The sequence below is a fragment of the Nyctibius grandis genome, chromosome W (genome assembly GCF_013368605.1).
Source record: "Nyctibius grandis isolate bNycGra1 chromosome W, bNycGra1.pri, whole genome shotgun sequence".
Taxonomy (NCBI): Eukaryota; Metazoa; Chordata; class Aves; order Nyctibiiformes; family Nyctibiidae; genus Nyctibius; species Nyctibius grandis.
This window is the reverse complement of record NC_090694.1, coordinates 25,141,533-25,285,711: the sequence shown is the minus strand read 5'-3', so window position 1 is coordinate 25,285,711 and position 144,179 is coordinate 25,141,533. Positions and strand designations below refer to the sequence as shown.

Genomic DNA, 144,179 nt, shown 5'->3' with positions numbered 1-144,179 from the left:
TTTCAAAGCAGTCTATGTAATTTACACCAGTTCATCTGGTCATAGGTTCTAAAATATACAACATATACTTTTAAAGACTAAACCAATGCCAAAATTTACAGTCTAAAGACAGTACACTGTAAAGCAATCAAGGAATTCAAAGACATTCCAAATAATTAAATGTGACATCAGCTTTATTTTTTTGCCATTCTATAAAGCATAAGGGTTATTTAATCAGAGGATAAGTACCTGAAAAATCAGTGCAAGTTTCCTCCTACTTGCTTGCCAATTAAATCTCAGTTTTGTGGAGATTTTAACTGTTTTGTCTAACCTCTATTCCTTATCAGACAACAAATTACTCTCTACACACACATTCACATACATTACGAATTCCATGGTGGTTTTTTTTTTTAAGTCAGTGGTTTAAATTATATCAATAACAACCCAGTAGAAAGGTGGCAGGAGCCATCAATAAAATGTTACAAAACAAGAGAGAGATTTTACTCAGCTTCCAAAAAAGCCTACTAGGGTTTAATTCAAGTTCCAGGTTGGACACAGTTTAATCTAAATCAGTTCATCCAACCTTAGTAAGTTTTATGTTCTGCACATAAAAATAAAGTTCTATACATTAAAAACATTGGAGTTCTTCATATAATAAAAAAAAAAAAAAGTTATGAAATATATCTTACCTTCAACATATGTTGGGAATGAAGCCACGCCTTTTCTGGACTGTAATCAAGACAAATAGGATTTCAAACAGAATAAAGTATGCTTAAATACACATTAAAAAAATCCTCCATAAAAATGAAATCACAGTAATAGTTATTAGCAAAAGATGGTGAGAGTTTATTAGGAAAATATTTACTTTTAAATTAAAAGTCTGACCAATTATTAGAGGGATATTATCCCTAAATATGGTATATTCTATCAACATGTTCATCAAGCAGCCAACACACTACATTATTTTCTTCAGCCTGGAGAAGAGAAGGCTCCGGGGAGACCTCATAGCAGCCTTCCAGTATCTGAAAGGGGCCTACAGGAAAGCGGGAGAGGGGCTTTTTACAAGGGCAAGTAGTGACAGGATGAGGGGGAATGGTTTTAAACTGAAAGAGGGTAGATTTAGATTAGATATTAGGAAGAAATTCTTTACTGTGAGGGTGGTGAGACACTGGAACAGGTTGCCCCAAGAAGTTGTGGCTGCCCCCTCCCTGGCAGTGTTCAAGGCCAGGTTGGATGAGGCTTTGAGCAACCTGGTCTAGTGGAAGGTATCTCTGCCTGTGACAAGGGGGTTGGAACTAGATGATCTTTAAGGTCCCTTCCAACCCAAACCATTCTATGATTCTATGATTCTATGAATTAGCTCTTGGTGTTCGGCAGCATGCTTCCTGACTACTAATTAGTGCTGTGCTCTCTTTAACAAACAGAAATACAGGAAAATACATAATGCCTCAAAGACATTTTTCCAAATAAATACATATGGAGATATTTAAAATGGACCAATACTGTTATTATTCATGACAAAAAGCATTGACCTGCTCTGTTAATTATGAAGCAAATTTAATTACTTATTAGGATTGTTCTTGACAGGCTATATAGCCACCTATATCCACTGGAGTAAATGCATTTAATAACAGTCCTACACTGATTATGTTTATTCTGTAACAAGCACAAAAGTACATATAAACATGCATGATTTAGACAATGAAAACTGCAAGGCATTTATTCCTTGTTTGTTTAATTGAGTAAAGAATCAAGTAAAGTCTCACTTTCATGAAAGGTGGACTAATAGAAAAAAAACCAAAATGTCTGTCCTACATTTGTAGACACACAGACTAAAATAATACCTCATTTCCAATTGTAATTTTCTATGAAAGACTCTGTGGTAACAATATAAACATCTAAAATGATAACTTCAGGGAGACTCGCCATTTTGTTATATTCAATAATATATAGATATGGGAGAATTTACTAAAGACAACTTTGTATAAAAAAACATGGTAATAGGTATATTGAAGCATATGCTGCTATTAAACCTTTTTGAAATAGAAGTTAAGCATTACAAGATGTTGACAAACCCGAATCTCATTCTACAATGCATTAAATTTGAGCAACTCCTATATATCTCGCTCTCTCTCAAAACAAGATCCATGTATGATCAGGATAAAGTCCAGTGTCTCAGAAGAGATTCAGTTGCATTTACATATTCACATATATACCAAGTTCTTTTCCTTTATGATAGGCAGTTTAACAGGTTCTGTACGCTTGTGACAAATCAATCACTTCAGAAGTGCACACTTATGTGACAGGTAAATGACTAATCCAGTGAGTCTTTTCAATTTATTGTTACAAGGACATGAGGAATAAGTAATATTTTTCATCCTACTACATTGTCCTCACTGTAAAATAATTGGTGGCAGAAAAACAAAAGGCGCATGAAACAGAAAACAGCTTAGAGAACCTTAAAATACTTGGCCTTTCCTCATGAAAGAGAGTTGTCCAGCAAAACTATGAAAGCTCTTGTGGTGGATTTGGCAGTGTTAGGTTTACAGTTGGACTCGATGATCTTAAAGGTCTTTTCCAACCTAAATGATTCTATGATTCTTCTCAGAGGCAATATCAGCAGAGAGAAATTTGTAAGTAATGACCACCTGCTGTCAAAATGCTTAAGGGAAATCAAGTGCTGAGAGGATACAAGCATTTATTTTCAAATCAGGAGTGGCTGTTCTTTGGCTATTCAATCTGTTGTGATGACTTTATTTTTACCGTACCACCTATATCCACTTCAATAATTGCATGCAATTGCTGCTACCGTGATGCTAGCAGAGATTCAGTCAGCTGGATTCTGACAGGCCTAGAGAACAAAACAACTGTATACTTCCAAAAAATCAGAGGCAGCTTATCCACATAAGTATCCTTTTCAAAGCATACGTATAATTTTTTTAAAAGACTCAAGGTCTAACCAATTTTTATGTATATAATTACAGGTCTGACAGATATTCAGTAATCTGACTAGCCAATAAAACTTCATTTCAGGATAAAGCTGTGTAAACTAATATCAAATTAATGTTTTTATTACAAAGGCTCTACACAGACATTTTTTTCATTCGTTATCCATGTCAAGAAATACTGACAAAAATAAAGTAATAACAAGGTATCAGATAACGTTATTGAAAAAGGGGAATCAATTTTTAATTATATATCCATGAGTAATAAAAAAACAGGTCATTAATGTTGAATTACTGGGTTTGTCCATCAACTGAACACTGTAAAATTTACATTTTAAATAAAGGTTTTGTTAAGACCTAAAAGTGTTTCCCAAAAATGATGAGGCTTTGTCATTATTATTTTTGTAAGGGAGGTATTAAACCATGCAGTGTTGCTTATTTGCGTGGAAAAAAAAACAGCACCCCACAATGCATCTGACTGAAATTACTCTGAAAGTTTATTACTTTTAACACTGTATGTGATCACATATTGAAAACTAAAATCTTGTTCATTTCTTCCTTTGAGTAAGATTAATGATATCTAACAACTGTCAGCCTTTAGAGTTCTCACAAAGCAACTACATCTGTAAACTGAATAAAGCCAGAGGCTTTAGCAAGCTAAAGAATATTGTAGATGAATTCATAATGACACAATCCAATACTGTTGAAGACTTTGGCGCAAGATAAATTAAGGACAAAATTCCTAAGTCTTCTGAAAGCTTCTATCCCCTTCTAAATGCTAGCATAGATTTAAATTAATATATATATATAATATATACAAGGTTTTTTCCCCCCTAGATGATAAAGAAGAAGAAAAAAAACGAATGGACTAAGTCTTGTTTAAATTTCAACCAATATTTCTGGTTACAGTAGATTGGTTTATTAATTTGTAGAAGATATCATGCTATTAGTTGATAGCTAAGCACAAGTTATCTATCAATCAGCAACTGTGTCTACTTGCTTACAAATATCTGTTAACAAATGTAATATTGAAGTTTGAAAAAAAATTCTCATATCAGTGAGATGAGAAGCATTTCTCATCTCATCTCAGTAGAACTACTGCAGTGTGGAAACCTGCCAGGTACAGGCCTTGACAAAAAAAATGAAGTGTATAGCTTGCTTTCAAGGAGCCCAGAGTCAGGACTCCTAGATTCTAGTTCCAGTTCTGCCTGCGAATCATTGACAGGCTATTGAGAAATCACTTACTTGTTCCTATGGGTCAGTTTTCCCATCAGTAAGATAGTAGGCAGATAAATTACTAGATAAATTACTACATTGGAAGGGCCTAGTCACCTGGCTGAGAAATGTTATTTTCTTTACGGCAAGATATTCTGCAGGGATAAGGAACAGGGCTAGCTCCTCTTGCCTTGAATACAGAGGTGATGTTGGCAGCTGTTCCTCAATATATCAGTACCCTCTAGCCTGTTAAACAAGTGTTGCAGCCAAACACAGAGTAAGGAATGCCATCGCAAATGATCTTAGATACAGTATGTTATGCATTCAGTCAGACAGAGAGGCAAGCACAAAGGAAAACCGTCAAATAAGTTTTTTCTTTTTCTTGCTGTTTTGGTACAAGAGAGGAGATTACACGTGTACAAGGAGGTAAACAAAATAGAAAGGCATAAGCAATACAGACAAGAAGGTGGCTTTTAAAAAGATTGCACTACCTCTTTATTAGTGGAGGTCTCTGCTGTACTGCAGACATCCTGATGATGTTGCCTACTTGGTTCAGCACCCCAGGGTGAAGAGGAATCAGGAGACAGAGACTAGACATGGTAAGAAAATAAAATTACATAATTCGAGTGACCGATGTAGAAATACCTCTGGTTTGGCAGTGGGAATAAGAAATGAGGGAAACACCAAAACATGACAAATGCTTTCTGAAATGTTATAGCCCTTCCTTTTCATTGCAATGATCACACACAGTCTATTGAAATGTTGAGACTTATCTAAACAGCTAAATTGTCACAGAAACCTTTTTTTTCTTTATCAATAATCTATTAATTTAAGTATGTTGAAAAATTAATAGCTGCCCTCAGTGGCAGACAACTGTGGTGGGTTGACCTCGGACAGCTGCCACACACCTACCCAGCTGCTCTCTCACTCCCCCTCCGAAATAGAACAGGGGGAGAAAATAAGATGGAAAAGCTCATGGGTCAAGATAAAGACAGGAAGATCACTTACCAATTACTGTCACAGGCAAAATAGACTTGAGGAAAATTCCTTTAATTTTTGCCAATTAAAATAGATTTGGATAGTGAGAAACAAAGACAAATTAAAACACCATCTTCTCCCCACCCCTTTTTCCCAGGCTCAACTTCACTCCTTCATTCCTGACTCCTTTATTTTCCCACACCCCGAGCAATGCAGGGGGGATGGGAAACGGGGGATTTAGGTCAGTCTATAACAGTTCCTCTCCACAGCTCCTTCCTCCTCACACTTTTCCCCTGCTCCAGCATAGGTCCTCTCCATAAGCTGCAGTTCCTGTCAGGAAAAATCTGCTCTAGTGTTGGTTTTCCACAGACCTCTGTTCCTTCAGGAAATATCCACCTGCTCCAGCGTAGGGTCCTCCACAGGCCCCAGTGTGGATATCTGCTCCGGCATGGTCTCTTCCACAGGCTGCAGGGAAATATCTGCTCTGGTGCCTGGAGAACCTCCTCCTGCTCCTTCTTCTCTGACCTTGGTATTCATACTACTGTTTCTCACTTTTTTTCCCCCTCACTCCTCTGATCATCATCTGGCATTTTTGTCCTTCCTTAAATGTTTTCACAGAGGCACCACCAACTTCACTGACTGGCTCAGCTTCAGCCTGCTGTGGGTCCATCAACAAGCTGGCTGGAACCAGCTGTGTCCAGCACAGGGCAACCCCATACCTCTTCCCGCAGAGATCACCCCTGCAGCCCCCCCGCTACCAAAACCTTAACTAAATCTTAATAGAGAAACCATCTTTCAGAATATTTCCCCCACTCATTCACTATGGTAAAGAATGTTCTTCTCTGTTCTAACTATAAAACCTCCATCAGATATCATATACTTGGGAAAGTCATATTAGAAAAATAAAGCAAACAGCACAGAAAACCAATATCATTAATTTTCTATCTTCATGTGATCCACCAGCAAATATCTTGGTAATCTGCTATGAGAAATGCTATCATACTAATAGGAGACTCCTATGGAATGCTGCTAATATTAAAGAGCTATAGCTAGGTATCTAAAGTCAAGAGCAATAAGTACTTTAGTGCAAATATGATACAAAAATACAGCATGTAAAAGTGTAAAGCTTTGACCTAGCAAGTATTTCAAAACCAGATCTTTAGGAGATGTGGCAGTGCAGATGTCACAAGGTGAACCCTCAGAGGAAGCTTTAGTATTCAGTTATGCACAGGTTTTTTTTTTAGCCCAGCAGCCCTGAAATTCTACAAAGAGGGATGCCCCTCTAGGTGAAAGCAAACTCTTGCCTACACTCCACTGCCAAAGGAATGGAGAAAAACGCATTAGCGATATCAATCATGGCTGCCTTTGACTCCAGTTCGTAATGGAGTTCTAACATGTCCGGTACAGCAGCACTCAGCAGCGGTGTTACTTCGTTTAGGCCACAATAGTCCACAATTAGTCTCCATTACCCACTAGACTTTCACACTGGCCATATGGGACTGTTGAAGGGGGAGCGCGTTTTGGTGATCACTCCTTGGCTCTCCAGTTGACGAATCAGCTCATGGATGGGGATCAGTGAGTCTCTGTTAGTCCGATATTGCCATCAGTGGACCATTGTAGTAGCAATAGGCACCTTTTGCTCCTCGACCCTCAGCAGCCCCACAATAGAAGGGTCCTCTGACAGACCAGGCAGGGTAGACAGCTGTCTAATTTCTTCCATCTCCACAGCCATTACACAAAATGCCCACCGGTATCCCCTCGGGTCCTTGAAATACCCTCTTCTCAGGTAATCTATACCAAGAATGCATGGGGCATCTGGGCCAGTCACAATAGGGTGCATCTGCCACTCAGTCCCAGTCAGACTCACTTCAGCTTCCAATACAGTCAGCTCTTGGGAGCCCCCTGTCATGGCAGAGATAGATACAAATTGATTCTGTCCCTTTATAGTTTGATGGTATTATGGTGCATTGTGCACCAGTGTCCACTAGAGCCTTATACTGCTGTATCTCTGATGTGCCAGGCCATCAAATCCACGCAGTCCAAAACACACGGTTGTCTCTATCCTCCATCTGGCTGGAGGCAGGGCCCCTCTATTCCTCAACATAGTGTTCATTATCGACATCTTGGTTCAAGCGGCTCACATAGATTTGATCCCCATTATTAATGTTTGGTAGATAGGGATCCGAGGCCCATCTACGCTGTCTGGAGAGCTTCCCATTGGAAACTGGAGCAACAAATTTCCTGGAAGAAGGCCCATTCCTAGTCGGTGCACCTTGTAAGTCATTTACACATGTCTGTAAAGCCAAGGTAGGTTTTCCATCCCATTTCCTCATATCTTCTCCATGGTCACGCAGGATAAACCACAGGGCCATTCCCTCAAAATCTTCATACCCGTGCCCATGTGCTAATAGAAGAAAATCAATAGCAGCCCTATTTTGCAGTGTAGCTTGTCTGAGTCTACATCTAACAGCAAATTACTTAAGGCCGCAGAAGTAGCACTGGTGTGTTTTGAAAGCCAGCATCCCAACTTATTCAAGGTACTTAATGCTCTAGCAGCAGCTGCTCCAGGCACAAGTAAAGAAGCTGCAAAAATTTTACCCTTATTCCATAGGGTGACTTGGTCATCGCATTCCTCAGTAAAGGCATGAATGTTTCTCTTGGTTCGTTTATAGCGATGTTGATAAATCATAGAAGTGTTAGGAGCCAAAAGAGTTAAGCGTCCTAAGCTACATGGTCCTCCTTTTATGTGAGAAGGTATGGCCCCCCACGCTCGATCTCCACATAGAAAAAATACTCCTGAGGGCAGAGCCAGGGGGGCATTAGAAGATCTAGATATGTTAGGAGAAGTGAAATTACACAACGCACTATCGTTCCTGTAGACAGCTAGACTCGAATTAACTACCCATGCCAAGGATTGATTTTTCCCTGTATAGTTGAAGTACAAGCAATAGTCCATTTTAACTGCCCCTAAAAGTTCAAGCTCCTGAGGTTCTAAGGGTGCTCGAGGCAAATAAGGCACCCATACATCCCAGGTATTCACCAATGATTCATTCTGAAAGGTCCCTTTAGCCTCTGATGGCACAGGCCACCTATCCAACGGAAACACAAGCATAACCCCGTCCCCAGGTTAACAAATCACGTGGTCCCGTCCATTGCCCTGTTTGCAAATCTTGAATAAAAACTTTTACACCAGGTTCCATCTGTGATCGTCCTTTCATTGATCCAAAATGCATTACAACAGGAGGATCAGTTTTATCAGTTCGAATTTGGAGAAAGTTCAATACATATACTGCCTTGTCCAGTCTAGCTTCAGGTGTCTCACCACTCATTCCCCCTTTTTGTTTTAAAAGCATGCGTTTCAGAGTCTGATGTGCTCGCTCGATGATCGCTTGTCCCGTAGGAGAATGAGGGATTCCAGTGATATGAGTAACACCCCATGCCAGTAAAAAAGCATGAACTTTAGTGGATCGATAAGCAGGTCCATTATCAGTCTTTATCTGTTTAGGGATGCCTGCAGTTGCAAAAGCTTTCCGCCAGTTGTTGGGGTCCGCGCGAGGAAGGAACTACAGCACACCAATATGATGCTCTAGTAGTCCACTTTATTTTGGTTAACACACTCTTTTATAACCTACATACTCTCTTATGTAACGGTTACACACTAAGCTATTGGCTACAAGTATTGTACACAATCTGGCTGCGTGCCACTTCTACTGTTCTAATTGGATACTTACTATAAACTTAAGCAAGCCACATCCTTATGCTTTCTTGCTATCTCATGCTGTTACATAACAGTGCACTGGTATGTTCTCTCTATAACTTTCCCACGGTCCAGGCCCCTACAGCCAGTGTCGAATGACGTGGCCAGCATGCTCACCTGTTTGCGCTGTAGCAATAATCAAGGAAGAAAAAGTGTCAATCGTTACATGAACATATTTTAACCTGCCAAATTCAGCAATGTGAGTTACATCTGTTTGCCAAATGTCCAAGGCCTGCAGTCCACGAGGATTAGTTCCTTGTATCTGCATAGGTTGTGGTAGTTGTTGACAATCAGGACACATAGCCACGATATTCCGAGCATCACTGTGTGACAAATGAAATTGTTGTCGTAATGCCCGATATCCTTGATGAAAAAACTCACGTGACATACGTGCCTGCTGTTTAATGTCCAGCACCTGTACAGTCATTGCAGTAGAATTTGTAGGGTCAGAAACCAAAGAGTCCACTCGGGCGTTGCCTTCTGCAATAAACCCAGGCAAATTAGTATGACTTCTTACATATAGAACATAAAACAATGCAGTTCGGACTTGAATTTCTTGCCACAGAGCTCACAGCAATTCAAAAACACACTGATTACGTGTATGCTCTATGACAGGTCTGTCCAATTGTTTTACAATGCCAGCTACATACACTGAATCAGTAACCAAATTAAAGGGAGCGAGGAAATTTTGAAATACTACTAATACAGCTCGTAATTCTACCCCCTGAGGTGAACCCTCTTGTTGTACTACTATAGATTCCCACTTGCCCTCAAAATACCAGACAAGGCCCTCCTTGCCTGTTTTCCCAGATCCATCTGTAAAAATGGTAATTCCCTCCACAGGAGTGCCTGTGCACAACACTCTCGTGGCAATTGGAAGTTCCGCACTCAATTTTATAACAGGATGGGAGGGCAAGTGGTAAACAACCTGTCCCGAGAAATTCTCCATGGCTGTTTGCAAAGCAAAGCTATTAGCCATATACCACTCAAAGTATTGAGCTGCAATAGGAACGGTTAGTGATGCAGGATCTCTGGCCACAAGCTCCCGACATCGCATCCGTCCTTTGATGATAATCTGTGCCAGTAGCTCTGCAATCATGGGGACAGTTTTCTTTGTTTTCGAAGGTAGAAACAACCATTCCAATGTGTAACGGATCTGACCATTCTGAATTCCATTGACCAATTATTGTATACGGAATTTGCCTATCAAAGTGACAATTTGTATTTCCTGATTCAAATCAATACAATGTATAAATTTGGAATGTAGCCTCTCAACAAAGGATAAAAAGGGCTCCTTGGGTCCTTGTCTTACAGTAGTATATCTGCGTATTGGGGATGCCAATTGTGCAGTTTTTACAATTGCATTCATACACAGCGCTTTTATTTGTTCCAGGATAAGAGGGTCCCATTGAGCCTGATGGCTAGGATTAGCAAATTGACCCTCTCCCATTAAAACATCCACCCCATTACCATACCTAGGGTCATTCTGATTGAGCTGAAAATTTATTACAGCTTGCGCTTCACATGCACTTCTCCAATTTGACATAAACACCGAAAATTGCACAGGTTGAAAAACTATCCTCCCTAGTTGCTTAAAATCCCAAGGAGTCAAAGTTTCCATTGTCAACAGCCTTAACATTTGCATACATGGGGGAGAATTCACCCCATATCGAGCTACATTTCTTTGTAGATCTTGTACCACCTTCCATGAAAAAGGAACATGTGAATGAGGCTGTCTTGCTGCAGGGTCATTGAAAATCACAGGATAAGCAGAAGGACCAGTACTAAAGGACCCAGATTCACCCGCTGCACCTCCCATGCCTCCCAGTTTCTCTACCACCTCCCACTCCCCCTCCTGAGCTGCCGATGATTTTACAGCCTCCCAAAATTTCCCAGGATCCCAAGGGAACACAGTAATCCCAGGTAAACTAAGTAATTTATCTGGGGTGGGCTGAGGGGTTTTAATACTTAGCCGACTAAGCGCCTGAGACAGTTCTTCATCGTCAGCAGGTGGCGCAGAAGGAGAAGGATGTGCAGCTCCTTCAGTTATCTTCGGGGTTGCTCCACTGAAGGGTGGCAATCTCGGGTTGGCAGAGGGTGGTCGCTTTATGTGCCGGGGCTTCTGTACCACCCCTTCATCATCCGATTCTGGGGTGCCCGTGATCAATAAGTCTTTATAATACTCGGCCACCGCATGAGGAGTGGTAGGTATCGGCAACTTCACCTTAACTGACAGTGCACGTGTAGATTCTTCTGTCATTACCTTCTTTGATTTTTCTTCTCCTGGAAGATTTGTCCCTTCATTCTTTGGCACAGGAGGAGGCACAGAAGTGCTGGGTACTAATACAGGAGGCTCCAAATCCTCCTTCTTTTCCTCTTTGTCTTGCTGTTGCTTTACTTTTTGTACAGTCTCTTTCATTACACGCCATGTCGTTAACAGTTCCATGGCAGCTTTATCTCCCTTTGTCACTGCCTCAAAAAGGGCAGATCCTAATCCTTCCCATACTGTTAAACTGAAGGCAGTAGTAGCGGATGCATCACATCCACGCTTTTTCCCCCCACAACAGCATTTTTCGCAACGATGGGTCTGGGAGACTTATCCCCCATTGTTTCAAGATAAGCTGCCACATAGACAAGACCGTACTTTCTTCTTTAGTTATAGTATCCCCCATCGTGCCCCTGGTGGCTCACTGAATCCACAGTGTCCTCTAAGTCCCGGGTAAAGCAGCTCTGCCCGCCGCTGTTCCACCAGTAAAACCTTCTTCCGAATGTGTCTCGCCAGGCGGACGATCACGTCGGGGTCGCCAGTTGCGGAGAAAAGGACTCAGCACACGATCCAATATGAATCAAGCATAAGCCGTTTATTATAAAAAAAAAGCCCCTTTTTATAACATATTTGCTTCCGTACATGCAGCCAGGCACTGTCCATGCAAAACCCGATTGGTCGCCCCGCTTCTGCCACACGCTGTCCATGCGCCCCTCTGCAACCTCCCATTGGTCAGTCCTTTCACCATCCCCCTATGCTGTAACATGATCCTGCAGGTGCCAAGTCCAGCACTGTTCACAGTGATGTTTGCGGTCAAGTATGCAGAGGCTCTGTGGGAAGCACACAGGAGATTGGCCTGTGACCTTGCAGGTGCTAAGTCTGGCAAAGGCTCCGTGGGAAGCATACAGGAGATTGGCCTGTGACTCAAACTTGGAGAGCTTGTTGACTTCAGTTCTTGATTCTTTCCGTTAGCTGTAACAGTATCCCCCAACAACCTTCTGCTGAACTCACTCCAGTTTGTCAATGCCTTTCTTGTATTGGGGGTGGGGCAAAACTGGATGTGGTATTCTAGAGGTGGTCTAATGAGTGTTGAATAGAGAAGAAGAATCATTTCCTGCAATTTATTGCTAATGCTCCTTTTAATCCAACTCAGGATGCTGTTGTCTGCCTTTGCTTGCCAGGGCATGCTGCTGGCTCATGTTCAGCATTGCTGTCTGCCAAGACTCCCCCAGGGCCTTTTCAGCAGAGCTGCTCTCCAGCTAGTCAGTCCCCAGCCTGTTTTGTTGCCAGTGTTTCTTCCTTTGAAGAAGCATTGACACAGTTGTAAACAACAGTGGAAGAAAACCCATTGCATGCCAAAACTTCATCCAGTTGGAGAAGCACATTGAGCCCCTGTTCAAACATATTTAAGAAAGAAATCAGCAGCTATAGACAGTTGTATACCCTCCTGGGGGGGGAGTGGGGGATGACATGACTGTGCCAAAAGGGGGGGGGGGGTATGCACCACTGAAGAGATTGTGACCTGTGGGTGACCCACACCAAAGCAGATATGCTAATAGAGTGGCAGGAAGAAACCCTTATGTATATGACCTCAACTAGTGTCAACTTTCTGTATTTTTTCCATGGGTTACACCTGGACTGTCTCCAAATGCATTATCCAAGGAAATTAGCCAGAAGGGATAAGACACACAAAACAGTAGGAGAGATGCTGATTTGCTGTGGAGGTGTGCCAGTACATATTGTATGTTTCAAGTAGAGCTCAAAAAGGACTGGACTGCTTAACAAAGGTCACAAATGGAAGTGATGTTTTCTAACAGATTAATGGTTTGCCAAAGGAAGCATTAACAAGCACTCAGCACAGAAGAGAGGTGCTTGATCAGAAGTTAGCAGCTAGTAGCACTGAACTGGCAAAATTAAAAGCTATATGCCAAGCTGCCTGTGTTGCTAGAACAGTCAGTGAGCTTAAAGGTGGCTGCCATGGACTGGGATCCCAAAACCTGGAATCCTGGGATGGTGAACTTAAGGACTCTGATAATGAATTAAAAGCACAGTCCTATCAAGCAGCCCCAGTTACAGTAATTAGGCAGACCTATGAGAATTGAAGTGCCATTTCCCAGAATGGGACCACACAGAAAGTGTTATTTACTCAGAGCAAGATTAAGGATATATAGAAAACTTACAGCCACTGCTATTAGGAAACACCCTTGCAGTGTCTATGGCTGTGCTGGGAAACTGGAGCCAGCAGGATACAGCTGATGGCTTGAGAGCAAGCTTCAGGGGAGTTTTGTGCCTATGCCACTGGTAAACATTCCCCTGCATAACAGAGGCAGGCTTTGGGCTTGGCCAATGGAAAGATATGTTAAGCAATAGCCCAATCCTGTTGATCCCATGAGTGTGATATCCCTGTGGAGGGACTAAGAAGGGAGTAATCAACTACAGTTGCTTGGGCTGCTGGAGTGTGTTTACAGGCAAGAAGGGAGGGACCCCAGAAAGATGGTGATCACTGATGCTATGGCCTGAACACTCCAATGGGTAGGCAGGTTTAATAACACCCTTCTGTTATCACCTGTTAACTTGGTGGGATGCCTTATTGATCAAGGAGTGACCTATATGTATCATATGGGGGGGGCAGACAGGACAGAACATGCCAGAAGATTAGTGTGAGATCAGCAGCATAGCTAAGGATAATGCTTAGAGGACAATAGTAGGCTGCATCCCCGATATTCCAGATAAATTCATCATGTTAGCAGATCTGAATCGCATTTTAGTTGGGGCTTTAACAAAGAGATTTCATTTGCAAATATATTAGACTATAAATAGATTGTGAAGCTTCAATTTTATATTTTCATCCTTTCTCTATGAGTAGTAAAAAAACCTGCAAGTCTTGTATGCTCTTGCTTACCTATTTAATTTCTGTGCATGGAAGCATGTATGAGCCTTTGAGGTTCATTGGCTCTGAGAAAGAGAAGGCAAACTATCAAATATTTAAAACCTGCTTTTCAATAATGTAATCCAATAATATTTCAGATCCTTGAGAAGGAACTTTAGGATATGGCAGCAATAAAGTTTTAATTAATTTGTTTTTGAAGGGGGAGAAGGGAGTGGGAATGAGCTGATGTGCTCACATTAAATACTTTGAAATTCTATACTTGCACATCTCCCCTGTTCTTTTCATCTCCTCCCTGATGTACATATAATCCCCACATCTTTCTCATTGTCCTTTTCAAACCTTTCTAGAAGTCACTAACAAACGCACACACACACCCCCCCACACAAATTAGGGCGCTAACCCTAATTGAAATGAGGGCTCTTGGTTTTGGACCTTCTATCTCTCTAGGATTTAAAGATTTTTTTTTTTTAATTTTCTTTTTTAAACCCCTCATTCTGCATGATTAAGTATTATGGTTCTCAGGCAGTGGTACATTTTAACTGCACATTACAATATAAAAGATAAAGAAATTCTGTAGTATTCATTGGCTGTTCCACTCAAAGTCAAAAGTGACACTGACATTTGTGGAATAAAATTGTAAGGACCTGAAGCGCATCCCCCTTCTAGAAGTTTAGATGGCTAAGTCAAAGAGTTTAGCTGGCTGAGTCCAAGGTCAGCTCCTTCACTGATAAGAGCTGTTGTGAAGAGAGCTAGAAGTGAGAGCCTGACCCTCCTTTTCCCTCAATAGCTGCTTTAAGCTGAGGCTTTACCACTGGCCCCTGCCTGTGCTACATTGCAGCTGTGTCTATGCCTGGTCTCAGACCTCTGTGATTCTGACCATGACCTTGTTGTGAATTAGTGGAATGCGCCTCACTCAGAAGAGAGAAGCGGCAATATGTTTTATTATCTTTACCTCAATTTGACAGAGTTCAATAAATTTGATGGAATTTAACAAAATTTAACAGTGGTTTACCAAGGTTCAATAAGCTTGATGGCAAGGTTCACCTTATCAATTACTGCATGGAAGAAACATACAAAGGAAAATTGAGTCAGACTCAAGTTAGAATGATTCACGCAGACTGGAGACACAAAAGGATAAGGAAGGCCCTCCCGTTGACTCACGAGGTTCAGAGTGGACCCCCTTGCTTTCTAAACTCCTGATGGAGCTTAGGTGTGGCTAGGTCCAATCTTAGTCTCAGACTTGGACAACAGTTTATGTCTAATGGAATTATCTATACAAAGTCTATAATAATTAGTATGTATTAGCTCCATAGATTAGTAATGTTTCATTAGTATTAATTCAGCATGCTATCAGTCACTTACCAAAGATCTGCTGTTGGTAAAGGGTCTCTCTGCCTCAAGGAGCAACCTTGAGAGGTATCCCAGCTCAAGGGGAGATCACCACCATGCAGCCACACTGCCTAGCAGGGACAGCTCAAAGAAGGCTCACTTAGGCTGTCATATTTATGGGATAAAGCGGTTGGCTCATAGTCAAGTTACATGCAATAGGAAAGGTATGCATAAGACTCCTTGTATCCACAACTTTGTTCCTTGATAAATGAGTCTTGGAAAAGCCACCTGCTATTCATGCATCAATCACATGATTGGTGTTCCAAGTTCATATGCATCAATGACTTCTCCTTTGTGGGTTTTCAGAAGAGTTCTTAGCCTGGCTACAGCTCAGGCCTTTACCTCCTTTGAAGCGTGTATCAAACTACTGTTAGTTTAGTTAAGGGGTTGAGTGCATCCATCACAGACTTGGACCTGCTGACTTGGCTTCCTGGCTTGGCCTTGGACCTGCCTCATCACTAAAGACTTACTGGGTGATCACTGGACTGTGTCTGACCCCAACTACTGTCTCTGGCCTTAATCCTGACCCAGAGTTGCTGCTCCACATTATGGCTCCTTGTTGGTGAGGTCACTGCTCCTGCTTGCCTTGTGCTCCACTCCTGGCTCACCTTTGCTTGCAGAGCAGCCAGCCCTTGCTGCTCCCTGACAAAAACAAGTTAAAGGAGAATCAGGTCCCTCTTCCTTCTATATTGTCTGAATCCTGATGGCTTCCCATGAGGGAATATCCACTTAGCTTAAAGTTTTCAAGTATAACCAATTCCTCAAAAGGAATTTATTTACTGAATGTGTGACAGAAGCTAACTGGAAATTTACTGAAGTTTCAACACTTTTTCCTCTAGTTTTAGATTGGATTGATTTTTGGGCTCTTGACTTTAGGTTTGGTCAGGGTAAGAAGCAGTAGATCTTTAGATCAAGAGCTACTGCTTATTTGTCTTGGTAACTACTAAAATTATATCTTTGTCACTGTCTTCATTTAGCCTGCACCCAGGGCTAAACAATAAACACTTCTATCACCCAATGTCCCTTCCCCAAATGAAGAAGGGAATTGGGAAAAGGAGAGAGACACATAGGTTGAAGTTGAACAGATTTAATGAAATTAAGAAATTAGTATAAATGACAACACAAGAGAGACAAAACTATACTTATCTACAGAGCACCAGCAAGTTGCTCCAGGAACCACAATCATTGGAAAAGAGAGAGAAGAGGCAAAGAGAGCAGGAAGAGCCCCACCTCTTCCCAGCAAGCCCTCTCCTTTATAGTGAGCTTAATGTTAATGATATAGAATACACCTGTGGGCCAGTCTGGGTCAGCTGCCCTGGATTTAACTGCTAAGGGCCTTGATCACCATGGCTGGCCACAAACTGAAACCAAATCCCAATAAAACCAGGACAGGATTCCACCCCTTATTCTATATCATTTACAGCAAGTCACTATTTTCCCCATCCCTCAACATAAATATACATCCACACATATATACAGATATCCTCTCCAGGCCATGGGCCATTTTTCCAAAACGTCCATTGAATCAATGCAGTCTGAATCCATGGGTTCCATTTCTCAGAATATTTCTCAGGGCAGGAAAAAACACTGGTGTGGGATCCACTCAATTAGGAGCTCAGGACCAGGCCTCAATACAGTGTTATGGACTAGTGAAGTTGGGCACAGCAGGATGGCATATTGCATCTTGATCTTGCAGTGCATGTATCTGCTGCAGGCCATGTTCAAGGTCTGGGGTGACTGCAGCAAGTGCTTCCTGGAGTCAATCAATCGCAGTACCCAGTGCAGAGATCTGAATAGCCTCTGGGGTAGCCAGGGTGCCTGCTATAGGGACTGGCAGGGTCTGAGTATCTGCGATTCCAGTTGTGGGTGCCAGGGAAGCTACTGTGTCTATTAAAGTGGTAGCAGCAGCTGTATTGTATCCACCCTTATACCAATGCTTAAGCAAGAGCAAAAACTAAAAAACATTCAAAAGGCCTAACAATATGAGCACGATGGTCAAAACATCCCAAGGATATTCAAAATTTTCAAAAGCCATTGAGATCAGCCTCAAGGGGAAAAAGAACATACAGGTCACTCATTCCCCTTCCATAGAAGGCAGAAACAGGCACAGTTCCAAAAGAATTTATAATACCATAAACCAATGCTAAACCACATAGCAGAGTGATACCTTTAAGTCTATGCCCAGAAGTAACAAACCACACAAAACCAGTAACAAAGAGCAGCAAAACCACACATTTGATTAGCCATCCCAAAAATGACTGTAAAACCAGACACCAGAGAATTCTACCCAGGGGCCCTGCTACCAACACAATGAATGCTTGTACCAAAAACAGTCAAACCTGTGAAAACTTCAGTCCTCTGAGACTCTTAGATCAGAAGCCTATGGTTCTCCCAAGTGATCTATTTACATTAGGCACCAAGTAAACTATCCTTATTTAGCCTGCACCCAGGGCTAAACAACAAACAGTTTTTTTCTCACCCAATGTCCCTTCCCCAAATGAGGAAGGGAATTGGGAAAAGGAGAGAGACTTGTAGGTTGAAGTTAACAAGATTTAATGAAATAAAGAAATCAATATAAGTGATAACATAAAAGAGACAAAACTATACTTATCTACAGAGTACCAGCAAGTTGCTCTAAAAATCACAATCATCAGAAACTGTAGGGAACAGACAGAAAAAAGCCCCACCTCCTTCTAGCAAGCCCTCTCTTTTATAGTGAACTTGATGTCAATGATATAGAATACACCTGTGGGCCAGCTAGGGTCAGCTGCCCTGGGTTTAACTGCTAAGGGCCTTGATCACCATGGCTGGCCACAAACTGAAACCAAATCCCAATGAAACCAGGACACTAAATATTAAAAAAAAAAAATTAATGAACAATGCACTGGACAGAGTTCTACTGCCATAAGCAGTTCAAGAAGGAGTCTGCAAAGATGTGTCATGAGCTGATTCCATATATACACTTGCACCAGCACCAATCCCATGAGCGGTTGCATGGGACCCCTCAGCATAGCCTTGGGTCCATCCCCCGGCCCAGCTCTGCTGCCCAAAGGTGGCCCCTGAATGCTCCTTTTGTATTAGCATTTATATTGGTTTCTTTATTTTATTAAATCTATTTAATTTTAACCCATGAGTCTTCTTCCTTTTCCTAATTTCCTTTCTTGGTTGGGGAAGGGACATTGGGTAAGAGAAAAACTGCTATTGCTTAGCCCTGGGTGTGGGCTAAATGAAGACAACCTAGGGCTAGGCTGAAGTGTCCCATGCACTGGCTCACAGAATTGGTGCTGGTGCAAATGTGTATATGGAATCTGCTCATGACACGTCTTTGTAGGCTCCTTGTAGAACTGCTTATGGTAGTAGGACTCTGTCCAGTGCATTTTTCATTAATGCTGTTCCCACCTCAATGGCTGGAAGCCAAGTTCCCCACTTACTCTAGTATCTGGCACTGACACTCCCGCTCGCTACAGTAGCTGAGAACACAGGCCCTGGGGTACCTACACCCCCAGTCATAGAATCACAGAATGGTTAAGGGTTGGAAGGAATCACAGAATGTTAGGGATTGGAAGGGACCTCGAAAGATCATCTAGTCCAATCCCCCTGCCGGAGCAGGATTGCCTAGACCATATCACACAGGAATGCGGCCAGGCGGGTTTTGAATGTCTCCAGAGAAGGAGACTCCACAACCTCTCTGGGCAGCCTGTTCCAGTGTTCGGTCCCCCTCCCTGTAAAGAAGTTTTTCCTCATATTTAAGTGGAACCTCCTGTGTTCCAGCTTGCACCCATTGCCCCTTGTCCTGTCAAGGGATGTCACTGAGAAGAGCCTGGCTCCATCCTCTTGACACTTGCCCTTTACATATTTATAAACATTAATGAGGTCACCCCTCAGTCTCCTCTTCTCTAAGCTAAAGAGACCCAGCTCCCTCAGCCAAAACTCTGGAGATCATCTAGTCCAACCCCCTGCCAAAGCAGGTTCCCCTAGAGCATGTTGTACAGGGTCATGTCCAGGTGGGTTTTGAATATCTCCAGAGAAGGAGACTCCACAACCTCCCTGGGCAGCCTGTTCCAGTGCTCTGTCACCCTCCAAGTAAAGAAGTTTTTCCTCATGTTTAGATGGAACTTTCAGTGTTTCAGTTTGTGCCCATTGCCCCTTGTTCTGTCACTGGGCGCCACTGAGAAGAGTCTGGCCCCATCCTCTTGATGCCCGCCACTAAGGTGTTTATAAGCATTGATAACATCCCCCCTCAGTCTTCTCTTCTCCAGGCTAAACAGACCCAGCTCTCTCAGCCTTTCCTCATAAGAGAGATGCTCCAGTCCTCTGATCATCCTCGTAGCCCTCCGCTGGACTTTCTCCAGTAGTTCCTTATCTTTCTCAAACTGGGAGGCCCAGAATTGCACACAGTACTCCAGGTGCGGCCTCACTAGGGCAGTGTAGAGGGGGAGGATAACCTGCCTCGACATTATTCCTAATGCACCCCAGGATACCATTGGCCTTCTTGGCCACAAGGGCACATTGTTGGCTCATGGGGAACTTCTTGTCCACCAGGACTTGCAGGTCTTTCTCTGCAGAGCTGCTTTCCAGCAGGTCAACCCCCAGCCTATACTGGTACATGGGGTTATTCCTCCCTAGGTGCAGGACTCTACACTTGCCTTTGTTGACCTTCATTAGATTCCTTTCTGCTCAACTCTCTAGCCTGTCCGGGTCTTGCTGAATGGCAGCACAGCCTTCTGGTGTATTGGCCACTCCTCCCAGTCTTGTGTCATCAGCAAACTTGCTGAGGGTACACTCTGTCCCTTCATCCAGGTCATTGATGAATAAGTTAAACAAGACTGGACCCAGTACTGACCCCTGGGGAACACCGCTAGCTACAGGCCTCCAACTAGACTCAGCACTGCTGATCACAACCCTCTGAGCTCTGCCATTCAGCCAGTTCTCAATCCACCTCACTGTCCACTCATCTAAGCCACACTTCCTGAGCTTTCCTATGAGGACGTTATGGGAGACAGTGTCAAAAGCCTTGCTGAAGTCAAGGTAGACAACATCCACTGCTTTCCCCTCATCTACCCATCTGGTCATGTCCTCATAGAAGGCCATCAGATTGATCAAGCATGATTTCCCCTTGGTGAATCCATGTTGACTACTCCTGATAACCTTCTTTTCCTCCACATGCTTAGAGATGACGTCCAGAATGATGAGCTGTTCCATCACCTTTCCAGGGATGTAGTTACCCGGGTCCTCCTTCTTGCCCTTTTTGAAGACTGGAGTGACCTTGGCCTTCCTCCAGTCCTCAGGCACCTCTCCTGTTCTCCATGACCTTTCAAAGATGATGGAGAGTGGCTTGGCAATAACATCTGCCAGCTCCCTCAGCACTCATGGATGCATCCCATTGGGGCCCATGGATTTGTGGGTGTCCAGTTTGCCTAAATGATCTCTAACCCGATCCTCCTTGACCAAGGGAAGGTCTTCCTTTCTCCAGACTTTCTCTTGTGCTTCCAGGGCCCGGGATTCCTGAGGGCTGGCCTTAGCAGTAAAGACTGAGGCAAAGAAGGCATTCAGTAACTCCGCCTTCTCTGTATCCTCCGTCACCAGGGCACCCTCCTCATTCAGCAGTGGGCCGACATTTTCCCTAGTCTTCCTTTTGCTGCTGATGTACTTGAAGACGCCCTTCTTCTTGTCTTTGATGCCCCTTGCCAGATTTAATTCCACGTGGGCCTTAGTGTTCCTCGTCGCATCCCTGAATACTCTGACAACCTTCCCATATTCCTCCCAAGTGGCCTGTCCCTTTTTCCACATTCCGTAGACTTCCTTCTTCCATTTGAGTTTTTCCAGAAGCTCCTTGCACATCCATGCAGGTCTCCTGCCCCCTTTGCTTGATTTCTTACTCATAGGGATGAACTGATTTTGAGCTTGGAGGAAGTGATGCTTAAATATTGACCAGCTCTCATGGACCCCCCTGCCCTCTAGAGCCCTAACCCATGGGATACCCCCAAGGAGGTCCTTGAAGAGGCCAAATTCAGCTCTCCTCAAGTCCAAGGTTGTGGTCCTACTTATTGCCCTGCTTCCTCCACGCAGAATCCTGAACTCCACCATCTCGTGGTCGCTACAACCCAGGCTACCCCCAACTTTCACATCTCCAACCAGACCTTCGTTATTTGTTGACACAAGGTCTAGCGGCGCACCTCTCCATGTTGGCTCCTCTACCACCTGTGTCAAAAAGTTATCGTCAACGCTCTGTAGGAACCTCCTGGACTATGGGTGCCTAGCTATGTTGTCTTTCCAGCAGGTATCAGGGTTGTTGCAGTCCCCCATGAGAACCAGGGCCTGCGATCCTGAGGCTACTTTCAGCTGTCTGTAGAAGGCCTCATCTACTTCCTCTTCCTGATCAGGTGGCCTGTAATAAACACCCACAACAGTGTCACCCGTGTTATCCTGCCCCTTAATTCTTACCCATAGGCTCTCTACTCGTTCTTCATCCTTCCCTAGGCAGAGCTTGATGCATTCCAGTTGCTCTCTCACATAAAGGTCAACTCCACCTCCTTGCCTTACTGGCCTGTCCTTCCTAAAAAGTACATAGCCATCCATGACAGCATTCCAGTCATGCGAGCTATCCCACCCTGTCTCTGTGATTGCAATGAGATCATGGCCCTGCGACTGCACGTAGATCTCTAATTCTTCCTGTTTATTCCCCATGCTGCGTGCATTGGTGTACAGGCATTTCAGAGAGGTAGTCGAGCATGCAGGTTTCCCAGGAGAGGTGCAAGAGGATCCACCATATCTATATATGCCCTTGAGGTGGTTAGCCTTCTGGTTCCCATCTTGGGAGGCAGCTAAGGAACATTTCTCGCTGTTCTGATTGGCCTGGCTTATTCCCCTGTTGGAAGCAATGGCATGAGCATTACCGCTCTGGACCCCACCCCCCCAAGTCCTTCAGTTTAAAGCCCACCTCACCAAGCTGGCCAGCTTGCTGCCAAAGATTCCCTTGCCTCTTCTAGACAGGTGGATCCCATCCCTCCCTAACACATTTTAGTCATCAAAGAGTGTCCCATTGTCATGAAAGCCAAAACCCTCACGATAGCACCATCCATGAAGCCAAGAGTTGATTTCCATTATATGCCTATTTCTGGCTGCCCCCTTTCCTCTAACTGATAAAATGGAGGAAAAGATAACTTGGGCACCAATATTTTTCACTTGCACCCCCAGGGCTTTGTAGTCTTCCTTGATTCTGCCCAGGTTCCAGCTTGCGGTGTCATTCATTTCATGCGGTGCCCGCGTGAAAGAGCAGCAGTGGATAGTAGTCTGTTCTCTTGACAAGTTGTGGCACCCTCTCAGCAATATCTAGGGCCTTAGCACCTGGAAGGCAGCATACCTCTTGTGACTCTCTGTCAGGTTGGTAGATGGACGCCTCAGTGCCCCTCAACAGAGAGTCACCCACTACGAGCATTCGTCATTTCTTTTTACAGTATCCACTGTGTGCTGCTGGTACGGTTTCACCTCGTGGATCTTGCTCGTGGGTATCTATAGCTGTTAAAGCTTCTGATTCCCCCAGTAGCTGACACCTAGTCCACTCACGCCAGTTCCCCCCAGTAACTGGCACTACAGGCACAAAGTCTGTAGGACCCTCCCTAGATCCAGAGAGCTGTGGCCCCTCCAACTACTGACACTGAGACCCTCACTCACTCCAGTAGCTGACACCATAGACGCAGGGTGCCTACACCCCCAGTCTGACTCCAGTAGCTGGCGCCAAATCCACTCACAGAGGTCTCACCAGTAGCTGGCACTTTGTCCTTGCAGCACACATTCACACGGGATAGAGAGTGAGATGAAGCAGAGAGATAGTTAAGAAAGGGTTTAAAAAGAAGATCAGGAGCAGGGCTCAGCCAGACAAGGGTACTGACTGGCCCGGACCCTTTTATACCTCTGTCTCCCTGCCCCCCCTCTTCTCCCTGCACATCCCGTCATGGGTTTGTAGAGCTCTGTAGATTCCCTCACCCCTCCCAGTGTGGGATCCCCCTTGGTTTACAATCTTATCAGTTGCAAAATCCAGGTTGATCTTCCTGGAAGTGGCACCTGTACTTTCTTGACAGCCTGTCACTGAAATCAGGAATAAAACTCCTTAACGCTGGGTTTTAGCATTAACGAGCAGGCATTACTTTATCCGGCCGAGGGACATGGGGGATCGCTCCACCTAACACGTCCACTGAGGCACAAAAGCACACTCATTATATACATTATAGAAAAATTAATATTCATATAATTCCCAAGAAAAGCCTGCCTATTCCAAGAAACCTTATGCATATGCTAATACATTATGTAATGTCTTTGCACATGCGTACTAAATGGGGGAAGGGGTCTTTGGTGGTCTCTGGTGGTCGTAATCCCCCCATAGTTATTCTGTCTGCTGTATAACCCCACTTCAGTGCGAGTGTGGTTGAGGCCTTTTTGTTGACACATGCAGGTGGCTCCGAGGAGAAGATACTGTTCTCGTTCTTACAGGACTTATCTCTACTCCTGGTGCCAGAGCTATGAATCAAGTCATTTTAGACAGTACAAAGATGTTGTTCACAGTCTTGTTTATCTTTGGCCTTTCTTTGTAATAAGTGAGGAATTTAACATAGACCTTGGATTCTCTAAGAATAAGCACAAGCAAGAGTCAGTGATAGCTATAACTTTGAGCGTTACCAGTCCTAGAAGCAGACACTGCCTGCAAAACATGCAGTTAGTTTCAGAAAGTGCAGTTATTTTAGCTGAAAAGAAAATTACTGAAAGGAAAGTTGATCCTGTCTAAAGGTTACACAGAGTAGGCCTTTTAGGGCCTGCTCTGAGACCTACTTTTACTAAACCATCTGGTATCAAGCCCACCTGTAGTTTCTTGACAGTCCATCAATTAGTGTGACTCGCAAGGTTTGTTTCTTGTCATTGTCTTCATGTTTGTTTTGTCAGGTCTCTGTCTCTGTCTATTTTGTTTCTGGTTTCCCCCTTTTTCCCTTAGTTTTCCAATTGACAAGATCTCTGATCAGATAACCTTCCTGGAATAAACCTTCTCACACTCTCACATGCCTTGATCAATTAGTGTGACTGACAAGGTTTGGTTCTCCTCACTGCCTCCCTTATCATTTGTCAGCCAGGTTTGTGTCCCTGTATGCTCTTGTTTATGGCTGCCTCCTGTTCTTATTTTCCCTTGTTGCATTGAAAAAGGTCATTGACCAGATACCCTTAAAGGAGCAGACACTCTCCTTCCACATATCCTTACATAATGGTATTTGAAATAGGAATATTTTTTTTCATTCAGTTTAGTAATTAGGTTACCTAAATTATTATTTTCTGAAGTTATGTGAATTTAAGGCTGCTAAAATGCTTTTTATCTGTTATAAATACATATTAAATGGGGTAGAGTTTAACTGCAGGGGCATTTGAATAATTTGTTTTCAGTAAGTTGTTAAATTTGTAAATACAGCAATTTCTTATCTTCTTTTCATAGAATCATAGAATGTTAGGGGTTGTAAGGGACCTCTGGAGATCATCGAGTCCAACTCCCCTGCCAGAGCAGGACCAATCTAGGGCAGGTTACACAGGAACGCATCCAGATGGGTCTTGAAAGTCTCCAGAGAAGGAGACTCCACAACCTCTCTGGGGAGCCTGTTCCAGTGCTCTGTAACCCTTACGGTAAAGAAGTTCTTCCTCATGTTGAGGTTGAACTTCCTGTGCTCTAGCTTGCATCCATTGCCCCTTGTCCTATCGCAGGGCACAAGTGAAAAGAGGTTGCCCCTTTCCTCTTGACACCCAGCCCTCATATATTTATACACATTAATCAGATCCCCTCTCAGTCTTCTCTTCTCCAGACTAAAAAGCCCCAGGTCTTTCAACCTTTCCTCATAAGGCAGGTGTTCCAGTCCCTTAATCATCCTCATAGCCCTCTGTTGGACTCTCTCCAGTAGATCTCTGTCCCTCTTGAACTGGGGAGCCCAGAACTGAATGCAATACTCCAGGTGAGGTCTCACCAGGGTAGAGTAGAGGGGGAGGAGGACCTCCCTCGATCTGCTGGACACCCTCTTCTTAATGCACCCCAGGATACCATTGGCCTTCTTGGCCACAAGGGCACATTGCTGTCCCATGGATAACTTGTTGTCCACCAGGACTCCAAGGTCCTTCTCCATGGAGCTGCTCTCTAGCAGATCGCCTCCTAACCTGTACTGGTGCATTTTATTACTCCTTCCCAGGTGCAGGACTCTGCACTTATTCTTGTTGAACCTCATTAGGTTCCTCTTTGCCCAGCTCTCCAGTCTGTCCAAATCATGCTGAATGGCCGCACAGCCTTCAGGTGTATCAGCCAAACCTCCCAGCTTCGTGTCATCAGCAAACTTGCTGAGAAGACACTCTGTCCCTTCATCAAGGTCGTTGATGAAGATGTTGAACAGGACTGAACCCAGCACCGATCCTTGGGGGACTCCACTAGTTACAGGTCTCCAGCTGGACTTGGCACCATTGATTACCACTCTTTGGACTCTATTGTGTAGCCAGTTCTTAATCCATCTCACTGTCTGTTCTTCTACCTCACACTTCCCGAGCTTGCTCACGAGGATGTCATGGGAAACTGTGTCAAACGCCTTGCTAAGGTCAAGGTAGACTACATCCACTGGTCTCCCTGCATCTACCCATTCAGTCACGACATCATAGAATGCTATCAGGTTAGTCAAGCATGATTTCCCCTTGGTAAATCCATGCTGACTACTCCTGATAACCTTCTTCTCTTCCATGTGCTTAGAGATGACCTCCAGAATGAGCCGCTCCATCATTTTTCCAGGGATGGAGGTGAGGCTGACTGGTCTGTAGTTTGCTGGATCTTCCTTCTTGCCTTTTTTGAAGACTGGAGTGACATTGGCTTTCCTCCAGTCCTCAGGCACCTCTCCTGTTTGCCACGATCTTGCAAAAATGATGGAGAGTGGTAGAGCAACAACATCAGCCAGTCCTCTTGTTACCAAAAAAGAGTAACCAAGAAAACTCTCCAAACCAAATTATAGTTTAGAAAGCCGACATTGGTTTATTACAGCTGGGTGCATGGGGGATATCTCCTCCTATCATGCACACCTAAGAACAAAAGCTTGCTCCTTATATACACAATTCCAAGAAAAAAAAACACCCATTTAAAAAAAACTTATACATAACACGTTATATAATGCATTACGTAATGTCTTTACGTATGCGTACTAAATTGGGGAAGGGGTCTTGGGTGGTCTCTGGGGGTCGCTGGTGGTCCCAATCCCCCTTTAATCGTGCTTGTGCGCAAGCGTGGTTGAGGCCTTCTTGTTTACAAGTACATGTGTTCTCAAGAAGAAGATATCGTTTTGGACTTATCTCTCCTCTGACACAAGAGTTTATGAATCAAGTTAATTTAGACATCACGAAGTTGCTCTTTGCAGTTTTGTTTTGTCTTTTGGCCTTATATAATTAGCAGAGACCTTTGTTTTTCTAAGACTAAGCGTAAACAGCATGAATCTTTGTTTACTAGAACCTTGTTATCAATCCCATAAACAAACTCTATCTACAAAACATGTAGTTTACTTCAGAAACTATTATTATTCTAGCTAAAAGGAAAATTATTGACAGGAAAGTTTGTTCTGTATAAAGGTAACACAGAGCAGGCCTTTAGAGCCTACTCTGAGGCCTACTCTTGCTAAACCATTGCTAACTCTGAGGCCTACTCTTGCTAAACTGTTGCTAAATTGAACCGTCTGGTATCACTCTCAACACTCTTGGGTGCATCTCATCAGGGCCCATGGACTTGTGTGTATTAAATTTCCGTAACTGATCACTAACCCAGTCTTCACTGACTAGTGGAGAGTCTTCCCTCCTCCAGGCTTCCTCTCCTACATCCAGGGTCTGGAGATCACAAGGGCTGGTCTTAGGATTAAAGACCGAAGCAAAGAAGGTATTCAGCAACTCTGCCTTCTCTGCATCCTTGGTTATCAGGGCTGCCGCCTCATTCAGCAGAGGGCCCACACTTTCCCTGTTCTTCCTTTTGCTACTGATATATTTGAAGAAGCCCTTTTTGTTCTCTTTTACTTCCTTTGCCAGTTTTAGTTCTAAGAGGGCTTTGGCCTTTCTTGTTGCCTTCCTACACGTCCTGATAACTTCCCTATAGTTCTTCCAAGTGACAAGACCCTTCTTCTACGAACTGTAAATTTCTTTCTTCTGCGAGATTTCCTTCAGAAGCTCCTTGCTCATCCATGCAGGTCTCTTAGCATGTCTACCCGATTTTTTACTCAAGGGAACGCACCTATCTTGGGCTTGGAGGAAGTGGTATTTAAAAATTGACCAACCCTCTTGGGCTCCTTTGCCCTCCAGAGTCTTAGCCCATGGGATTCCTGCAAGTAATACAAAGTTGGCCCTGCAGAAGTCCAGGGTTGTAATCCTACTTATTGCCCTACTTCTACCTTGTAAAATACTAAACTCCACCATGTCGTGATCACTGTCGCCAAGGCTGTTCCCAACCTTAATGTCCCCAACTAGTCCTTCTTTATTCATTAATACAAGGTCCAGCAGTGCGGCAGGCGGAAAAGAAGGCACGGACTCTGCGATCGAGGATGCAAGGGCCTGAAGCCGAAAGGCCTAAGGCTTTTTTATTGTTATTCTACTACCCTATTTAACTGCTACAATGCAGGAGCCGGACTAGGCAGTTCAAGATAACATCAACATTCACACGCTAAGCACTCATCACCCATTCTGGGAAGAGCCACAGTGTTCTGGGCTCAAAACATCAACAACCATTCCCTGTTTTCAGCTCTGTGTTCAGAACTGACCTTCAACACGTTTACTTCTTTCATGCCTTAAAAGGCCCCTGTGAACTGGTCTCGGCTCCTTTATCTTAGAAGCAAGCAAAAACTATTCTCAATGCAGCGTTCCCAAGTGAACCCTCTGCTCCCCAAGTAAAGCACAACTGTTTGCAGGCTGATGGTCTTCCATACAGCAGTACACCTCTTCTCGTTGGTTCCTCCACTACAAGAGCCTTTTTGATTGAACATTAGCTGTGTGGGCTTCCCAACAAATATCAGGGTGATTGAAGTCACCCATGAGTACCAAGGAGTGTGTTCTAGAGGCTACCTCCAGTTGTCTGTAGAAGGCCCTCATCAACATCTTCTTGGTTTGGTGGTCTATAGTAGACCCCCACAACAGTTTCACTCCCCTTTGCATGTCCCTTAATTCTTACCCACAAGCTTTCAACCTGTTCTACCTCCCCCCTGGATAGAACTCAATACATTTCAGTTGCTCTCGCATATAAAGAGCAACACCACCGCCTTGCCTTGTTGGTCTGTCTTTCCTAAATAGTACATAGCCATCCATGACAACATTCCAGTCATGGGAGCTGTCCCACCATGTTTCAGTGATTGCAACTATATCATAGTCATGCCATCTAAGGCAGATCTCCAACTCCTCCTGCTTATTTCCCATACTCCGTGCATTGGTATATAAGCATTTCAGAGAGGGAGTTAAGCCACCAGTTTTCACTCTTGCTATCTGACCATTCCTGGCCACTTCCGTGGTTACTAACTTATTAGTGAGCCCTGTGTTATTATTGCCCCATGTACCACCATTATCCACCTCGAGTAAGACAGTAGTCTGAAGGCTGTCCTTAGGCTCATCTCTAGTGAGCCTGGGTTTATCCCCTTCCCCCTTCGAGCCTAGTTTAAAGCCCTTTCAACGAGCCCCACCAACTCCTGTGCGAGGATCCTTTTTCCCCTTTGAGAGAGATGTACTCCATCTGTCACCAGCAGACCAGGTGCCATATAAACTTCCCCATGATCAAAGAACCCCAAATTCCGACAGTGGCACCAGTCTCTGAGACATGTGTTAATCAGGTGTGTTTTCCACCCTCTTTCAGTGTTTTTCCCTACCACTTGAGGTATTGATGAAAACACCACCTGCGCACCTGAACCTTCAACTAGTTGCCCCAGTGCCTTGAAGTCCTTTTTGATTGCCTTTAGACTTCTCTCTACAACCTCATCATTACCAACCTGGATAACTAACAAAGGGCAATAATCAGAGGGCTGCACCAGAGCAGTGAGCTTCCTTTTAACATCTCTAACCCAAGCCCCAGGGAGGCAGCAGACTTCCCTGTGGGATGGGTCTGGTCGACAAATGGGCCCCTCTGTTCCCCTCAGAAGAGAGTCACCTACTACAATTACCCTCCTTTTCTTCTTAATTGAAGAAGTCATAAGATGTGGGGATGAGTGACAAGCCATGGGGGACTCACTGTATGGATCCTTATCTCCATCTTCATTCACCTGGCCATCAAGTCCCAAAGCCCAATACCTATTGTACAATGGCAATAGGTATTTTCCTTCCTAAAGATATTTTTTCAAGCACTATACGAAAATGTAGAGATGTTTCTCAGATTAATTGCCTTTTTCTAAACTTATCCTCTACAGTTTCAGCAGTTTATTTCATTTACTGCTGCACATAATGTATGTGCTTTTGAACATTTACAGCAAGAGTCAGTCTGTTACCGATTCATGTTACTGGAATTAGTAACCTTTCTCACTACAGAATTTTATATCCTGGTTACAGCAAAAATAGGTTTAGAAACAGTGGGGAAAATGAAGTCTGGCATGTGATTTGCTTCTGGAGTGTGTGCATAAATGACTCAAATCCAGTTTGATTTCAATTCAGTGCCGTTTGTATGTTCAGTTCCTTATAGTTTCATATACATCTATGAAGTTAATAATATAATGTTTTCTGTATTATATGTGGGATCATCAATAATTAACTAGACTCAGATTTCAGTTTGCCTTCCTGAAAATTTCCAGGTTTTGTTCAGTTTTTCTGTCTGGCTTAAACTTATGTGTGAACGATCAATGAACCGTTACAATGGAAGAAGGCTCAGAGGAGACAAGGGTGATGTGCTCATGAAGCTCAGAAAAGAATGTAGAAAGTGTAAAGGAAGCTGAGCTGAACTTAGCTGAACACAAAGGGAACGGGGGGGGGGGGGTGTCCTTTGTTTTAGATAAACAGCTATATCATTTGAGTGGGTCAATGGGTTGTGTAAATGGCCTTCCCTGAGTTAATCAATAGAGAGTATTATCTTCCTGAGTCAGACAGACCAGCAGGTGAGGGTGGGGGTGTGTGGGGGGCTGGTGTAGATATGGGGATGTATACATCGAGTATAAAAACTGAGCAAACAACAAAATTAACTTTGCAGAGAGCAACGAGTTTGAGCTGGCTTCAATCCACCTATTCCTTCCCAGCGACTGGGGAGACCCAGCGTCACAATGGTGTGCATATAGAGACCGGTAATGGGAATCACATTTGTATTGTGATCCAACTGTATATTGCTATATATACTATATTGTGCTTGTGTTGTGATTTCAGGATATTGCTGCATCACTGCTAAATCGAAATCCCATGTAATGCCAAATATCTTCAAATAAGTAAATTTGGGTTTTGTCACCATTTAAGGCTGGGCGGGCTGTTAAGCTGATGAGAGACACTCTCTGTTAACCCTTTTCTTCCCCAGAGGGGAAAAGGAAAAGAGAAGAGGGAGAGAGACTTATGGGTTGGAAAGTTAAAACAGTTTTAATAAACAATAACAATGAAAAAGAGTATAATAATAAGCAATGAACTACATACAAAACCACTATTGAGCTCCCCCTGATGACGACGATCATGTCACTGCTGACGCCACAGAGCAGGCGCTGGGCAGTCCCGAACCAGACACAGCAGCAGGCAGGAACTGGATTCAGGAACGAAGGCAGGAGCGTGGGCAGAGTCTTCCCAGGATGTCAGCCATGGGGAAGAGAGCGTGACCCTCATGGTCCCTCAGCTTTAAACTGAGTATCACGTGAGTAGGATGGAATACCTCGTTAGTCAGGTTTGAGTCACCTGTCCTGTCTGCTCCTCCCTGCAGGTGCAACATTTTTATGGTCCTTTCCTTTGTGGAACAAAGAGACCAAACAGGGACCCTAGTTTCCACAGCAACAAGCGTGTGTAGTCAACTTCAGAAAGTACAGTCACTTAGAAGAAACTTAACTGAAAAGTCTGTCGTAATCCAAACCAGGACAGTGTTAAACATTAAAACCTCCTTGTGTGGAATATCTAAAAGAACCTGGTCAGAGAGTATTGGACTATGACACTATTAGGGTCTTATTCAAATAATTTAGCGTTTTATTGGTCATAAATCCATATCTTTTTGCAAATTTTTTCTTTTATTAACAAATTTGAGGGTTTTTTTCCCTTCTCGATTGTGAGGCACCATGAGTTGTAAGCCATTGAGCACTGTGCTGATACAAAAATCGGAGATCTCCAAACCCCCTTGCTTTCTAACTTTCCTCACCGAAGTGGGAAGCTAGGTGCGGATGGGTAAGGAGTCCGAAAGAAAACTCAGTAACACCAGAGTGTGTTATTAAGCAGGCATTCTTTATTGCAGCTCTGGGCAGCACTGGGGATTATTTGCCATGAGTGCTCCACCGGTTTGGCAAATTTTCAGAGAATATATACCATAAAGTTATACATAGTCATAGGATTTCCGAGAACTCATTTACATAGCCATGAGATATGCAAATGTCCATTCGCATGCGCAGTCGTTTTCTCTGGTGGTCGTCAGGGGTCTTCAGATGAAGGCTGGTAGTCTTCCTCACTGTGTTCGCTGACTGACCCCTGCTTCTGGGCAAACTCAGTCCAGGGTTCACGTAGGCCATGTCCTTCGAGGTAGCTGTTGCAATTCCCTTATCTCATGCATCGCCCATCCCATGGCCCAGCCATCTGAAGTGAGACCATCCTGGAGCCTCCTTATCTTACAGCCATTACCACTCTTCAAATTGTAAAAGCTTCCCTTTGTTTTGTATATCTATGTTAACTGAGTGTCTAAGGTATTTTCAACATCCCTTGTTCTTGAGGCCCCCAACCATTTCAGTGCACAAAGTTTGATCTTTGGCTAGCTGTGAATCTGTTGTAAAAACAGTGTTGCTATCAGTTGCCATGGACATGGGTGTGATGTCAGAAGCATGGACCAATATCAAGTTCCCTCTTAGTGACAATATTACTGTGAGTTTCAATAGAATTTCTATAATGTTTTAGACTAGTTGTGGTCAGAAACATAACTGCTGCAGTTAGTAGGAGAAACAAGCCCCCATTGAAACATACAATACATTATTATGATTGGTAAATATCTTAAGAAAATCCAGTGTGGTGGGTTTACCTTGGCTGGTCACCAGGTGCCCACCCAGCCACTCTCTCACTCCCCCTCCTCAGGAGGATAGAGGGAGAAAATAAGATGAAAAACTCGAGATAAGATTGAGATAAAGGCAGTTTAACAAAGAAAGGCAAAGGCCACACAGGGAATCAAAGGAAAACAAAAAGATTTTATTCTCTACTTCCCATCGGCAGGCGATGTCCAGCCACTTCCTGGGAAGTAGGACCTCGGGACTTGTAGCAGTTGCTTCAGAAGACAAACATCTGAATAACAAATGCCCCCTCCCCTCCTTCTCCTTTCTTTCAGCTTTTATTGCTGAGAATGACATCATATGGTATGGAATATCTCTTTGGTCAGTTTGGGGCAGCTGTCCTGGCTGTGTCCCCTCCCAAGCTCTTGCCCACCCCCAGCCTACTGGCCTTTGGGGGCAGGGAGGGTTGGAGAGACAGCCTTGATGCTGTGGGAGCACTGCTCAGCAGTAGCCAAAGCATTGGTGTGTTATCACCACCTTTCTGGCTACAAATGCAAAGCACAGCACTGGGAGGGCTGCTATGGGGAAAGTTAACTCCATCCCAGCCAGACCCAATACATCCAGTATTCATAGATATCACGGTTTAAAGCTGGGCCGGCTATTAAACCTGTGGCAGACGCTCTCTGTTAACCCTCCCTCCCACCCGAAGGGAAAGGGAAAGGGAAAAGGGAGAGAGACTTACGGGTTGGAAAGTTAAAACAGTTTTAATAAACTATAATAATGAAAAAAAAGTATAATAATAATATTAGAATAATCAAATATATACAAATATATACAAAACCAATATCGAGCTCCCCTGATGTCGGCCACGTCACCACCGGCACTGCAGGGCAGGCTCCGGGAAGGCCCAGGCTGGGCCCAGCGACAGTCGAGAACTGGATTCAGGGATGCACGGATCGGGATCGGGGACAGCAGGAAAACGCACAGAGTCCTCTTTGGACACTGGCCAAAGGCTCAAGCCGCAGAAGCAGCCCGAAGCAGCAGCAGCACCCAAACACAGCAGAGGAAGCAAGGGAAGGCGGAAGGGCAAGAGAAGGGGCGAGACCCTCGTGATCCCCCCGCTTTATACTGAGAATGACGTGTATGGGATGGAATACCTTCGTTGGTCAATTTTGGGTCACCTGCCCTGTCCGCTCCTCCCTGTAGGTGCGACCCCCCTTCGGCTCTTCACTCGTAAACAGTGAGGAATTTAGCAGTGACCTTGGTTTTCTCTAAGACTAAGTACAGCAAGAGCCTTTCTGCATAACATCCCTACCAGTACCTCAGTGATAACTACAAACTTTGAGCGTTATCAGTCCTAGAAGCAGACACTGTCTGCAAAACATGCAGTTATTTTCAGAAAGTGCAGTTACTTAGAAGAGACTTAGCTGAAAGTAAAAATCACTTAAAGGAAAAATTGGCCTGGTTTAGGCCAAACCAGGACAATAGATTTGAAGTATTTACATTTTCAAGTTCTCTACATTGAAAAAAAATGTGCATGCGGCCTGTTAATTTGTTGAACTAGAATTATGTCAAGTGGATATTAAGTCGATATTTTTTACATCCACATGCTATGTACCCACGCATAGAGATAACAGCGTGAGCAAGTACTGTAGTGTAAAGTTGCAAATACTGTTCCTTCTGGTTTTCATTAGTTCAATTCAGTAAACTTTTCACTGTTTGGACAGATTTTATTTTTTCAGTGTCTGTTCTTTACCTAGAGATAACTTTTCTTAAACACTCTAATACTTTTGAAAAGAATAAATTTGAAAATAATGAACCTATTCTACACTCCTGTCAACAATTTTGTAACTAATTTGAAACACCTGGAGAGAAAAAAATTAATATTATGAATCAACAAAAGTATTCAAAATTTTTGAATACTTTGAAAATAGTTTTGATTATAAAACTGAGAGTAGTTCAAAAATTAGTTTTTACATGTTTATTTCTCCAAAAAATTTCATTGGTTGACTAGAGTGAAAAGTGCATATACTACCAAACACTGCAGTTTTTAAGACCTAAACCAAATCTGTACTACTTAAAAATAACAATATCCACGTCGTTATTTAAAATAGCAACATCTGGCTGGCGATGCAGTCACTAGCAATGTTCCTCGGGGCTCAATTCTAGAGCCAGTTTTGTTCAATATTTTTATCAATGATCTGGATGCAGGAGTTGAATGCACCCTTAGCAAGTTTGCTGATGATACTAAACTGGGAGGTGCTGTTGACTATCTCGAGGGACAAGAGGCCTTGCAGAGGGATCTGGATAGACTGGAGCATTGGGCAATCATCAACGGCATGAAATTTAACAAGAACAAATGCTAGATTCTGCACCTGGGGTGGAGTAACGCTGGACACAAGTATAGATTGGGAGAGGAGTGGCTGGACAGTAGCCCTGCAGAAAGGGATCTGGGGATGCTGGTTGACAGCAGGCTCAATAGGAGTCAGCAGTGTGCCCTGGCTGCCAAGAGGGCAAACCGCATCCTGGGGTGCATCAAACACAGTATAACAAGCTGGTCAAGAGAGGTGATTATCCCGCTGTGTTTAGCGTTGGTGCGGCCTCACCTTGAGTACTGTGTGCAGTTCTGGGCCCCACAATTTAAGAAGGATGTGAAGGTCCTTGAATGCATCCAGAGGAGGGCAACAAAGCTGGTGAAAGGGCTGGAAGGTATGTCCTACGAGGAGTGGCTGAGGACACTGGATTTGTCTAGTTTGGGGAAAAAGAGGCTGAGGGGGGACCTCATTGCTCTCTACAGCTTCCTGAGGAGGGGAAGTGGAGAGGGAGGTGCTGATCTCTTCTCCCTCGTATCCTGTGACAGGATGCGTGGGAATGGTTCAAAGCTGTGCCACGAGAGGAGGTTCAGACTTGACATTAGGGTGGTCAAACACTGGAACAGGCTTCCTAGAGAGGTGGTCGATGCCCCAAGCTTATCAGTGTTTAAGAGGCATTTGGACATTGCCCTTAATAACATGCTTTAGCTTTTGGTCAGCCCTGAATTGGTCAGGCAGTTGGACTAGATGATCAATGTAGGTCCCTTCCAACTGAAATATTCTATTCTATTCTATTCTATTCTATTCTATTCTATTCTATTCTATTCATTACTTCATGTTATTTTGAAATGCTATGAACTTACATATTTTCAAAAAAATTTAAAATATTAGCTTACTAAATCTCATATGTTTTTTTTCCCCCTCATAATTTACCTTCTTGGTGTTTTCTAACACATTCTTTTTTTTTTTTTTTTTCCTGCTGTACCTCTCTTGCTTTGTATTTCATTGTGCCAAAGTCCACAGGAACTTTAATTTTTTTTTCTAAATAAAATTAGGTTTTCTAGCTATTGATGTCTAGGACACAGAAGGTTATTTTGTTGAACACTGTGGAGTGCATATTTTCAACTTTGCTCTTACTAAATTCTTGAGAGGAGCTTGGCCTCAGAAATGGCAGTATTTAGGAAGAAGGAAATTTCTGTAAAACGCTGTAGCAAATGTTAAAGGCAGATTGTCCTGCCGAAATTCTTATGGCTCTGAGTTTAAAATTTTCTAGTCACACAAGGATTCTACAAGCTCTTGTTGAAACTGTGCACAGTAATTATCTGTATACAACTGCTTTACTTTACCATTTCCTGATGATTATTATTAGGGTTCATATGTGTGAAATAAGGTTTTTCTTTTTTAATGTCACTTTCAAGGCATATGTGTCTTGCCCATCAGTGAATATAATATTTTTACAAGTATTTTTTTTAAGCTGTTTTGGGAGAAGTGATCCCCTTTATCAATTTACTTGGTTCACATAAATATAAACAAAGAGGTTGCCAATTCAGAAGGGAGGGAATTGTGGACTTTGGAAACAAATAACAAACAAAAAACAATTTGAACCTGAATGCTCTAATTTTCAGCTGTTCTAATTGCAGGTCATGATTAGCACCAGTGATCTGTGAGCCTCAAAATTCAAATTACTGAGGTGGGTTTTTTTTTTTTTTTTCTTTTTTTTTTTCTGTTGCTTAAAAATATGTGGAGATGTTTAATATTTTTTTCTTAATAGCCAGGAAGGTAGTTTAACCTTCAGTGAAAGGCTTATTTTATTAGTACTTGATGCCTGATTTATCTGTTTTGGAGTCAGATTCATAGATCAAGGCTTGAGTGCAGAGCTAGTAGTCCTTAGAGAGTGCTTTCTTTTAAGTGTCTGATTATTGGAACAAAGCTGCTATTCTGGGTAATTAATGTGAGAGTATGACATCTTTCAGAGGGGTGTCATTTCTTTATTTACAGAGTTAAATGACCTGTCTTGCTTATCTTTTCTCCCATTTATGGCATCTTATGTAGCATGGTGTGTGGGGTTTTTTTTGATTTTTGAGATGAAGCTTTTTTCCTGTCCTTTTTATGAAAGCCTGGAAAAAAATAAAGAACTTGTATCAGCTTGATGGTAATGTTACTGAGAGAAGAAAATTTCATTTTTCACTTGACTTCCAGCTATAAAGGCAGTGGTCTTATTAAAGACCAAATGTTTGTTAAGTAGTTAAATGAATGTATGTGATTTAAAAGCTTATTTTCCACTGAAGGTCACTTAAACCCCAGTAACTTAAGTGTTACTCAGTTCCACAGTTTCATAAGTAAACCTCCATACACCATTAGGATTGAATATTTTAAAAAAACGTGAAACATTTTTTTCTTTGCAAAATTAAAAAGTTAAATTAAATTGGAATGATTAAGGAAGGGACAACCAGAAACAGATGTTTTTTTGAAAAAATGTAACTTTTCTGAGTGTAGAATGTGTGGGGTTTTGGTTTTTTTTTGGTTTGGTTTGGTTTTTTGTGTGTGTGTGAGGTTTTTTTTAATATGTTTAAGATTTAACAACCGAAACTGTTTTCCTTTGGAAACTTCCATTTTGGAAAAGGAAAATGTTGAGGCCTTCAAATGATCTATAACAATATTTTAAATCGTTTGTATCTTTTTAATTTTTCAGAGCTGTACTGGTCAGTAATGGTGTCCGTCTCTTGTCTGCTAGTATTTTGAAATTGATCTTGCATTATATGACTTCAAAATGTGGTCATGTGTTTTTTGCATGTTGTCTTAGCTTTGACTGTAGTAAATATTGTGGCATTTGATAGTGACGTGGGGAAAACAGACTCCACAACCAGCAGGGTTGTAAAGTAGGTATGTTTATTTAGCGCTGGGCAGCACGGGGGGTAGTCCCACCAAAATCGTGCGCACCTTCGCGGTAATTCAGCTTGTATTTATGTACCAAAGTATTACATATTCATCATTTCAAGGACGCCTATACATATTCATGACTTTCCCCGAGAAGGCAGTCTTTATTACAGTAAGTTCCTCCTGGTGGTCGTGGGCCGGGGTCTCAGGGATGAAGGCCGTATGTCTTCCTCACTGTGCACTTCTCACCTTTTCTTCTTGCACGGGCGTGGTAATATCTTGGCTCAAACCGCAAGACCAGTTCTCGATGGGTTTCGTATGACCTTAATGTTCTGCTACTTATTCTATTGAGATATGCTTAGGCAGTTAATTTACACATCAGGCTGATAAAGAATTAAAGAATTTCTCAACCCCCAGGACAGCTCACACCCAGATCAAATAGCAAGTAAAAAAGGAAAAGGAGTTATGTCCCTTATCAATCCCCCCTTTTCTATAAAGTTAGTAAATTCTTTTACTATATCATTGAGACCTGTTCAAAGTACTTATTTGATTCTAATTGTTGTCTCAGCTGGTGTTTTCTCCAGGTTGGTATTGATGCGCTCACAGTGGTGTACCTGTGGGGAGAGAATAAAATCTTTCCTAGAGAGATAACATATTCTTTTAGATATTGTTTCCCATGATCTCAGGATCAACTCCTGTTTCTTTCATTTGATAGGGTTTATCATAAATGATTTTAAAGGATTAACCTTTTCCTTAGTCCTAGGTTAAATGTGTATTTGTAGCAAAGCTAAGGGTAAAGCACCTGGTTATTTAATCTGATTTTATTCATTTGTCTTTTTAGGTTTTGATTCATTTCTATTTTTCCATTTGATTGAGGTCTCCATGGGGTATGGAGATTCCATTTTATCTCTAATACTTTAGCCAAATTTTGAACAGCTTCCGCTACAAAGTGTGGGTTCCTATTTGAAGATAGTTCCATAGGTACCCCAAATCTCAGTATTATTTTCTTAAGCAATATTTTGTTACTTCTCTTGTCTTGTTGGTGCAACAGGGGAAAGCTTCTGGCCAGCCTGAAAAAGTATTTATCATTATTAAAAGATACTGATACCCATTTGCCGTGGTTCCAAATGGTTCCATGAGCATGGATTACTCCAAAGGTAAATTTTGAATCTGTCCATATATTAACATTTTGTCTTTCGGTAATTCTAATGCTCCCAGAAGGGTTATGAGTTTTGCCTTCTGAGCTGATGTGTTAGATGGTAGAGCCTTAGCTTCAATTATTTCCTCAGTGGTTACCACTGTGTATCCTGCTTTCCCGTGTTCCATCCCGCATAAAGCTACTACCATCCATAAATAAGTCCCAGTCTGCGTTGTCCATTGGCATGTCTTTCAAGTCAGCTTTGTTGGAGTATGTCTGTTCCACCGTCTGTAAGCAATTATGTGTTAATTCTGTCCTACCAGGATCCGTAGTCAGAAAGGTCGCTGGATTCAGGATGCTGGTTACTTTCAGCTCCACATCATCTTGTTCCAGAAGGATGGTTTGATATTTCAGCATCTAGCTCAGTGACAGCTAGTGTCCTCCTTTTTGTTCTAGGACAGTTGTAACTGCATGGGGTACAAACACAGTTAGCTTTTGCCTGAGCGACAATTTTCGGGCCTCTTGGATCAGCAGTATTGTAGCTGCCAGTGCTCAGAGGTATGTTGGCCATCTCTTATTGACATTGTCTAGTTGTTTTAAAAGGTATCCCACAGGTCTTCTCTATGATCCTAGTTTCTGAGTCAACACTCCTAGGGCAATATGCAGTCTTTCATGTATAAATAGTTCAAATGGTTTTTCTAAGTTCGGGAGGCCCAGAGCTGGAGCACTCATTAAAGTCTGTTTTAGTTTTGCAAATGCACCTCTGAGTGCAAACAAGGAGGTTTCCTTTCCCTTGTACAGCTTCATATAAGGGTTTGGCAATGAGTCCAAAATTCATTATCCACAGGCAACACTATCCGGCCATCCCGAGAAATGCTCTAAGACTCTTGTTTCAATTGCTTTCATCTTACCGGTCCGGCGTCTGGTTTTGACTGGATGGTTACCGGTCCTGCCATTCGGGATCTTCCCGGTGTTCCTGAAGTTCATACGAGAGGTGTCACAGCATCTTCTGGTATTTCCTATAACTCGGCTTCCTTCTGCAATATAAAAACTTGTGTATCCAGAGCTTTATTTTCAGGAATATGGGTTTGGATTTTTCCTTTTGTAAAAGTAATTTGTGCATTCAATTTACTTAGCATAGCTCATCCTAACAGCGGCATGGGGCAATCTGGTATGTAGAGAAATTGATGGGTTAACACCCTTTTCCCAATTCCAAATTTTAAAAGCTGGAAAAAACGGTTGAGTTTCTTCCTGCCCTGTGGCGCCAACAACTGACGCACTACGATCATTGAAATTACTCCTACATGTATTTAACACTGAATAGGTAGCTCCTGTATTTACTAAAATTTTATGTTCTCATTCCTCAACCTTACTATAATCAGGGGTTCTGTCGGGAAAGGTTTTGAATCTTCCCTAGCTTTATCGTGACCAGGGGATCCGCTAGGGTAGATTCCCCAGAACAGCGATACCAATTGTTGCATTCCTACCTCTGAATCAGGATCCAGCGGTGTATTGTGGTGCATTACGTCCCTTAATCGATCCAGGAATTCGGATGGTGACTCGGAGGGACCTTGTTTGATTGCTGACCAATTTATGGTTTTAGGAATGGCTCTCTCCATTCCCTTCGAGATCCACTCCTGATATGTCTTTAACCTTTCTACGTGTGTGCAGATCTATTGGGTTGCCAGTTTGGATCTTGAAGGGGGAGGTATTCCTTTATATCTCCTCCCGTAGTTTTATAGTGATCCTCAGCTAAATCTCCTGCAGTTTTTAAGATTAACTGCTTCTCCATTTCAGTCATGTAATCTAATAATAATTGTATGTCATTCCAATCAGGGTTATGCTGTTTACACTTATCGGATCGTTCCTGTAATCTTTGGCAACCCTTTTCCATGCCTCTAAATCAGTAGTAGAAAAAGGTACCTTTATTAGCATTGTCCCACCGTCAGATCCTACTGCCTCTCAAAGGGGTGCTTGTAAAGCTGTTGGAGCAGGTTTCCTCTTGGTGTGGGAGGATACGGGGCTGTCTGGGGGAGTGGGGTATCTGTCCGAGTCCTCATCCTGTTCCTGTGGTCGAGGGGGAGGCTTAAACAAATCAGTTAGATCTTGTTCCGGTGCTTGGCAAGTATTTATTCTAGTGTACCTTTGTCCAATACTACATGCCAAACAACACCGCCTCAGTTTACCTTTAGACTATTATTTTCTCGCTCAAGGACGAGTACCATAGGGTCCAGTGGTGGGATCATTCCACAGTCCCTCTGCCACTCCAGATGGTTTCGGAGGGTGAAAAAAAAAACATGATTTACTCAGCCCTTCATCTCCCAAACACACAGTACCACATTTTTACAAGTCTTATAACTTAAAAGGATCCACACCGAATGTCATCCACCTTGTCTATTAAGTACCACAGTCCCACACACAAAACAAGGTATTGCCCCTGGGTCTCTAGATTCGGGCAGGCGTTCTTGCGGATGTTGTTCCCAGCCCAAAGCTATTAACCATCCTGTGGGAGTTAATTAGGCTCCTTCAAGAGATTAGTCAGAACTCTGATATTAAAGAAATTGACTAAGCACCACAGCAACTTAACTCACATATACAAATTTCTGCAAACATTTCCGGTGCTACGAATCAGGACTCTCACTCAGTTTACAGCGGCGCTGTGTCTCAGAAACACACACACAGAGTCAAATGCTCTTAACATAAAATACTCTCAGAAACACACACACAATTAAATACTCTTAACATAAAACACTTAACATAAAAGATTCTTTGCATAAAAGACACTTGATGTAAAATACCCGGGCACTTGTAAATAAGGTATACAGCAATCGCTCCAGTTATTATCCCTCCAGCAGCTGCAAATATTCATATCACAATTGTGAGAGGCCCGCTTACCCTTCTCCTGCTTCTTATACAGTCATTAGCAGGTCCGTCCTGGTTCTCGGTTGGAGATGCATCGGTAACCTCGGATTCACTCGATCTACCCTCAAGATCGCTAGCGGCCGCTCTATCGGTCAGCGAATCCCCACATCGGGTACCCTCCTCCCGTACGGGGAACTACGCTGTACGCCAGACGTCTCTGCGCAGTTTACCAGCAGCCCCGGCCACGCGTGGGCGTCCCCAAAGACTTACTGGCTTCCCGCCCGGTCCCCTGTTAAACATACCATTTATCCGCGGCTTCAGGAGATTGTTGTCTGCTCCTGCGGTGAGCGGCTGGAATCGGAGGCCCCTTCCGAGAAAAGTGCTCGGGGCGCGCCTAGGGGCGTCCGCTTCCCCGGTCGATCCCGCAGCCGAGCAGAGTTCTCCTGCCTGGCTCGCCAAAATGATGTGCGGAAAACAGACTCCACAACCGGCAAGGTTGTAAAGTAGGTATGTTTATTTAGCGCTGGGCAGCACGGGGGGTAGTCCCACCAAAATCGTGCGCACCTTCGCGGTAATTCAGCTTGTATTTATGTACCAAAGTATTACATATTCATCATTTCAAGGACGCCTATACATATTCATGACTTTCCCCGAGAAGGCAGTCTTTATTACAATAAGTTCCTCCTGGTGGTCGTGGGCCGGGGTCTCAGGGATGAAGGCCGTATGTCTTCCTCACTGTGCACTTCTCACCTTTTCTTCTTGCACGGGTGTGGTAATATCTTGGCTCAAACCGCAAGACCAGTTCTCGATGGGTTTCGTATGACCTTAATGTTCTGCTACTTGTTCTATTGAGATATGCTTAGGCAGTTAATTTACACATCAGGCTGATAAAGAATTAAAGAATTTCTCAACCCCCAGGACAGCTCACAGGCAAAGAATTTCTCAACCCCCAGGACAGCTCACACCCAGATCAAATAGCAAGTAAAAAAGGAAAAGGAGTTATGTCCCTTATCAATAGTTTATTTGTGTTGAGGTATAGTCTTCATGCAGTTGAATTTTTACTTCTTTCCTGTATTGGGTTTATGTGGCAAGGGTCGGGGGGGAGGGCTCTGAAGGGGAAATTCAAATTGTAACTGCTCAGCAGTGGTAATTCCTGACCAAGGAATGATCTGGCATGGAGGGCAAAAAGGCTCAACTGCAAGAAGGGGTTAAACTGGCTGGAAGCAGGAATGCCAGAGACAAAATGACTCCCTGTAAGGCAGTGAAGTTTCCCTTGGTGATGAGATAAGAAACAGCCACAGCATTGTCTTGTAGACATCCTGGAATGGGAGGGATCACTCAAGGGCCACCTTTAGGCAGCAGAGCTGGGCTGGTGATGGACCCAAGGCTATGATGAGGTGCCCCATGCAACCGCTCATGGGATTGGTGCTGGTACAAGTGTATATATGGAATCAGCTCATGATGCATCTTTGCAGACTCCTTGTAGAACTGCTTATGACAGTAGGACTCTGCCCAATGCATTGTTCATTAATATTTTTTAATATATATTTAAGCACAAACGTGTTTAATTCACTTTAAGGGGTACCATAAAAATTCCCTAACATCTCTGTGAGAAGAGGCCAGAGGCTGCCCCGTGATGGTCACAGCCGGTTTCATCTGGCTTGGCAACAGATCCACTGTAGGCCAAAGCTGAGCCAGTCAATGAAGCTGATGGTGCCTTTGTGAAAACATTTAAGAAAGGGCAAAACGTTTCACAGCAGAGTGAGGAATGAGGAAAACAGTGTGAGAAACAGCAAGGTCAGAGAAGAAGGAGGGGGAGGAGGTGCTCCAGGTGCTGATTCCCCTGAATCCTGTGGAGGTTTTAGAAGAGATCACAGTGAAGCAGATATTTCCCTGCAGCCCGTAAAGGAGACCACTCCAGAGCAGATATCCACAGTGCAGCCCATAGAAGACCCCATGCTAGAGCAGGTGGATATTTCCTGAAGGAACTACAGCCCATGGAGAGCCCATGCTGGAGCAGGGGAAAAGTGTGAGGAGGAAGGAGCTGTGGAGAGGAACTGTTATGGACTGACCTAAATCCCCCGTTTCCCATCCCTGAGGAGAAGGAACATGCCTCCACAAAATCCAATGTGAATCAAAGTGAAGACGTTTATTAAGCATAAGCTGTCCCTTTTATACATTTTGTACTTTCCCTGGCTGTAAGCATGTGCATTGCATGCTGTAAGCATGTGCAATGCTTATGTGCATTGCTTATCATTGTTAATATTACTAAACATACTCTTCTTTGATGTGTTGATTGGTCACTGCTCTGCCACTGGTCCTTCCTTAATTGGCTCCATCAGTTCTTGTTTCTTCTCCTCTGTGTTCGGCTCCCACCGGCTACTCCCTCAATTCTTGTTTGCTCAGCTGCTGTTTTTCCTCATCTCTCGAAGGTCGGCTTGTTGACACTAGCTACATGACTCTTGTCACGCAGCTAGGCCCTCACTCCATACTCTCATACTTCTGGCTCATTACATGACCATTCTCCTCCAGAAACCCCTCTACAATTCCCCCTTTCTTTTCTTGAGCCAGAAAGGCCGTGTTTATTGTCCGCTGCAGGGCCCTTTGCAAGCAGGAGAATAAACACGGTAATACAAGGATGATAATACAAATCACGAACAATCCCATCAATAGCATTTTAATCAATCCGACCAGCCACCCTCCAATTCCCAAATTACCCAACCAGTCATCCAGGAACCCATGCTGTTCCCGTATTTTCTGTGGGGCATCCATGAGCTCTTTGATCTGCTTATGAATTGACTTGGAGTGATCGTTCAGATCCATGCAACACATCCCATCAAACTCCTGACATCCGTGACCGTGCACTAATAATAAAAAATCTATAGCAGCTCTATTTTGTAAGGTAGCATGTCGGATACTATCTACATCATTGGCTAATGTTTCTAAAATTCTAGAAGTTTGATCAGCTCTTTTTGCAACCCAGCAAGCTAAATTTCGCAATTGTGTTAGTCCTTGTGCAGCAGCAACACCCGGTGCAAAAATAGAAGAAAGAACTACTTTGGTCCTAGACCATAGTTCTACCTCATCTTTACATTCTTTCCCCAAGGTAGTGACAATTCTTTTAATCTTGTGTAGGTTAGTGTGGTTTAATATGACCTTTCGTGTAGGCATTAGTAAGCTTAATTTACCTATGGTACACGGACCTCCCAGTTTTTTACTGGGCAGCCCTGGCCAAGCCCTATCTCCACAAATTAGGAATAAACCTTCTGGTAATTTTCTAGGCATGGCCAAATCCGGTGCTGGCTGTGTTTGACTACGCCCTACGTTTGCACACCAGATAGATTCATTTTGCCACAATGGATTACTGGGTGTGACATTTTGTAATCTCTTTATGTCGTTCTGATAAATGTTTGATCCCTCTGTGTAATTGAAAAACACACAGGATTCTGCCTCTAAAGTTCCTAGGATGTCAAGTTCTTGGGGCTCTAAGGGACTGACAGGCAAGCTATCGTCCCATAAATCCCAATGTTCGCCACATTTCATTGCATTCTCACAGAGGTTCTGTTTCAGCACATTCAACCCTGCCACTATCTCCTTACTTTCAGATCTGTTTAAGGGGACCCCCACTAGAAATGTATGAAAGGGTTGTTCAGGCTGAGCTAAGGAGGCACAAAACTGCGTCTGGTTCAGGCTCCGCATCAGAGTCACCCAAATGTTGTGACTCCCCTTCCATGGTGTAGGTGGAAGGACTATCGGTTGATGACCTTTTGTCAGGTCCAGGATCCAAAGCAGGCTTAACACAGAAAAAACAACCCCTTGCTTCATCATGACTGCGCCTTTTGCTCCCTTTTCTATACCTCCCACGCAAACCTTTTTTCACACTTCCCGCAGTCAGGGCACTGGATCTCTCGAGAGGTCAGTGTTCCGAGGCAGATCCTGAGTTGGCTCCTGTACTTCAGGTTGTTTTTGTAGCCACGGCTTCACCCACTTAGCTGGTACCCATTTGGCTCCTGTATCTGTAACGACACATGCATACCCTCGAGCCAACGTTATTAATTTCATTGGACCTTCCCACACACCAGTCACCCCATTTTTTACCATCACTTTGCCTTGTTCTTGTTCTTTTTGAAAATTCTCCATACCTCCCTTTAACCCTGCACCATGTTTTACCGCTGGAGGTACAGAGTAGTCCTGTGGCAAGCGTAAAAAGTTTAGTACATAAAGCGCTTTACACAACCTGTCAGGAGGAGATAGCCCTGGCTCTCCCCCTTTTTGTTTTTGTAAAAGGTGTTTCAGAGTTTGATTCATGCGCTCCACAATAGCTTGTCCCGTTGGTGAATGTGGGACACCTGTTACATGTGTTATACCCCACAGTTGGAAAAAGTCCTGTGTGGCACGTGCCACATAGCCTGGGCCATTGTCCGTTTTAATCGTCTGTGGAATGCCCAGGGCCACAATAGCAGAACGCATGTGTCGTTGAACGTGTTTGCTGGATTCGCCTGTTTGTGCTGTAGCCCAGGTAGCAAGGGAGAAACAGTCAACACTCATGTGGACATATTTCAGCCGTCCAAATTCGGGGATGTGTGTTACATCCATTTGCCATATCTCCAACGGTCCAGTACCGCGGGGGATGACACCAGGTGCTAAACCACCCCCAAGATGTTGACAGTCTGGACAGGACTGGACTATCCCACGTGCATCTGCACTGCGTAGCCCAAACTGACGCCACAGTACCTTAGCAGATTGATGGAAAAAGGCATGGGATCGTTGTGCTTGAGCGAAGCGATCAATTGAAGGCGCAGCCCAGGCAGGTGCGACAAGTTTGTCTGCCCGAGCATTGCCTTCAGCTAAGCCTTCCAGGAGTCCTGTGTGACTACGGATATGTGTGATGAAATATGGATGCAGTCGCTCTGCCAGCAAAAGCCATAATTCATGAAAAAGTTGGTATAGTTGTTCATTAGCTATCTCTTTGAGCAGAGCACGCTCCATCCTCTGGACAATCCCTACGACATATAAAGAGTCACATACCACATTAACAGGCGCTGTTTTCCATCGCCGGAAGACCTCCACCACAGCTCGCAATTCTAATTGTTGTGTAGACCCTTGAATGTCAGATAAAATTACATCATGCCACTTCCCATTGTCTAACCATGTTAGTGCTGCTTTTTGAGCTTTGCCTCCAGCATCTGTAAAAACGGTGACACCACTGACCGGACGTTCTGACCTTTTTGGTAATTCTTCCCATTGACCCAATTGCAGCACAGAGAAGTATTTATGAGGGGGTAGATGTACCTTCAACTCGCCCCTATAATCCAATAACGCAACTTGTAATGGTATGGAATTTTGTAATGCCCATTGTAGATACTCTGCAACCAGTGGAATAACCAAAAAAGCAGGTTCGACGCCTGCTATCTCTACAACCCTCTGCCTTCCTTTCATTACAAGTTGTGCTATGGCCTCTACTTTCGTAGTGATGGTACGTTTTGGTTGCATAGGCAAAAAGATCCATTCCAGCACATGTAGAGGATCCTTGTCAGTCACCCACTGCATAATTAACTCCAGGGGGTGGCGATCATGATTGATAACCAATACTCCAATACTGTAATCTGTGTCCCAACGGTGAGTGTATGCCATAGCTATTTTGGTACTCAGGTGTTTCAATGCCTGCTCAGCTTCCTGTGTCAATGTGCGGGGGGCATCTGCACTGCCTCCTCCCTTTAGCAATTGTATCAAAGGTGCCAATTCAGCATTGGTGAGACCACACAGGGTTCGCACCCAGTTGAGGTCTCCCAACAGTTTTTGTACATCATTTAAAGTACTGATATTCACACGAATTTCTAGTTTTTGGGGTCTAACAGTTGTTTTGGTAATTTCCCACCCAAGGTACTTCCAGTTTTCCTCCTGTTGTACCTTTTCTGGGGCTATTTGCAATCCACCTTTTGCTAGTTCAGTCTGCAGTGTATTAATCAATTGTTTTTTATCCAATTTTTTCCCTGCTATTAGAATGTCATCCATATAATGGTATATAATCAAATTTGGAAAATTCCTTCGCACAGGAGCAAGTGCCCAGGCCACATACATTTGACACATTGTCGGTGAATTTTTCATTCCCTGTGGTAACACAACCCAATGATAGCATTTCATAGGTGCAGCTTTGTTCACTGATGGCACCGAAAAAGCAAATTTCTGATAGTCATCAGGGTGCAAAGGGATGGTGAAGAAACAATCTTTTAAGTCAATGATTAAAATGTCCCAGTCTTTAGGGATCATATTGGGGGATGGGAGCCCTGGTTGTAGGGTTCCCATATCATTCATGACCTCACTGATTTTTCAAAGGTCATGTAACAAACGCCATTTGCCACTTTTTTTCGGAATAGTAAATATTGGGGTGTTCCATGGGCTTGTTGTGGGCTCAATATGACCTTTTTCCAGTTGCTCCTGTACCAAGCTTTCAAGGTGGGCGATTTTTTCTGCAGACAGAGGCCACTGATCAACCCAAACTGGGGTTTCTGTTTTCCAGGTTAGTTTTAGGATTGGTCGCCCTTCATCAATGGCCGCCTCTAAAAACCCTCGCTGTTAGTTACCAAACGTGCCCCTAATTGACTTAATGCATCTCTCCCCAGTAAACAAATGGGGACAGGCATCACATATGGTCTTACTGCACAGGTACTCCCATCCTGCAATTTGCAACAAATCACATTTGTACTGATTTTAGTGGTCTGTATTCCCCCGACCCCCAAAATGGGCGTAGGGGGGATCTCCAATGGCCATGAATGAGGCCACGCTGCTTGACTGATTATTGTAACGTCTGCTCCAGTATCAATCAGCATAATGACCACGCAAGTTTTCCCACCAGGTTCTTTTAGTGTTACCTGTTCTGTTGGTTTTGCCTTGCTGATATCCATTGCCAGATAAATGTCAGCCTGGCCTGTTGATCCAAAACCCCCAGCCCCTCTTATCTGATTCCCAGCTGTGGGCACAGCTGATTTAAAGGGGACCAGTTGTCCAATTTTTTCTCCTTTGGGTATATGAATTGGTGGCAGGGGGGTCCATACCATAATAGATATGACCCCTGTAAAATCGGCATCGATTATACCGGGTAAAATGAAAAGACCTTTTCGGGTCGTAGAGGATCACCCGATAAGTAAGGCACTCAACCCGTGACCCAGTGGGCCTTTCATATCGGTGGGTATACATTGTACTTGCGGGTCTATCAGAGTCACCTCTACTGCTGTGGCAACGTCCACCCCAGCACTCCCTCTTGTGGCGGCGGCGACGCCATCCAGGCAGCCCGGATTGAAGACCTGTTTTGTGTCATCGCGCTGGGTCTCCTCGCACTCGCCCCCCCGTTTCCCAGCCGAATTCCCTGCTTAGTGAATCTAGATCGGCATTCATCTGCACGGTGACCATATTTCCGGCAGCGATTGCAGGTCCCTGCAAACTCGTGACTTTTTACTCGGCATTGAGCCTTAAGGTGTCCCGGTTTGCCACAGTTGTAACATTTTGGTCCCTGATCGCCTCTCCCTGATTGTATTAGAGGTTTCACCGCAGCCGCAAAGGCTGACGCTATATATCCTGCTGTTTCTTCCGTTGTTCCTACGCGCTCACACGCATCCATCATTTCTGCCAGGCTAGAATTTTTGGGTAATGTCTGTAAGATGCGCTTACAAGTAGGATTAGCATTGTCGACTGCCAACGACATTAGCAACGCCTCTCGAGCTACATCAGTCAGCGATGCCCTTTCCAGTGCTTCACGCAATCTTTCTAAAAATGTCATATAAGGCTCAGATGGACCTTGCCTTATTTTTGTATAGGCAGGAATTACTTTCCCATCTTCTGGGAGGGTTTTAAAAGCCTCTCGGGCTAAGGTGGCAGTAAGTGCCAAGGCTTCTGGTCTAAGTCGTGCCTGTCGTTGTGGATCGCTAAACTGCCCTTCTCCCACCAGTTGGTCAAATGTTATCCCTAAAAGTGGATCATTATCTCCCCTCCCCAGGTTTTCCACCGCTGCAGCCTGTGCTGCGTCATGCCACCTCGTCCGCCACAAGAGTTCCTGCATCGGGGTTAAAATCATCGCCATCAATTGCTTAAAATCAAAGGGTGTTAGAAGCATCGACATAAAGATACTATTTATAAATGCTTGGGTATAAGGTGCATGCAACCCATTTTGTTGTACCGCTTTCCGTGCCTCCTTAACAATCTCCCACTGTAATCCTACCCAGCGCGGTGGTTCTCTCTGATTTCCCAAAATAACTGGGAAAGCTGTGGGCAGAATCTCCCCCTCCACTAGCGCATTCTGTATAACTCCTCGCCACCGTAATCGCGGATCGTCTCCTCCCCCGTCCCCCATGACAGAGTGCATACCAACATTCCCATCCATGTTTCTCATGCGGCTAGTCCCAGCCTCCTCAGCACCCCCCCCGGCCCCCCTGGCCCCCCCGCATAGGCGTTCCCTTTCTTCTTCTCTCCTCTGCTCCTCCTTATGTTGTCGCTCAGTTAAGGTCGTCTGTCTTTCCAGGTCTTGTAATTTTGCTAACAATTTTTCCGCCCAAGCCACCGGATCCTTAAATTTCCCTGGACCGCCGGCAGGCGATGGGGGAGACGACGGGGGCAGAGGGGGATATTCGTATTCGGCGCGATTTGCGAGATTGGCGGCTCACGGAGGCTTGAAGGGTGGGGGGGTGGGCTCGGGCTGATGCTCATCAACCTCCATTTCCTCCGGTTTAGGGGGCTCCCCTGTTGGTTTAGGGGGTATTTCAATTTTCTCCTGCTCTTCTGGTGGTGCGGAGGGGGTTGAAAAAACCGGTATTGGCAGCTGACCAAAAACACGAAGACCTCTCGCCCCAGGGTTAACCTCTGTTGGACGCAGAGCCGTAAAAGCCCCTGCTTGCAACAGCCCTCTCTGCTTTCATTTCTTGAAGAGCAGTAAGAACAGCCCTCCATGCAGTTGCCAGTTCTATTGCCTCCTTTTCCCCACTGCTTATCGCGTCCCATAAACCCTTTCCAATATCTTCCCAAGTGTCCACCTTAAAAGCGCTCTGGGGGTCCGAAGGGAACCCATGCTCTCGACACCAAACTAACAGTCTCCGGAGCAAATGCTCATCATGTTTCACTCCTCTCTTCGAGAGGATATGTAGGAGAAGCCTTACTATCGCACTTTCTTCTTTAGAAATATTTTGGCCCATCTCCTTTTTCCCCCGGCTGCTCACCTCCCTAAGTGTCCCGTTGCAACGTACTTTTCTTTTCTTGCGAGTCGTCCTCCGTCTCGCCCCGGTCTTCAGACCTGCTGAGCCGTACTCCAGCCGGTGTACCTCCTTCTGGGCTATTCCCCGAACTTGCCGTCGATCAGCGTCTCATCAGGGTCACCATCTGAGGAGAAGGAACACGCCTCCACAAAATCCAATGTGAATCAAAGTGAAGACGTTTATTAAGCATAAGCTGTCCCTTTTATACATTTTGTACTTTCCCTGGCTGTAAGCATGTGCATTGCTACTGGTTAATATTACTAAACATACTCTTCTTTGATGTGTTGATTGGTCACTGCTCTGCCACTGGTCCTTCCTTAATTGGCTCCATCAGTTCTTGTTTCTTCTCCTCTGTGTTCGGCTCCCACCGGCTACTCCCTCAATTCTTGTTTGCTCAGCTGCTGTTTTTCCTCATCTCTCGAAGGTCGGCTTGTTGACACTAGCTACATGAATCTTCTCACGCAGCTAGGCCTTCACTCCATACTCTCATACTTCTGGCTCATTACATGACCATTCTGCTCCAAAAACCCCTCTACACATCCCCACTGCATTGCTCGGGGTGTGGGAAAATAAAGGAGTCAGGAATGAAGGAGTGAAGTTGAGCCTGGGAAAAAGGGGTGGGGAGAAGATGGTGTTTTAATTTGTCTTTGTTTCTCACTATCCAAATCTATTTTAATTGGCAAAAATTAAAGGAATTTTCCTCAAGTCTATTTTGCCTGTGACAGTAATTGGTAAGTGATCTTCCTGTCTTTATCTTGACCCATGAGCTTTTCCATCTTATTTTCTCCCCCTGTCCTGTTGAGGAAGGGGAGTGAGAGAGTGGCTGGGTGGGTGTCTGGCAGCCATCCAAGGTAAAACCACCACAGTCCATAACTTGATGTTGTTCGGTTAAAGATATGTGGCAGGATATGAATGATAAAGATTTCAGAAAATTTGTCATTCTCTGTGGCTGTGTGTAACTTCATTTCTCTCTACTACTACCCTTTCTCTGTGAGTGAGCCACTGGCTCTTACCTAGATGTCATTAGTGCTTTGAGTGCAACTGATTGAAGGCAGGATTTTTAAATAACATTCTGTTTGGGCCTAATTCTTTGTCTCTGTAAATCAATGGGAATTTTACTACAAACTTCAATGCAAGCAATGAATTCTTCTTGGAATGGATTTTTCTAAACCCTAATATGCGTTATCATATTCACTTTTCCTTTTTTTTAATCCATGCTTAAGATTTAAAATTCTTCAATGCTGTTGTTCTTTATAGTGTTTCCTTAAATAATATAGCTCTAGTCATCTGTTTTGTGGGGGTTTCTCATTATTTATAATGCATGTTGTAAGAAATCTTAAATTTCTCCTCAGTTCTTCGAAATCTTGGATGAAAAAGACATTACCCTGTCACTGGAGGGTTCTTATTCACATACTTTCACTTTTTCAGTTAAAAGAAAACACCCCTCCCAATTTTCTAATACTTCTTTTGTCGCAAGTCTAAATCCATGAGCTACTTCTGTTTGCTTTTTGTTTATATGAAGTCCTAGAAAGCTCAGTCAGTTTTGTGTATGGTATCTTTACCCGTTCAATAATGTTTTTATGTGATTTCTTAATTAGTATTTTGTATCTATGTATTATGACAAGTCCTAGGTTTGGTTTTGAGGAAGGTGGGAAAGGCATGTATTAGAGGCTAAGCATAGCATGTTAGATTTGTGCAAGTTCGTGTTGTTTCTGGAAGTGAAAAAAGTCTGTCTGGAGCCTGGGCAAAGATTTCCTTTTCCTCTCTTTTGAGGACTTCATTTTAAAGACTAAAACAATGGGTATGACACAGACAAGGTGGAACACTTGCTGAAATGGAAGCTACACCCACTGGGGGTTCCTATAGAGCTGTAGCGCAAATAACTCCTAGCTGCCTTCCCCTGCCTGTCAAGAACTCTGATGGACAGCAGCTGAAATCACTATTGCTTTTTCTCTGCAGGAGTAAAAAAAGCCCACCAAAAAAAACCCGCAAACAAACAAACAAAAAATTAAAAACCCAACAACCGTTTCTGTGGCTTTGCACAGAGCTTGTTTAGTGCAGCAGTGTAATTTAAGACTCTCTGCCTGAGTTCAATAAATTTGGTTCAAGTTCTATTTTATGTGTTGAATTATTTTTTAATTATTTTTGGTATCTGACATATTTTATAGCATCTTTTTATAGCATCATTTTATATATCAAAATATAAGTCTTCTGACAGGCATTTCCCCCCTCTTATATTTGGCAGTAAACCACGGGCTAAAATTATTTTTTTCTCATGGGTATGTGATTAGACTTGAAATACATGAGATGGTCTTATGACACTACATTTTAAAACATTGGACAAGGTTCAGAATAGCTGCAATTGGCAGGTAAAAACTATGCCCTCTGAGCTAGGTAAACTTGGTTGCTCTGAGAAACATCTAGAGGATAATCTGTATTCTTATAGGTTTTTCTTATTTCCATGCTGTATATAATTATCATTGTTGGCAGACCTCTGTTGTAATTATGTCATCATTTGAGATTTTTTTAACTCTGAGCAGAACGCATTTGGTAAAACTAAAATGTCTCACTAGTCTCAATGTGGCAAGGATCACAGTTATGAATATTTGTAATGTCTGTTCCCTGTTTTAGGAAAGACATTTGGAGCAGAAGTAATTTTGCATAATTTTAGATGTATTTCATGAAGATGTCTATACTGGAGCTAGCTATCTTATGCTTCTCTAGGGAAGAGAAGCAGGCACTTTTCATTGAACCCTAAAAGTGTCGTCTTCTTTCCATTGACTGAAAGGAGCCCTAGGATGAGGATCTGAGTTGAAGATATCATGTTGGAAATGTCTAGTCTGCAAAGGTATCATATATCTGACCAATTGCAGACTACTGCAATGGGATAAAATCTCTTTGTCATTTTACAGTGCCACATCCTACCACAATATCTCTACCACAGTTGAGCCCCTGGTGAAAATTAGTTGCTTTGATGTGGATCTTGTCTGCATTGTCTAGATGTCTGGCCAGTCCATAGAAGCACCCTTTGGACTGGTCTGGGATAGTGGATTCTTTCCCAGAGAATTTGTCCATAAAACTGTAATTCTCAAAGGAATTGTGGTCCCATCTCTGAATGAATGGTGCTGGTAGAAATCAATTTGCATTGGAAGGTCATGCTGTTGTGCTGGTTGTCCTCTGACTTCAGAGCTGATGAAGCCAAAACTTTGTCTGTTGGAGAAGCAAGGGTGCCTTTTGCTACTCTGGGATTGTTTGTTGACTCCACATTATGGGGCTTTTTTGTTTGACTGTTTGTTTTGTTTGTGATTGTGTTTGTTTTTTTTTTTTTAATAACATCACTCTCTTAATTTCTTTACAGTCCTGGTAGACAAAATGTCTATAGAATAAGTGGCCTACACACCAGAACTTACCATGAACCATTTGGTCATACCATCTGAGGTGTAGGTGAATGAAGAGCCAGCAAATGAAGATATGAATGAATCAGTGGAAGCTGACTTGGAGTACTCACAGGTAGAAGAGGAACGACAGTCTGTGATCTGCTATTCAAGGCACAGAAACAGAAACCAAGGGGTACCATCTGGGCAGGAAGAGGAAGGGATGCTAGCTCGATCAGCCAGCACTGAGAGCGATTTCCACAATCACATGGATATAGTGGAAGGGGATATTATCGCCACAGCAGAGGATGGCTATGATGTAGATATAGTTCAAGAGAATGAGGATGAGAGTACATATGCAGTGCAGTACAGGCCTGAGTCTGAGGAGTACACAGAAAATGCTGAAGCAGAGCATACTGAGTCTGTTAATAATCGAACACCGCCTGATCATGTACGTTTCCACTCCATCAAACATGAAGAAGCCATGAATGCAGCATACTCAGGTTATGTCTACATTCACCAGCCCCTCCACCAAGGAGAGGATGAGCGGTATGCTGAGCCCTATGCTGACTATAAGCAGCAGGAGCATGTGTATGAGGAGATAGGGGATGTGCTGCAGCTTGATGTTAGGGAGGGGCTTCAGCTCTATGAGTGGGAAAAGGAGGAAGCTGACAAATATCGCAAGGAAGCTCTTGGTGCCCGCCTTCACCATTATGATGAACGATCTGATGGAGAGTCGGACAGCCCTGAGAAAGAGGCAGAGTTTGCTCCATATCCAAGAATGGACAGCTATGAACAAGAGGAAGATATTGATCAGATTGTGGCAGAGGTGAAACAGAGTATGAGCTCTCAGAGCTTGGGAAAGGCTGCTGAAGACATGCTAGAGGCAGAGCAGAGCTTGGAGCATGCTCATGCTCTCCCTGGCAGGGGGCACGAAAGCAATGGTCAACTGTCAGCTGGCTCTAGGGCCACAGCCAACTCAAGAGAGTCAGTACAGAGGTGCAGAAAGGAAAAAAGGGATGCAATATCACTGGCCATCAAAGATATTAAAGAAGCTATTGAGGAAGTGAAGACAAGGACTGTTCGTTCTCCTTATACCCCTGATGAACCAAAAGAACCTATTTGGGTAATGAGGCAGGACATTAGCCCAACCAGGGACTGTGATGATCAGAGGCCACTAGATGGAGATGTAAGTATACAGAGCTATAGGCTCACATGTTACAATTAAAGGAACAGGGAGTGTGTAATATAAATTACAGTGAAACTGAGAGGGTTATACTCTTCTGTGATTCATTTTATTCCTCAGTAAAGTACATAATGCTGTATCTATTTTAAATTTTTACTCAAAAGGATGCATAAGGAGTATACACATATGTTGTCAGTGCACTAAATTTTCCTTTATGAAACACTGCTGACTTCATTAGAGTTGTACTAGAGATTAATTTGACACAGAAAGCTCTATTGACTTTTTTTTCCGAAACAAGTGCTACTACAGTTTTTCTTCTTAACATCCACTGGATAATTAGAATAACTACCAAATAATTTACCTTATGGTACAGAACCTTGTGTGTTCCTGTTAATTCTGGACTTGTCAGTTTTGTTTTCTGTCAGATAATAATGCTAACAGTTTCTATGAAAAACTTGTTAATATTATTTACTGTTTCTATAAAGGTAATATCACAGATGCAGATCTGAAAATATTCAGGGTCCTTATCTGCTTGCAGTCTCTAGAGATTTGCTATGAATCACACAGAATCACACAGAATCACAGAATCACAGAATGTTAGGGATTGGAAGGGACCTCGAAAGATCATCTAGTCCAATCCCCCTGCTGGGGCAGGATTACCTAGACCATATCACACAGGAACGCGTCCAGGCGGGTTTTGAATGTCTCCAGAGAAGGAGACTCCACAACCTCTCTGGGCAGCCTGTTCCAGTGTTCAGTCACCCTCACCGTAAAGAAGTTTTTCCTCATACTTAAGTGGAACCTCCTGTGTTCCAGCTTGCACCCATTGCCCCTTGTCCTGTCAAGGGATGTCACTGAGAAGAGCCTGGCTCCATCCTCATGACACTTGCCCTTTACATATTTATAAACATTAATGAGGTCACCCCTCAGTCTCCTCTTCTCCAAGCTAAAGAGACCCAGCTCCCTCAGCCTCTCCTCATAAGGGAGATGTTCCACCCCCTTAATCATCTTCGTGGCTCTGCGCTGGACTCTCTCTAGCAGTTCCCTGTCCTTCTTGAACTGAGGGGCCCAGAACTGGACACAATACTCCAGATGCGGCCTCACCAGGGCAGAGTAGAGGGGGAGGAGAACCTCTCTTGACCTGTTAACCATACCCCTTCTAATACACCCCAGGATGCCATTGGCCTTCTTGGCTACAAGGGCACACTGCTGGCTCATGGTCATCCTGTTGTCCACTAGGACCCCCAGGTCCCTTTCCCCTACGCTGGTCTCCAACAGGTCTGTCCCCAACTTGTACTGGTACATGGGGTTGTTCTTGCCCAGATGCAGGACTCTACACTTGCCCTTGTTATATTTCATTAAATTTCTCCCCGCCCAACTCTCCAGCCTGTCCAGGTCCCTCTGAATGGCTGCACAGCCTTCCGGCATCTCAGCCACTCCTCCCAGTTTTGTGTCATCAGCGAACTTGCTGACAGCGCACTCTATTCCCTCATCCAAGTCATTAATGAATATATTGAATAGAACTGGTCCCAGAACCGACCCTTGCGGGACTCCGCTAGACACAGACCTCCAACTGGACTCTGTCCCATTGACCACCACTCTCTGGCTTCTTTCCTTCAGCCAGTTCACAATCCACCTCACTACCCGATCATCCAGACCACACTTCCCCAGTTTAGCTGCGAGGATGCGGTGGGAGACCGTGTCAAACGCTTTATTGAAATCGAGATAGACCACATCCACAGCTTTACCATCATCTATCCACCGGGTAACATCCTCATAAAAGGCTATCAAGTTGGTTGAGCATGACTTCCCCTTGGTGAAGCCATGCTGAGTGCCCCTAATGATCCCCCTATCCTTGATGTGCCTAGAGACAGCTCCAAGGACAAGTTATTCCATCACCTTTCCGGGGATGGAGGTGAGGCTGACCGGTCTATAGTTACCCGGGTCCTCCTTCTTGCCCTTTTTGAAGACTGGAGTGACATTCGCTTTCCTCCAGTCCTCAGGCACCTCTCCCGTTGCCCACGACTTAGCAAAGATGATGGAGAGTGGCCTAGCAATGACTTCTGCCAGCTCCCTCAGCACCCGCGGGTGCATCCCATCAGGGCCCATGGATTTATGGATGTCCATGTTGCTTAATTGGTCCCTGACCCAGCCCTCATCAACCAAGACAGATTCCTCCTCTATCCTGACTTCTTCTAAGGCCTCAGGGGTCCAGGGCTCCTCAGGACAGCCTCCAACAGTATAGACAGAGGCAAAGAAGGCATTCAGTAACTCTGCCTTCTTTTTATCCTCTGTCTCCAGGACCCCCACCTCATTCATCAGTGGGCCTACATTGCCTCTAGTGTTGGCTTTACCTGCAATGTATTTGAAGAAGCCCTTTCTGTTGTCCTTGACCTCTCTTGCAAGGTTTAATTCCAAGGAGGCCTTAGCTTTCCTAGTTGCCTCCCTACATCCTCTGACAACAGACTTATATTCCTCCCAAGTGGCCAGCCCCTCCTTCCACGATCTGTACACCCTCTTCTTCCACTTGAGTTTGCCCAGCAGTTCCCTGTTTAACCATGCAGGTCTCCTGGTACCCTTCCTTGACTTCCTACCTGTTGGGATGCTCTGATCTTGAGCTCGGAAGAAGCAGTCCTTGAATGCTAACCAACTATCTTGGGCCCCCTTACCTTCTAGTACCCTGTCCCTAATCCTCATGCATTATAGAATAGAATAGAATAGTTCAGTTGGAAAGGACTTACAATGATCATAGAATCATAGAATCGTTTTGGTTGGAAAGGACCTTTAAGATCATCAAGTCCAACCGTTAACCCAGCACTGCCCAGTCCACCACTAAACCATGTCCCTAAGCACCACATCTACACGTCTTTTAAATACCTCCAAGGATGTGACTCCACCACTTCCCTGGGCAGCCTGTTCCAATGTTTGATAACACTTTCGGTGAAGAAATTTTTCCTGATATCCAATCATCTAGTCCAACTGCCTGACCAATTCAGGGCTGACCAAAAGCTAAAGCATGTTATTAAGGGCAATGTCCAAATGCCTCTTAAACACTGATAAGCTTGGGGCATCGACCACCTCTCTAGGAAGCCTGTTCCAGTGTTTGACCACCCTAATGTCAAGTCTGAACCTCCTCTCGTGGCACAGCTTTGAACCATTCCCACGCATCCTGTCACAGGATACGAGGGAGAAGAGATCAGCACCTCCCTCTCCACTTCCCCTCCTCAGGAAGCTGTAGAGAGCAATGAGGTCCCCCCTCAGCCTCTTTTTCCCCAAACTAGACAAATCCAGTGTCCTCAGCCACTCCTCGTAGGACATACCTTCCAGCCCTTTCACCAGCTTTGTTGCCCTCCTCTGGATGCATTCAAGGACCTTCACATCCTTCTTAAATTGTGGGGCCCAGAACTGCACACAGTACTCAAGGTGAGGCCGCACCAACGCTAAACACAGCGGGATAATCACCTCTCTTGACCAGCTTGTTATACTGTGTTTGATGCACCCCAGGATGCGGTTTGCCCTCTTGGCAGCCAGGGCACACTGCTGACTCCTATTGAGCCTGCTGTCAACCAGCATCCCCAGATCCCTTTCTGCAGGGCTACTGTCCAGCCACTCCTCTCCCAATCTATACTTGTGTCCAGCGTTACTCCACCCCAGGTGCAGAATCTAGCATTTGTTCTTGTTAAATTTCATGCCGTTGATGATTGCCCAATGCTCCAGTCTATCCAGATCCCTCTGCAAGGCCTCTTGTCCCTCGAGATAGTCAACAGCACCTCCCAGTTTAGTATCATCAGCAAACTTGCTAAGGGTGCATTCAACTCCTGCATCCAGATCATTGATAAAAATGTTGAACAAAACTGGCTCTAGAATTGAGCCCCGAGGAACATTGCTAGTGACTGCATCGCCAGCCAGATGTAGCCCCATTCACTACAACCCTTTGAGCTTTGCCCTTCAACCAGTTCTTCACCCAGCACACCGTAAACCTGCTCATCTCACTGTTGGACAACTTGTCCAGAAGGTTGCTGTGAGGGACAGTATCAGAGGTTGGAAGGGACCACTGGAGATTGTCTCATTCAACCCCCGTACTCAAAGTAGGGGCAGCTAGATTGGGTTGCCCAGGATATTGTCCAGTCACGTTTTTAATATCTCTAAGTATGCAGACTCCACCATCTGTTCCAGTGTTCAATGACTCTCATGGTGTATTTAACAAAAAAAAAGTGTGGAATTTCCTGTGTTTCAGTTTGTGCCCATTGCCTTTTGTCCTGTCACCGGGCACCGCTGAGAAGGGTCTGGCTCTGTCGTCTTTACACCCTCCCATCAGCTATTTATATAGATTGATAAGATCCCCCTTGATCCTTCTCTTCTCCAGGATGAACAGTCCCAGCTCTCTCATCCCCTTCTTGCATGAGAGATGCTCCAATCCCTTCACAGAATCACAGAATGGTAAGGGTTGGAAGGGACCTCTAGAGATCATCTAGTTCAACCCCCTGCCAAAGCAGGTTCCCCTAGAGCATGTTGCACAGGGTCGTGTCCAGGCAGGTTTTGAATATCTCCAGAGAAGGAGACTCCCCACCCTCCCTGGGCAGCCTGTTCCAGTTCTCTGTCACCCTCAAAGTAAAGAAGTTTTTCCTCATATTCAGATGGAACTTCCCATGTTTCAGTTTGTGCCTGTTGCCCCTTGTCCTGTCACTGGGCGGCACTGAGAATAGTCTGGCCCCATCCTCTTGACGCCCGCCACTAAGGTATTTGTAAGTGCTGATAAGATCCCCCCTCAGTCTTCTCCAGACTAAACAGACCCAGCTCTCTCAGCCTCTACTCATAAGAGAGATGCTCCAGTCCTCTAATCATCCTCATAGCCCTCCGCTGGACTCTCTCCAGTAGTTTCTTGTCTTTCTTGAACTGTGGGGCCCAGAACTGGACACAGTACTCCAGGTGTGGCCTCACTAGGGCTGTGTAGAGGGGGAGGATAACCTCCCTCGACCTCCTGGCCACACTCTTCCTAATGCACCCCAGGATGCCATTGGCCTTCTTGGCCACAAGGGCACATTGTTGGCTCATGGGGAACTTATCCACCAGAACTCCCAGGTCTTTCTCCACAGAGCTGCTTTCCAGCAGGTCAACCCCCAACCCCTACTGCTGCATGGAGTTATTCCTCCCCAGGTGCAGGACCCTACACTTGCCTTTGTTGAACTTCATGACGTTCCTCTTCGCCCAGCCCTCTAGGCTGTCCAGGTCATGCTGAACGGCAGCACAGCCTTCCAGTGTATCAGCCACTCCTCCCAGTTTTGTGTCATCAGCAAACTTGCTGAGGGTACACTCAGTCCCTTCGTCCAGGTCATTGATGAATAAGTTAAACAGGACTGGACCCAGTACTGACCCCTGGGGAACACCGCTAGCTACAGGCCTCCAACTAGACTCAGCACCGCTGACCACAACCCTCTGAGCTCTGCCATTCAGCCTGTTCTGAATCCACCTCACTGTCCACTCATCTAAGCCACACTTCCTGAGCTTTTCCATGAGGATGCTATGGGAGACAGTGTCAAAAGCCTTTCTGAAGTCAAGGTAGGCAACATCCACTGCTCTCCCCTCATCTACCCAGCCAGTCGTGCCATCATAGAAGGCCATCAGATTAGTCAAGCATGATTTCCCCTTGTTGAATCCATGTTGACTACTCCTGATGACCTTCTTTTCCTCCACATGCTTAGAGAAGATACCCAGAATGAGCTGTTCCATCACCTTTCCAAGGATGGAGATGAGGCTGACTGGCCTGTAGTTGCCTGGGTCCTCCTTCTTGCCCTTTTTGAAGACTGGAGTGACATTGACCTTCCTCCAGTCCTCAGGCACCTCTCCTGTTCTCCATGACCTTTCAAGGATGATGGAGAATGGCTTGGCAATAACATCTGCCAGCTCCCTCGGCACTCGTGGATGCATCCAATTGGGGCCCATGGATTTGTGGGTGTCCAGTTTGCCTAAATGATCTCTAACTTGATCCTCCTCAACCAAGGGAAAGTCTTCCTTTCTCCAGACTTTCTCTTGTGCCTCCAGGGCCCGGGATTCCTGAGGGCTGGCCTTAGCAGTAAAGACTGAGGCAAAGAAGGCATTCAGTAATCGATTTCATGTTCATATTGCACAGTGGCAAGAATAATGACATCAAGAAACTGACACTGTATGGAAAAGGCTATGCAGCTGTGGTTAGATTAGATATTCTGTGCATAGAACTGGAGAAGTACAGTTCATGCCCTCCTGAATAATACATGATGGACCAGCATGGATTTTTTGGCACATATACATCAGAGAGAATGGCATACAGGGATTCCCTTTAGAAAAGGCCATGGTTTTCCTAGGTATATACTCTCATCCCTCTGGAAGGGCAGGGCCCTGTATCTTCAAAGTAGTCTCCTAGGGAAGAATGATGGGCAAGAGCTATCTCCACCCAGAAATTGTATGTTGTGAATGCTCTTAGTTGAGTATGGGAAGGAGGCATTTAAAGGTACAAATAGAAGATGTATGCAGTGTGCAAATCATAGGTCTTGAGAGATACTGCTGCAAAAAATTGGTAAACAGCATCACTCTTCTAAAGCAAGCAGATTTTAGCATTAGAAGACATTCTAACCAACTGGGTTGAGCAAGATAGGTTTGATGCAACACTGCTATTGTCTTTCCTATTATGAGTTTTGTTATTAAATACCATTGTAAAGGGCAGTGAAGGACTCTCAGGTGAAGTGGATCACATTGTTAGACTGACGCAACGAAATTAAGATGAAGAATTTTTGGATATACTGGGCTAAAAGAGAAATATAGGTAGGTCTTCAAGGAGGAGAAAAAAAAACGTTGCAGGTGCTTATTATTATTAAGATTCCTGGAAAAAAGCACTTTACAAGTCAGTAGCAAAGTTTTCTATGGTAATAATAGAAAGACTGACATTCATTTATTGTTTGTATCTTGGCAAAGTTTTAGTTAGGCTTCTAAAGCAGTTCTGTTAACTCTTAAAGAAGCAGTATTAGACATTTGCTTTAGACATTAGTTTACAGAGTTTTCAAGTAGCTGCATAAATTGTCTGTCCTCCAAGATTTATCAAATATTTCTTGCTATTGGTATAAAAGCTACTTGCGGGCTGTAGTGTATGTTATATATTGTACCTCTGTTTTCATTTTGCTGAGGAAGACAAACAGGCAATTATTCTTCAAAGACAAAACTTGAACATACAAGCATTTTTGGGAATAACTCTAATTGCATGTCTTGTAGCACACTGTAGATTGTATGACGTTTGGATTTGGGGAGTGGGGGGGTTGGTCAGTCTGCAGTAGTTCTTTCAGAAACTTTTGTAGCAAACATGGAAAGACAGTTCCTAGAAGGCAGCTGTACAATCTTTCTGATAGGTCAATAAGAATAATATTCTGTAGACAAGACTAGGATTTTTGTGATGTTACTGGAACAACCATTAACACATTTTAAGCATTGCTGAATTTCTATATGTCAGCAATTAGATTAGTTTATGTAAAAGCTTTTTTTATTATTATTATTTTGGAATATGAATATGAGAGCTTTCAGGCTTTTCAGAGAATTCTTTGTGGATACATTTGATGTTGAAAGATTGTATGCTTTATTTTTTTTGTCTTTGCTTACTGCTTAAAGCTCAGTCTTCCAATATCTGTATATGATATCATTGTTAGGTTGACAGTATTTCACACCTTTTATGTTTAACTGTAATATAAACAGTATTATGTATCTAATGTATGTATCTAACTGTAACATTTTATGTCACATGGTAAGTTAGGAAGTATTATAACTCTCTCAAAGTACTTGTGAGAGTGCCAGGGATCTTATGGTTGATAGATGATTCATCATTTTCATAGTGCAAGTATATTCCCATATTCTAGGTGCCATTTCACAAAATAATCTTTTCTGTATGTCTTTTTTTTGCCCCACAGTTGTGAATAAAAAAAATAAATAGAAGCAAGGGCTACTGTTTACCTAGGATGCATCTGTATAAAGAATTGCTTTCTAACTCTTTGGTAGCCTCTATTAGTTGAATGTGATTCTGGAATTTCTTTTTAGTAAACATACAATATAGGCCTTTTCAAGAAATGAAGAAAAGGAGCAAGGGGGTGGATTTTTTTGTTGTTGTGTGTTTGTGAAGAAAAAGCAGCAGAACTTAGATGTCATAGCATAATATTTGATAGAGTTCAAGATTTAAGCTGGGGAATGCAGCCAAGAATTTGCTTCTGGGTTATTGCTGCTGCCATCTCAAAGCAGAAATATAGTCATATTATAGTGTTATAACACTAGCTGGCTTAGAGAAGGGATGTAATAATTGCTTATGAAGCTAGAAGGATAGTATTTGACTGTTTTACTATTAGTGACAAACTGTACTGATCTGGCAAAGCAAGGATCAAGATTCCTATGTTGAAGGAGACTTTGTAGAATTTCAGGGCTGCTGGGCTAAAAAAAAAACCTGTGCATAACTGAATACTAAAGCTTCCTCTGAGGGTTCACCTTGTGACATCTGCACTGCCACATCTCCTAAAGATCTGGTTTTGAAATACTTGCTGGGTCAAAGCTTTACACTTTTACATGCTGTATTTTTGTATCATATTTGCACTAAAGTACTTATTGCTCTTGACTTTAGATACCTAGCTATAGCTCTTTAATATTAGCAGCATTCCATAGGAGTCTCCTATTAGTATGATAGCATTTCTCATAGCAGATTACCAAGATATTTGCTGGTGGATCACATGAAGATAGAAAATTAATGATACTGGTTTTCTGTGCTGTTTGCTTTATTTTTCTAATATGACTTTCCCAAGTATATGATATCTGATGGAGGTTTTATAGTTAGAACAGAGAAGAACATTCTTTACCATAGTGAATGAGTGGGGGAAATATTCTGAAAGATGGTTTCTCTATTAAGATTTAGTTAAGGTTTTGGTAGCGGGGGGGCTGCAGGGGTGATCTCTGCGGGAAGAGGTATGGGGTTGCCCTGTGCTGGACACAGCTGGTTCCAGCCAGCTTGTTGATGGACCCACAGCAGGCTGAAGCTGAGCCAGTCAGTGAAGTTGGTGGTGCCTCTGTGAAAACATTTAAGGAAGGACAAAAATGCCAGATGATGATCAGAGGAGTGAGGGGGAAAAAAAGTGAGAAACAGTAGTATGAATACCAAGGTCAGAGAAGAAGGAGCAGGAGGAGGTTCTCCAGGCACCAGAGCAGATATTTCCCTGCAGCCTGTGGAAGAGACCATGCCGGAGCAGATATCCACACTGGGGCCTGTGGAGGACCCTACGCTGGAGCAGGTGGATATTTCCTGAAGGAACAGAGGTCTGTGGAAAACCAACACTAGAGCAGATTTTTCCTGACAGGAACTGCAGCTTATGGAGAGGACCTATGCTGGAGCAGGGGAAAAGTGTGAGGAGGAAGGAGCTGTGGAGAGGAACTGTTATAGACTGACCTAAATCCCCCGTTTCCCATCCCCCCTGCATTGCTCGGGGTGTGGGAAAATAAAGGAGTCAGGAATGAAGGAGTGAAGTTGAGCCTGGGAAAAAGGGGTGGGGAGAAGATGGTGTTTTAATTTGTCTTTGTTTCTCACTATCCAAATCTATTTTAATTGGCAAAAATTAAAGGAATTTTCCTCAAGTCTATTTTGCCTGTGACAGTAATTGGTAAGTGATCTTCCTGTCTTTATCTTGACCCATGAGCTTTTCCATCTTATTTTCTCCCCCTGTTCTATTTCGGAGGGGGAGTGAGAGAGCAGCTGGGTAGGTGTGTGGCAGCTGTCCGAGGTCAACCCACCACAGTTGTCTGCCACTGAGGGCAGCTATTAATTTTTCAACATACTTAAATTAATAGATTATTGATAAAGAAAAAAAAGGTTTCTGTGACAATTTAGCTGTTTAGATAAGTCTCAACATTTCAATAGACTGTGTGTGATCATTGCAATGAAAAGGAAGGGCTATAACATTTCAGAAAGCATTTGTCATGTTTTGGTGTTTCCCTCATTTCTTATTCCCACTGCCAAACCAGAGGTATTTCTACATCGGTCACTCGAATTATGTAATTTTATTTTCTTACCATGTCTAGTCTCTGTCTCCTGATTCCTCTTCACCCTGGGGTGCTGAACCAAGTAGGCAACATCATCAGGATGTCTGCAGTACAGCAGAGACCTCCACTAATAAAGAGGTAGTGCAATCTTTTTAAAAGCCACCTTCTTGTCTGTATTGCTTATGCCTTTCTATTTTGTTTACCTCCTTGTACACGTGTAATCTCCTCTCTTGTACCAAAACAGCAAGAAAAAGAAAAAACTTATTTGACGGTTTTCCTTTGTGCTTGCCTCTCTGTCTGACTGAATGCATAACATACTGTATCTAAGATCATTTGCGATGGCATTCCTTACTCTGTGTTTGGCTGCAACACTTGTTTAACAGGCTAGAGGGTACTGATATATTGAGGAACAGCTGCCAACATCACCTCTGTATTCAAGGCAAGAGGAGCTAGCCCTGTTCCTTATCCCTGCAGAATATCTTGCCGTAAAGAAAATAACATTTCTCAGCCAGGTGACTAGGCCCTTCCAATGTAGTAATTTATCTAGTAATTTATCTGCCTACTATCTTACTGATGGGAAAACTGACCCATAGGAACAAGTAAGTGATTTCTCAATAGCCTGTCAATGATTCGCAGGCAGAACTGGAACTAGAATCTAGGAGTCCTGACTCTGGGCTCCTTGAAAGCAAGCTATACACTTCATTTTTTTTGTCAAGGCCTGTACCTGGCAGGTTTCCACACTGCAGTAGTTCTACTGAGATGAGATGAGAAATGCTTCTCATCTCACTGATATGAGAATTTTTTTTCAAACTTCAATATTACATTTGTTAACAGATATTTGTAAGCAAGTAGACACAGTTGCTGATTGATAGATAACTTGTGCTTAGCTATCAACTAATAGCATGATATCTTCTACAAATTAATAAACCAATCTACTGTAACCAGAAATATTGGTTGAAATTTAAACAAGACTTAGTCCATTCGTTTTTTTTTTTCTTCTTTATCATCTAGGGGGGAAAAAACCTTGTATATATTATATATATATTAATTTAAATCTATGCTAGCATTTAGAAGGGGATAGAAGCTTTCAGAAGACTTAGGAATTTTGTCCTTAATTTATCTTGCGCCAAAGTCTTCAACAGTATTGGATTGTGTCATTATGAATTCATCTACAATATTCTTTAGCTTGCTAAAGCCTCTGGCTTTATTCAGTTTACAGATGTAGTTGCTTTGTGAGAACTCTAAAGGCTGACAGTTGTTAGATATCATTAATCTTACTCAAAGGAAGAAATGAACAAGATTTTAGTTTTCAATATGTGATCACATACAGTGTTAAAAGTAATAAACTTTCAGAGTAATTTCAGTCAGATGCATTGTGGGGTGCTGTTTTTTTTTCCACGCAAATAAGCAACACTGCATGGTTTAATACCTCCCTTACAAAAATAATAATGACAAAGCCTCATCATTTTTGGGAAACACTTTTAGGTCTTAACAAAACCTTTATTTAAAATGTAAATTTTACAGTGTTCAGTTGATGGACAAACCCAGTAATTCAACATTAATGACCTGTTTTTTTATTACTCATGGATATATAATTAAAAATTGATTCCCCTTTTTCAATAACGTTATCTGATACCTTGTTATTACTTTATTTTTGTCAGTATTTCTTGACATGGATAACGAATGAAAAAAATGTCTGTGTAGAGCCTTTGTAATAAAAACATTAATTTGATATTAGTTTACACAGCTTTATCCTGAAATGAAGTTTTATTGGCTAGTCAGATTACTGAATATCTGTCAGACCTGTAATTATATACATAAAAATTGGTTAGACCTTGAGTCTTTTAAAAAAATTATACGTATGCTTTGAAAAGGATACTTATGTGGATAAGCTGCCTCTGATTTTTTGGAAGTATACAGTTGTTTTGTTCTCTAGGCCTGTCAGAATCCAGCTGACTGAATCTCTGCTAGCATCACGGTAGCAGCAATTGCATGCAATTATTGAAGTGGATATAGGTGGTACGGTAAAAATAAAGTCATCACAACAGATTGAATAGCCAAAGAACAGCCACTCCTGATTTGAAAATAAATGCTTGTATCCTCTCAGCACTTGATTTCCCTTAAGCATTTTGACAGCAGGTGGTCATTACTTACAAATTTCTCTCTGCTGATATTGCCTCTGAGAAGAATCATAGAATCATTTAGGTTGGAAAAGACCTTTAAGATCATCGAGTCCAACTGTAAACCTAACACTGCCAAATCCACCACAAGAGCTTTCATAGTTTTGCTGGACAACTCTCTTTCATGAGGAAAGGCCAAGTATTTTAAGGTTCTCTAAGCTCTGTTTTCTGTTTCATGCGCCTTTTGTTTTTCTGCCACCAATTATTTTACAGTGAGGACAATGTAGTAGGATGAAAAATATTACTTATTCCTCATGTCCTTGTAACAATAAATTGAAAAGACTCACTGGATTAGTCATTTACCTGTCACATAAGTGTGCACTTCTGAAGTGATTGATTTGTCACAAGCGTACAGAACCTGTTAAACTGCCTATCATAAAGGAAAAGAACTTGGTATATATGTGAATATGTAAATGCAACTGAATCTCTTCTGAGACACTGGACTTTATCCTGATCATACATGGATCTTGTTTTGAGAGAGAGCGAGATATATAGGAGTTGCTCAAATTTAATGCATTGTAGAATGAGATTCGGGTTTGTCAACATCTTGTAATGCTTAACTTCTATTTCAAAAAGGTTTAATAGCAGCATATGCTTCAATATACCTATTACCATGTTTTTTTATACAAAGTTGTCTTTAGTAAATTCTCCCATATCTATATATTATTGAATATAACAAAATGGCGAGTCTCCCTGAAGTTATCATTTTAGATGTTTATATTGTTACCACAGAGTCTTTCATAGAAAATTACAATTGGAAATGAGGTATTATTTTAGTCTGTGTGTCTACAAATGTAGGACAGACATTTTGGTTTTTTTTCTATTAGTCCACCTTTCATGAAAGTGAGACTTTACTTGATTCTTTACTCAATTAAACAAACAAGGAATAAATGCCTTGCAGTTTTCATTGTCTAAATCATGCATGTTTATATGTACTTTTGTGCTTGTTACAGAATAAACATAATCAGTGTAGGACTGTTATTAAATGCATTTACTCCAGTGGATATAGGTGGCTATATAGCCTGTCAAGAACAATCCTAATAAGTAATTAAATTTGCTTCATAATTAACAGAGCAGGTCAATGCTTTTTGTCATGAATAATAACAGTATTGGTCCATTTTAAATATCTCCATATGTATTTATTTGGAAAAATGTCTTTGAGGCATTATGTATTTTCCTGTATTTCTGTTTGTTAAAGAGAGCACAGCACTAATTAGTAGTCAGGAAGCATGCTGCCGAACACCAAGAGCTAATTCATAGAATCATAGAATCATAGAATGGTTTGGGTTGGAAGGGACCTTAAAGATCATCTAGTTCCAACCCCCTTGTCACAGGCAGAGATACCTTCCACTAGACCAGGTTGCTCAAAGCCTCATCCAACCTGGCCTTGAACACTGCCAGGGAGGGGGCAGCCACAACTTCTTGGGGCAACCTGTTCCAGTGTCTCACCACCCTCACAGTAAAGAATTTCTTCCTAATATCTAATCTAAATCTACCCTCTTTCAGTTTAAAACCATTCCCCCTCATCCTGTCACTACTTGCCCTTGTAAAAAGCCCCTCTCCCGCTTTCCTGTAGGCCCCTTTCAGATACTGGAAGGCTGCTATGAGGTCTCCCCGGAGCCTTCTCTTCTCCAGGCTGAAGAAAATAATGTAGTGTGTTGGCTGCTTGATGAACATGTTGATAGAATATACCATATTTAGGGATAATATCCCTCTAATAATTGGTCAGACTTTTAATTTAAAAGTAAATATTTTCCTAATAAACTCTCACCATCTTTTGCTAATAACTATTACTGTGATTTCATTTTTATGGAGGATTTTTTTAATGTGTATTTAAGCATACTTTATTCTGTTTGAAATCCTATTTGTCTTGATTACAGTCCAGAAAAGGCGTGGCTTCATTCCCAACATATGTTGAAGGTAAGATATATTTCATAACTTTTTTTTTTTTTATTATATGAAGAACTCCAATGTTTTTAATGTATAGAACTTTATTTTTATGTGCAGAACATAAAACTTACTAAGGTTGGATGAACTGATTTAGATTAAACTGTGTCCAACCTGGAACTTGAATTAAACCCTAGTAGGCTTTTTTGGAAGCTGAGTAAAATCTCTCTCTTGTTTTGTAACATTTTATTGATGGCTCCTGCCACCTTTCTACTGGGTTGTTATTGATATAATTTAAACCACTGACTTAAAAAAAAAAACCACCATGGAATTCGTAATGTATGTGAATGTGTGTGTAGAGAGTAATTTGTTGTCTGATAAGGAATAGAGGTTAGACAAAACAGTTAAAATCTCCACAAAACTGAGATTTAATTGGCAAGCAAGTAGGAGGAAACTTGCACTGATTTTTCAGGTACTTATCCTCTGATTAAATAACCCTTATGCTTTATAGAATGGCAAAAAAATAAAGCTGATGTCACATTTAATTATTTGGAATGTCTTTGAATTCCTTGATTGCTTTACAGTGTACTGTCTTTAGACTGTAAATTTTGGCATTGGTTTAGTCTTTAAAAGTATATGTTGTATATTTTAGAACCTATGACCAGATGAACTGGTGTAAATTACATAGACTGCTTTGAAACTAGCTGAGGTTTGGAAATTCAAACCAATGAAGGATCTGTCTCTGGTAGACAGCCCTCTCTCTGTCACGGACCATCTTAAAGTGTGTCCCTGCCTCCCAAAAAATAAAAAAAATCTGTTAGCATTCTTTGAGATATTGGTCCAGTGGGCAGTTGCTTAAAACATTGAACACACTATTTTCATGCAGGTAATTGATAGTCTGAGAAAAACTTTCACCTGCACTACACTTTTATTCAACAGATAATTTCATACTCTAACATCATGTACAGAGAGGGGCTTGTGAAGAACAATACTGTTGTTCTGCAAGTGTGTTCACATCTCATAAAAATAAAACATGTTCCTCTTTCCTTTTGAATATGCTTCCTGTCTTATCTGTACCTCTTTCACCCTATGTTTAAGATTTTGTGTTTTGATCAAGAACTATGCTATAAAGTGATTGGTAATGGAAGTGGTGATAAGGCCTTTATGCATAGAGTAACAAATATCGGCAATTAAAATACTGTATAGTTTCAGGGCTTGAGCAATAATATGCCAATATGTAGCACTTCTAGATGCTATATGGTTGGTTGGAAGTCGTTGGTAAGATGCTGATGCTGTCAGGCCTGGAACAGGCACCAACATAGTGATATCAGGATGCTTGCTCTATCCCATCTGGGTGTTCCCCTGATAGCCAGGGAAAGCACCCCAACCCCCCAGTTGTCCTGATCATGGAAGCAGGCTTGACATGTGTCATATGGTCAAAACAACAGGTTTTCTTCATTGTCCTGATTTAGACTGCAGTGACTGATCAAGCACAGGGTTGCCCAATGGGAGCCCACAAACACCACAGATCATGTTTTACATACTTTATTATCCTTTTTTCCCACTGCTTGGCCCTCCTTTTTGTCACCCTTATATCTCCCTTTCTAATATCCATGCCTGGACTTGAGGCCCCTCACCCACACCTTGAGTCTTTCCAGATGCAGGTCTCCTACTTGCCAGCTAGTCCAGGATGATGTTTGCTAGCAAATTACACACACACAGAGAGAGTATTAAAATTCATTAGGGAAATATAAACACACCCTGACTCCTCCAGTTGCTGGCACCTAGACCTACAGGTCATGTGACTTGTGGCCCCTTCTTCAGTTGCTGGCACTTAGACCTTGAAGTGCTCACATAGGATAGAGGGTAAGAGCACAAAGAAAAATGAATTAAGAAAAAGGATTTAATAAGAAGACAGGACGGACTGCAGTGATCAGGCACAAGGCTCAATAAAACAAGTATACTGACTGGCAGCCTGCTTACATGTGACTGAACTCTTCTATCCCCCCTTTTCTCCATTTTCCCATGCTTGTACTTCCCCATCATCTACCTTGATCCCTCCCATTCTCCACCCTGGTCTCCTCCCAAATAAACAACCCACCTCTAATTACTTTTTCCCCACTGGTCTGTTTTGCTACATCCATACCTGAATTTGGTATTTCTGATACCAGTCCCTAGACACTCCCAGCTTTATATGCTACAGTTACCCAGGCACTGCTGGCCTTGCAAGGTTCCACTTCCCCAAAGGCCCCCAATGCTCCCTCAGGTGTCTGTGAAGTCTCATGTAGTTCCTCCTTAACCACCAGTGCAATCCAGCCATCCCTCATGGCGCTGCCTGTAACTTTTGGCAGCTTCTAACTCTGTTACCTGTCACGTCTGGCAATTTCTCATGTCACGGCCAGTAGTATTCCACATCCTGTTCAATTAGCTGAACCTTGGGCCACAGCCTAATCAGTGGCCTAATCATTTGCCTGCAGCCCTAACACTATAAATTCCATTCCTTTGGGTTTCATTCTTGAAAGTGACTAGTGATCATAATTACTTTCATTTTTGGGGTGTCTATTTATGTAGTATCTGAACAGATTGAGCACACTCAAGGTGCCTCAATGTCCTGGTTTCATTTTGTTTCAGTTTGTGGCCAGCCATAGTGATCAGGGCCATTACAGTTAAATGCAGGGCAGCTGACCCAGGCTGGCCCACAGGTGTACCTAAGTATACTTTTGTGTGTTTTGTGTTAGCATTTATATTGGTTTCTTTATTTTATTAAATCTGTTTAATTTTAACCCACGAGTCTCCCTCTTTTTCCCAATTTCCTTCCTCAGGTGGGAAAGGGACATTGGGTGAGAGAAAAACTGTTATCGTTTAGCCCCCCGGGTGTGGGCTAAAAAAAGACAGTTTATTTGGCGCCCAATGTAAATAGATCACCTGGGAGAACAATAGACTTTTGATCTAAGAGTCTTGGAGGGTTGAAGTTTTCACAGATTTGACTGTTTTTGTTACGAGCATTCATTATGCTGGTGTCAGTAGCAGGGTCACTGGGTGGAATTCTGTGGGGTTTGGTTTTACAGTTGCTTTTGTGGTGGCTAATCAAATGTGTGGATTTGCTGCTGTTTGTTACTGGTTTTGTGCGGTTTATCACTTCTGGGCATGGACTTAAAGGTATCACACTGCTATGTTGTTTGGCATTGGTTTATGGTATTATGAATTCTTTTGGAACTGTGTCCACTTCTGATTTCTATAGAATGGGAGTGGGTGACATGTACTTTCCTGTTCCCTCGAGGCTGATCTCAATGGCTTTTGAGAATTTTGAATACCCGTGGGATGTCTCGACCACCATGCTCATATTGTTAGGCCTTTTGAATGTCTTTCAGTTCTTGCTCTTGCTTCAACATCAGTATAAGGGCAGATATGGAATAGCTGCTGCAACCACTGCAACAGACACTGCAGCTGCCCCAGCACCCACAGATACTCAGACCCTGCCAGTCCCTACAGCAGACATCCTGGCTACCCCAGAGGCTATTCAGATCTGTGCACTGGGTACTGTGATTACCCAACTCCAGAAAGCACTTGCTGTGATGACCCAGACTTTGGCAACAAGGGCTGCAGCTAATCAGCCCCCAGTGATGGGTGATGCAGCTAACCTAGGGGCTCAACCAGTGCCGGTATCGGTCGCCCCTGTAACAGAAGACTAAAACCACAAAAAGGGCAAGTCGTGATGGCCTACCAGGGACATCAAAGGAGGACGAGCCAGAGGTAACCACTCGATCCCTATCCCTGAGTGAGCTGCGAGATATACATAAAGATTACAGCCATCATGAAGGCGAGCAACTTGTTACTTGGCTGCTCCGCTGCTGGGATAACGGAGCTGATGGTTTCGAGTTAGATGGTAGAGAAGCCAAGCAGCTGGGGACCAATGTCTAGAGAAGTGGGTATTGATAGGGGTCTTGCAAGTGGTGCAGAGCCCCTCACTCTCTGGAGGTGACTCCCGCAAAGCGTAAGGAACAGATATCCCTTTAGGGATGATGTCATATACCACCCAGGCAAGTGCACAACCATTGAGAGAGGGGTTAAGAATCTGAGGGAAATGGCTGTGCGGGAGCTGATTTTTGCTGACCTGGATGACCCACAGACACCAGTAGATCCAGATGCACTCAAAGTTACCGGACTCATGTGGGGCAAGTGGGTAGTGAGCACACCACCATCGTATAGCAACACGTTAGCATTATTTATCTGTGGAGATGCCGACGTACCAATGGTGGATGACATAGATAATCAGATGCGGCAGTATGCAGACAATCTCTTCTCCTCTCCGTGGGCCAACGTCTCCGCTGTTGTAAAACCATCTGACAAATCCACAGAACTGCTCGATGAGGTGTTGGAAAAATTGTCCCAGATGGAGGACAGACCCCGCTCCCCACCTGCACCAAAGAATGTCTCAGCCATCAGGAGACAGCGTTCCACTTCAAGACCTGCTCAGGAGAGATGGTATACATCATGAGGCACCCTGTGGTTTTTCCTGTGTGACCATGGAGAAGACATGAGAAAATGGGATGGAAAACCTACCTCGGCTTTAGAGACACATGAATGTGAGTTACAAGGTAAACCGATTAGGAATGGGGCTTCTTCCAGGAGATTTGTTGCTCCAGTTTCCAATGGGAAGCTCTCCAGACAGCGTAGATGGGCTTCGGACCCCTATATACCAGGCGTGAATAATGGGGATCAAATCTATGTGAGCCGCTCGAACCGAGATGTCAATAACGAACACTTTGTTCAGGATTAGAGGAGCCCTGCCTCCAGCCAGATGGAGGATAGGGACAACAGTGTTTTTTGGACTGTGTGAGTTTGATGGCCTGGCACATCAGAGATACATCAGTATAAGGCTCTAGTGGACACTGGTGCGCAATGCACCATAATACCATCAAACTATAAAGGGACAGAATCAATTTGTATCTATCTCTGCCATGACAGGGGGCTCCCAAGAGCTGACTGTATTGGAAGCTGAAGTGAGTCTGACTGGGACTGAGTGGCAGATGCACCCTATTGTGACTGGCCCAGATGCCCCATGCATTCTTGGTATAGATTACCTGAGAAGAGGGTATTTCAAGGACCCGAGGGGGTACCCGTAGGCATTTGGTGTAGTGGCCGTGGAGATGGAAGAAATTAGACAGCTGTCTACCCTGCCTGGTCTGTCAGAGGACCCTTCTATTGTGGGGCTGCTGAGGGTCAAGGAGCAAAAGGTGCCTATTGCCACTACAACGGTCCACTGATGGCAATATCGGACTAATAGAGACTCACTGATCCCCATCCATGAGCTGATCCGTCAACTGGAGAGCCAAGGTGTGATCAGCAAAATGCGCTCCCCCTTCAACAGTGCCATGTGGCCAGTGTGAAAGTCCAATGGAGAATGGAGACTAACTGTGGGCTATTGTGGCCTGAATGAACTTACACCACCACTGAGTGCTGTGGTACCGGACATGTTAGAACTCCATTATGAATTGGAGTAAAAGGCAGCCAAGTGGTATGCCACGATTGACAATGCAAATGCATTTTTCTCCATTCCTTTGGCTGTGGAGTGTAGGCAACAGTTTGCTTTCACCTGGAGGGGCATCCAATACACCTGGAATCGACGGCCCCAGGGGTGGAAACATAGCCCCACCATTTGCCATGGACTGGTCCAGACTTCACTGGAGAAGGGTGGAGCTCTGGAACACCTGCAATATGTTACTGACCTCATTGTATGGGGTGATACAGCAGGAGAAGTTTTTGAGAAAGGGGGATAAAGTAATTCAAATCCTTCTAGAAGCTGGTTTTGCCATCAAATGTGGAAAGGTCAAGGGACCTGCAAAAGAGATCCAGTTTTTAGGGATCAAGTGTCAAGATGGCCACCGTCAGATCCCAAGGGATGTGATCAACAAAATAACAGCCATGTCTGTGCCAACTAACAAAAAGGAGACACAAGCTTTCCTAGGCATAGTAGGCTTCTGTAGGATGCACATTCCCCATTACAGTCAGATTTTGAGCCCTCTCTATGAAGTAACTCGAAAGAAGAATGACTTTAAATGGGGCCCTGAGCAACGACAGGCTTTTGAGCAAATTAAACAAGAGATAGTCCATGCAGTGGCCCTTGGACCAGTCCAGACGGGACCAGAAGTAAAGAACGTCCTCTATACTGCAGTTGGGGAGAATGGTCCTACCCGGAGCCTCTGGCAAAAGGCACCGGGGGAGACTTGAAGTTGACCCCTGGGGTTTTGGAGCTGGGGATACAAAGGATCAGAGGACTGTTATACTCCAACAGAAAAAGAGATACTGGCAGCCTATGAAGGCGTTTGAGCTGCCTCAGAAGTAATTGGCACTGAGGCACAGCTCCTCCTGGCAGCCAGATTGCCAGTGTTGAACTGGATGTTTAAAGGACAGACCCCCTCTACACATCATGCAACTGATGCTACGTGGAGTAAGTGGGTTGCATTGATGACTCAGCGGGGCCCGAATAGGGAACCTCAATCGCCCAGGAATCTTAGAAGTGATCATGGACTGGCCTGAAAGCAAAGATTTTGGAATGGTGTCAGAGGAGGAGGTCATGAACTGAAGAGGCCCCACCATACAGTAAGCTATCAGAGCATGAGAAGGATCATGCCTTCTCATGAAGGTTCACCGATGGATCTTGTCGTATTATAGGCAAAGAGCGAAAGTGGAAAGCTGCTGTGTGGAGTCCTTCATGACAAGTGGCAGAAGCAGCTGAGGGAGAAGGTGAGTGGAGTCAGTTTGCAGAAGTAAAAGCCATCCAGCTGGCTCTAGATATGGCCAGTACTCTACCTGTATACTGATTCGTGGATGGTAGCAAATGCCCTGTGGGGATGGCTGAAACACTGGAAGAAAAACAACTGGCAGCACAGAGGCAAACACATCTGGGCAGCTGAATTATGGCAGGATATTTCTACCTGATTAGAGAAGCTGGTTGTGAAGGTAGGTCACGTAGATGCTCACGTACCCAAGAGCAGAGACACTGAGGAACAACAAAACAACCAGCAGATGGATCAAGCTGCTAAGATTAGTGTCCCAAGTAGACCTGGACTGGCAGCATAAAGGTGAACTATTTTTAGCTTGGTGGGCCCATAATACATCAGGCCATCAAGGCAGAGATGCTACATACAGATGGGCCCGTGTCCTGGTTTGGCCCAAACCAGGCCAATTAGTCTTAGAGAAACCAAGGTCACTGCTAAATTCCTCACTGCTTAGGAGTGAAGAGCAGAAAGGGGGTTGCACCTGCAGGGAGGAGCAGCCAGGGCAGGTGACCCAAGATTAACCAACTAGGTATTCCATCCCATACATGTCATTCTCACTTTCCTATTTATCACTAACCCACTGCCTCCTGGAGGTGGGGCCCAGGAGGGAGGGGCACTCCTGTCTCCCACTGATTGGTACCAGCTTTGCCAATTCTCCAGTTAAAAGCCTGCAGGTGTGATGGCAGGGGGACCTACTGCATTTTCCCCTCTGCCTGAGGAGGATTTCCAAGCTCTCAATCTTGGTTTTGTATATATTTGTGTATATTTGATTATTTCTATTATCATTCTTATTATACTCTTTTTCATTACTATAGTTTATTAAAACTGTTTTAACTTTCCAACCCATAAGTCTCTCTCCCTTTTCCCTTTCCCTTAGGGTGGGGGGGGAGAGGGTTAACAGAGAGGGTCTGCCACCAGGTTAATAGCCAGCCCAGCTTTAAACCGTGGCAGATTTATTGGTGCCCAACGTGGGGCTTGAGAGAAGCTCCAACAGGTTGCTCTGATAAGTTGAATCCTGGCTCTGGTGGGAGGAGGCCTGGAGAGCTCAGCTGAGAGAGTATCAGATTTCTTCCTTTGAGATTTATGAGGGGTTGGAAATTAAAACAGATAATGAAGATGGTGATGTCATTTTTGAATGCTGTGTTATCTCGTCTTTTTATGGAGTTTCTTTCACAGTTGAGTATTGCAATGATGCCTTACCTGCCGTGGGCACTGTGTTATTGCTTGCTTCTTATGAATGTTTACATACAGTTTTGCAGTGGGCGCTTGTCGAAATGTATTGTTTTGGTATGGGGTTTGATACTGATTTATGCAGTGATAAACTGGGCAGTTAATATTCCGATCTCTTATCTCTATGACACAATGATGGGCAGCTTTAATGGTGAATCAGTAGCAGCAACTTCATCTGCAAGCTCCAGGTGTCCTTTAGCTGATTCTGTTAATGATTACACTTCCAATTTTACTTCAGGAAATAGTACCTTCTCCTTTTCTGCCAAGTGGATTCCACTAGATTTTGCGAAATTAGGATGGTGCTGCCTAGGTGGCATGTTTTTATTTTAGGTTGTCCTGAATGTGTTTCTGATGTGGGATAAGATCAAATATTGGTGTAGAGACAGTTGTAGGTGTTACGCAGCCACCTCAGATCCTACAGTGTGTACTGCCACTACAGCCACTAAACCCACTGAAACCTCGGCAGCCTGCACCACAGCTGCTACACCCCCCAAGATGGCCACTGCAGCTACTCAGACCCCAGCATCTATCGAATCTGTACCAATTGCTCCTGTAACCAGGAAGAAATACCAAAAGAAATCAGCTCATGAAGAGAAGGATGATGACTCAGAGCCTTCTAAGGCAGAGCCATCATATGACCCAGGTGAGGGCCCTTCTCAGGCAGAGTTAGGGCCTGACACAGATGGGGGTTTCCTCGATTGTCCTTTTAAAGCAGACCCATCACAGAAGAAAGGTCCTTCTAAAGCAGAACTATCAAAAGAGGAGGACACGGATGTAGAGATAACCTACCACTCCTTATCCCTGAAGGACCTGAGAAATATAAGGAAAGACTTCAGCTGTTATGACGGTGAACCTATTATTACCTGGTTGCTCCGATGCTGGGATAATGGGGCAGATAGCATGCAATTAGATGGTAGAGAAGCCAGACAGTTGGGATCCCTGTCCAGAGACGGTGGTATTGATAAGGCGCTTGCAAGAAGGTCAAACGCTATCAGTCTCTGGAGGCGACTCTTGTCAGGTGTAAAGAGCAGGTATCCCTATAAAGATGATGTTATGAGCCACCTGAGCAAATGGACCACTATAGAAAAAGGTATTAACTACCTTAGAGAACTAGCTGTGCAAGAGATCATTTATAGACACCCACGGGACATTATAGATCCTGATGAAGTGGAATGCAACCGATCCATGTTCCGGAAGGTTGTGAAGAATGCTCCACCGACATATACCCATACATTGTCAATATTAGTCTGGGGAGAAGATGATATGGCACATTCTACTGTGGGCGAAATGGCTAACTGTATGCGACAGTATGAAGATAGTATTTCTTCCCCACTGCAGGCACGCATCTCGGCTGTGGAAAAACTGACTAAGGAGAACAAGGACTCATTTAAACAACTGTCAGACAAACTGTCCAAGATCGAGAATAAACTTGACTCTCTGCCTACACAGGCGCGCGTTGCAGCTGTTAAGAGAAAACATTCTCCTACAGGACCAGCTCAAAGGAAACGGAACACGTCACGAGGTATCCTGTGGTTTGCCCTGCGTGGTTATGGGGAGGACATGAGCAGATGGCATGGACAACCTACCAGTACCCTACAGGCACGAGTATGTGAGTTGCAACCTAAAAGAAATACCAGAGAGAATTTTCCTAGGAGGATGGCTGCTCCAGTTACCAGTGAGCAGGACTCCAGTCAGGGTAGATGAGCCTCAAATCACTTTTTCCCAAGTGTGAATAGGAGAAATGAAGGTCCAGTCCCTGTGAGCAGCACGAATCCATTTCTTAATTAGGGGGGGCCCTGCCTCCAGCCAGGTGGAGGAGAGGGACAACTGAGTTTATTGGACTGTGTGGATTCGATGGCCTGGCACATTAAAACCACAAAGGTATCGAGCCTTGGTAGACACTGGTGCACAGTGCACCCTAATGCCATCGGATCATAAAGGGGCAGAATCTATCAGTATTTCAGGAGTAACAGGAGGATCTCAAGAGTTATCTGTATTGGAGGCCAAAGTGAGCCTAACTAAAAATGAATGGAAAAAGCAACCCATTGTGACTGGCCCAGATGCTCTGTGCATCCTTGGCATAGACTACCTCGAGAGGGTATTTTAAGGACCCAAAAGGGTATAGATGGGCCTTTGGTATAGCAGCTGTAGAGACTGAGGACATTCAACAGCTGTCTACCTTGCCTGGCCTCTCAGAAGGTCCTTCTGTTGTGGGGTTGCTGAAGGTTGAAGAACAACAGGTGCCAATTGCTACTACCACGGTGCACCGATGACAATATCGCACCAATCGAGACTCCCTGATCCCCATTCATAAACTGATTAGACAATTGGAAAATCAAGGAGTGATTAGCAAGACTCGCTCACCCTTTAATAGTCCTATATGGCCAGTGCGAAAGTCTGATGGAGAATGGAGATTAACTGTGGACTATCGTGGCCTAAATGAAGTTACACCACCTCTGAGTGCTGCTGTGCCAGACATGCTAGAACTTCAATACGAACTGGAGTCAAAGGCAGCCAAGTGGTATGCCACCATAGACACTGCTAATGCATTTTTCTCTATTCCCTTGGCACCAAAGTGCAGGCCACAGTTTGCTTTTACCTGGAGAGGTATCCAGTACACCTGGAATCGACTGCCCCAGGGGTGGAAACACAGTCCTACTATTTGCCATGGACTGATCCAGACTGCACTAGAAAAGGGTGGAGCTCCAGAACATTTGCAATACATTGATGACATCATTGTATGGGGTGATACAGCAGCAGAAGTTTTTGACAAAGGGGAGAAAATAATCCAAATTCTTCTGAAAGCTGGTTTTGCCATAAAAAGAGGCAAGGTCAAGGGACCTGCCCGGGAGATCCAGTTTTTAGGGATTAAATGGCAAGATGGGCGTCGCCAGATCCTGATAGAGGTGATCAACAAAATAACAGCCATGTCCGCACCAACTAACAAAAAGGAAACACAAGCCTTCTTAGGCGTTGTGGGTTTCTGGAGAATGCATATTCCAGATTACAGCCAGATTGTACGCCCTCTTTATCAAGTGACCATGAAGAAGAATGATTTTCAGTGGGGCCCTGAACAATGACAGGCTTTTGAACAGATTAAACAAGAGATTGTGCATGCAGTAGCCCTTGGACCAGTCCGTACGGGACTAGATGTTAAAAATGTGGTCTACACTGCAGCTGGGGACAATGGTCCTACCTGGAGCCTCTGGCAGAAAGTACCAGGGGAGACTCGAGGTCGACCCCTAGGATTTTGGAGTCGAGGACACAAGGGTTCCGAGGCCAATTACACCCCAACTGAAAAAGAGATACTGGCAGCATATGAAGGAGTTAGAGCTGCCTCAGAGGTAATTGGTACTGAAGCACAACTTCTCCTGGCACCTTGATTACCAGTACTAGGCTGGATGTTCAAGGGTAAGGTTCCCACTACCCATCATGCAACTGATGCTACATGGAGTAAATGGATTGCATTAATTACACAGAGGGCTCGAATAGGAAACCCTAATCGCCCAGGAATCTTAGAAGTGATCATGGATTGGCCAGAAGGCAAAGACTTCGGAATGCCACCAGAAAAGGAGGTGACACGTGCTGAAGAAGCCCCACCATATAATGAACTACCAGAGGATGAGAAGCAGTATGCCCTGTTCACTGATGGATCCTGCCGTCTTGTAGGAAAGCATCGGAAGTGGAAAGCTGCTGTATGGAGTCCTATACAACGAGTCACAGAAGCCACAGAAGGACAAGGTGAATCAAGTCAATTCGCAGAGGTAAAAGCCATCCAGCTGGCTTTAGACATTGCTGAATGAGAAAAGTGGCCAAGGCTGTATCTTTATACTGACTCATGGATGGTAGCAAATGCCTTGTGGGGGTGGTTAAAGCAGTGGAAGCGAAGCAACTGGCAGCGCAAAGGTAAACCTATTTGGACTGCTGAATTGTGGCAAGATATTGCTGCTCGGCTAGAGAAACTCGTCGTGAAGGTACGTCACGTAGATGCTCACGTACCTAAAAGTCGGGCAACTGAGGAACATCGAAACAACCAACAAGCAGATCAGGCTGCTAAAGTGTTCCAAATAGATTTGGACTGGGAACATAAAGGTGAACTATTTTTAGCTCGGTGGGCTCATGACACTTCAGGTCATCAAGGGAGAGATGCAACATACAGATGGGTTCGTGACCGAGGGGTGGACTTAACCATGGACTCTATTGCACAGGTTATCCATGATTGTGAAACATGCGCCGCAATTAAGCAAGCCAAACGGTTAAAACCTTTGTGGTATGGGGGGTGGTGGTTGAAATATAAATATGGGGAGGCCTGGCAAATTGACTATATCACACTCCCTCAAACCTGCCAGGGTAAACGTTATGTGCTTACCATGGTGGAGGCGACCACCGGATGGTTGGAAACATACTCTGCCCCATGCCACTGCCCGGAACACTATTCTGGGCCTCGAAAAGCAAATCTTGTGGCGACATGGCACGCCAGAGAGAATTGAGCCGGACAATGGGACTTATTTCAAAAACAGTCTCATAGACAACTGGGCCAAAGAGCATGGCATCGAATGGGTATATCACATCCCCTATCATGCACCAGCCTCTGGGAAAGTTGAACGGTATAATGGGCTGTTAAAAACTACCCTGAAAGCAATGGGGGGTGGAACCTTTAAAAACTGGGATAAACATCTGGCACAAGCTACCTGGTTAGTTAACACCAGGGGATCTATCAACTGAGCTGGCCCTGCTCAGTCAGACCTTTTACATACAGTAGTAGGGGATAAAGTCCCTGTGGTGCATGAAAGGAATCTGTTGGGAAAAACTGTCTGGATTCTTCCTGCAATGGGCAAAGGTAAACCCATTCGTGGGATTGCTTTTTGCTCAGGGACCTGGATGTACTTGGTGGGTGATGTTGCAAGATGGTGAAGTCCAATGTGTCCCTGAAGGTGATCTGATTCTGGGTGAGACTATTTAATTCTGAACTGTATGTTGTTGCTGCATAAGTGTCTTTCAGGTTAAGACAGTGGTAATGAGACAGGAGCTAGCTTCATCAAGTGGCGTCCAGTAACCTCCTCGAGACTGACATCTTTAACCTGCCACCTGTGGGCACGAACCATGACAAAAGAGAGACTACTAGCCAGATGGAAACCCACAATCCTGAACCAAATGAACTTAATGTACTTTTTGTATAGAGATGAATCATAATCTAGTGATATGTGTATATATATTTGAAAATGAAAAGGTAGTGGTGATCTGAGTATGACATGAATGGTGTGGAATAAGGGGTGGAATGTCCTGGTTTGGCCCAAACCAGGCCAATTAGTCTTAGAGAAACCAAGGTCACTGCTAAATTCCTCACTGCTTAGGAGTGAAGAGCAGAAAGGGGGTTGCACCTGCAGGGAGGAGCAGCCAGGGCAGGTGACCCAAGATTGACCAACAAGGTATTCCATCCCATACATGTCATTCTCACTTTCCTATTTATCACTAACCCACTGCCTCCTGGAGGTGGGGCCCAGGAGGGAGGGGCCCTCCTGTCTCCCACTGATTGGTACCAGCTTTGCCAATTCTCCAGTTAAAAGCCTGCAGGTGTGATGGCAGGGGGAGCTACTGTATTTTCCCCTCTGCCTGTGCTGGGGAGGGCAACTCTGCCTGAGGAGGACTTCCAAGCTCTCAATATTGGTTTTGTATATATTTGATTATTTCTATTATTATTGTTATTATACTCTTTTTCATTACTATAGTTTATTAAAACTGTTTTAACTTTCCAACCCATAAGTCTCTCTCCCTTTTCCCTTTCCCTTAGGGGGGGGGGGGGGGGGGGGGGGGGGGGGGGGGGGGGGGGGGGGGGGGGGAGAGGGTTAACAGAGAGCGTCTGCCACTGGGTTAATAGCCAGCCCAGCTTTAAACCGTGACAGCCCGTGACCGAGGGGTGGATTTGACCTGGACACCATCGCACAGGTCATCCACGAATGTGAAACATGAGCTGCAATTAAACAAGCCAAATGGCTGAAACCCCTGTGGTATGGAGGACGATGGCTAAAATATAAGTATGGAGAGGCCTGGCAGATTGATTACATCTCGCTTCCATGAACCTGACAAGGCAAGCACTATGTGCTCACAATGGTGGAAGCAAGTACCGGCTGGTTGGAAACATACCCTGTGCCTCATGCCACTGCCCATAACACTATTATGGGCCTTGAGAAGCAAATTTTGTGGCGATATGGTACTTGGGAAAGAATAGAGTCAGACAAGGGGACTCATTTCTGAAATAGCCTCATAGACACCTGGGCTAAAGAGCATGGTATTGAATGGATATATCACATCCCCTACCATGCATCAGCTGCCGGGAAAGTGGAGCAATGTAGTGGGCTGTTGAAGACTACCCTGAAAGCAATGGGTGATGGGATGGGACTTCCAAAAATTGGGATGAACACTTAGCAAAGGCCACCTGGTTAGTTAATACCAGGGGGATCTGTCAGTTGGGCTGGTCCTGCTCAATCCGAACTGTTGCACACTGTAGAGGGGGATTAAGTCCCTGTAGTTCATGTGAGAAATATGTTGGGGAAAACAGTTTGGATTTCTCCTGCCTCGAGCAAAGGCAAATCCACTTGTGGAATTGCTTTTGCTCAAGGACCTGGGTGCACCTGGTGGATGAATCCCACTGATTGAATCCAACACCAATGTTTTTCCTTCCCTGAGAGACTATGATGAGGATTGGAACCCATGGATTTGGACTGAATTGATTTAATAGACTTCTTGGAGAGATGGCCCATGGACTGGAGAGAATATCTGTGTGTGGATGTGTATGTATGTTGAGGGATGGGGAAAATAGTAGTGACTTGATGTAAATGATATAGAATAAGGGGTGGAATCATGTCCTGGTTTAATTTTGTTTCAGTTTGTGGCCAGCCATGGTGATCAGGGCCATTACAGTTAAATGCAGGGCAGCTGACCCAGGCTGGCCCACAGGTGTGTTCTATATCATTAACAATCAAGTTCACTGTAAAAGGGAGGTCTTGGTGGGGAGAGGTTGGGTTGGTTTTGGTTTACTCTTTTTTGGTCTCCTTTTCCATCCCTTCTCCCCTTTCTCTTTGTTGCTGATGTTTGCTATTCCTGGACAACCTGCTGCAGTCTGTATCTAAGTATACTTTTGTGTGTTTTGTGTTAGCATTTATATTGGTTTCTTTATTTTATTGAATCTGTTTAATTTTAACCCACAAGTCTCCCTCTTTTTCCCAATTCCCTTCCTCAGTTGGGAAAGGGACATTGGGGAGAGAAAAACTGTTATTGTTTAGCCCCGGGTGTAGGCTAAATGAGGTCACTCAAAATCAGTAGTCATAAACTTTCTTCTATAGAGAAGCCATAAAGCTTCACGATAAAGTTTTTTTTTGTACTCGTATCTGTGTGTATATTATGAGTGTGTTTAAGATTTAGCTCTAGCTACCAATTTTTTTATTAACTTAATAATGACATTCTTTTGGGGGTAAAGTTCTCAGTCGTTGTTAATGTCATCTTTTGTGAATTAGAAGAAAATTGGCATTTTTGTCTTATGTTCAACTTAGACTTTAGCACCTCTTAAATCTCAGGCTAACTCTTGAGTTGACTAAAAACTCTGTTTTTAAAAGGATCAGATTTTGTTCTTAGCAAAACAGAGAGCAAAACCAGTTTATACTTCTTGATAAAACATAGACAATTTTACCAGTTCTCTCAAATTTTCTCAAATGATGATTATCTGTACATTTTCACTGGCCTTGAACATAGATTTTTTTTTTTCTTACTTGTAGCAAAACAAGAATCTTCTTGTATAAACCTTTCTTTTTCTCAGATTATGAGAATTTTACCATACAGAGGGAAAAGCCCTGTCTTTTGTCGATATAATCCCCCAACACCTGAAAACCTGTATATCATACATGTTTCTCTGTACTGAATTGTGAGGTGATAAATACCTCATTGACTTTTAACTTCACACAGAAGCTGATGAGAGCTGAGGTTGTTAAATATCTTGCAGAACTAAGAGTAGCTTTTTCCAAATGCAAGAGCACTTGCCATCAAAATATTTTTGTTTAACACCTTCCCCCCCCCCCCCCCCCCCCCCCCCACAATACCCTTGTTGGGAACAAGTGTGATTTTGATAATATTGATCTCTTCTGTTAAGGGCGGGGGGGGGGGGGGGGGGGGGGGGGGGGGGAGTGTGTTGTATCATAATTGTAAAGCACTCTTGAGGAGATTCCACTACCTGTTCAAAGTGCTGAGAGAACAATTTAAGTATTCTTGTTTCTATGTAAGAACAAAACTTAAGAGGTTATTTGCTCTAGAGTGAATCCTGCCTTATAAAAGAATGATCTGTTGTGAGAAACTGAATTAGCAATTAGTTTCTGATGGAGAGATGTTGAGAAGACATGCTCGGTGTTTTGTATGCCTTGATTAAAAGTATTGGTTGTCATGCCATCATGCTCAAGTGAAGTAGTTCAGAGGAGCATTTACAGCTCTTAGGTATGGGCTCAAGTAGTCAGAATATTATTTTTTTTACCATGGTTTAATGTGATTTTTCCTCCCTGTTTTTGTAGTTCCTGGACCTTGTGATCCTGAAGACTTGACTGATGGAATAATTTTTGCTGCCAATTACCTTGGCTCCACTCAACTCCTTTCTGACAAAACTCCCTCCAAGAATGTGAGAATGATGCAGGCACAAGAGGCTGTCAGCAGAATCAAGGTGAGGGATGGCTCTTGCTGCTTCTCAAGTTGATGTTTTAAAGCTGCAGATGTGAACTTCTTATGCACTTAAGTCTTCTCATGTTGGGTTATCTGTGGTTTCAGAAACATTGACTAATCTTTTGTTAAAGAAAATTGGCAGAGTCCGGGTCTCTAGGTTTGCTGGTTTTATTAAACAACTCAGAGTTGGACCACCACCGCAGTGAATGGTACCTGACTCAAATTCACTATCGGTTTATATAGAAACTAATAATCAATTACATCATAAACTTCTCACGAGCTTCTGTTAATAATCCACTAACTATTTCAATTCCTCTTTCTTCCTTCGTTAAGAGTCCACAAAAGTCCATTCTTTTCCATTGGTCAGCTGATCTTTATGTTCTGGTTCTGCTCCGACTCCGGTCGATACCCCGTCCTCGATGTTCTTGCTGTGATCGGCGTCCTTAATGTTCTTGCCGTGATCAGCGTCCCGTCCTGATCCAGGTTGACCAGAGTCCGGTTCCCACTGCCAGTGTCTCCTAAACATTCAACCTTAAAAACAACTAAAGTTATATTTAGAACCTTATCTATACTAATTTTTATTTCTAAGTGTCCTATATTTCTTTTAAGGTAAAGAAAAGGTTAACCATACATCCCCTTTACTAAAATCATCAAAAGGTAATACTTCTAGGCCTACTCCTGCTTAGCTACTGATTAAGCTTTGATTGATGATTTGTTCAGTCATAGGTCAGGATTACACAAGGAGCTTTGAGAACAATATTCATGGATTGTGAAAGCCCACCTGTGTTTATTCAGATAGACTTATATTAATTATTCTATTCACTATTCTATTTCACCCCTATTGATTCTTGTCTCTCTAACTCATAAGAACTTTTTCATTAATCGTGTGAAAATTTCTATAACACTTTCTTTTTGCAAGATAAACCACTTATTTAATGCTGCTTTTGGAACAAGGATGAAAGGAAAAAAAGTTCCAGATAATTCTAATTTATACAGTACAACTTCTGCACTATTCTGTTAGCCAAAAATCTGTAATTTTTCAGGGCAGGCCCAAAATGAGAGACAAAGACATAAGATTCAAAGGCTCTAGGCAAGTAATAGCTCAAAGAGGCTGAGCTCTGCCTGCTAGCCAGTTTTATTAGCTCTCCTGATAACAAACCAAGGGTAGATGTAGACATACTATTTAGAAAACATCATATCCTTTGAACAGATACAAGCATAAACCTGACACCATCCCCCCACCTCACCGAGGGTGTGCCCCCACACCCTCCAGTGGACCTGGCTTAGCAGGATAATGGACACGAAAAGCCTGAACCTTAGCTGGGATATACACCTCTGACACAGGCTCCCAGGAATTATCCTTCAGGCCATACCCTGCCCAATCAATCAAATACTGCAGAGTACCCCAGGATATCCTGGAATCCAAAATAGCCCAGACATGATATTCTCTCTGACCCTGGACGATAATTGGAGGCAGAGGTCAAGGTTGCCACTAGAAGGGATCTGGGTGAATGGGTTTTATTGGGGAGACGTGAACAACAGGGTGAATCTTGAGAGCACGTGGAAGCCGTGGACAAAACGTGACCAGACTAACCTGGGCCACAATTTTATATAGACCAAGATAACGGTAGACTAAATTAGAAAAAAACCCGCACCTAATGAACATGTTCACCAGACAACTAAACATAGTCCCTAACAGCAAAGTCTGGTGCTGGTCACAAACATCTATCTGCATAGTCTTTTGTAAGCAGCCTTTGCTTTTTCCAGCTGCTCTTGAAGAAGCAAATGTATATGCCACAACCGTTCAAGGGAGTCCTCAGGGGTGTAAAAGTCAGTTCTTCACCGGCTGAGGAGGGAGACAAGGATGCTTAGCATAGAATTACCAAGGGAATTTATTGTCTGATTTTTAGCTATAAGCACAGGGGTGCCCCAGCCTAATGCATGGAGGACCCCGATACAGAGGAAAACAGGGTTTATATATGTTATGTTACAGTTGTGTAGACCATGTTAAGGGATGGGCTAATCGGGTACTATTGCTCATGTAATCAGTATGTAATTGTCCCATGCAGGTGGTATGGATGTATGTGTCAGTGGTGTGTTAATCTAGATTGTTCTAAACCAATGTCCTGTGCAGGTATGTGTGTGGGGGCAGGAGTTATACTGGATTCTGGTCAATTGTGGTTCTGGCCATGGTTATATGCCTGGGGTTTTTTTGAAAGGTAAATCTATTGTTTTATCACGTGTATGGGGTGTTCTCAGCCAGTGAGAGCCAGCTTAGGTTGGGTCTTCAGGTCACATCGACCCTGAGGTAAAAGCTCATAGTCTCAAGTAGTGTTCATACTTCTAAGGAAGTAGTATTGCAGTTAGCATCTTGCCTTTCATAGGGGACACCCCTGGACAGCCTCCAGAGTAGCAAGGTGGTCATGGGGATGAAAACCATACTGCACATAAAAAGGGGTCTGCTGCATGGAAGAGTGGACACTGCTGTCGACCCTACCATTCTGTTTGCCCAGTCCGTAGATGATATGAAACAGAAACTGAGAGAAAAGTTGGCCAGCGAGTCAACTGGGGAGAGAGGCATTTCAGGTTTCTAAAACATCCCAGATTTCAATAGTCAGTCAGTATCAAGGCGGGCTCAGCAGGACCCACGAGAAAGTGCCTCCACTCAGCAAGCACCTCATGGATGTTACAGGACTGGTGCCATAGCCAGGGGTTCAGCTACTTAGACCATGGGACTCACTTTGAGAAACCTGGTCTACTGGGGGCTGATGGGGTCCATCTGTTAGAGAAGGGGAAGAGCATCTTTGGTCATAGGGCTTGCCAAGCTGGTGAAGAGGGCTTTAAACTATAGTTGCTGGGGGAGGGGAACCTCAGTCCATCCCAATCCTGACAGTTTGATGCCAGGGCCAGCAATAGATGTCCAGAGACTGGAGAAGGATTGCAGGTCAGCAGGAGAGTGCCGGAAGAGCAGCAGAAAGGAATTTCAGGCAGTAAGTCAGCTTCATTGGGGGCCCAACTGAAATTCCTCTATGCAAATGCACAGAGCATGGGGAATAAACAAGAGGAGCTAGAGACGTGTGCATACCTGCAAGGCAACGACCTTATTGGCATCACGGAGATGTGGTGGGATGGCTCTGATGACTGGAGTGTGGGAATAGAAGGATACAGGCTCTTTAGGAAGGATAGGCAGGGGAGACAAGGAAGGGATGTTGCCCTCTATGTCAATGACCAGCTGGAGTGCATGGAGCTCTGCCTGGGGATGGAGGAGGAGCTGACAGAGAGCTTATGGGTCAGGAATAAAGGGAAGGCAGGGACTGGAGACAGTATAGTGGGTGTCTGCTACAGGCCGCCCAACCAGGAAGACAGAGAGGATGAGGCCCTCTACAGACAGATAGGTGCAGCCTCACATTCACAAGCCCTGGTCCTCATGGGGGACTTCAACCACCCTGACATCTGTTGGAAGGACAACACAGCAGGGCACAAGCAATCCAGGAGGTTTCTGGAATGCGTGGATGACAACTTCCTTCTCCAGGTGATAGAGGAGCTGACGAAGAAAGATGCCATGCTGGATCTTGTTCTCACCAACAAGGAGGGGCTGGTGGGGGACGTGAAGCTCAAGGGCAGCTTTGGCTGGAGTGACCATGAAATGGTGGAGTTCGAGATCCTTGGGGCAGTCAGGAGGGCGCACAGCCAGCTTACCACCCTGGACTTCAGGAGAGCAGACTTTGGCCTATTCAGGGACCTGCTTGGGAAAGTCCCTTGGGATAAAGCCCTGGAGGGAAGAGGGGCCCAAGAAAGCTGGTTAGTATTCAAGGACCACCTCCTCCAAGCTCAGGAGCAATGCATCCCAACCAAGAGGAAGGCAGGCAAAAATGCCAGGAGGCCTCATGGTTGAACAAGGATCTCCTGGACAAACTCGGACACAAAAAGGAAGCCTAGACAGGGTGGAAGCAAGGGTAGGTAGCCTGGGAGGAATACAGGGAAACTGTCCGAGCAGCCAGGGACCAGGTTAGGAAAGCTAAAGCCCCTGATAGAATTAAATCTGGCCAGGGACGTCAAGGGCAACAAGAAATGCTTCTACAGGTATGTCAGTGATAAAAGGAAGACTAGGGAAAATGTGGGCCCTCTCCAGAAGGAAACAGGAGACCTGGTTACCTGGGATATGGAGAAGGCTGAGGTACTCAATGACTTTTTTTGCCTCAGTCTTTACTGGCAAGTGCTCTAGCCTCACCACCCAAGTCGCAGAAGGCAGAGGCAGGGACTGGAAGAATGAAGAACTGCCCACTGTAGGAGAAGATCAGGTTCGAGACCATCTAAGGAACCTGAAGGTGCACAAGTCCATGGGACCTGATGAGGTGCATCTGCGGGTCTTCAAGGAACTGGCGCATGAAGTTGCTAAGCCACTATCCATCATTTCTGAGAAGTCGTGGCAGTCTGGTGGAGTTCCCACTGACTGGAAAAGGGGAAACATAACCATCTTCAAGAATGGAAAAAAGGAAGACCTGGGGAACTACAGGCCAGTCAGTCTCACCTCTGTGCCTGGCAAGATCATGGAGCAGATCCTACTGGAAACTATACTGAGGCACATGGAAATCAAGGAGGTGATTGGTGACAGCCAGAATGGCTTCACTAAGGGCAAATTGTGCCTGACAGATTTGGTGGCCTTCTACAACAGGGTTTTACAGCATTGGTGGATAAGGGAACAGTGACTGATGTGAACCTCATGCCTGTGCAAACCTCATGAAGTTCAAAAAGGCCAAGTGCAAGGTCCTGCACCTGGGTGGTCGAACACTGGTCACAAGAGGTTGTGGGTTGAGAACTAGAGGAAAGCTAATGTCACTCCTATCTTCAAGAAAGGCAAGAAGGAGGACCCAGGGAACTACAGGCTGGTCAATCTCACCTCGATCCCTGGGAAGGTCATGGAGCAACTACTCCTGGGAGCCATTTCCAGGCCCATGAAGGACAAGAAAGTCATCAAGAGTAGTCAGCATGGCTTCAGCAAGGGGAATTGATGCTTGACCAACCTGATAACCTTCTATGATGAAGTGACTGGCCTGGTAGACAAGGGGAGAGCCTTGACTTCATTAAGTCTTTTGACACTGTCTGCCATAAGATCTTCATAGACAAACTGATGAAGTATGGGCTGGATGAGCAGACAGTGAGGTGGGCTGAAAACTGGATGAATGGTCGAGCCCAGAGGGTGGTGATCGGTGGAACAAAGTCTAGTTGGAGGCTAGTAATGATAAACTGTGGAATAACTTCTGAAAGTTTAAACAAACCTGATCGCTTAACTCATGTCCTTATTAATGATGGAGCAGAATACAAGTGCCTGATCATTTATGAGGAATGCCCTACACATAAGTCCATGGGACCTGCCGATATGCATCCCAAAGTCTTGAGGGAATTGGCTGATGTAGTTGTCAAGCCACTCCCCACAATATTTGAAAAGTCATGGCAGTCAGGTGAAGTCCCTGGTGACTGGAAAAAGGGAAGCATTGCACCCATTTTTAAAAAGGGTAGAAAGGAGGACCCTGGGAACTACTGACCTGTCAGCCTCACCTCTGTGCCTGGGAAGATCATGGAATAGATCCTCCTAGAAGCTATGCTAAGGCACATGGAGGACAAGGAGGTGATGCGAGACAGCCAGCATGGCTTCACCAAGGGCAAGTCTTGCCTGACCAACCTAGTGGCCTTCTATGATGGAGTGACTACATCAGTGGACAAGGGAAGAGCTACGGATGTGGTCTATCTGGACTTCTGTAAGGCCTTTGATGCTTGTCCCCCACAACAGTCTTGCTGCTAGATTGGAGAGAGATGGATTTGATGGATGGACTATTTGGTGGATAAGGAATTGGCTGCATGGTTGCATCCAGAGAGTAGTGGTCAACAGCTCAATGTCCAGATGGAGATCAGTGATGAATGGTGTCCCTCAAGGGTCCGTATTGGGACCAGTACTGTTTAATGCCTTCATCAATGACACAGACAGTGGGATCGAGTGGTGTCCCTCAGCAAGTTTGCAGTTGACATCAAGCTGAGTGGTGCAGATGACATGCCTGAGGGACAGGATGCCATCCAGAGGGACCTTGACAAGCTCAGGAAGTGGGCCCATGTGAACCTCATGAAGTTCAAAAAGGCCAAGTGCAAGGTCCTGCACCTGGGTTGGGGCAATCCCCAATATCAATACAGACTGGCTGCTGAATCGATTGAGAGCAGCCCTGAGGAGAAGGACTTGGGATACTGGTGGATGAAAAGCTGGATATGAGCCGGCAATGTGCGCTTGCAGCCCAGAAAGCCAATCGTATCCTGGGCCGCATCAAAAGAAGCGTGGCCAGCAGGTCGAGGGAGGTGATTCTCCTCCTCTACTCCGCTCTTGTGAGAAGCCCCACCTGGAGTACTGCATCCAGCTCTGGGGTCTGCAGTGTCCTATTAGAGCGGGTCCAGAGGAGGGCCACGAAAATTATCAGAGGGCTGGAACACCTCTCCTATGAAGAAAGGCTGAGAGAGCTGGGGTTGTTCAGCCTGGAGAAGAGAAGGCTCTGAGGAGATCTTACTGCAGCCTTTCAATATATAAAGAGGGCTTATAAGAAAGATGGAGAGAGACACTTTTTACCAAGGCCTATAGTGACAGGACAGGGGGCAATGTTTTTAAACTGAGAGATGGTAGATTTAGATTAGGTATAAGGAAGAATTTTTTTTTTCGATGAGGGTGGTGGGACACTGGAACAGGTTGCCCAGAGAAGTTCTGGATGCCTCATCATTGGAAGTTCAAGTTCTGGTTGGACGGACCTTTGAGCAACCTGATCTAGTGAAAGATGTCTTTGCCCACTACATGATCTTTGAAGGTCTCTTCCAACCCAAACCATTGTATGATTCTATGACTCTAATTCTTAAACCAATATTCTCATTCCAAAGTCTTCAGTATGATATATTCTAAACATCTAACACAACTTGAATACAAACCATCTAGCTGCAATATGTTTGTCCTTACAGCAAATCCTGGGACTGCCTGTGTGAAGACTGAAAAATATTTGTATTATTATAGGTTGACTTAAAACCAACATGGTTGTCACGGTTTAAAGCTGGGCTGGCTATTAACCAGGTGGCAGATGCTCTCTGTTAACCCTCTCCCCCCACCCAAAGGGAAAGGGAAAAGGGAGAGAGACTTATGGGTTGGAAAGTTAAAACAGTTTTAATAAACTATAATAATGAAAAAGAGTATAACAATAATAATAGAAATAATCAAATATATACAAATATGTACAAAACCAAGATCAAGAGCTTGGAAATCCTCCTCAGGCAGAGTTGCTCCCCCCAGCACGGGCAGAGGGGAAAATGCAGTACCTCCCCCCAGCACAGGCAGAGGGGAAAAGGCAGTAGCTCCCCCCAGCACAGGCAGAGGGGGAAATGCAGTAGCTCTCCCCAGCACAGGCAGAGGGCAAAATGCAATAGCTCCCCCTGCCATCACACCTGCAGGCTTTTAACTGGAAAATTGGCAAAGCTGGTACCAATCAGTGGGAGACAGGAGGGCCCCTCCCTCCTGGGCCCCACCTCCAGGAGGCAGTGGGTTAGTGATAAATAGGAAAGTGAGAATGACATGTATGGGATGGAATACCTTGTTGGTCAATCTTGGGTCACCTGCCCTGTCTGCTCCTCCCTGCAGGTACGACCCTCTTTCGGCTCCTCACTCATAAGCAGTGAGGAATTTAGCAGTGACCTTGGGTTCTCTAAGACTAATTGGCCTGGTTTGGGCCAAACCAGGACAATGGTAATATTGGAAAATTATTTATGCACAAAGATTCTGATATTATAAAAAAAAAAAATGATCTTTTTAAATCATAAGAAGAACATAGAGACCACCCACAGAATTTAAATTCAGGGACAGATATAATTCATGGAGCATGCACATCATACCAGTGCAGGTTGAGAAATTATAGGGATGGTTGGTGACTATTTCTAGCTCTGATGTCAATAGAACTTTTACATTTTTTTGTGCCTCATGAGAAGGAATATGAAGTACATCAAGAAAGAGTCAACAGGGGAGTACTTCCTTACCAAAGTTTTCATAGAACCACAGGTTGTGTTAGGGGCAGACCAAATCCTGTAGCCCAATAGAGGTGAGGTGTCCGCAGCTCCAGGTCCAACCAGTAAAGAGGCTGAGCATATATTCCCAGTAGACATACAAATACGTATATACAAAGATACACGTGCACACACACACACACATATATATATGTATGTGTGTGTGTATGTGTATATATGTGTGTATATATATATATGTATATATATATGTTGGCCTTCTATGATGGGGTTACAGCATTGGTGGATAAGGGAAGAGTGACTGATGTCATCTACTTGGACTTGTGCAAAGCATTTGACACTGTCCCACATGACATCCTTGTCTCTAAATTGGAGAGACATGGACTTGACGGATGGACTACTCGGCGGATAAGGAATTGGCTGGATGGTCGCACTCAAAGAGTTGCGGTCAATGGCTCGATGTCCAAGTGGAGAGCAGTGACGAGTGGCGTTCCTCAGGGGTTGGTATTGGGACCGGTGCTGTTCAACATCTTTGTCGGCGACATGGACAGTGGGATTGAGTGCACCCTCAGCAAGTTTGCCAACGACACCAAGCTGTGGGGTGTGGTCGACACGCTGGAGGGAATTGATGCCATCCAGAGGGACCTTGACATGCTTGAGAAGTGGGCCCACGCAACCTGCATGAAGTTCAACAAGGCCAAGTGCAAGGTCCTGCACCTGGGTTGGGGCAATCCCAAGCACAAATACAGGCTGGGCAGAGAATGGATTGAGAGCAGCCCTGATAAGAAGGACTTGGGGGTGATGGTGGATGAGAAGCTCAACATGAGCTGGCAATGTGCGCTTTCAGCCCAGAAGGCCAACTGTATCCTGGGCTGCATCAAAAGAAGTGTGGCCAGCAGGTGGAGGGAGGTGATTCTCCCCCTCTACTCTGCTCTCGTGAGACCCCACCTGCAGTACTGCATCCAGCTCTGGGTTTCTGCAGTGTGCTATTGGAGCGGGTCTAGAGAAGGGCCATGAAAATTATCAGAGGGCTGGAACACCCTCTATGGCCAACAACTCTCCCAGATATCATAATTCCTCTCTGCCGCAGTCAACTGGCAGAAGAAATAGGCACAAGGATAAAGCTGTCTATGTGATGGACCATGCTGAGAAACTACCACCCCAATGGCATGGATGGAAGCATCCATGTACAATACAGTCTACACAACACCAGGCCTGCCGGCGACTGATGGGGTACACCTGTCTGAAAGGGGGAAAAGGGTCTTTGCACAGGAGTTAGCAGGGCTCATTGAAAGAGCTTTAAACTAGGTTTGAAGGGGGAAGCAGATAAAACCAGGCTCACTAGAGATAAGCCTGGGGGTGGCATGCCAATGATGGTGTGCTAGTCAGGTCCCTCGGTCTGCCATCTCAGTGGAGGCAGGGGATGGAGATCCATGCAGCAGAAAAGATGCAATGGTTATTGATGGGTTAGAAATCATGGAAGTGCCTGAGAATGGTTGTGCAGGAACTAGGGCTTCTCCCCTCACAAAGGTGGCAGGATCAATAGCCCAGCTGAAGTACATCTACACCAATGCACGTGTCAGGTTCCGGATTAAGATCCGCCTTATTGGTAAATCTAGAAATTAAATGCAGTCAGTCCTGAGAAGGACCCGCCTGATTAGTAAAAGTAAATCTAGAAATTAAATGCAATCAGTCCTGAGAAGGACCCGCCTGATTAGTAACTCCAATGCAGTCAGTCCACGTGGGACCCACCTGGTTCAATGCAGTCAGTCCACGTAGGACCCGCCTGGTTCAATTGCAGTCAGTCCACGTGGGACCTGCCTGATTAATCACCCGGTATAAATCACCCGGTATGCTTTACCTGCCTGCAGGTAAAGCACCCCCAAAATCCTGACCAGAAATAAAATAGATTCATGATCCTTGAGTTCGGACAAAGCACAACCGAGGCACGGTATCAATAAACTTAACTTTGACTTTATTAAGTCCAACAATGAGGCAACTTAGTGAGCAAGGAAGGGGGAGAGAGAGAGAGAGAGAGAGAAGTAAGTAAAAGGAAGAGAGGAAAAGAGAACAGTTGAGAGGGAAAGGATAGTCACCACCCTGGATCCCGCGGCGTCCCGTGGGTCCTTTGTTGATTCTCGGCAGTCGGGGGTGGGCGCGCGTGTGGTCGGGCGAAACAGCCTCTTTTATAGAGAATTTTTGCAGAGTCATGTGACATGGAGCCGCCAGTCACAGTTCGCACCACTCACAGGCCCGAGGGCGGGACAGGTCCGGTTCCCGCGCCGTAGGATTGGCCCATTGCCAGGCTGTCGCCCGATGTCCCAGATGGGTCTCTCGGGAGGGGGTGGAGGGCTGGAGGGCGGAGACGTCACTCACCCTTAGTCGGCGACTAACTTCTTGCCTCACAAAATGTCGTCAAGGTCAGGTAGTCCTGTACCCCAGAAGATGGCGTCTGAGTACGTGGGATAGGACGGTTTCTGAGACAATGCCGAAAAAAAAAAAGGGGGACAAGGAACGGATCCCCACAGCACGCAGCATGGGCAACAAACAGGAGGAGCTGGAAGCCATTGTGCAGCAGGAAAACTATGACATAGTTGACATCACAGAAACATGGTGGGATGACTCGCACAACTGGAGTGCTGCAATGGATGGCTATAAACTCTTCAGAAGGGATAGGCAAGGAAGGAGAGGTGGTGGGGTGGCCCTGTATGTTAGGGAGTGTTTTGACTGTCTAGGGCTTGAGGATGGTGAAGATAGGGTCGAGTGTTTATGGGTAAGGATCAGGGGAAGGCCAGCAAGGCAGATATCATGGTGGGAGTCTGTTATAGACCACCCAACCAGGACAAAGAGGCAGATGAAATATTGTATAAGCTGCTGGGAGAAGTCTTGTGAACAGTAGGCCTTGTTCTCGTGGGGGACTTAAACTTACCAGATGTCTGCTGGAAATACAATACAGCAGAGAGGAAACAGTCTAGGAGGCTCCTGGAGTGTGTGGGAGATAACTTCCTGACACAGCTGGTGAGTAAGCCAACTAGGGAAGGCACCCAGCTGGACCTCTTGTTTGCAAACAGAGAAGAACTTGTGGGTGATGTGATGGTTGGAGGCCATCTTGGGCATAGCAATCACGAAATGATAGTTTGCGATTCTTGGAGAAGTAAGGAAGGGGGTCAGCAGAACTGCCATCTTGGATGTCTGGAGGGCAGACTTTGGCCTGTTTAGGAGCCTGGTTGACAGAGTCCCTTGGGAGGCAGTCCTGAAGGGCAAAAGAGTCCAGGAAGGCTGGATACTCTTCAAGAAAGAAATCTTAAACGCGCAGGAGCAGGCCATCCCCATGTGCCGAAAGATGAGCCGGTGGGGAAGAAAACCACCCTGGCTGAACAGAGAGCTTTGGCTGGATCTCAGGAAAAAAAAAAGAGAGTTTATGACCTTTGGAAGAAGGGGCAGGTGACTCAGGAGGGCTACAAGGATGTCGTGAGGCTATGTAGGGAGAAAATTAGAAGGGCCAAAGCCCAGCTAGAACTCAATCTGGCCACTGCAATAAAAGAGAATAAAAAATGTTTCTGTAAATACATTAGCAAGAAGAGGAGGGCTGAGGAGAATCTCTATCCTTTATTGGATGTGGGGGGAAACATAGTGACAAAGGATGAGGAAAAGGCTGAGGTGCTTAATGCCTTCTTTGCCTCAGTCTTTAGCAGTAAGACAAATTGTTCTCTGGGTACCCAGCCCCCTGAGCTGGAAGACAGGGACGGGGAGCAGAACGAAGCCCCCATAATCCAAGGGGAAATGGTTAGCGACGTGCTACACCACTTAGACACACACAAGTCTATGGGGCCAGATGGAATCCACCCAAGTGTACTGAGGGAGCTGGCGGAAGTGCTCGCCAAGCCACTTTCCATCATTTATCAGCAGTCCTGTCTAACAGGGGAGGTCCCAGTTGACTGGAGGTTAGCAAATGTGACACCCAGCTACAAGAAGGGCCGGAAGGAGGATCTGGGGAGCTACAGACCTGTCCGTCTGACCTCGGTTACAGGGAAGGTTATGGAGCAGATCATCTTGAGTGTCATCCTGCGGCACGTACAGGACACCCGGGTGATCAGGCCCAGTCAGCATGGGTTTTATGAAAGGCAGGTTCTGCTTGACTAACCTGATCTCCTTCGATGACAAGATGACCCACTTAGTGGATGAGGGAAAGGCTGTGGATGTTGTTTACCTGGACTTTAGTAAAGCCTTTGACACCATTTCCCACAGGATTCTCCTGGAGAAACTGTCTGCTCATGGCTTGGACGGGCGTACACTTAGTTTTTTCTTCATAGGAAAGAAAAAGCCGCGTGCATGAGCAAAGCAAAACAAGGAATTCATTCACTACTTCCCATTGGCAGGCAGGTGTTTAGCCATCTCCAGGAAAGCAGCGCTTCATCGCACGTAACGGTTACTTGGGAAGACAAATGCAATCACTCCAAACATCCCTCCCTTCCTTCTTCTTCCCCCAGCTTTATATGCTGAGCATGATGTCATATGGTTTGGAATATCCCTTTGGTCAGTTGGGGTCAGCTGTCCCAGCTGTGTTCCTTCCCAACTTCTTGTGCACCTCCAGCCTACTCGCTGGTGGGGTGGTGTGAGAAGCAGAAAAGGCCTTGACTCTGTGTAAGCACTGCTCAGCAATAACGAAAACATCTCTGCATTATCAACACTATTTTCAGCACAAATCCAAAACATAGCCCCATACTAGCTACTATGAAGAAAATCCCAACCAATACCAGCACAACTATTGTTCTTTTTTTCTGTAATAATTAGATCTGGACTAATAATGGTTAGACTGTTAAGACTTCAGTTATACTAACAGTAAATTCTTGAATATATATATATTAACAAAAAGGTGTGCTTCCTCTTTGACCATAAACAAGATTTTGAGCATAATAGGTCTTGGCATAATAGGCCCTTGCCCCCTCACAGAACACCTGTTAACTTAATTATCTAAGCAGAGATGTTCATCTTTGAAGTAAAAAGAGTATCTGCCAGTAGGGTGAATCTTACATTTCTTCAGTAAGCAGGTCCATAAATTCAGGTCTTCAGAGACCTTGGGTTTATATTTAAATGAACTGCAAAGCAATAGAACGGCAATGATGCTTATTTTCAATCCTTGTTTTCACAGTACTAGTACATAAGAGGTTTTCATGGGATTAGGATGAAATATCTTTGGATATAAAGCAGTTAGAGTTACAGTAATACTGCTTCATGATAAGAGACAATTTCAGGTGAAGTATATTGTCTTCCCCATTCTTGGAAGAATGTGATGGTATAGAAATATCCTTATGAAGGTGTCACAGAAAAACCTGGTCTCCGAATGCATGGGTGTATTTGCGTAGGAGGAGATGTAGTTGGGGGCAGAAGGGTTCAGTCAGATATAACTTCTATTTTTTCCCAGGAAAATTTAACATATTTCTGTGTTTGGGATTAAAGATTGCATGCTTTGGGATTTATGATTCCATGTCTGTGTGAGACCATTAAGCAATTTGTATTTAAATTCTTTAAATCTGAGAAAGTTGGAATAATAATGGGTGGGATTCTTTTCTTGCATCTTATGCTGACTTGACTTTGGAGGAGACACTCTCAATTTGTACTGCTGTAAATGAGGAAAGGCTCTTGGAGAGTGGGAGGAGGAAACTCTTTCTTGAGAGTAATGTTTAAATGGGGGAAAAAAAAATCTTTTTATATACTCTCCTGGTGCAGATCTCTCTTCATTTTAAAAAAACTGTTAAATGTGAAACTTTTTTTTCTTAAACCAAAAAGAAAAGGAGGAAATTAATCTAAGCAGAGACTAATCCAGAACAACTAATAGATTGAGCCCTGGCATTAGCGTATAGATTCCTGGTTGACGTAAGAGTCTTTGCACGTTCTTCTCTAACTGTTTTCCATCTCTCTTTATTACATGCTAAACAGATGGCCCAGAAATTAGCCAAAAGCAGGAAGAAGGTACAGTACAACCACCATCAGCTTGATGTTATGTCTGTTCTTTTGTTTGCTTTGTTGTTTGTGGTTTTTTTTCCTTTTTATTTTGTGCTTTTCTTTTCTAAAAAATACCAGCAAGGTTTATTTCTGAGCTACCATGTCAATTAACATTTGTCTGGAGAAATGGAGACTGAGGGGAGACCTTATTGTTCTCTACAACTACCTGAAAGGAGATTGTAGTGGGGTGGGGGTCGGCCTCTTCTCCCGGGCAACTAGCAACAGGTCTAGAGGACATAGCCTCAAGCTGTGCCAGGGGAGGTTCAGGTTAGACATTAGGAAAAAATTCTTCACAGAAAGGGTTATTAGGCATTGGAATGGACTACCCAGGGAGGTGGTGGCATCACCATCCCTGGAGGTGTTTAAGAAAAGACTAGATGTGGCACTTAGTGCCATGGTCTAGTTGACACAGTGGTGTTAGGTCAAAGGTTGGACTCAATGATCCCAGAGGTCTCTTCCAACCTAGTTGATTCTGTGATTCTGTGATTTCTCAGAAATCAGTTCCCTGGTTGGCCGTCATTAGCCATTGCTTATCATTAGCCATTTTGTGTTAGAAATAGGGTAAAGATTGGACTTATCAAAGGGATACAGGTAGTACTGAAAACGCACACCGAAGAAATAGGACTGATGTGTCAAAAGTTTTATTCTGTAAACTGGCAAATTAAAAAAAAAAAGTGCTTTTTTATTCCTCTATAGAGAGGATTCACAGCTGTGTCAAATAAATGAAAAAAGTATAGACACACAATTATATGCTGAGTGACTCATATTGTAGTAATATGTTATGATTATGGAGTTCTTAAATAGTTATCAGATTTTTTAAAAGGCACTTAAAATTGCAAGCATTTGCTTTTTGTTTACAAAGGTACGGCTTCTGGAGGGAGTTAGCACATTAATAGTATGTTGTCTGACTGTGAAGACCCTCTTGCCAGAACTGCACTATAAGTTATTTAAAACTGCACCTGTGGTACACATTTTTCCAGTATTCTAAGCAGTCACTGTTGTTAAGCCCCTATATGGGAAGGGAGGTCAGAGTGTTTTTTACGGGATTAAATATTTTACAAATTACATCTAACCCACTTTCATATCTAATACAGGGTTTTGAAACGCAGAATCAAACTCTATAACTCATTAAAGGGTTATAAAGCAGGTATGTTTATTACAGCGCCGGGTGCAAGGGGGATCTCTCCTCCAAACTTGCACACCGGATCACAAAGGAAGCATCCATTTATTATACAAAATATACATATTCATTAATATGATATACATATTCATTAATATGGGCTGGGTTATTACAATCAGTTCTGGGAATAGGTGTGACTATGGTAATTATTTCCAGGAACTCATTATCATAAGTCTCCTCCTTCTGGTGCTTGCGCACTGTTATGTGGTGGTCGTCTATGGGGGTCTTCAGGATGAAGGCTCGTAGTCTTCTTCACTGTGTACTTTTCAACTTTGACCTAGAATGCTGAGTTGGCTGGGCTCCAAACCACAAGACCAGTTCTAACCTGTTTGGATACCAGCAGTTCCTCCTATCTCCTATCTATACCTTTTCCGCTTGTTAGCAGAGTTTCCGGCCTCTTGTTATCTGGTTGCTATGCCGACAAATGTTTTATCTCCTTGCCTCCCTTTCCATCCCAAGATGACTTAGTTCTTGGCCTGTTTTCCCATATCAGTTTCCATATCTTTTTGTTTATCTTTAGCTTCTGCAATGTAATACTTTGTTTTGCATTGCTGTTCTGGTGACTCTGTCTTGTTTGTGATCTAATATCATTATTAAGGGTGCTACCTAATGTTATTGACTCTATTTCATTTATTTGCAGGCTCCAGAAGGTGAATCTCAACCTGTGACTGAAGTGGACCTCTTAATTTCTACACAGAGAATAAAAGTATTGAATGCGGACACACAGGTATGGAGAAAGAAGCACCTTTGCCAGGTCAGGCCTTGTCAGTGTTATAATAACAGTCCTTTGAAATAGACCTTCATCTACCTGCCAAAATTTGACTTTCAGGGAGTGCTGGCTCTTATAGTTCCCTCCAAGACTTCCTGGTCAGAAATCTATGCTCAAGAACCACGTCACACATGGAATTAATCAGAGTTGTCTGACTGATTTGGCAGGTATGCTAATTGCAGTCAGCCCAAAAGATAAGAAGCTTTGTTCACATTATACAGCATTCTAGGCAGTCTAGTACCATAATATGACAAGTACCAATTGTCCCCAGACAAGCCTAAAGTATTTGGTTGTGATAACTAATTTGAAGTCCTTAGGCCTCAGCATGTTGTGTGTGTTCAGGCCAAGATACCCAAGTCTTTGTGTTTTTTCCATAGTAACTTTCATTTTCAAAATGTGCTTTTTTTTGGTTTGCTTTTTTTGAAAGTGAGGCTGTTGGTTCCTCTTGGCACCTCCTTTCATACAGGAGATTTTTTTCCTTTTTGTAGACATTTACTTAATAAAGGTGTCATACTGCCATTAATCTCTTTATAAAACACCAAAAGTGCAATAAGAATTTGCTTAAAACAGCATCTGATACCATTTTTTCCATCCTCCAGGAAACTATGATGGATCATCCTCTGAGGACCATTTCTTACATTGCAGATATAGGGAACATAGTTGTTCTGATGGCTCGTAAACGAATGCCACGATCAAATTCCCGGGACAATGTGGAAGCATCTCACCCCTCCCAAGATGGAAAAAGGCAATACAAAATGATTTGCCACGTCTTTGAGTCTGAGGATGTAAGGATTTTTTTTATCTTGTGATTTTTCTAGGAGGGAAAATATGAGCACATCTTGACAGGCTTGAGAGTCTATAGCTAATGGTCCTGTTTGGCTTGTTTGTTAATCGCATAAAAATATTTCATCAAAGTAGAACAGCTTACTTTCTCTTTGCATGATGGAACCCCGTGTTTTACTTGCAAAGTCAGTATCTATAGAACTTCCTTTTTTTCAAGTAAATTTAATACTTTCCTAGAAACAGTGAGGGGCAGAATCTAAAAGAACACTGTTGCCACAGCTTACATATATCAGCTCAGGATCTGTGAGAGTGAGCATCCATCAAACAGCTTATTTTCATAGGCAGCTTACATTCCCTAGTGTTGCCACGAGGATTGCTGATATATGCCATAAAGGGGTGTTTGGGGATTTTTTTTGTTTGTTTGGGTTTCCTTTTGATACGATGATGGAGTTCAGAAGGAGTAGATGAAATTATTCCCTCCCCCCAAAAAAAACACAATCAATACAGTTGTGAATTCCAATAGAGTGTCCTTTGTAATTACAAAGTCTCTTTATAATTCCTTGGTTGCTGTTTAAATCAGGTGATGGTCATCTTCCTCTTCATTGTTATCAATTTGGGGCAAATGCCCTCTCAGACAGTTGTGGGTGTCCCAGTCACACCCACTGTTACACTCACCCACTGTGGTGGGTTGACCTTGACTGGCTGCCAGGTGCCCACCAACCCATTCTCTCACTCTCCCTCCTTGGCAGGACAGGGGGAGAATATAAGATGAAAAACTCATGGGTCGAGATAAAGGCAGTTTAGTGAAGAAAAGCAAAAGTGGCATGCAGAAGCAAAGCAAAGCAAAAAGATTTATTCTCTACTACCCATCAGCAGGTGATGTCCAGTCACTTCCTGAGAAGTAGGGCCTCGGTATGCATAGTGGTTGCTTCAGAAGAAAAACATCTGAATAACAAATTCCCCCTCCCCTCCTTCTCCTTTCTCTCAGTTCTTATTGCTGAGCATGACATCAGATGGTATGGAATATCCCTTTGGTCAGTTTGGGTCAGCTGTCCTGGCTGTGTCCCCTCCCAAGCTCTTGCCCACCCCCAGCCTACTGGCCTTTGGGGGCAAGGAGGGTTGGAGAGACAGCCTTGATGCTGTGGGAGCACTGCTCAGCAGTAGCCAAAGCATTGGTGTGTTATCACCACCTTTCTGGCTACAAATACAAAGCACAGCACTGGGAGGGCTGCTATGAGGAAAGTTAACTCCATCCCAGCCAGACCCAATGCACCCACTCACACTAGCATCTTACCCAAGCCATTTTACCAAGTGTGGGTGCACAAGCACCCCCACAGAAGGCTGAGTTGTCTGTTATCAAACCTGATGTCCTGTCCTCACTAATTAAAACACAAACATTTTGAGAAAGAAATATCAATGCACATAAATTGTTGATGTAATGTAGATTGTTTTTTTTAAAAAAACTAAACTAAATAAGCAAGGGGTAAAATCATATACAAATACATCAAAATGAAGTTGGGCGATACAGAGTTGTCAGTCTTATAATCAGGTTAGTCCCAAATAAAAAGATCTCACACTTCTAATTGACAAGACAGCAAATCTCATTTATTGCTCAGCCCTCCAAATAATAGGATATTATGTCTCCATGGTGACCACCATGTTTATGCCAATCAGATGGTTCATATAGAGGGAGAGGAACCACTCCCATGTGAAAATTAATGCTTAGACTACAGCAGTCATGCCAGTTAAGGCATCCTTCCCAAATTACAGATGGTCAGGTAATAGCCTATTTCTACTTCTCGTGCCTTGCACCTCACTTAGGCTTCAAAAAGACTTTGCAATACAATTCAGAGTATATTAAACTAATTAATAAAAATTTAAGTGAAAATATTAATTTCTCACTAATGCCTTAAATGCTTTCAAAAATATTTGTAAGGGCTTCCAGATGGGAAAGTTTCCTTTAAGAAGTGTCTGGTTTTATGTATTTGGGAACCTGTTCTGAAGACACCATGTTCATATAAATTCTGTGGTTGCAGGTACATATGCAACCTACTGCTGGGATTCTCAGTGTTTTTGCTTTACCTTTTTAGAGGTAGTCCTCTACCAAACTAAATTTGACAGAAAACCTCAAAGATAGATTGATTTTTATGCAAAATAGCATATAAGCCACTCTTCTTGTAATGCCCTTCATGAAACAGGTATGCAAATAGAAAGACTAGACTATGTTTTTTGTTGTTTTGGGGTGTTTTGGTTTTTGTTTGTTTTTTTTTTTTTTTCGGAGAGAGGCGCATCACTAGATCACTAGTGATCACATCACCTGATGTGCTTCCTAGTTTGAGGCTGTTGCTTCTGTATTTCAAATCACACATTTTTGTATGTTACTGGACTCTCTCTCACTGGCCAGTTCAAAAAGCAAAGATCAAATTGTCAGATGCCAGAGGCAGTGGTTTCTTTACTTTCAGAATATGATAGCCTTCCTGGATCTGTTTTTCGGTATTTTCTTGGCTATTCAAAATGTGTGCTTCCATTAGAGGATTGTTGTCATTACCTTCTGTGGTTTGGTCAGATGATTTCATATTTGTGTCAGATATGATCCTTCCTGTGCCAGAAAATATTATCCTGGAAACTAAAACATGTCTGTAGGTCTAAAAAAAGCATTGATCACTTAATAGTCCAAACATATTCTGAGGATTTTCAGGACATGAGCGTTCCTCAGTCATAGAGTAGTTCAAAAATAGCTTATAAACATTCTAAAAAATCCAAATGAGTATGAAAAAATATAACTCAGAGTTAAGATAGAAATGTATCTGTTAGTAGCAAAGAGATTTCCACTCTAAAGAGCTTGTAAGTCCAGTGGAGTAGTAGAGCCTCTTTTATATAAAAATCTCACATATTTTACTGTCATCTTTTCTTCTTCTGGGACAGCTGGGTATCTAGAAGAATTTATCCAGTTAAGCTGACTGTGATACGTCTTAAGCCTTCAAATGAGTGATGGCCAAAATGTGTCCCTGCTTGGAACTGTCCTTATCTTAAAAAAAACGCAACAACAACAGATTTTCCAAGTGTAGTTGGCACTGGATATTCAGAACAGCTCAGCTCCTAAAACATGGCCAAATGCTGGGTGTCTAATTGGCAGTTGATCTCTTCTTGGATGTCCATCTCTGAATGTACAAGTCCATATTTATCTCCTCTCTTGCAGATAGCATGCTGAGCTAATGAGTTGCAGTGCACTCATTTTCTTGCCATATTTCTCTTGCCATCAAATAGTTTTGATTTGAAAGTTTGCAAAATAATGGATGTCCAGACTCTGTGTGCTGTTGAACTTTTCAGTGCCAGCAATCATGTTTTTGTCATCAACAAGTTTAGAGCTAGCTTGAGTAGATATAAGATACAAGCAGTTTTTCTTTTGGGATTGGAAACTTTTTCCTTACTGGGGCCTAAATTGGACTGCATGTAAAAGCACAGCTTAGCTATGTTCCTACATCCCCAGCACACCCCCACACCATAGGCTATGTAGTCCTCTTTCCCTCCCCTTCCCCCTAACCAGAACACACCAGAGGGCAGTTTCATTCCACACAGTGACCAGCACCCCTACACTCCACAGTGATTCCTGCACCAGCACTGTGGTTATGCACAGCACTGTTCCACACTTAGTTACCTGCACTGCTCCCATCAGCTCTGCACTCATGCCATGTTGCTTTCCACTTGTAAACAATATGTATATCATTCCAAGTTTACCTTGATCACCTCACAACAAAGGATTCCATTACTCTGCTCTTTTCAGCTGCTTCCTTGCATGGCACAGAGATCACAGAATCACAGAATCACAGAATCACAGAATGTTAGGGATTGGAAGGGACCTCAAAAGATCATCTAGTCCAATCCCCCTGCCGGAGCAGGATTGCCTAGACCATATCACACAGGAACGCATCCAGGCGGGTTTTGAATGTCTCCAGAGAAGGAGACTCCACAACCTCTCTGGGCAGCCTGTTCCAGTGTTCGGTCACCCTCACCGTAAAGAAGTTTTTCCTCAGATCAGAGCTTTCCCTTTACATGCCTTTGTTTTTCTACCCATCAGTAGCAGGTGGTAGGAGCTAGAATCATAGAATCATAGAATGGTTTGGGTTGGAAGGGACCTTTAAAGATCATCTAGTCCAACCCCCCTGCCATGGTCAGGGACATCTTTCACTAGATTAGCTTGCTCAAAGCCCCTTCCAACCTGACTTTGAACACTTCCAGTCATGGCCTATTGGCACCCTGCCTCCTGACACCCTGCCCCTTGACCAGTATCGGCAGCGTAGACAGACTGCCAACGCCCTGCCCCCTGACTGACATCAGCAGCGTAGGCAGGATGCCACCCACATTATTCACGTAAGGTATGATTCTCTCAAATCACACTACCATTGGTTGAGCCATGGGGCGGCACAACTCTTACCCACATTCAAAAGGCATTTGCACAATTGGCTGTTGCTGCAAGATGACCCGGACACCAAGTGTCCCTGGCAGCCCACCAGAGCCTTGGCATCGCTTATGATCCTGTGTTTGCTATTGGTGATCAGGTGAGTTGCCGTATGGGCATGTTGTTGCTCATCTTTCCTACTGCCTCAGTAAAACTTTGTTTTATAACATGTTGTCAGAGTCCATTACCATTTGGATCACAGGCATCCACAACTTCTCTGGGCAACCCGTTCCAGTGTCTCACCACCCTCATTGTAAAAAAAAATCTTAGAATCATAGAGAATCATAGAATGTTTTGGGTTGGAAGGGACCTTAAAGATCATCTAGTTCCAACCCCCCTGCCACAGGCAGACACACCTTTCCACTAGACCAGGTTTCTCAAAGACCCATCCAATCTGGCCTTATATCTAATCTAAATCTACTCTCTCTCAGTTTAAAAACGTTGCCCCCTGTCCTGTCACTACAGGCCTTGGTAAAAAGTCTCTCTCCATCTTTCTTATAAGCCCCCTTTCTATACTGAAAGGCTGCAATAAGGTCTCCCCAGAGCCTTCTCTTCTCCAGGCTAAACAACCCCAACTCTCTCAGCCTTTCTTCATAGGAGAAGTGTTCCAGTCTTCTGATAATTTTCATGGCCCTCCTCTGAACCCACTGTAATAGGTCCATGTTTGTCTTGTGCTGGGGACCCCAGAGATGGATGCAGTATTCCAGGTGGGGCTTCTCATGAGAGAAGAGTAGAGGAGGAGAAGCACCTCCCTCGACCTGCTGGCCACGCTTCTTTTGATGCAGCCCAGGATACGATTGGCTTTCTGGGCTGCAAGCGCACATTGCTGGCTCATGTCCAGCTTTTCATCCACCAGTATCCCCAAGTCCTCCTCAGGGCTGCTCTCAATTGATTCAGCAGCCAGTCTGTATTGATATTGGGGATTGCCCCAACCCAGGTGCAGGACCTTGCACTTGGCCTTTTTGAACTTCATGAAGTTTGCACGGGCCTACCTCTCAAGCCTGTCAAGGTCCCTCTGGATGGCATCCCTTCCCTCTAGTTTATCAACTGCACCACTCAGCTTGGTGTCATCTGCAAACTTGCTGAGGGTGCACACAATCCTACTGTCTATGTCATTAATGAAGATATTAAATAGTATTGGTCCCAGTACAGACCCTTGAGGGACACCACTCATTACTGGTTTCCACTTGGACATTGAGCCATTGACTGTAACTCTTTGGACATGGCCATCCAGCCAATTCCTTATCCATCTAACAGTCCATCTGTCAAACCCATATCTCTCCAATTTAGCGGCAAGACTGTTGTGGGGGACAGCATCAAAGTCCTACAGAATTGCAGGTAAATGACATCTGTAGCTCTTCCCTTGTCCACTGATGCAGTCACTCCATCATAGAAGGCCACTAGATTAGTCAGGCACAATTTACCCTTGGTGAAGCCATGTTGGCTGTCTCTAATCACCTCCCTGTCTTCCATATATTTTGACATAACTTCCAGGAGGATCTGTTCCATGATCTTACCGGGCACGGGGATGAGGCTGACTGGTTGGTAGTTTCCCAGCGTCCTCCTTATTACCTTTTTTAAAAATGGATGCAATATTCCCTTTTCTTCAGTCACTAGAACAGTTCACAGGGAGTGAAAGCAGTGAGTGAAAGCTATGGAGCATCCAGTAGCTTTAGGAGTAGAGCAGCCAAGAGCAAGCTATAGGCATAGGAGAGAGCCATATAGACTAGACGGAGTGGGCTGGAAGCCCACTGAACTTCATTCATGAAATTCAACAAGGACCAATGACAAGTCCTGTACCTAGGGAGGAAGAAACCCTGGCAATAAAACAGGCTGGGGACTGACTAGCTGGAGAGCAGCTCTGCTGAAAAGGCCCTGGGGGAGTCTTGGCAGACAGCAATGCTGAACATGAGCCAGCAGTAGGCCCTGGCAGCAAAGGTGGCCAACAGCATCCTGAGTTGGATTAAAAGGAGCATAAGCAGTAAATTGCAGGAAGTGATTCTTCCTCTTTACTCAACACTCATTAGACCACCTCTAGAATACCACATCCAGTTTTGCCCCACCCCCCACCCCCAAATACAAGAAAGACATTGACAAACTGGAGTGAGTTCAGCAGAAGGCCATCAAGATGGTCAGGGGGCTGGAGCACTTGCCCTATGAGGAGAGGCTGATGGAACAGGGCTTGTTCAGCCTAGAGAAGAGAAGGCTTCAGTGGGCCCTAACAGCAGCCTTCCAATATCCATGAGGAGATCATCAAGAAGACGGAGCCAGGCTCCTCGCAGTGGTGCATGGTGGGAGTATGAGAGCTAACGGGCATACATTGAAATAAGAAAGGTTCAGAATGGATACAAGGAAAAACTTTTTCATCATGAGGACTTTCAAGCATTGGAACAGGCTGCCCAGAGAGGTTATGTAGTCTGTCCCTGAAGATTTTTAATACCTGACTAAAAACCCTGAGTAACCTGGTCTGACCTCATAGCTGACTGCTTTGAACAGGAGGTTGGACTGGAGACCCTCTGAGGTCCCTTCCAACCTGAATGAGTCTGTGATCGTGGACCGCTTCTAGTCACATTAAGGGCTGGATCTGCTCAATGGGCCAGTTGTTTCCACCCTTTCCATGCTTTAGCTGACAGTAACTTCAAACACGGTTGTGACAATTTTAAAGGAAAGCATGGGTGAGAAGGAAGAGTAGGAAATACCATAGCATCATAGCATAGCTGAGGTGGGACAGCGCCTCTAGAGATTGTCTAGTTCAACCCCCTCCTTCTCAAGCAGGGTCCACTAGAACAGGTTGCCCAGGACTGCATCCAGTTGTGTTTTGATTGTCTCTAAGGATGGAGACTCCAAAACCTCACTGGGCAACCTGTTCCAGTATTCAACCACACCCTCACAGTAAAAGTGTGTTCTTAAAGTGGAATTTTCTGTGTTTCCGTTTGTGCCCATTGCCTCTTGTCCTGTCACTGGGCACCACTGAAAAGAGCCTGGCTCCATCTTATTTACACCCTCCCATCAGCTATTTATACGTATTGATAAGATCCCTCATGAGCCTTCTCTAGGATGAACAGTCCCAGCTCTCTCAGCCTCTCCACATATGTCAGATGTTCCAGTCCCTGAATCATCTTTGTGGCCCTTCTCTTGACTCTCTCCAGTATGTCCATGTCTCTCTTGTACTGGAGAGCCCAGAACTGGACACAGGACCCCAGGTGTGGCCTCACCCAGTGCTGAGTAGAGAGGAAGGATCACCTCCCTCGACCTGCTGTCAACACTCCTCCTAATGCAGCCCAAGATACTTTTGCCTTCTTTTAAAGGCCTTCTCATTGTCTTTTAAAATGCTGTTGTGAGTGTTTTCTAGAAGGTGTTTTTATTTTTTATTGATGGCTTGACTTTGTGCCAGAAGTGAAAACTAGCACAAGCGAGAGCTCAAGTTCTCCCTCTGGAGTCTCAATTTCAAGTAATGCAATGGGTATACCTTTATGTTAGCAATAGCTGGCTGTGAAAGGAAGGCTTTACTTGTGTTTCTTACGTGTAGTTACTTGTTCAGCTGGGTTCACTGCATGGATGACTATGTTGATGTTCTGTTTTGTTTTTTTAATTATTACTTTAGGTTCATTTTTTTAAAAAAAAATACAGTTCCTTAACTTTTAGGCATAAACCATTTTGCAGCATATTTATAACAGAGAAAGTGTCAGTGAATGAAACCATCAGAATGTTTGATGATGTTCTTTTCTTCTTTGGGAATTACTACAGGCACAGCTGATTGCACAGTCTATAGGTCAAGCATTTAGCGTGGCCTACCAGGAATTTCTGAGGGCAAATGGAATCAATCCAGAAGACCTAAGCCAGAAGGAATATAGTGACTTGCTCAATACCCAGGACATGTACAATGATGACCTGATTCATTTTTCCAAATCTGAAAACTGCAAAGATGTATGTCTCTGCTTTTTTTCCATAACACAATTAAGCTCATGTATCCTGAGTTCAGGCCTGTACTGGCAACAATTAGAAAGCTATGAGTGCTTCCAATAAATAACCTCACTGAGGTAATTTCTATCCTTCCCAGTAGGTTTATCCTGTGGGCAATTCTGTTTTAAGAGCAAGCAGTGAACCCTAAATTTATCAATAGTTGAATGATTTACTGTCTCTCTGTGTTCTTTTTACCAAACAATTTTCACATTTGAGACATTACATGTCAGTGAAGTGAATATACAGTAGACAGTATAAAATTTTTGGAGGCACTGAGGTTGATAAGAGTGGTTGACCCCAGATTTTAAAAGGCTATATATTTGCTACTTCATTTGAGTGGTTTTATTAATAAAGATGAAGTAGTGTAACACTGCGACACATGGGTAATTGTTTCCAAAAACAGAGTCACAAGTACTTTAAATCCCTCCCTGACTTAGTTCTGTCCACCAAAGTCCATCATGCCAGGGTTTCTTCTATACCAGCTCCCTCCAGCAATATGAACAGATGAGTTCTATTTGGGGGGGATTTTGAATTAAATAAAATCTCTAGTTTTAATGTTATTTGATGGTTGAAGGCATTTAAACTGTGTTAAACTATATACCCTATTGTGTTTTGCCATTGAATAAGAAAGGTATTTTGCAAATGAGAGGCCTGTGTTTGTTTATATGGAAACATATGAGGGGTGGGATCATCAGTTCCATAGATGAGAAAAAAGCTTTTGTTTGAAACTCTCTTTCTTATGATTTAGGTTTACATTGAAAAGCAAAAGGGAGAAATTCTAGGTGTAGTGATTGTGGAATCTGGCTGGGGATCCATTTTGCCTACAGTTATCATAGCCAACATGATGCATGGAAGACCAGCAGAGAAGTCTGGGAAACTAAATATAGGGGACCAGATCATGTCAATTAATGGGACCAGTTTGGTTGGCTTACCACTCTCAACATGCCAGAGCATTATAAAGGTACAGAGAATATTCCTGGATATTACATGTTTTAAAACCTTTATTGGAGTAGTGGGAGAGCAAAAAGTATAGAACTATTTGTTGTTTGTTAACTCTGATCTTGTGCATTTTATAGCAGTTTCCTTTTGATGACCTTAAAGTAGAGAGCAAATTCTATTTTACCTATTTTCTGAGCCCTAAGAAGGGAGCTATGCATTTAGCTGCTTAGACCAGGACACGGTGCAGGACTTCAGGTCCCAAGGGAATATTTGGATCCAAAAGGAAGATGTCTGTTACTATCTGGAGGCACCTACACTTCATAAGACAGTCTGAGACATAGGTGCCTAAAATCTGCATTGATGCAGTTTTAGCCATTTAAATGATTCCTGTGATCTAATTACTAGAGAACTGAGTCATTTTTTAAAAAGCTTGGATTTTTAAAATATATTTTAACATTTTTCTGAACTTTGAATTTAAAAGAAAAATTAAGCCTATTTATTTTCTGTAGAAATAACTTGAGTGTATTGGAAAGTATAATGTTTCTTTGAACTTGGCTAAATGGTGGGATTTTTTTTTAATTGGAAGAACTTTCTTTTAATTGACATGAGACCATGTAAATGCAAAAAGCAGGTGAGGCAACTGGAAATGAAGAGCCTCTGGGGTAGATGCAACATACAAGAGAATGGGTATTTAAACATCAAAGTTTCAGGAGGGGGAAAGATGCAACCTTTGAGAATGTTGGAAATTCAGCAAAATTGTCTTCTGGGTTACCTATTGAAATAGTCAATCACCACAGAACTGCTGCATATTGTAGCATGTAGACATGCAATGTAATGCTATATACGACTATAGAAATCCTTCTGTGTTCCTGCTGGGTAGTGGTGTCCTGCAGTAAAAAAATGTTTGTTTAGTAATTCACAAAATAAGTATGACTTTGTTGCCCATGGATTCCTTTCTTAGTGCTTGAACTAAAAAATTCGCTATAAAGATCTGATATTCTGATTTCTGAAAATGTAAACACTGTGCACTGACAAGTAATAAATATTTAAGTCTCTGAGACCAACCATTCTGGATTCAGTGAATTCAAATGATATCTTGTGAATGCAGTATATTAAAACCTTGGTAACAGCACTCGTTTTTTTTTTCCCTGAAGCAGAAAAAACACTTAAGTATCTCTGTGCCAACTTCAGTGGAACAAAGCTCACCACCCTTCATGTTATCAGCTTTGTCATACTCGTTTTCTATCCCATATCAGTTTTATTTCTAAAACTGATGTATGCTTTTCTCATACAGATTGACTTTTGTTGTGATACATTAAGAATCTTCTGTACTTTCTCAAAATGAAAAGAATAAAAAAAATAGTTTTGGATAACACAAATGAACCCCCAAATGAATCATCAGTCACCCAAGTATATATTTCAGTGTTACAGAAATATCCTAAGGTTGCAAACTTTTTTAGTATGCTATAAGGACTCCTATGAATAGATAAGCAATTTATATAGATGAGGAGAATATCTTGCAAGTACTTCACATAAGGTTATTTTTAAATTAGAGGTGTAAGCCTTGCTACTAATTGACTATAAAGCATTTACAAACTGACAGATCTAGGAAGAAACTTTCCATATGTGATGATTATTCCCTAATTGTATTATGCTAGTTATGTCTTTTTCAGAAGCATCTGGTGCTAACTACTATCAGAAACAGATTCAGGGACTGTGCAACTGTCATGTCTAGGCAGTTAGAAGCATTGACTTTTCATCCCAGCAGAATGTCAGTCTCAAGTCAGTACCAAGTCTAGAGTTAGGCTCAACAAAATCAGCAGCAGTAAACTGTGTGTAGAGACATCAGTATATTACCTTAGCTGTAATAGGAGCTATTTTTCTGAATGAAATCCTAATCTTGCTGAAGTCAGTGGCAGGCAATCCATTGTTTTCAATGGGACCCATATTTCACTTTGTGCATATGAAAGAAATTCAAAAGCAGGCATTGGAATTGATAAATGTTAACATGATTGAAGCTTAAAGCTTCTCTACTCTCTACATAGCATCTCTTTCCCATATGAGTTCTGTTTATTGAAGGCTAAATGTGCGTTAATGCAATATTTAAGAGTAATGTGTGTTCAGTTCTATACGTTGTATAGAAAAAAAGTAATCTAACATTGGAGTTGGATTTATCTACAAGAAACAGCTCTGAATGCTTGAATATGTGTAATGGTCAGACTCTGCAATTATCTCCACTTTTATGTTTGGGTTTTCCTTCTTCATTTAGTTCTTCTGGTAGCAAAGATTTAATGGTGAATGTGATAAATCCAGTTTAGAAGGGAGGGGTAATGTAAATGTGATCATTGCTTATACAAGGACTTGATGTTTACATTACAGAACTGAATATAACTACACCAGGAAAGCCACTTATTTGTAACTGTCTATCTTAGCTGCATATTTTAAATTTCATTTCCCAGACAGAATGTTTGGCAGTTTTCTGGTCAACTGCATAGACCTACTTTTTATTTCCTTCGCTTCCTTTAGAACAATAATTTGTGTTCTCAAATTAAGAAATTGCCAATAGGAAGATGATAGATTTCTTAAAACAACTACATCAGCTTCTTGACAAGAAGAGGTTTATACCGCATCATTCAATTCACTGAGCATCCTGTTGCTTGTGTCTGGTGTTCAAGAATCCTGTTTCATAATGATACATTCGAAGAATTGCTTATTCAGGGCTATTCCCATGTTAACATTCTAAGTATTGTTTTTCCTAGTGCTCATGTTAAATTGTTTCACCCCATCTTTGTCAGCATTTTTCATGGTGATGGTTATTTTTTGCAGGGTTTGAAAAACCAAGCCCAAGTTAAACTGAATGTAGTTAGATGTCCTCCGGTAACCACAGTCTTGATCAGGAGACCTGACCTCAGATACCAGTTAGGCTTCAGTGTACAGAATGGGATTGTAAGTAGCTTCCAGACCTTCTGGTGATGCTTTTACATATGTTAAAGTTTACATATGTAATGAATTGTATTTTTTCCCTCACTGCAGCAGGGGCTCAGTACACATTTTAAGTCTAAGATATAAAAGCTGAACTGGTCAAAGTTATTCATCTGACTTTTTTCCTAGTCAAAAGTAGGAAAAGAAACTGTATTTCATAGCTTTAGAATCAATCAGAGGATGAAAAAGGCTGGTTTAGGTTAAAGAAAAAAAATGTATGGAGAGGCTGCTTTCAGTCTGTATCATTTGTGTCTCTGACCAAACCATTGTATATGGTCTCAAAAGAAAGAGTCTGTCTTTGATTCTCTCTTAATGCAAGGCTTATGCATGTTGAACTTTTTGTAAACTATGGTTCTTCATACACTCTTAAATTTTCAAATCATGAAGTAACAGGTATAATACGGATAGCTTTTGGTGGATGGTTTCTTTTGCTTTTGGAAGAAAATGTGTAGTACTCAATTGATAATAAATGTTACTTTGAATCAGTGATCCACTACATTTTAGACTTTGTTGCAAACACATGTATTTAAATACTGAATAACGTTTGTGGTCAAAAGCCTCCATTCCATATCAAAGCTGTGATAATTTTGTCCTTTCCCTTCCAGATCTGTAGCCTTATGAGAGGAGGTATAGCAGAACGAGGAGGAGTGCGAGTTGGCCATCGTATCATTGAAATCAATGGGCAGAGTGTTGTAGCAACACCTCATGAGAAAATTGTTCACATTCTCTCCAATGCTGTTGGTGAGGTAGGAGCAAGCAGTGTGCCTAGACAGTATTGCATATTTCATCATTGTTGCCTCTTTTGGGTGAGGGTGAGAACCACCAAGGTTTTTCTTATTATTGAAGTGCCCACAACTTCAGATAAAATTGAGATGGTTGGTAGATACTCAACACCTTAGAGAATCTTTTTTCCCCAGATCTTAGTATGGATATGAAAATTCTCAAGCTTTCCTTTTCCCTTCTGTCCTATGTTACCTCAGCTAGTTTCTTCCCTAGTGCTCCCTAGGCTATGGACACTCATGTTTTTGGTAGCATGCCTAATAGGAGTATTGATTAACATGTCTTATTGCCTTCTAGATTCATATGAAGACCATGCCAGCTGCTATGTACAGACTGTTGACTGCGCAAGAGCAACCAGTTTATATCTAAGGCTGACACCTCACCTTCACAACATGCATGAAGGATAGCTTTCCTCATTACTGCTTCTGTTTCTAGTGCTGCATTTGTGTCTGCAGACACATTTCTCTCCCCCCAACATTTGCTGTGCATAGAGGGGGAGGCAAAATACAGCCATGAGACTTTTGGGTTGCATCTCTATACAAGTAAAGCTTTAGGCAACTCCACACACAGAGTAAATAGCAGCAGCAGTGTCCATTGTAAGATTCACAAAAAGATGACTTACATGCCTATGACGAATGAGTAACCGATGCTGTCATAAAACCCATTGTTCAAATGCACACCCTTTAATTTCTGTTCTTCAGGTTAGTAGAACCCCAAAAGGTGCTCTGTGAGTTGGTACAGACAATGCAATTTTGACATGTTTCAGCAAATAATTCGGGAGATGTGATTTTTTGCAGTTGGATCCCCCAGGTTTCTAATTTTTAAAATACTTGTTTTTCAAATGCAATTTGTCTTTTATATGCCCATTTCAGAGGTTAAATGACAGAGGGAGGGGAGTGATCTCTAAATATCCAGCAAGAGTAATATTGAGGGGCTCTGCTGAGAAGCTATACATTCTAAGCTCTTAATTACAGATTTGGTGCACACAACTGTGTGCTTGTGTATACTGACATTTTTAAATTGTGCTTGATATTTATGAAGCTTGAAAATAATAGGTCTGCACAATGTTCTAAGTTATTTTGTTACACTAAGCCAGTTTAAAAGTATTTTTTGTTGAAAGACATCTAGTTTTATTAACATTTTTCTTTAGATCACAGAATCACAGAATCACAGAATGTTAGGGATTGGAAGGGACCTCGAAAGATCATCTAGTCCAATCCCCCTGCCGGAGCAGGATTGCCTAGACCATATCACACAGGAACGCGTCCAGGCGGGTTTTGAATGTCTCCAGAGAAGGAGACTCCACAACCTCTCTGGGCAGCCTGTTCCAGTGTTCAGTCACCCTCACTGTAAAGAAGTTTTTCCTCAAATTTAAGTGAAACCTCCTGTGTTCCAGCTTGCACCCATTGCCCCTTGTCCTGTCAAGGGATGTCACTGAGAAGAGCCTGGCTCCATTCTCTTGACACTCGCCCTTTACATATTTATAAACATTAATGAGGTCACCCCTCAGTCTCCTCTTCTCTAAGCTAAAGAGACCCAGCTCCCTCAGCCTCTCCTCATAAGGGAGATGTTCCACTCCCTTAATCATCTTCGTGGCTCTGCGCTGGACTCTCTCTAGCAGTTCCCTGTCCTTCTTGAACTGAGGGGCCCAGAACTGGACACAATATTCCAGATGCGGCCTCACCAGGGCAGAGTAGAGGGGGAGGAGAACCTCTCTCGACCTGCTGACCACACCCCTTCTAATACACCCCAGGATGCCATTGGCCTTCTTGGCCACAAGGGCACACTGCTGGCTCATGGTCATCCTGTTGTCCACTAGGACCCCCAGGTCCCTTTCCCCTCTGCTGGTCTCCAACAGGTCTGCCCCCAACTTGTACTGGTACATGGGGTTGTTCTTGCCCAGATGCAGGACTCTACACTTGCCCTTGTTATATTTCATTAAATTTCTCCCCGCCCAACTCTCCAGCCTGTCCAGGTCCCTCTGAATGGCTGCGCAGCCTTCCGGCGCGTCAGCCACTCCTCCCAGTTTTGTGTCATCAGCGAACTTGCTGACAGCGCACTCTATTCCCTCATCCAAGTCATTAATGAATATATTGAATAGAAATGGTCCCAGAACCGACCCTTGCGGGACTCCGCTAGACACAGACCTCCAACTGGACTCTGTCCCATTGACCACCACTCTCTGGCTTCTTTCCTTCAGCCAGTTCACAATCCACCTCACTACCCGATCATCCAGACCACACTTCCCCAGTTTAGCTGCGAGGATGCGGTGGGAGACCGTGTCAAACGCTTTACTGAAATTGAGATAGACCACATCCACAGCTTTACCATCATCTATCCACCGGGTAACATCCTCATAAAAGGCTATCAAGTTGGTTGAGCATGACTTCCCCTTGGTGAAGCCATGCTGAGTGCCCCTAATGATCCCCCTATCCTTGATGTGCCTAGAGACAGCACCAAGAACAAGTTGTTCCATCACCTTTCCGGGGATGGAGGTGAGGCTGACCGGTCTATAGTTACCCGGGTCCTCCTTCTTGCCCTTTTTGAAGACTGGAGTGACATTCGCTTTCCTCCAGTCCTCAGGCACCTCTCCCGTTGCCCACGACTTAGCAAAGATGATGGAGAGTGGCCTAGCAATGACTTCCGCCAGCTCCCTCAGCACCCGCGGGTGCATCCCATCAGGGCCCATGGATTTATGGACGTCCAGGTTGCTTAACTGGTCCCTGACCCAGCCCTCATCAACCAAGACAGATTCCTCCTCTATCCTGACTTCTTCTGGGTCCTCAGGGGTCCGGGGCTCCTCAGGACAGCCTCCAGCAGTATAGACAGAGGCAAAGAAGGCATTCAGTAACTCCGCCTTCTTTTTATCCTCTGTCTCCAGGACCCCCACCTCATTCATCAGTGGGCCTACATTGCCTCTAGTGTTGGCTTTACCTGCAATGTATTTGAAGAAGCCCTTTCTGTTGTCCTTGACCTCTCTTGCAAGGTTTAATTCCAAGGAGGCCTTAGCTTTCCTAGTTGCCTCCCTACATCCTCTGACAACAGACTTATATTCCTCCCAAGTGGCCAGCCCCTCCTTCCACGATCTGTACACCCTCTTCTTCCACTTGAGTTTGCCCAGCAGTTCCCTGTTTAACCATGCAGGTCTCCTGGTACCCTTCCTTGACTTCCTACCTGCTGGGATGCTCTGATCTTGAGCTCGGAAGAAGCAGTCCTTGAATGCTAACCAACTATCTTGGGCCCCCTTACCTTCTAGTACCCTGTCCCATGGTATTTCCCCTAGCAATTGCTTGAAAAGGCCAAAGTTGGCCCTCCTGAAGTCCAGGGTTGTGGTTCTGCTAGCTATTCTGTTCCTGCCACATGAGATCCTGAACTCTACCATCTCATGGTCACTACAACCAAGGCTGCCCTCAACCTTCACCGCTTCAACCAGACCCTCCTTGTTAGTGAGGATCAGATCCAGCAGCGCTCCTCTCCTAGTTGGCTCATCCACCATTTGCATCAGAAAGTTATCATCAACGCACTGGAGGAACCTCCTGGACTGGGGATGGCTGGCTGAGTAGGCCTCCCAGCAAATATCAGGGTAGTTGAAATCCCCCACAACAACCAGGCCCTGTAATTGCGAGACTGCTCTCAGCTGCCTGTAGAAGGCCTCATCACCCTCCTCATCCTGATCTGGTGGCCTGTAATAGACACCCACAACAGTATCTCCCCTGCCAGCCTGCCCCTTAATTCGCACCCACAAACTCTCAACTCGCTCCTGATCCGCCCCTGGACAGAACTCAATACATTCTAGCTGCTCACTCACATAAAGAGCAACTCCACCACCTCTCCTTAGCGGCCTGTCTTTCCTGAACAGGACATAGCCATCCATGACCACATTCCAGTCATGCGAGGCATCCCACCAAGTCTCTGTAATTGCCACTAGATCATAGCCCCCCGACCGAACACGGATTTCTAACTCCTCCTGCTTATTCCCCATGCTGCGTGCATTGGTGTACAGGCATTTCAGGGAGCGAGCTGGGCACACCGATTTCACCCCAGGGGGATGGGAGGCCTCCTGGTCTACCTCAACACTAGAGCGTTGCCCCAGTGGTGCAAGCCCAGCTACTACCCCATCCCCCTTCGAATCTAGTTTAAAGCTCTCCGAATGAGCCCTGCTAATTCCTGTCCCAGAACCCTTTTGCCCCTGTGACATAAACCTTTCCCATGTATTACGGTCACGCCTGTTGTCTTATAAAACCAGCCATTATCAAAGAACCCAAAGCCCTGCCTGTAGCACCAGTCTCGTAGCCAGGCGTTAATAGAGATAGATAAATGGGAGAAGTAAAGGTAAGGTGGGAATAAATTTATTTATTTTGTTATATAAGTTAATTCGTGTTTTGTTTTTCCATATGACACTTAGAAGGAAGCATGAGTACTATATGGATTTATATGAAGAAGAAATGTAGAGATGTATGAAATGCAGGATTTGACTGATCTATAACTTATATCAGGGACAAAGGGAAAAAACAGTAAAAGAATAAAGTGACTGATGGCTCTTTTTCCTCAAGAAGAAAACATTCTATTTTGTCTAGCTACATTCTGTGCATACTGCTGTTTACACTGAATTTGAACTGTATATTTAGACCAGGCTGATGCTTTGAATATTCTGAAAGCAACAGTTTCTGCTGTGTCTTATTGCAATATAAAGGCTCAGCGTGATTAAAAACAAGACCAGAACACATATGGGGGGAAAAAAAGTCCCATCCTTTTCACTTGAAAATGATGTGATGCTTATAGTCATTAGTTTCTCAATTACTGTGGAATGGACTGTGCAGTGCATTGTGTTTGGAGACTAGTAATGATACCTGGACTTTATTCCAGAGATTTCATGGATGTGTGTGTACACTTGCACACTTCTGTTGATGAGAGCCATAAAAACTGTGGTTTTATCTGAGCACTTGATTTCCATCTGTGGTCAGAGGTTTATTGTTGCCTTTCAGAAACCATGGACATATACAGGCTGAATAGAGAGAGAGAAAAAAAAATAAGCTTTATATTTCAATGGGTAGTAAGAGAGGTAATGAAACAGAGCATAAGCTATTGTAATAAGTAAATACATTTTAGTTTGAAAGTAGTGTACAATGACTTGATTTACTGCAGTTTTTGTTGCATAATTTAATCTCAGTCTCTGGAATAGCAGATTTTGCAAGCAAATGGTATTAGTATTCCAGGTTATTTATCCATCTCTGCCATCAGACTGATGTAAATAGACTGTGAATGACTTGTGATTAGAGTTTTTAATTGTAGACATCTGGCTTATGGAGATAATTTGAAATTTTTCATAACTTCTTATAAATAATCTATCTAAATAAGATATATAACCATATACTATTTAGTAGGTTATATACAGTGAAGCCTTTCCGTGAGTTGCCTGAGGAAACTCAACAGTCTGGAAGACAGTTATCACACTTCTGATTCCTGCTATGTTTTACACCCTCAACTTCACTTGTTGTTTTTGTGGTTCTTTCCAGCTCATGTTGAGGGGGCTTCCCATTGACTTCAGGGGGAGATGAAGAAAACCTAAGCACACAAAAAATTGAATTATTAAAACCAAGGTTGTTTTCCTGCAATATCAAGCTTATACCTAGTTATAAGCACCTGAGTACCTAACCTGTTGACTTCATGGTGAACAGATGCTTAAAGCTAAGCATGTGAATGCTTGTAGGATTGGAGCCTAGTGAAGAATCATCATTGTTCCAATTAATTGTAATATGTGTATAAGATTTCTACACAGGGAAGTTTCCAGTGTGTACTCCTGATACAACTTGTAAACAATCCCACCATTTTAATTTGCAAAAGTAAAGACAGTTGCAAGAAAAATGAACTCAAAAGGAAGAGTTGGCAATTTTCTACAATAATGCAATAGTTTATTAGATGTGTGAATTCTCCATGGATTCAAAAGAATAAACTGCCATTTTAAATTCCTTCTTCTGTAAAAGGTCTGAAAAGTTTTTTCCCCTCTTCACTATTTCATATATTCTTATTAATGCTTTAATGTTTACATTAAGCATGACACATCCTTTTTGTTTTTATTAGTAAGCTTCACCACATCTTTGGATCTTGTTTTGATTTGTGATTTGGTTGGAAATTGCAGATTTGTTTTGGTTTGTGCATTTTTCCTTTATTTTCAAAATGAAATCAGTTTCTGAAGATGGCAATGTACATGAGATCTCCCGTACATATTTTGTGCAGTGCCTAGACTCTCTTGTATTATTGTTCTGAAAAAAGGTTGAATAGGAATTATTACAAAATATTGGGAAAAGTATAGTATTGTATTTGTAACAATATTGTTCTTTGTAAACACTGAACTTTGATCTCTCTTTATATATATACGTGAGCCTAGAATGTGAGCCTGCACATCTGAACATAATTCCTCTGATGTTTTTTGTCCCAGGTCTTTGACCTTTGTCTAAATAAAATCGCAACAATAAAATACAGAACAAAAATAACTCAGACAAGGCTGAGAGTTTGCTGATAATAATTTAGGAAGCGGCTTGCCAAAACTGAATGAATGTATGCTAAGAAGGTGTCCAAATTTCTCTTCTGCCACTTAGTTTGCAGTAATGTATATGTGCATCTGCAGAAACAAACACATACTATTAACTATGTATTAAAAACTATGTATTTAAAAGAGCATTGTTTTAGGGTAATAAATAACACAACTACTCCTAAATTATACTAATTACTAAGCTAAGGTTGGGTCCCAGCTTTCATTTTTAATTCTTGCCACATGTGTATCTTTCCATAAATATGTTCACTATTGTCTTCATTTAGCCCGCACCCGGGGCTAAACAATAACAGTTCTTCTCTCACCCAATGTCCCTTCCCCAACCGAGGAAGGACACTGGGAAAAAGAGGGAGATTCATGGGTTAAAATTAAACAGATTTAATAAAATAAAGAAATCAATATAAATGCTAACACAAAACACACAAAGGTATACTTAACTACAGGGTTGCAGCATGTTGTCCAGGAATACCAATTGTGGAGGAGAGAAGGAGGAAAAGCTCTCCCTTTTATAGTGAACTTGATTGTTAATGATAGAGAATACACCTGTGGGCCAGCCTGGGGCAGCTGCCCTGCATTTAATTGCTAATGGCCCTGATCACCATGGCTGGCCACAAACTGAAACAAAATCCCAATGAAACCAGGACAGGAATCCACCCCTTATTCTATATTATTTACATCAAGTCACTACTATTTTCCCCATCCCTCAACATACATAAACATCCACTTATACACACAGATATTCTCTCCAGTCCATGGGCCATCTCTCCAAGATGTCTATTAAATCAATTCAGTCCAAATCCGTGGGTTCCATTCCTCATCATAGTCTCTCAGGGCACGAAAAACATTGGTGTGGTATTCAATCAGTTGGCAGATCAGGACCAGGCCTCAATACAGTGTCATGGACTGGTGAAGTTGGGCACAGCAGGATGATGTATTGCATCTGGAGCTTGCAGCATGTATCTGCTGCAGCCCATGTTCAAGGTCTGGGGTGATTGTTAGTGTAATAAATGACACTTAGAATCATACAGTTCAGATTATTAACTATTTTTGCCCAGAATTAAATCTCCTTGGGGTACACATTTACCTTCCCCATCCTCCTGCATCATTTACCCAGGTCCTTGAGCAAAAGCAATTCCACGCATAGTTTTGCCTTTGCTCGAGGCAGGAGTAATCCAAACTGTTTTCCCCCAACATATTTCTTGGGTAAACCACAGGGACTTAATCCCCCTCTACAGTGCACAACATTTCGGATTGAGCAGGACCAGCCCAACTGACAGATCCCCCTGGTATTAACTAACCAGGTGGCCTTTGCTAAGTGTTCATCCCAATTTTTGGAAGTCCCATCACCCATTGCTTTCAGGGTAGTCTTCAACAGCCCATTACATCCTTCCACTTTCCCAGCGGCTGGTGCATGGTAGGGGATGTGATATATCCATTCAATACCATGCTCTTTAGCCCAGGTGTCTATGAGGCTATTTCGGAAACGAGTCCCATTGTCTGACTCGATTCTTCCCAGAGTGCCATGTCGCCACAAAATTTGCTTTTCAAGGCCCATAATAGTGTTATGGGCAGTGGCGTGAGGCACGGGGTATGTTTCCAACCAGCCGGTACTTGCTTCCAACATTGTGAGCACATGGCACTTGCCTTGGCGGGTTCGTGGAAGCGAGATGTAATCAATCTGCCAGGCCTCTCCATACTTATATTTCAGCCATTGTCCTCCATACCACAGTGGTTTCAGCCATTTGTCTTGTTTAATTGCAGCACAAGTTCCACATTCGTGCATGACCTGTGCAATAGTGTCCATGGTCAAATCCACCCCTCAGTCACAAGTATATCTATATGTAGCATCTCTGCCTTGATGGCCTGATGTATTATGCGCCCACCGAGCTAAAAATAATTCACCTTTATGCTGCCAATCCAGGTCTACTTGAGACACTTTGATCTTAGCAGCTTGATCCAATGGCTGGTTGTTTTCGCTGTTCCTCAGTGACTCGACTCGGGTACGTGGGCATCTACATGACCTCACTTCACAACCAGCTTCTCTAATCGAGCAGCAATATCCTGCCATAATTAAGCTGCCCAGATGGGTTTGCCTCTGCGCTGCCAGTTGTTTTTCTTCCAGTGCTTCAGCCATCTCCACAGGGCATTTGCTACCATCCACGAGTCAGTATACAGGGAGAGTACTGGTCATTTTTCTCACTCGGCAATATCTAGAGCCAGCTGAATGGCTTTTACTTCTGCATACTGACTCGACTCACCTTCTCCCTCAGGCGCTTCTGCCACTTGTCATGGAGGACTTCACACATCAGTTTTCCACTTTCGCTGCTTGCCTACAATGCGTCAAGATCCATCAGTGAACAAGGCATGATGCTTCTCATGCTCTGATAGTTTATTATATGGTGGGGCCTCTTCAGCACGCGTGACCACCTCCTCTGGCAACATTCCAAAATCTTTGCCTTCTGGCCAGTCCATGATTACTTCCAGAACTCCTGGGTAACTGAGGTTCCCTATTCAGGCCCACTGAGTAATCAACGCAACCCACTTACTCCACATAGCATCAGCTGCTGATGTTTAGAGGGGGTCTTTCCATTAAACATCCAGTTCAACACTGGCAATCTGGGTGCCAGGAGGAGCTGTGCCTCAGTGCCAATTACTTCTGAGGCAGCTCCAACTCCTTCATAGGCTGCCAGTATCTCTTTTTCTGTTGGAGTATAACAGTCCTCTGATCCTCTGTATCCCCAGCTCCAAAACCCTAGGGGTCAACCTCGAGTCTCCCCCAGCACCTTTTGCCAGAGGCTCCAGGTAGGACCATTCTCCCCAACTGCAGTATAGAGGACGTTCTTTACTTCTGGTCCCATCCAGAATGGTCCAAGGGCCACTGCATGAACTCTCTCTTGTTTGATTTGCTCAAAAGCCTGTTGTTGCTCAGGGCCCCATTTAAAGTCATTCTTCTTTCGAGTTACTTCATAGAGAGGGCTCACAATCTGACTGTAATGGGGAATGTGCATCCTACAGAAGCCTACTATGCCTAGGAAAGCTTGTGTCTCCTTTTTGTTAGTTGGCACAGACATGGCTGTTATTTTGTTGATCACATCCCTTGGGATCTGACGGTGGCCATCTTGCCACTTGATCCCTAAAAACTGGATCTCTTTTGCAGGTCCCTTGACCTTTCCACATCTGATGGCAAAACCAGCTTCTAGAAGGATTTGAATTACTTTATCCCCCTTTCTCAAAAACTTCTCCTGCTGTATCACCCCATACAATGAGGTCAGTAACATATTGCAGGTGTTCCAGAGCTCCACCCTTCTCCAGTGAAGTCTGGACCAGTCCATGGCAAATGGTGGGGCTATGTTTCCACCCCTGGGGCAGGTGATTCCAGGTGTATTGGATGCACCTCCAGGTCAAAGCAAACTGTTGCCTACCCTCTGCTGCCAAAGGAATGGAGAAAAATGCATTTGCATTGTCAATCGTGGCATAGCACTTCACTGCCTTTGACTCCATTTCGTAATGGAGTGCTAACATATCCAGTACGGCAGCAATCAGTGGTGGTGTTACATCGTTCAGGCCACGATAGTCCACAGATTCTCCACTCCCCATTAGACTTTCGCGCTGGCCATATGGGACTGTTGAAGGGGGAGCATGTTTTGCTGATGACTCCTTGGATCTCCAGTTGACAGATCAGCTCATGGATGGGGATCAGGGAGTCTCTATTAGTCCGATATTGCCATCAGTGGACCATTTTAGTAGCACTGGGCACCTTTTGCTCCTCAACCCTCAGCAGCCCCACAATAGAAGGGTCCTCTGATAGACCGGGCAGGGTAGAGAGCTGTCTAATTTCTTCCGTCTCCACAGCCGCTACACCAAATGCCCACCGGTACCCCCTCGGGTCCTTGAAATACCCTCTTCTCAGGTAATCTATACCAAGAATGCATGGGGCATCTGGGCCAGTCACAATAGGGGGCATCTGCCACTCAGTCCCAGTCAGACTCACTTCAGCTTCCAATACAGTCAGCTCTTGGGAGCCCCCTGTCATGGCAGAGATAGATACAAATTGATTCTGTCCCTTTATAGTTTGATGATATTATGGTGCATTGTGCACCAGTGTCCACTAGAGCCTTATACTGATGTATCTCTGATGTGCCAGGCCATCGAACCCACACAGTCCAAAAAACATTGTTGTCCCTATCCTCCATCTGGCTGGAGGCAGGGCTACTCTAATCCTGAACATAGTGTTCATTATCGACATCTCGGTTCGAGCGGCTCACATAGATTTGATCCCCATTATTCACACCTGGTAAATAGGGATCTGAAGCCCATCTACACTGTCTGGAGAGCTTCCCATTGGAAACTGGAGCAACAAATCTCCTGGAAGAAGCCGCATTCCTAATCGGTTCACCTTGTAACTCACGTTCATGTGTCTCTAAAGCCGAGGTAGGTTTTCCATCCCATTTTCTCATGTCTCCTCCATGGTCACACAGGAAAAACCCCAGGGTGCCTCGTGATGTATACCATCTCTCCCGAGTAGGTCTTGCAGGGGAACGCTGTCTCCTGATGGCTGAGACATTCTTTGGTGCAGGTGGGGAGCGGGGTCTGTCCTCCATCTGGGACAATTTTCCCAACACCTCATCGAGCAGTTCTGTGGATTTGTCAGACGGTTTTTCCGCAGCTGAGACCGTAGCCCGTGGGAAGGAAGAGAGATTGTCTGCATATTGCCACATCTGATTATCTATGTCATTCACCGTGGGTGCATCAGCATCTGCCCAGCTAAATAATGCTAATGTGTTGCCATACGATGGTGGCATGCTCAGTACCCACTTGTGCCACATGGGTCTGGTAACTTTGAGTGCATCTGGATCTACTGGTGTCTGTGGGTCATCCAGGTCAGCAAAAATCAGCTCCTGCACAGCTATTTCCCTTAGATTCTTAACACCTCTCTGAATGGTTGTGCACTTGCCTGGGTGGTATATGACATCATCCCTAAAGGGATACCTGTTCCTTATACTTCACAGGAGTCGCCGCCAGAGAGTGAGGGGCTCTGCACCACTTGCAAGACCCCTATCAATACCCACTTCTCTAGACATTGGTCCCAGCTGCTTGGCTTCACTACCATCTAACTCAAAACCATCGGCTCCATTATCCCAGGAGTAGAGCAGCCAAGTAACAAGTTGCTCACCTTCATGACGGCTGTAATCTTTATGTATATCTCGCAGCTCATTCAGGGATAGGGATCGAGTGGTTACCTCTGCCTCGTCCTCCTTTGATGTCCCTGGTAGGCCATCACGACCTGCTCTTTTTGTGGTTTCCGTCTTCTGTACAGGGTCAACTGATACCTGCACTGGTTGAGTCCCTAGGTTAGCTGCATCACCCATCACTGGGGGCCGATTAGCTGCAGCCCTTGTTGCCAAAGTCTGGGTCATCACAGCAAGTGCTTTCTGGAGTTGGGTAATCACAGTACCCAGTGCAGAAATCTGAATAGCTTCTGGGGTAGCCGGGATGTCTGCTGTAGGGACTGGCAGGGTCTGAGTATCTGCGACGCCAGTCATGGGTGCCGGGGCAGCTGCGGTGTCTGTCATTGGGGCTGGAGCTGCTGTGGGGCCCATTACAGCGGTTGCAGCAGCTGTGCTGTATCCACCCTTATACCAAAGTTTAAGCAAGAGCAAGAACTGAAAGACATTCAAAAGGCCTAACAATATGGGCATGGTAGTTTAAACATCCCATGGGTATTCAAAATTCTCAAAAGCCATTGAGATCAGCCTCGAGGGAAAAAGAAAGTACATGTCACTCACTCCCATTCCATAGAAATCAGAAATGGGCACAGTTCCAAAAGAATTTATAATACCATAAACCAATGCCAAACAACATAGCAGAGTGATACCTCTAAGTCCATGCCCAGAAGTGACAAACCACACAAAACCAGTAACGAACAGTGGCAAAGCCACACATTTGATAAGCCACCACAAAAGTAACTGTAAAACCAAACCCCAGAGAATTCCACCCAGTGACCTTGCTACCAACACCAACATAAAGAATGCTTATACCAAAAACAGTCAAATCCGTGAAATCATAAACATTCTGAGACTCTTAGACCAAAAGTCTACGCTTCTCCCAGGTGATCTGTTTATGTTGGGTGCCAAATAAACTGTCTTCTTTTAGCCCGCACCCGGGGCTAATCTCTTACCCAATGTCCCTTCCCCAACCAAGGGAGGAAATTGGGAAAAAGAGGGAGACTCATGGGTTAAAATTAAACAGATTTAATAAAATAAAGAAACCAATATAAATGATAACACAAAACACACAAAAGTATACTTAGCTACAGAGTGGCAGCAGGTTGTTCCAGGAATACCAATCATTAGCAATGAGAGAGAAGGAAGAGGAGAAAGAGAAAAAAGAGAAGAAGAACATATAGAAGAGAGAACAATTTAATAGGGAAAGCAAAATCTGCACGCAAAAGCAAAGCAAATAGAGGAATTCATTCACTACTTCCCTTCAGCAGGCAGATGTCCAGCCACTTCCTGGAAAGCAGGGCCTCAGTATTTGTAACAAGTGCTTGGCAAGACAAATGCCATAACCACACGTCCCCCCTTCCTCCTCCTTTCCCTGAGCTTTTACTGCTGAGCACAGCATCACATGGTATGGAATTGCTGTTTGGTCAGTTTGGGTCAGCTGTCCTGGCTGCGTTCCCTCCCAACCTCTTGCCCACCCCCAGTCTACTTGCTGGGGGCGGGAAGGGAGAAAAAGAGAGAAAACCTTCATGCTGTGCAAGCACTGCCCAGCAATAGCCAAAACGCTGCTGTGTTATGAACACTACTTTAGCCACAAATGCAAAGCATAGCACCATACAGTCTGCTATGAAGAAAGTTAACTCCATCCCATGCAGACCTAGTACAAAGAGTTTCTTCCTATTGTGCTGGTTTTGGCAGGGATAGAGTTAGTCTTCTTCACAATAGCTAGTGTGGGACTATGTTTTGGATTTTTGCTGGAAATGGTGTTGATAATACAGGGATGTTTTAGTTATTGCTGAGCAATGCTTACACAGCGTCAAGGCCTTTGCTTCTCACATCACCCCACCAGCGAGTAGGCTGGGGAGGCACAAGAAGTTGGGAGGGGACACAGCTGGGACAGCTGACCCCAACTGACCAAAGAGATATTCCATACCATGTGATGCCATGCTTAGCATGTAAAGTTGGGGGAAGAAGAATGAAGTGGAGGACGTTCAGAGTGATGGCGTTTGTCTTCCCAAGTAACCGTTATGCGTGATGGAGCCCTGCTTTCCTGGACATGGCTAAACACCTGCCTGCCAATGGGAAATAGTGAATGAATTCCTTGTTTTGCTTTGCTTGTGTGTGTGGGTTTTGCTTTCCCTATTAAACTGTCTTTATTTCAACCTACGAGTTTTCTCACTTTTACCCTTCCGATTCTCTCCCCCACCCCACCATGGAGGAGTGAGTGAGTGGCTGTATGGTGCTTACTTGCTGGTTACGGTTAAACCACAACACCTATATTACTAATTACTAATCTAGCAGCCTTCTACGATGGAGTGACTGCATCAGTGGACAAGGGAAGAGTTACAGATGTCATTTACCTGCAATTCTGTAAGGCCTTTGACGCTGTCCGTCACAACAGTCTTGCTGCTAAATTGGAGAGATACGGGTTTGACGGATGGACTGTTAGATGGATAAGGAATTGGTTGGATGGCCGCGTTCAAAGAGTTACAGTCAATGGCTCAATGTCCAAGTGGAAACCAGTGATGAGTGGTGTCCCTCAAGGGTCCGTACTGGGACCAATACTATTTAGTATCTTCATTAATGACATAGACAGTGGGATTGTGTGCACCCTCAGCAAGTTTGCAGATGACACCAAGCTGAGTGGTGCAGTTGATAAACTAGAGGGAATGGATGCCATCCAGAGGGACCTTGACAGGCTTGAGAGGTAGGCCCGTGCAAACTTCATGAAGTTCAAAAAGGCCAAGTGCAAGGTCCTGCACCTGGGTGGTCGAACACTGGTCACAAGAGGTTGTGGGTTGAGGACTAGAGGAAAGCTAATGTCACTCCTATCTTCAAGAAAGGCAAGAAGGAGGACCCAGGGAACTACAGGCTGGTCAATCTCACCTCGATCCCTGGGAAGGTCATGGAGCAACTACTCCTGGGAGCCATTTCCAGGCCCATGAAGGACAAGAAAGTCATCAAGAGTAGTCAGCATGGCTTCAGCAAGGGGAATTGATGCTTGACCAACCTGATAACCTTCTATGATGAAGTGACTGGCCTGGTAGACAAGGGGAGAGCCTTGACTTCATTAAGTCTTTTGACACTGTCTGCCATAAGATCTTCATAGACAAACTGATGAAGTATGGGCTGGATGAGCAGACAGTGAGGTGGGCTGAAAACTGGATGAATGGTCGAGCCCAGAGGGTGGTGATCGGTGGAACAAAGTCTAGTTGGAGGCTAGTAATGATAAACTGTGGAATAACTTCTGAAAGTTTAAACAAACCTGATCGCTTAACTCATGTCCTTATTAATGATGGAGCAGAATACAAGTGCCTGATCATTTATGAGGAATGCCCTACACATAAGTCCATGGGACCTGCCGATATGCATCCCAAAGTCTTGAGGGAATTGGCTGATGTAGTTGTCAAGCCACTCCCCACAATATTTGAAAAGTCATGGCAGTCAGGTGAAGTCCCTGGTGACTGGAAAAAGGGAAGCATTGCACCCATTTTTAAAAAGGGTAGAAAGGAGGACCCTGGGAACTACTGACCTGTCAGCCTCACCTCTGTGCCTGGGAAGATCATGGAATAGATCCTCCTAGAAGCTATGCTAAGGCACATGGAGGACAAGGAGGTGATGCGAGACAGCCAGCATGGCTTCACCAAGGGCAAGTCTTGCCTGACCAACCTAGTGGCCTTCTATGATGGAGTGACTACATCAGTGGACAAGGGAAGAGCTACGGATGTGGTCTATCTGGACTTCTGTAAGGCCTTTGATGCTTGTCCCCCACAACAGTCTTGCTGCTAGATTGGAGAGAGATGGATTTGATGGATGGACTATTTGGTGGATAAGGAATTGGCTGCATGGTTGCATCCAGAGAGTAGTGGTCAACAGCTCAATGTCCAGATGGAGATCAGTGATGAATGGTGTCCCTCAAGGGTCCGTATTGGGACCAGTACTGTTTAATGCCTTCATCAATGACACAGACAGTGGGATCGAGTGGTGTCCCTCAGCAAGTTTGCAGTTGACATCAAGCTGAGTGGTGCAGATGACATGCCTGAGGGACAGGATGCCATCCAGAGGGACCTTGACAAGCTCAGGAAGTGGGCCCATGTGAACCTCATGAAGTTCAAAAAGGCCAAGTGCAAGGTCCTGCACCTGGGTTGGGGCAATCCCCAATATCAATACAGACTGGCTGCTGAATCGATTGAGAGCAGCCCTGAGGAGAAGGACTTGGGATACTGGTGGATGAAAAGCTGGATATGAGCCGGCAATGTGCGCTTGCAGCCCAGAAAGCCAATCGTATCCTGGGCCGCATCAAAAGAAGCGTGGCCAGCAGGTCGAGGGAGGTGATTCTCCTCCTCTACTCCGCTCTTGTGAGAAGCCCCACCTGGAGTACTGCATCCAGCTCTGGGGTCTGCAGTGTCCTATTAGAGCGGGTCCAGAGGAGGGCCACGAAAATTATCAGAGGGCTGGAACACCTCTCCTATGAAGAAAGGCTGAGAGAGCTGGGGTTGTTCAGCCTGGAGAAGAGAAGGCTCTGGGGAGACCTTACTGCAGCCTTTCAATATATAAAGAGGGCTTATAAGAAAGATGGAGAGAGACACTTTTTACCAAGGCCTATAGTGACAGGACAGGGGGCAATGTTTTTAAACTGAGAGATGGTAGATTTAGATTAGGTATAAGGAAGAATTTTTTTTTCGATGAGGGTGGTGGGACACTGGAACAGGTTGCCCAGAGAAGTTCTGGATGCCTCATCATTGGAAGTTCAAGTTCTGGTTGGACGGACCTTTGAGCAACCTGATCTAGTGAAAGATGTCTTTGCCCACTACATGATCTTTGAAGGTCTCTTCCAACCCAAACCATTGTATGATTCTATGACTCTAATTCTTAAACCAATATTCTCATTCCAAAGTCTTCAGTATGATATATTCTAAACATCTAACACAACTTGAATACAAACCATCTAGCTGCAATATGTTTGTCCTTACAGCAAATCCTGGGACTGCCTGTGTGAAGACTGAAAAATATTTGTATTATTATAGGTTGACTTAAAACCAACATGGTAATATTGGAAAATTATTTATGCACAAAGATTCTGATATTATTAAAAAAAAAAAATGATCTTTTTAAATCATAAGAAGAACATAGAGACCACCCACAGAATTTAAATTCAGGGACAGATATAATTCATGGAGCATGCACATCATACCAGTGCAGGTTGAGAAATTATAGGGATGGTTGGTGACTATTTCTAGCTCTGATGTCAATAGAACTTTTACATTTTTTTGTGCCTCATGAGAAGGAATATGAAGTACATCAAGAAAGAGTCAACAGGGGAGTACTTCCTTACCAAAGTTTTCATAGAACCACAGGTTGTGTTAGGGGCAGACCAAATCCTGTAGCCCAATAGAGGTGAGGTGTCCGCAGCTCCAGGTCCAACCAGTAAAGAGGCTGAGCATATATTCCCAGTAGACATACAAATACGTATATACAAAGATACACGTGCACACACACACACACATATATATATGTATGTGTGTGTGTATGTGTATATATGTGTGTATATATATATATATGTATATATATATGTTGGCCTTCTATGATGGGGTTACAGCATTGGTGGATAAGGGAAGAGTGACTGATGTCATCTACTTGGACTTGTGCAAAGCATTTGACACTGTCCCACATGACATCCTTGTCTCTAAATTGGAGAGACATGGACTTGACGGATGGACTACTCGGCGGATAAGGAATTGGCTGGATGGTCGCACTCAAAGAGTTGCGGTCAATGGCTCGATGTCCAAGTGGAGAGCAGTGACGAGTGGCGTTCCTCAGGGGTTGGTATTGGGACCGGTGCTGTTCAACATCTTTGTCGGCGACATGGACAGTGGGATTGAGTGCACCCTCAGCAAGTTTGCCAACGACACCAAGCTGTGGGGTGTGGTCGACACGCTGGAGGGAAGTGATGCCATCCAGAGGGACCTTGACATGCTTGAGAAGTGGGCCCACGCAACCTGCATGAAGTTCAACAAGGCCAAGTGCAAGGTCCTGCACCTGGGTTGGGGCAATCCCAAGCACAAATACAGGCTGGGCAGAGAATGGATTGAGAGCAGCCCTGATAAGAAGGACTTGGGGGTGATGGTGGATGAGAAGCTCAACATGAGCTGGCAATGTGCGCTTTCAGCCCAGAAGGCCAACTGTATCCTGGGCTGCATCAAAAGAAGTGTGGCCAGAAGGCTGAGGGAGGTGATTCTCCCCCTCTACTCTGCTCTCGTGAGACCCCACCTGCAGTACTGCATCCAGCTCTGGGGCCCCCAACATAAGAAGGACATGGACCTGCTGGAGCGAGTCCAGAGATGGGCCACGAAGATGATCAGAGAGCTGGAACACCTCTCCTATGAAGACAGGCTGAGAGAGTTGGGGCTGTTCAGCCTGGAGAAGAGAAGGCTACAGGGAGACCTAGCAGCCTTCCAGTACCTGAAGGGGGCCTACAGGAAAGCGGGAGAGGGACTTTTTACAAGGACAAGTAGTGATAGGACAAGGGTAACGGTTTTAAACTGAAAGAGGGTAGATTAAGATGAGATATTAGGAAGAAATTCTTTCCTGTGAGGGTGGTGAGACACTGGAACAGGTTGCCCAGAGAAGTTGTGGATGCCCCCTCCCTGGCAGTGTTCAAGGCCAGGTTGGATGGGGCTTTGAGCAGCGTGGTCTAGTGGAAGGCGTCCCTGCCCGTGGCAGGGGGCAGGAACTAGATGATCTTTAAGGTCCCTTCCAACCCAAACCATTCTATGATTCTGTGATTTATGGCCAGCCTCACAGATAAACACAGACATACTCAGCACTCACACAAACACAAAAAGCACCAATGGCCTCATCCTGTTCCCTTCTCTATTAGTTCAATATGAGGATCCACTAGTGGGAATATATATACATATTTACAATGTGGATCCCTCCAGTAGCTGGGCTCACACAGTCTGCCCAGTAACTGCCCCCAGATCCTAGCCTCCCCAGTTGCTGCAACTTGGGCGTACAAGCTCCCAAGGCTGCAGTCCCACTCCAGTTGCTGGTACAGACACGCACACACGCGCGCACACACACACACACAGAGCTTTCTCGAAGTTGGCCAGGACTCTCCTGGTCCCTCTGGTAGCCAGCTCCTCCTGTGGTCTTGCCCTTAGAGACACACACACGCCTGGCTCCCAGGCTATTTCACCTACTCACTGGCTAGTCCAGCTTGATCTTTGCTAGCACTCACACACTCACTCGCACACCTGCTCTCACTCCGGTTGCTGGCACTCAGGCACACAGTCCCTCCATCCTCTGGTTTGACTCCAGTTGGTGGCACTCAGACCCCCATACACACACATGCACAGAAAATAGAGAGCCCTCCCTCACCCAGGAAAAGAGTTAAAAAGGAATTTTGGTAAGAAGATAGGAGAGACTGAGCTGATCAGGTACAGGGCATGGCCAGACAAGCATACTGACCAGCCGATTATTTACACTCAACTGGCCCTTTTTATCCCCTTATCCCTCTATTTTCCCACACTTGTTCCTCCCTAAACCTACTTGATCCCTCTGTTTCCCTGCCTTTGGTGGTTCCTCTATGCATTCCATAATAAGTCCTGTGTGACCCCAAGATGCTTTTCGCCTGCATCCCATAATGTGTCCCACCCCCTAGGCAGCAACCACCCTTAGTCTGAAAGGTTATCTGGAGAGCTGCTCCTGATGACTGATGGTGATGGGTTTCATACCTGGAGACTGTGGCTGAGGCTCTCCTGCGAGAGTCCTAGGAAAGACCTGGACAGGGGGTCCCTTCCTCCGAGTCTGTAATTTGGGCTTCCCCACCTCCCTTAGTGCCTCTGTGCTCCTCTGGTCTTGTGAATATGGGCCTTTGATGGGCTGATAGCTCCTGTGATGGGCCTGGGAGTAGCTGGGGCAAGGTATTATTTGGGCTTCCCCACCTCGCTGATCCTTTGTGTGTGTGCAGATGAGCTTTTGGTCATATAACATAACAGTAAGGAGTACTTTAAATCTGCAAAAATAAATATATACACCATAGATGCTCTAGAGATAAAATTGACCTTGGAGCTTCATGCATTGATTCACTAATCATAAACTGAAATAAAAGTAGTATCAACATGGGAATGGGGAGGGACTGTATACATACTTGTTCAAGGAAGGGGATAACTCCGATTACACCCCCCCCACACACACACACCCCCTCCATGGAACAGCTGTTTTTGCCACACTGTTTTTCTATGGGTGTCTGTCAAAGCATAATTGTGGTTATAGAATCATAGAATCATTTAGGTTGGAAAAGACCCTTAAGATCATCGAGTCCAACTGTAAACCTAGCACTGCCAAGTCCACCACTAAACCATGTCCCTAGACCCTTCACCAGCTTCGTTGCCCTTCTTTGGACACACTTCAGCACCTCAATGTCTTTCTTGAAGTGAGAGGCCCAAAACTGAACACAGTATTCAAGGTGCGGCCTCACCAGTGCCAAGTACAGGGGGACAATCACTTCCCTAGTCCTGCTGGCCACACTATTTCTGATACAAGCCAGGATGCTGTTGGCCGCCTTGGCTACCTAGGCACACTGCTGTCTCATGTTCAGCTGGCTGTCGACCAACACCCCTTGTAGCGAGGTGGGTATCAGTCTATTCTCCCAAGTAACAAGTGATAGGACGAGAGGAAATGGCCTCAAGTTGTGCCTCCACTTTTATGTGGAGATAGCATCGTAGCACCTCTAGAGAGTAAGCAATGCATCCTCTTGGCAGCAGCATCCTGGGCTGCATTAGGAAGAGCGTTGCCAGGAGGTCCAGGGAGGTGATTCTGCCCCTCTACTCTGCTCTCGTGAGACCCCACCTGGAGTACTGCGTCCAGCTCTGAGGTCCTCACTACAGGAAAGACGTGGACCTGTTGGAGTAGGTCCAGAGGAGGGCCACAAAAATGATCAGAGGGCTGGAACACTTCTGCTATGAAGACAAGCTGAGAAAGTTGGGGTTGTTCAGCCTGGAGAAGACTCTGGGGGAGACCTTATTACGGCCTTTCAGTACTTAAAGTGGGATTATAAGATGGAGAGAGACTTTTTAATAGGGCCTGTAGCAATAGGACAAGGGGTAATGGTTTTAAACTAAAAGAGGGTAGATTCACACTAGATATAAGGAAGAAATTTTTTATAATGAGGGTGGTGAGACACAGGCTCAGGTTGCCCAGGGAGGTGGTGGATGCCCCATCCCTCAAAGTGTTCAAGGTCAGGTTGGATGGACCTTTGAGCAATCTGATCTAGTTGAAGATGTCCCTGCTCACTGCAGTGGGGTTGGACTAGATGACCTTTAAAGGTCCCTTCCAACTCAAACCATTCTATGATTCTATGGTTCTATAAGATTGAAGATTTTAACGAGCTAATGTAAAACAATAGTGCAAATTAAATCTGGTTTATTGATGGAAACTCTATATGCTTTGAGGGAAAGCAATGCATTGATGCATTGGTTATGCAGCTCTAAATATGAATAAGGATAAAGTACAGTGAACACTGCCAGGCAGACATTTGATTAGGACAGGAGAATTTGGAAATCAGGTGATTTCCTGATCTAAAGCTCATTTTTAAATAAGAATTGCTGGGTGTAGTGATCCTGATCAGGAAACCATTGAGGAGTTATTGAGCCACATAACAGTTAACCTGAGTAAGCCCAGGCTTGTTCTGTGCTGTGCTGCATGTACAGCTTGGCCTTCAGGTCTGTGTTGTGTTGCACAAATTCCTTGGCCGTAGGATAAACTCAGCCAGCTTTTTGTAACAGAGGAGACTGCAGGCAGCTCCCACTTGGTAATGGTCATTACGCCACTTGCATGTTTTTGCCTTTATCTAAAAGTGCAGCAAGATCTCATGTGAACATCCTTTAGGAACAGAATTGTTTCCTTGTAAGGAAGTTATATATTTTCTCGAATGACCAAAAGGGAGAGCTTCTGTCTCCATGGACAGGATCTGCGCCGTGTGCCATGGAGAAATCCATCTGGGCTCCAACCAGTGCTGCATTGAAGTGAGGTGCCCATCATCTGAAGGGATGTAAGATTTGCTTGCTATCTATATTCATTTTTTAAATCTGTCTTATTAAAGCAGTTATCTTCTTATGCCATTTGTTGTCAGGCCTTTCTTACTGAGATCCAGAAAGAACCCTACAGTGTCCTTCTCTCTCTCTCACCCCCACCTTCCCCGGCGCAGAACATTTGGTCTCATGGACAGGATCTCAATAAGAAATGTCATTTTGGAAGAGGGATAATGAGTATCAGGAAAAGCTTGAGTATGTGCCAGGCTGGCCCAGCAAACAGACGTGGGGGCCAGTCACACAGTATTTAGCCCAGGTGACTCCCCTGGTGAGTTGGGAAACTGAGAAGGAATTACCCGATGTCCCACTCCTGAGGATATTAAGAAATGTTTAGAGAAGCAAGATATAGGATAGGGCAGAGGACAATGAGTTCTAAGTAGTATCTGGTTATTGTTCACTTGTCTTTGGTGACTGGGAGATCCTAGAAAGTGAATGAAAGAAAACAAGGGCATTGCAGGAGCAACTGGAAAGTTTGGAGACCTGGTTGTGCTTGGATAAGCTGGAAGCCCAGGCACAGCAGGAGACCCTAGTTGTGGTGGATTGACCTTGGCTGGCTGCCAGTCACCCACCCAGCCACTCTCTCACTCTTCCTTCTCAGCAGGACAAGGGGGGGAAATAAGATGAAAAAGCTTGTGGGTCGAGATAAAGACAGGGAGATCACTTACTGATTACCATCATGGGCAAAACAGACTCGACTTGGGGAAAACAAATTTAATTTATTGACAATTGAAATAGATTTAGATAGTGAGAAACAAAGATAAAAATTAAAACATCACCTTCCCCAAACCCCTACTCCTTTTTCCCAGGCTCAACTTTACTCCTTCATTCCCAACTCTACCTCCTTCCTCCCACCCCGAGTGGCACAGGAGGGATGGGGAATGGGGATTTAGGTCAGTCCATAACAGTTCCTCTCTGCCACTCCTTCCTCCTCACACTTTTCTTATGCTCCAGCGTGGATCCAAAACCTTGCCACACAAGCCCCATACAAAAGTGAATGGAAGAAAAGAAGGGAATTACAAGGACAACTGGAAAGTTTGGAGACTTGGTTGCATTTCGATAAACTGGAAATACAGTCACAGGGGGAGATCCTAGAAAATGAATGAAAGAAAACCAGGGAATTGGAAGCACAACTAGAAAATCTGGAGACCCAGTTGTGCTCACATAAACTGGAACTGCAAGCACAACTGGAAAATCTGGATACCTGGTTGTACTCGGATAAACTAGAAGCCCAGGTACAAGGGGAGACCCTGGAAAATGAGTGAAAGAAAACAAGGGAATTGCAATACAACCGGAAAGTTTGGAGACAAGGTTGTGCTTAGATTAGCTGGAAGCCCAGGTACAGGAGGACATGCCAGAAACCCAAGTACACACAGTGAAGAAGCGGCAGAGTGCCTTCACTGGATAATGAGTGCATAGGGGTTGAGTAGTTAGTTACTCCTGTGATTATTGGGATGGTGACAGCAGGGATTCCTCTGCCACAGAATGGATTGAAGGGTCTGAGGACAAAAAAGATAGATAGACTAATCCCTGTGCGCCCTTTGCTTATTAACAAAGCAAAAGGAACCCCGAGAGCACCGCAGCATACAATATCAGTGCGAGATTACGATCAGACCGAGCTGCAGAATGTGGCAGATTCCTATTGGCAGAAGCCCAGGGAGAGAATAGGACAGTGGTTACTGTGAGTGTGGGACCAAGAAGGGGATAGTGTACAACTGAGCCTCCAAGAAATGATGCATCTGGGAGCAATTTCCCAAAATCCAGTGGTGACACAATGATTAAAAGGGGCTCGAGCAAATGAAAATGTGAGTTATTCTCTTTGGGAATGGTTGCGAGGGGGCAGTAAAGACACAGCATCCATCTCCATTTGGTTGGAATGATAGCACAGTGACATGGAAACAGATGAGGGGGACAGTATTTGAGAGAATTGGCTATTCTACAGGGTATTTACAACCCTGCCTTCACCGGGCCTCTGCTTCCCCCACCGCCACCACCACCGAAGAAAAGGAGAGCATGCTGGGACCAATTATCCGAGTCTGGCGGCTCGCTGGAAAACATACAAAGTCCATTCTAACTGACTAGATTTGGATCCCACCCCCAAGGTGCAACAGGTGCTTGGGGCCCCACAGGGAGATAAAAGACCTCATATTCCCCTGACAGTACATTGGAGCCATCATACCTGACAGCAGGTGATAGCTCTAATGGACACAGGGACTGAGGTCACTTTAATTCACGATATCCAAAAAACAGATTGATGAAAATTAATGTCTTTGGAGGGGCAGATGAACCTTCTTGTGAAATCAAAATCTCTTTGATATTGCGATTTGATTCCTACCCACCCTGACAACAAATGGCTTAATAATGATATTGATTAGGATGAACCTCAGTAAAGATTAACCTAACCCATTCTTTTCTGATATTGTAAAACAAATGATCCTGTCTCCCAAGGTGAATGATGGATGGTCTGCTCAGTTAATGGTCTGTGAAGAACTACTTGGTGTTGTCAAATTTAAGTGTCCTTAGAGGAAAGGTAATTCTGGCAGGGGGAGATCACGACCACCGACTCACGGACCACCGACTCAAGAAACCCACTGACCTAAAAGAAGAAGGAAATAAAATAGCAAAAAATTCCAATGCACATGGATAGTCATTAGCATGATAGGCAAGGAAGTTTTAGCCAATCAAATAATAGAATAACAATGAATATGTATCAGATGATTAAATATGTTAATATTTTGTGTATAAATAACTGTCAGTTTGTACCAACGGTGTGCAAGTTTGTACCTGGCACCCGTATCTGTGCATTTACATAATAAAGTACCTCGACTCTGTGTGCAAATTGGGCGATGCACACTGGGTGAATGAACCACTTTTGGGACTACAATAATATAACTGCTTTAATGAGACAGAATAAGAAGAGGAATATAGAGAGCGAGTAAATCTTACATCCCTTCAGATGCTGGGAACCTCGCATTCATGCAGCATCAGTCAGAGCCAGGATGCATTTGTGGCTAAACCAGTGTTGATAAAACCAATGTTTTGGCTATTGCTAAGCAGTGCTCTCACAGCATCAAGGCTTTCTCTTTCTCCCCCTTCCCAAAATTCAGAAGGCTGGGGGGTGGACAAGAGGTTGGGACACAGCTGACCCAAACTGACCAAAGGTATATTCCATACCATATGATGCGCTCAGAAGTAAAAGCTAAAGGAAAGGAGGAGGAAGGGGGTGATGTTTGCGGAATTTGTCTTCCGAAGCAACCGCTACATGTACTGAGGCCCTGTTTCCCAGGAAGTGGCTGGACATCTGCCTGCTGATGGGAAGCAGTTGATATAGTGATAGAATATTTACTTAGCATACTTGTACTTGCTAATTGCTTAAAGATGCATGCAGGATGCATTCTGTCAGGACATATCTGGTCCATCTTGAAGGAAAGAAGACATGTCCTTATCTACATCTAGGGATGCTAGCTTGGAGAAAAACAAAGAAAAGAAGATATTGTCCTTATCTACATCTAGGGAGACGGCGAGACTAGCCAGAAGAAGAACAACAAAGGAGTATCCCGGAACACAAGGACTTTGATATGTGGTCTGTTTAATGTAAAAGAATAACTATTGTTTAATGTAAATCAACCTTGACAGAAGTATTAGTTTTAGGATGCCCTGAAGTAAACTGTGCTCATTGTAATACATTATAATACTAAAAATCACGCCCACAGGTCAAAAAGACCCTTGCCCAGGTGAAGACCCTTCCCCTGAACATGCGTAGATCATATAAGAATGACTAAGCATTTATGTTAATTGTAATCAGATATACTCACCAATGAAAAGTATGTTATGCAAATAGAGGGATGATTTCATGTAATTCTTTGTGTATAAAAATGGTACTGGGACTTGCAATAGGGGTGCTTGATTTGTGGATGATTCCACCGAGCACCCTGTGCAGAATAAATACAATATCTCTCCTGAGCGTGTGAGATTGGTTTATTGCACGCCGGTCACGAATACGCTTTTTGGACAACACAGTGAATTAATTATTTTTGCTTTGCTTGCATATGCAGCTTTTGCTTTCCCTACTAAACTGTCATTATCTTGATACATAAGTCTTTTCACCTTCCTTTCCCAGGAGAGGGGAGTGAGCAAAAGGCAGGATGGGTGTTTTGCTGCTGTCTATGGTCAACCCACCACAGTCCTTTTTAGCACCCAACATCGGGCACAAGATAATGACAGTTTTGATCTAAGCATGCTATAGCTGTTGTTAATTGGCAGGCTTCTGTGCTGGTCACAGAGCTTGCTTGCTTTACTGTATAATAGAGTCTAGGGCTTGTTAGTGGCTGCTTTCAGCTCTTGCTGTTTACTGTGCTGCTTATCAGTCTGTTTCACTGTGCCTGGGAACACTTTGATAAAAGCAATGGCCGTGCACTTTCCCCTGGCATTGATGCCATTCCTTTGCTAGGTGGTGTATCTTGTGGAGAGAATGAGGGATTACACCTCCCGCTTCTCCTCTGGGATTGATGTGTACATCCTTATGATGTAAGCCGTTTGATTCTATTATCTAACATTGCTGGCTTTTTGTTGGGTGTGTGGAACCTGGTTTCATCCTGGCTTAAGAGGAAACAACTTGTTAGTGAAGTGACAAAGAAATCTGTCCTGAGGTGATTGATCTGTGGGTGGCAGGGTGTGTGGAAGGATTTAGGCAGGTTCCTAGGGAGGTTATCACCTCCCATAGTCTGGGATTTTATGCCTGAATGGCCATGTAATCCCATTGAATTGGTGTGCCACTTGATGGAAGGGTGCCTTGCCTACCCCAATGAGACCCAGCAGCTCTTAGCACTGTTTCAGGGCTTGGCCTGTGCCTATCAAGCCTCTATTCAGCACCATCAGAGGAGCATGGTTGAAACAGGGACCCAAACCCCAACTACAGTAATTGCCCCAGCAGTGAAAAAGAAACTCTGGATGCTGAGGTCTACGGGCCCATATCATCGATTAGTAAGAGAGGTGGAGGAATCATAGAATCATAGAATGGTTTGGGTTGGAAGGGACCTTAAAGATCATCTAGTTCCAACCCCCCTGGAAGGGTCTGATCAGGAAGCTAGTCCTTCAGCAAGAAAACAGAAGAAGGAAGCAAGAGAAATCACCCGAGAGGTGGAAACTACCTGGTCCCTAACCCTGAGTGAACTTCAAGACATGCAGAAAGATTACAGCAACCAGCCAGGCAAGAGGTTTGCTGCCTGGTTGCTCTGATTCTGGGATACTGGGGCCAACAGTCAGGAATTAGAAGGTAAGGAAGCCCAGCAGCTGGGATCCCCTTGTAGGGAGCAGGGAATTGACAAAGAAATTGGAAGAGTCTTGACAATTCACAGCCTCTAGAGGTGGCTCCTGTTGAATGCGAAGGTGAGATATCCCCTCAAGGATGATCTGGTAAATTACTGAGGCAAGTGGACCACCATTGAGGAATGTATCCAATACCTGAGAGGATTAGTGGTGTTGGAAGTCATCTACAGTGACCTGGATGACAAACAGGTCTCCAAAGATCAGGATGACATCCAGTGTACGTGGGCCATATGGAGAAGGTTTGTCCAAAATGCACTGTTGTCATATTCCAACACCCTGGAGGTGATGGACTAGCCAGACTTTTCTGTACCAACTGCAGAGAGACTGTCCCGCCAGCTCCAGCATTTTGAAGAGAATCTCATCTGTCTCGTCCCCGTGGGCCAGCATCTCCACAATCTGTTAACAACACATCAAAGACTGTTAACACTTCTTCAGAGTGCCACACTTGGGTTTTGGTTGCAGAAGTGCCACTGAAAGCCTCTACATCCATCTGTCCTACTACATTGGGGGTGTATGTGAAAACAGGATTGAGCCAGCTGTTCAGGGTACTGCCACACTTTTGCTGCTTGAGCTGTGTGCTGGTTTTGGCTGGGATAAAGTTAGTTTTCTTCACAGTAGCTAGTATGGGGCTATGTTTTGGATTTGTGCTAAAAATAGCTTTGATAATAGAGAGATGTTTTTGTTATTGCTGAGCAGTGCTTACACAGAGTCAAGGG

At 44.0% G+C, this 144,179-nt stretch overlaps 1 protein-coding gene across 1 annotated transcript; it reads left to right on the top strand.

Annotated features, from left to right (window-relative positions):
* The first annotated feature begins 36,523 nt into the window (after window positions 1-36,523).
* LOC137675748 (amyloid-beta A4 precursor protein-binding family A member 1-like) lies at window positions 36,524-116,638 on the top strand. Its single transcript, XM_068421947.1, is given in 13 exon segments — window positions 36,524-36,571; window positions 54,359-55,563; window positions 65,632-65,730; window positions 69,653-69,692; window positions 86,227-86,372; window positions 100,349-100,381; window positions 102,235-102,321; window positions 102,963-103,148; window positions 111,353-111,532; window positions 112,317-112,529; window positions 115,334-115,453; window positions 116,095-116,235; window positions 116,567-116,638. Coding segments are annotated over 12 exon segments (2,469 nt in total). The 5' UTR covers window positions 36,524-36,571; window positions 54,359-54,411.
* Window positions 116,639-144,179: the final 27,541 nt, after the last annotated feature.